We start from the raw sequence: 132,930 nt of genomic DNA, 5'->3' as shown, positions 1-132,930 counted from the left end.
TGGTGTCAGCTAAACCTTCTCCATGATTGCCTGAAAGTATGTAAATATCTTCTTTGTTCTTACCGATAATTGTTATGTTTGCATGTTCCCAGCATTATCTATTATTTCCTTGCTTGTTATTACAGCGTTTCGTAACTGAGTGATTTTTAGCCAATACATTTGTGGGAGTACTTCATTTGTTCTAGCATTTTCACATTTTTTGACTCACCACACGCTAAAAGTCCAAAATTATTTGCTACTGGGAGACTAGTGGTGTTCTCTTTACTATTAGCATGATGGAACTTTTTAGGCCTAATGAAGTTATCATTTTGTTCGGTTATGACAGTTTCACTACACACTGAGAAGTGTTCGATGACTTTTTCAAGTTTCTATACATACAGTTTAGCTAACATAAGATCATATTTTAATACGGCAGTCACACAGTCCTCTTGGTATTCCTTTTGTAAACATAGAATATCATGAAAATCGCAGTGCACATTTCCACAATCACAAATTACATTTCTCTCTTCTAATGTATTTAAACATTGTTGTAACCACAGACATAACTTGACTTCACATTTCACCTTCTTACTATGTTTCACACACACAAGGTTTAAAAAGTCATAGTTTTCTGCAAATCTGGTAGTTAGTACGCTTACACACACAGTAATGCAGTAAGTAAAAAAGGATGGGGACAACACAGGCTGGGTGGTAATTATTAAAACAAAATGCATTACATTTTTGGGCAGAGAAGTAAACGCTGTTATTTTTTAAGGATGCAGGGAAACAACCACTAACAAACATTCAGTTTATAAGAGGACATAATGGATGTGCTATTATATCCTCAGTTTTTTTCTCTCAAGAATAGACAATAAATGTCTTCTGATTTTGAGTAAGTTAGTATTGCTATTGCACTTTTATTATTGGTTACTTTTACCTCTTATCATTTAGAGACAGGAACTAGATCTTCAAAATTTTGGAGGAAAAGAGTTTTCATGCTTTGAGTCATGGATGTTGTCATATTTACGATTGTGTTCAGCTGCAGCAGTGTTATTCATACTGCCAGCATGAACAAAGTATGTGTTGAAATCATCTGGTGTGATACCAGCATCACAGGAATTATTTTTGCCAATATCTTTACTTCTTCCCAGATGAGTCCTGACAACAGTCCAGGCTACTTTACATTTATTTTGCAACTTATTAATATAAACGTCATTAACATTGCACTTGCTTAATCTGACTGATTTCTGCCTTATATTTCTTCTTTAATCATATGTGGTTTGCTCTTTCTTCTTCACTATCCCTTGATTTATCATAGGAAATTATTAACAGACTTAAAAGCTCTTGTAGATAGTGTGTGAAACGGCAATGCACAGATGTGAGACCATGTATCCTGGCAGTTACCTTATTTTTTCTCACTACTTTAGGGCAATTAGTTTTAAATGTATCTGACAGTGCACTGACAGTTAATGTAAATGCATTTTCAATGTGAATACGCCTACTTTCAAGCTGAATGTCATTCAAGTTTGTCATCTTTAGCCATGTTCTACACTTAATTTCACTGTAATCAGATTTTTAGTATTTAATTTAACGAAACACCTTTATGGACTGATAAAATGTGATTTATAAATTATAGAGCACAGCAATCAGTTGTCCTTTTTTTTGCAGCTTTTATTATGCAAAATCAGATTTTGGCTAGTGCCTAGCCATTATTAATGCACTAATTTCTGATCTCGGTGCATGGTAGTTCCCCGTTGTTTGGGCGTCAGTCACAGTTCTTTGAATTGGTAGTATTCAATGAACTGTGACTGATGCCCAAACAACAGGGAACTAACATGCATCGAGATTAGAAAATAGTTCACTGATAATGGCTAAGCACAAGCCAAAATCTGGTTTTGCATAATAAAACCTGCAAAAATTAGGATGACTGATTGCTGCACTGTATAATTTATAAACCACATAACAGTCACTGAGTGAACCCACTTTCTGAATGGAAGGTAACCTGATGATAAAATGTGTATTGAACAACACCACTTGATAACTGATTTGTCTCAACATTAGTAAATACATTGTCAAGGCAAGTAGTTTGTCTTGTTAAGTGATCATTAATACAGAACAGGTCACATGCTCGTAGCATACTGTGTAGGTTAATTTGTTTGTATCCTTAGTCTTATATCAATACTCGAGTCACCAAAAATTAAAATCCTATATTTATGCCATTTCTCAAAGTGTACAATCAGTTTCTGTAAAACCTGCACAGATACTTAAATATCACTATCTGTTGTGCAGTTATATAGGTACAATTATGAGTTTTTACATGGGCAGGACAATGCCACTGTTTCCAGTAAATTTTCTATACAGTTATCACTCACAGTAATGCAAGTCTATGCCACTACTAACATACATTGGTGGATGACAGAGGGGAGGGGGTGATAGAGTCCCTGTACATATTTAGCAATTGTGAAGCACTGCCGGGTAAATAAGTTTGGGTAAAACATCTTGCAGGTAAGATTAGCTCTCTGAACTGCTGTAGAAAGAGCAATGTATACATTCAACATGATGATCTTGTGTTTGTTGCTTCATTCCATTTCACCATGAAAGTGAAAGTAGTCCCATACTCAGGAACTGAGCACAGGGGAGCAGATGCAGCAATCCTACATTGCTTCACTTGGTGAGGTTGCGCTGGTCATGGTCTGCTTTTGTCTTCCTTTGACCTATAACAAAGTGTCAAGTATGTATCTGTGTTGTGTGAATGACTTTGATGAGTACATGTACAGTGTACTGCTGAGTTTGTGTTTTTATGGACAAAGGGAAGCAAGAGGGTGAAACCTGATGCGGGCACACAGCCAACTCCTCCCAAATTGCACTGAGGAAGCTGCTGAGCTTAAATCCCCATCTGATGAACAGACAGTGTCACGTGCCCTCACATCGATAGACACTGTGAGAAGGTATGGAATTTAATCCAGGACACTGGCACAAAATGTGATCAGGAACTTTATGCCACCACCTATCATTCCTTTTCCAGCTGAATACTGGCAGTCAAAATTTTCCATCACCGGAATGACTCACATCCAAGTAAAAATCGACCACACAGAAGTGTGTTAGCAACCTTGGGTATGGAGATGGGGTCATTTCACCACAGTTCTAGAAATTTCTACGTGGTATGCCTACTGCAGTGTTAATATTGCCAATTCCTGTAAACATTCTCCTGTCAGTATAGTAATTCTGCCCCAAATGTCATGTAATAGTGGAATCAAACATACTTTCTACATCATTTATCCACAAAATTGAAATGCTCAGTGGAGATAAGGTGTTTATTTATTTTCATCCACTTATAAACATTTACTTCTGTCAATTTCATCAGGAGTAAAGCTGACAAGTGAACATGTGATTGAAGCCTCTTCAGTGATGTGCAGATTATTACACTTAAATTAAGAAAATAGTAACTCACAACCAAAATGTAAAAAACACGACTGACTCTTCCAGCTTACATGATTAAACTCAGGCAAAATATTGAGGATCTAAGTGTGCTACATAAGTCAACTAAATTGCAAATATTTAAGGATAAGTACAATCAAGTTAAAAAACAATTTCAGCAACAACTCTCAAATTTAAGAAAACAGATCCTAGGTAAGGAAATAGCTCAGTCAACAAATATATGGAAGACTTCATGGAATATAATAAATAGATATTGCAAAGCCACCACCAAGTTAGAGGCTCAAATTGTCAGAATCCAACATGAAGGAAACCTTATTAATGATCCAGATAAAATCTGCAATATATTTAATGAATATTTTATATCTTCAGCTGTGAATCCAGTTAATAACACAGGTCTGTCTTGGATGGTAAAGCCTTACCCTAGGCTGGCTACTGCTTTTGAATTTAAGGAAGTGAGTATGGAGGAAATAGGAAAAATAATAAATAACTTAAAGAATAAGACCTCATCTGGCTGGGATGGACTGAGTAGTATTATAATTAAAAAATGCAATAAGGAATTAGTCGGAAAAGTTACCTGTATGATCAACAGTAGTATTATATTGAAGAAAAGTGCAGTTCAACCTGTGCGTAAAAAAGGATCGATAGAAGAGCTATCAAACTTCAGGCCCATATCACTAATACCAACTTTTGGTAAAATATTTGAAATTGTTTTGTTGACACATCTTATTGATTATATCACAAGGAATAATTTACTAGCAGAAACACAGCATGGCTTCACAAAGCATCACAGTACCATTACGGCAATTACCGAATTTCTCTACAAGGTGTATGATGCCGTGGATGAGGAAATGCAGACAGCAGGGATATTTCTAGACCTTACTAAAGCATTTGATTCAGTGAATCATGAGCTACTACTAAGCAAACTGGAAACTTACAATATAAATGCCACATCCATACAACTACTGATCACTTATCTAACCAATCATAAGCAGTGTACAAAGCTGAGTTATCAAATTAATGATCAGATTAAACATTTCCAATCCAGTTATGAAACAGTAAAACAAAGTGTACCTCAGGGCTCAGTAATGGGCCCTTTCCTTTTCCTGGTCTACATTAATGATTTAGAGGCACCTCTGTACCCCTGGTTAGTAAGTTATGCAGATGATACCTCACTTTTGTTCTTTTGCAAACAAATGAATGACTTGACATTAGCTGCAAGTGATGGCTTAAGTCAAATAACTTCTTACTTCCATGATCAAGGTCTAAAAGTCAATATTAGCAAATCCCAGCTATTACCATTTAAACTTGGTAATTCATACCAAACCTGTATTGATAATATAAATGGCATCAAAAAAGTAGACAATGACAAATGTAAATTTTTGGGGATATACCTAGACAAAAATCTTAGATGGGTAGACTATATCGATTTTGTATGCAATAAAATCAGCAGTTCACTGCACTTAATTAGCAAATTATCAAAATTTGCCTCTGAACAAACATTAAAACTGCTTATTATGGACAATATTTTCATATATTAACTATGGAATAGAGGTATGGGGATGTGCTGCTGATAGACACATGAACAGAGTCCTAACACTGCAGAAAAGAGCAATCAGGACCATGCATCGACTAGGAAACAGAGAGTCGTGTAGGGAAACCTTTGTACAACATAAATATCTTAATAATATATTCCTTGTATCTGTACAAATTAATAACATTCTTTGTGGACCATAAAAATAATGAAACTAAGTGCTCTGATGTGCATACCCATAACACAAGACAAAAAGATTGCTTCTTCAGAAACAGAACTAAACTAAAGACAACAGATCATAGTCCTTGGATTAATGGCCAGTTATGGTTTGACAAACTGCCAAGTGCTATAAGATGCCACAGAGGTAAAGTATTCAAAAGGGAATTAAAATAATTCTTAACTCTCAAATGTTTGTACTCATAGAATGAATACTGATATTAAAATGCAGCTATTCTTAAATGTAGGCCTAACTCTTCATTTATACGATGTACTATTCTGAGGTGATTGTAATATATATTATTTTTGTAACAACATTCTGTAAATTCAAATACCTATACTATGTAACAACTGTAAGTTGCATTATGAAGTAGTGTACCATATATTGCCAAGTGCATCACCCATAAAAGGCTTCTTGTACATGTGAATTGCAAATTCCTACTGTTTGTACAAAAATTGTATAAAAATGCTATGACATTTGCAAAAGTCACCAGTTGGTGACTACATGCAAAAAAAGACAAAAAATAAACAAAAAAAGTCAATATATGTATTCCCAAATGGTGTTTGTGGATAATAATAGGTTTAGGATGAACTTAGCAGTTCACGGCCACAGTACTACAAGTGGAAATGATTTCTCCCTCTTGGTTCAAAATGGAGATTTGTATTCAAGTGCAAAAGATTGCAACAGGATGCCAGTGGACAGCAAGAAGAAAACTGAACATTCCCATGTATCCATATAAATGGAAAGTTGACATATCCAGACCACGTAGAGCTTTTAAAAGCAAGTGACCAGTCAGTGTGTAAAAATAGTTGAGATAAGGCACTAAAAGTAAGTGGTCAGTCAGTATGTGAAAATAATCAAACAGTGAAAGTGAAAGAAAAAATTACAAGTACCCAGTACATGTGTCAAAGCAAATAAGCTACTGTATATTTGTATTTTAGAACAAGTAAAGTTCCAAGGAGCAGCAGTGATTTTTTTATGGCAGGCACTGGGGAAATCACTTTGTCACTGCCATTTCTGTCCAGTATGATCAAGAAGCTAGACACAGATGTAAGCATGTAATCTGCTAGTGAAAGAAGAATGTACAAACAAAGTTAGTAAACTGATGTTCTGTTATAGAACAAACGAGACCTACTCCTCTTTGAGGATGACTCATTATTTGTACAGATAAATATCAGCCCTTGAAAAGTAAAACTGATGACCTCAGGGTTTTGTTAGGAATAAACTAAATTATGTACTAGTGAACCTGGCAATGTTTTATAATTCCTAAACATGTATGGGAATTGGATATGGATCCTAATCTCCTTCCTCCGCCCCCTCCTCTCTGTTCATCTTCTCCCTACTTACCCCATCCCACCATATCTATCTCCTCTCCCCATTTCTCTCTGACCTCAAGTTTTGTTTGTTACTAAAAATTCAGATTGAATAGTAGTATTCTATTCATAAGCCTAGAAGCCATGAATACAACATTCTTGTTTCCTGTGAAAACCGACTGCAAGGAACAAAACAGTACTTTGCTGTGTATACAATTTGTGTTTAAAAATGAATATAATGAGAAACACAGTATAAGGAAGAAACAGTGCATCTAACAGTGAGAATGAAAACAAAACTGTACATTTTCACGGCAGAACACAGCAAACATTTTTTTTCTCACAGTCCATTTTAACAGAAAACTAGTATGTTGATCTTTAAAAGAATATATGGCCTATGACTGTCTAAATGTTTACTACGGTACCGTGTCAGAATTTGAAATAAACTAAACAAAAGAACTTCATGAGATTTTTGGTAACAATGTTTCCCTATTATATTTGTATGTCATTTATATATTAAAAATATTTAGCCTACATACATGAAAATGTTTATTACAGTAATATGTAAAAGTCTGAAGGAAATCAGTGAAGAACATTTTGAGATTTCTACTAACATTGTTTCCCCTGATGACATGTATTAAAAAAGTTTGTAACCTCTTTCCATCTAAGTGTTTATTAGAGTGTTGTGCAAATATTCAAAGTAAATCGGTCAAGTACATTTCCAGATTTTTGGGAGCAATGTTAAATGATGACTTGTCTTTATACAGCGTGTTCCCATAAGAGCGTGCAAAAATTTAACAGGAAATAGAAGATGCTCCAGTGAACAATTTGAGGTGGGGAACCTTGGGTCAGAAGAGCCAGCTGAAGGAGGTAATAGGAATAAAATTACATTACTGTGTACGTTTTTACTTACATTTGTTAACTGCAGAAGCCATCATTGACACAATGAATGTACCATTTGTAATGTATCTTAGAAAATGTGCTAAAACTGATGGCCATGAACCTCAATGCAAGCATGACAAGATTGTGACACACACTGACAAGTATCTCCGGTGTGTTTCGAATCACATCACAAGCAGTTACAATTCTGGAAACTAATTCCATCTCTGTATTGACTGGGGTCTCATACATAGGTGACTTTAGATATCCCCATAGGAAATGATCAGTGGGATTCAGGTGAAGTGCTCTTGCAGGCCACAGAACAGTACCTTCCTTTCCAATCCAGTGACCAGGATATACTGTGCCAGTACTGCTCCATCGTATTGTACTGTACATCTCTGTATAGCACTGAGAAATGAATGAGTCTGTTGTTGATTCACAGCACGTTCTCTCAAGGGACAATGTAAGTATGATACAACAGAGTCACCTTATGGGCAAGTAAAGTAAACTAAACCTGCATCATGACTTCCTGGTAATCAGATTCATCCTCCTCCTTTCCCTGTAAGAAGTAATGAATATACATGTAAATAAACAGAACAGTACATGAACGCATGTTAGTTGCAAACTTATAATTGTGTCTGTATACTGCTCAACAGATTGTGATATTGAAGTATTTGTGCAAGCTTTACAGAAAATGATTACACACCTGAGAAATGTCCTAAATAAAGGACTTAAAATTTTTGATGATGTAAATACTGATGTAAGGCTAATGACACTTAAACAACTTAACCTTCTCAGTATGCTAAGATCACATGCCCTGTTCCATATTAATGATAACTAAAGAGGCCAAATGGTTGCCTTCATAATGTAATTACTAATGTTGAGACAAATCAGTATGAAACAGGGTTGTTCAATACACATTTTATCATACCATACAGGTATTCAGTTACAATTAAAAACTAAAACGTCTGACTCCAATGAAATGAAGTACAGTAGGCTTCTGAATATGGATGTAATGTTGCTAACCTCTTAAGCAAGTACTTTGTTTATGTTACTGACAACTTGGGGTTATCAGGTTCAGTAAACAGTGCAATGGAATATCTGACGCCAGTCATTGCAAATAACTTCACTAAAATAGAAATGACACTCACTTCTCCTGAAGAAGTAACAGCTATAATAAAATCGTTAAAATCAAAGTACTGTAGTCATTATGATAACATATCAATGAAGTTAATCAAAGAGTGTTCATCTGAGTTGAGTGCTGTCTTATGTTATTTGTGTACTCAGTCTCTTATCAGTTGAAAATTACGAGACTGGCTAAAATACACTGAAGTTAAGCTTCTTTACAAGATGAGGGATAAAGAGATACGGGCAAACTATTGATCACTTTCACTTTTGCCAGCTTTTTCAAAAATATTTGAAAAGGATGTGTGCAAGCATCTTCTCAATATACTGACAGTAAATAATATATCCCCATCACAGTCTGAGTTCCTTATGGGTTCCAATACAGAGAAGGCTATTTACACATACAGTGAGAATGTACTTAATTCATTAGATAAAAATTCAGAGTCAGCTGGCATTTTCTGCAACCTGTCAAAAGCCTTTTACTGTATGAATCATAGCATTTCCTTAAGTAAATTAGAATATAGGGTGCCCATTAAGTTCCTTTACAAATTCAAAATTTTATTACAACGGCAGTTGTAGAAATATTTTAACAACATTCCTTCTATTGTAATCAGTGTTTATAAAAGTTTTTTTCACGGTGTTTAATAGCCCTCTATATGGGCACCTTTAGTTGCATGAAGCACATCAGGACAGTACTCAATTTCTTGCCATGTTTGCTGTAGCATAGTGTCATGAATGGTGGCAATGGCATTACGAATCGTTTGCTTCAAGTCAGCAATGTCCCGTATCCGTGTTTGATACATGATATCTTTTGCATACCCCCATAAAAAAAAGTCCAAGGGAGTGATATCTGGTGAATGTAGTGGCCAAGGAATTGGCCCATCCATCCCAATCCATTTGCCTGGAAATGTTTCATTGAGGAACTGACAAACGTGCAGTCCCCAATATGGTGGTGCACCATCTTGCTGGAAAATGGTAGTTGGTTTTAAATCAGTCAGTTGTGGTGCTTCATATTCGGTCAGAAGGTCGAGGTAAACATCTGCAGTAATTGTTGACTTATTGAAGAAAAATGGACCAATTATTCGGTTGCACATGATTCCACACCACACATTCACTTTTGGACTATCCCAGTGAAGCTCCCTAGTCACATAGGGGTGTTCATCCCCAGATTTTCACATTGTGTCTGTTTAATGTCCCAGAAACATGAAAAGTTGCCTCATCACTGAAACTAACTCACTTGAGGAATGCTTCATCCTCTGAAAGGCATTCCAGCATGTTGAGTGAAAACTCTGTCCATTTTGGCTTATCATTTGGCTCAAGTGTCTGTAACAGTTGCTCTTTGTAAGTGTACAACCATAAGTTCTTGTGGAGGACCTTATGCATTGTTGAACGTGGTAGTTGCAACTGTCTAGCAGGAGTGCAGATAGACTTCGTAGGTGAACGAGTGAAAGTGTTTAAAACGTGATCGATGTTTTTCTCAGATGTTCTTGGTCGCCCGCTCCTCCCTTTATCTAACACTGTGCCTGTCTCCATAAATTTTTTGTGCCATGCACAGATTGAAGGGCGCAGTGGTGGATCTCTTCCATACTTCGTTCTGAAATTTCATTGAGTCTCAGTTAACCAGGACACACATTGTACCTTGCCTTGAAGAGTTGCCATTTTGTAGAGGTTCAGTTCCTTCCATCTACAGAGTACCAGAAACACAAAATTTTAGTATATATAAAAACTTTGGTAAACAGTGATTACAATAAAAGAAATTTTGTTAAAATATTTCAACAGCTGCTGTTGCAATAAAATTTTGAAGTTGTAAAGGGACTTTATGGGCACCCTGTACTACGGTGTCACTGGCAGTGCTGCAAAATGGTTCGAGACTTACTTAGCTAACAGGAAACAAAGGGCGCCATTGCAAAGTACCTGTCGAGTAAGCAATCAGCCTTCATCTGATACGGAATTAATGACAGTGGTGTTCCTCAAGGTATGTCCACCACTCCCATTTCTGCTACAGATCTGGAGCCAGATCCAGATCCAAAACCACAACAACTAGGAAACAGTATTCTACACACATTTGTGATGAATACTGGTGCTAGTGTTATAACAGCTTTAAATGTTCCACCTGCTTCTCCTGTAACTTACGAAGCCAAAGAATGCCACAACTCTAACTGTGATGATCATAATCATAACAGTTTGATATGGTTCACGCAATTTCACATGCTTACCGATACTACATCTCTCTGGTACATGAGTTTACATACTTAGTTGTTGACCCACCTTTCAGTTCTCTGGAAGTCTCAGTGTCTTGCACCCGAACTTAATCACGCACACACACACACACACACACACACACACACACACACACACACACACACACACACACAGCAGGAAAAGACAAAGAAAAGAAGAAAGCTGTCAAGCAAGCAGTTGACAGCACATGCATACAGCAGCTATGTTACAACTTATCTCATTAAATTGAAGCTACCTTAAAATAATTCAAATAGAATAATCAATAATGAGAGTGACAGGCTATGTATACACAACTCAGAGCCAATATCAGTTAAATTAAATAAATCATATTAAGATGGGACCTCACCAAAACCACAAGTGTTTCAAATTGTACATAGGACATCCCACATATGCAGCAGCTTTCTTATTGTACAGTCTTCTAGGTGTGAATATGCTGATGATAATTTATCGTCGTCCAACAGTCCTCGGGATCCATATGTTAAAGTAAAATCAATAGAGAAGTATGGCATTGGTGTGTACACTGCCCTTTGGGTTGTTAATCAGTCTCGAGAATGACTATAAGACATTTTCCAAAACTGAACATCTGATTAGCAATAGCGATTTCGACCTTTGTTTGTATGTATGAATTTGGTGGTACTTCACACAGAACATTTTACATTTATGCTGTAACTTGGAACTCACAGAACAGGTGTAGTTCTCACATGTCTTAGTACTATCCATTGAAATATCATGTTTAGGGTTCCTCATTTCTACTGCAGACTCTAATCCACCACATCTTGGAAGCTGGACATTCCGTACAAATATATGGTCAGCTGTATAATTTTTGAACTGGTAGACAATTTTTCCTCTTTCTACAGCGAAATATATTCAGATGAAAACGCTTCCTACTGAATCAGATGTATGCACACAAGGTGAGAGCACAAGACATACACAGTGTACATGTATTGATGATGATTTATTGCTACCTAAAACTCCTTAAACATACATTCAGCTAGCATGTTTCACACACTATGGTCAAAGACTTTAAGAGGGTGAAATTACTATGTTGGTCACCAAATACAACAGCAACTCTGTGATACAAGTCATTTATAGGTTTCTGGAAGCATGTAAAGAGAATTGTTTATGAAAGTTAGGCAGCAGTAGCCGCCCGAGACACAAGCAGCAACATGGATGTAACCGATTTTGTGACTTTTACGAGTTCCTAACCAGGAGAGAATTTTATAATATCATCTGTGTGCTTTAATAGTTTAGTTTCTTGAGATTCTGCATGTTTATGTAAAATCTAATAGCCACAGTTCTCATGTTTACATTTGCATTGGAAAGTAAAGCAATTTTGTGGCATATTACAAGTTCCTAATCAGGGACGAATTATTTAGTTTCACCTGAGTGCTTCAGTAGTTAGGTTTTTGAATCTCTGCATATTAATCTAATTTGCTGTTGTTGTTGTGGTCTTCAGTCCTGAGACTGGTTTGATGCAGTTCTCCATGCTACTCTATCCTGTGGAAGCTTCTTCATCTCCCAGTACTTACTGCAACCTACATCCTTCTGAATCTGCTTAGTGTATTCATCTCTTGGTCTCCCTCTATGATTTTTACCCTCCACGCTGCCCTCCAATGCTAAATTTGTGATCCCTTGATGCCTCAGAACATGTCCTACCAACCGGTCCCTTCTTCTTGTCAAATTGTGCCACAAACTCCTCTTCTCCCCAATTCTTTTCAATACCTCCTCATTAGTTATGTGATCTACCCATCTAATCTTCAGCATTCTTCTGTAGCACCACATTTCGAAAGCTTCTATTCTCTTCTTGTCCAAACTATTTATCATCCACGTTTTAGTTCCATACATGGCTACACTCCATACAAATACTTTCAGAAATGACTTCCTGACACTTAAATTTATACTCGATGTTAACAAATTTCTGTTATTCGGAAATGCTTTTCTTGCCATTGCCAGTCTATATTTTATATCCTCTCTACTTCGACCATCATCAGTTATTTTGCTCCCCAAATAGCAGAACTCCTTTACTACTTTAAGTGTCTCATATCCTAATCTAATTCACTCAGCATCACCCGACTTAATTCGACTACATTCAATTATCCTCATTTTGCTTTTATTGATGTTCATCTTATATTCTCATTTCAAGACACTGTCCATTCCGTTCAACTGCTCTTCCAAGTCCTTTGCTGTCTCTGACAGAATTACAATGTCATCGGCGAACCTCAAAGTTTATATTTCTTCTCCATGGATTTTAATACCTACTCCGAATTTCTCTTTTGTTTCCTTTACTGCTTGCTCAATATACAGATTGAATAACATCGGGGAGAGGCTACAACCCTGTCTCACTCCCTTCCCAACCACTGCTTCCCTTTCATGCCTCTCGACTCTTTTAACTGCCATCTGGTTTCTGTACAAATTTTAAATAGCCTTTCGCGCCCTGTATTTTACGCCTGCCACCTTTAGAATTTGAATGAGAGTATTCCAGTCAACATTGTCAAAAGCTTTCCCTAAGTCTACAAATGCTAGAAACGTAGGTTTGCCTTTCCTTAATCTTTCTTCTAAGATAAGTCGTAAGGTCAGTATTGCCTCACGTGCTGCAACATTTCTACGGAATCCAAACTGATCTTCCCCGAGGTCAGCTTCTACCAGTTTTTCCATTTGTCTGTAGAGAATTCACGTTAGTATTTTGCAGCTGTTAGTATTTTGCAGCTGTAACTTATTAAATCTAATTTATTAGGCGCAATTCCTGTGTTTTTGTCAGGGTCTGCAGTAGAGTTGCACAGCACATGCCGATAGTCTGTTTATCTGCATGGTTCAGTTTTCCATGATCTTTGATATGGACAGGGACTGCGATTGTTGAGTGCTGATGCGAGCCAAGTTAATGACATTTCTCTCTCTGCTTCAGGCTGTGATGGCTTTGGTTACACAGCTTGAGGCTGCAGTGGATGGGTACAACTTTTGTGGGCCGGCCGTGGGAATCCAACGGATGTCCAGCACATCTGACTCCTCCAATCAGTTCTTACTGGTGGCCAGCCCAGTTACTACTCACACTGAAGTTGACCCTTTACCTGTGATCGAGTGGAAGGTCGCCCTGCGGTGTACCAGGCAGTGAAAGACTTCCCAGGTGGCTGCACATAAGGCCTCCCCGATTTTTCTGACAAACAAGTTCCAGGTGCTGTCTGTGGCTGACACTGTCACTGAGCCAGATGCTATCGCCTGTCCTGTTTCAGAGGAAACCTCTCAGCCTGAAAGATCCACACAATCACAGAGGGTGAGATTATTGATAATTGGGAGCTCCAATGTTAGGCGTGTCATGGGGAACCTTAGGGACATGGCTGCCAAGAAGGGAAATAAAACCAATGTGCACTCTGTGTGCATACCAGGTGGTGTCGTTCTAGATGTGGAACGGGTCCTCCCAGATGCCATCAAGAGCACAGGGTGCACCCAACTGCAGGTGGTTGCTCACATCGGTACCAACGATGTGTTTCACTTTGGATCAGAAGAGATTTTCTCTGGTTTCAAATGACTAACAGAAGTGGTAAAGGCTGCCAGACTTGCTTGCAAGATGAAAGCAGAGCTGACCATTTGCAGCATAGTCAACAGGAACGATTGCGGACCTCTGGTACAGAGCCAAGTGGAGGGTCTGAATCAGAGGCTCAGACGGTTCTGTGACTATGTAGGCTGTGTATTCCTCAACTTGCACCAAAGGGTGGTTGGGTTTCAGGTTTTGCTGAATAGGTCAGGTATCCACTATACGCGGGAGGCAGCTAGATGGATAGCAGGGGCTGTGTAACATGGACTGGGCAGTTTTTTAGGTTAGAGGGTCTTGGGAAAACACATGGGCTTCAGTCACAAAGGGTGCAGGCCGAACACAGGAAGAATATAGATACAGGAACCATTGGCATAACAGTTGTAACTAGTCATAGTTGTGCTGGGAAAGTACCAGAGCTCTAAGTGCTAATAGAAAACACTGATGCTTAAATAATTATAGGCACTGAAAGCTGGCTAAAGTCAGAGATAAGCTCAACCGAAATTTTTGCGAAGAACCTAAAGGTGTTTCGTAAGGATAGGCTAAACACAGTTGGCGGTGGTATGTTTGTTGCTGTTAGAAGTAGTTTATCTTGTTGCAAAATTGAAGTAGATAGTTCCTGTAAGTTAGTACGGACAGAGGTCATTCTTGGCAACCAGAATAAAATAATAATTGGATCCTTATACTGACCTCCCAATTCACATGATACAGTTGCTGAAAGGTTCAAGGAAAACTTGAGTTTGATTTCAAACATGTACCCAACTCATACAATTATAGGTGATGGTGACTTTAATTTACCCTCGATATGTTGGCGAAAATACATGTTTCATTCCAGAGGTACACACAAAACATCATCCGAAATTGTGCTAAATGCATTCTCTGAAAATTATTTTGAGTAGTTAGTTCATGAGCCCACACGAATAGTAAATGTTTGTGAAAACACACTTGACCTCTTAGCAACAAATAATCGTGGGTTAATAATGAGCATCAAAACGGATACAAGGATTAGTGAACATAGGGTTGTCATAGCAAGATTGAATATTGTAACCCCCAAATCGCCCAAAAATAAACCTATTTAAAAAAGCAGATAAAAATTCACTTGACACCTTCCTGAGAGACAATGTCCACTCATTCCAAATTAACAATATACGCGTAGACCAGGTGTGGCTTGAATTCAGAGAAATAGTATCAGCAGCAATTGAGAGATTTATACCAAATAAATTAACAAACGATGGAGCTGATCCTCCTTGGTACACAAAATGGGTCGGAACACTGTTGCAGAAACAACAAAATAAACATGTCTAATTTAAACAGACGCAAAATCCCCAACATTGGCGATCTACAGAAGCTCAAATGCAAGATGCTTATAACAGTTTTCACAATGAAACTTTGCCTCAAAACCTGGCAGAAAATCCAAAGAGATTCTGGTCCCATGTGAAGTATGTTAGCAGCAAGACACAATCAATGCCTTCTCTGCGCGATAGCAATGGAGATACTATCGAAGATAGTGCTTCCATAGCAGAGTTACTAAACACAGCCTTCCGAAATGCATTCACAAGAGAAGATGAAGTAAATATTCCAGAATTCGAATCAAGCACAGCTGCCAACATGAGTAACGCAGAAGTAAATATCCTCGGAGTAGTGAAACAACTTAAATCACTTAATAAAAGCAAGTCTTCTGGTCCAGACTGTATACCAATTAGGTTCCTTTTAGAGTGTGCTGATGCATTAGCTTCATATTTAACAATCATATACAACTGTTTGCTCAACGAAAGATCCAAATCCAAAGACTGGAAAGTTTCACAGGTCACACCAATATTCAAGAAAGGTAGTTGGAGTAATCCCCTAAATTACAGGCACATATCATTAACATTGATATGCAGCAGGATCCTGGAACATATATTGTGTTCAAACATTATGAACATTTCCCGTTGGCTTTTGACACTGTACCACACAAGCAACTTGTAGTAAAATTGTGTGCTTATGGAATATCATCTCAGTTATGTGACTGGATTTGTGATTTCCTGTCAGAGAGGTCACAGTTTGTAGTAATTAACAGAAAGTCGGTTTCCAGATGATGCTGTCGTTTATCGACTAATAAAGTCATCAGAAGATCAAAACAAATTGCAAAATGATTTAGAAAAGATATCTGAAAGGTGTGAAAATTGGCAGTTGACCCTAAATAACGAAAAGTGTGAGTTCATCCACATGAGTGGCAAAAGGAACTCAATAAACTTCAGTTACACTATAAATCAGTCAAATCTAAAGGTCATAAATTCAACTAAATATTTAGGAATTGAACAACTTAAATTGGAAGGCATACACAGAAAATGTTGTGGGGAAGGCTAACCAAAGACTGTGTTTTGTTGGCAGGACACTTAGAAAATGTAACAGATCTACTAACGAGATTGCCTACACTAAGCTAATCTGTCCTGTTTTAGACTACTGCTGCACGGTGTGGGATCCTTACCAGATAAGATTGACAGAGTACATCGAAAAAGTTAAAAGAATGACAGCACATTTTGTACTACTGTGAACTATGGGAGAAAGTGTCACTGAAATGATACAGGATTTGGGCAGGACATCATTAAAAGAAAGGCGTTTTATGTTGTGATGGAATCTTCTCACGAAATTCCAATCACCAACTTTCTCCTCCAAGTGTAAAAATATTTTGCTGACACTGACCTACATAGGGAGAAATGATCACCACCATAAAATAAGGGAAATTAGAGCTTTTACAGAAAGATACAGGTGTTCATTCTTTTCGCACACTATACGAGATTGGAATAATAGAGAATTGTGAAGGTTGTTCGATGAACCCTTTGCCAGGCACTTAAATGTAGATGTAGTTGTAGATGTAGAAATCCACATCCAATTATGACTTGAAAATTATGGTACATTCACATTATTCCTATAAAATGACAGTCAGCAATGGTAAATGTATGTGACGACACGGCGATATCTTACAAGAGTAAGACATTGCAACACAACATTTCAACATCAAAAACAGGCACCAGTGTGCGACACTAGTCCACAGCACACCCTGGATTTAATGCTGAGCAGAAGTCGGGAACACTAATCTTATTTTCCAACAGATAGTTGACAATGTAATCACAAAGCAGGTTAAGAAACGTCCCTCTCACACTGAGAATCTCCATAGGGATCCATATCTCAAGAGTCCAAGTCACACAGGTTCAACACACTTGAATGCTTAAAGTTACTTGAAAGTGGTCCACATCTGTTCTCCCATTGCTCCTTATGCAAGTGGAATTACAAAAGGGGCCAACTTAGCAGTGATGTAAGATATTCTCCACAATGTCTTATATGCAGGCATGCAGAGTATTCATTGTTGTTACTTTAAGGTTTAGGGATTAGCAGAAACAACATCAAATTATTTAACACCACGCATCAGAAACTGCACGTCACACCTCTCCTTTGTGGTGAATTGTAATGGTGCTTGTACAGGAAAATGTGCTGTAATAGTTCATACAGACATATGTGTTGCTTTGACTCAGTTGGTATAGCACCACACTAGTGGCTGTAGATTAGTAGTAGTAGATCATTCCACAGATTCGAACAGTATACCCCATGGCAAATCGGTATTATAGATTCATACTATGCATTGCAATAGGCTCACAACTAAGTGTAGTGGTAAATTCAGAAGGATTCTCAGCCAGCTGCACCACAGCGACTCTCACTATCTCGATGGTTGACATTATTATTTTTAAGTAACACTGATTTTCATCATAGGATGGCAATGTAAATTTGATATTGGTGGAAACAAAATGTTAAACAACATCTATATTTTTAAGTGGTTCCTCACATGAATTATAAGTGTTTTACATTGTAAATAGTACATTTAACATTTCCGGCAGATTTATCTCCATCACTCAGCCGTAGCGTCCAGCCCTACTAACTGTCAAGAATATATTGGCCAACTTGACCACCTTGATATAAGACTCAATTGCACTGGTGGAACTCACAGGCTGTTATGAATGAATGAATGAAATTTTATTGTCATTTAGCTATTACAGCAATTGACAAAGTTAAGTTACACATATACAAGTTATACAGCATATATACAAGTGTTCAAGATCAATATGTCACTATTGGTTTTCCGTAAAATACAATATTTAAAATGAAATAATATGAAAACATTGCACCATGAATCACTCAGTTAAAGAAATTATGCTGCACTCTCCAAACTGGTACCACTATGATATTTTACAGCAATAAAATTCCTGAAGTGAGTAGCAAGGATTTGCACCTAATCAACTGAATAATTTCTCTTTAAATAAATCAAATTGAGTTTCTACCACATTCTAGTGGCAGTTTGTTAAACATCTTCATACCCACCACTCCGTAGCTGTTCAGTGACTTGGATAATCTGTAGTAAGGTATGTCGAGATGGCTACTATTTCTGGTTCCGTGAGAGTGTACATCTCTTCTATGATGGTACTCTGATAAGTTGCTCTTTATATGCAGTAGAGCAGTGTAAATATACATGTTTATAACATTTAATATTTTTAATAAACGATTTATTGCAGCAAAATAGCCATTATATGAGGGCAGTTCAATAAGTAATGCAACACATTTTTTTCTGAAACAGGGGTTGTTTTATTCAGCATTGAAATACACCAGGTTATTCCCCAATCTTTTAGCTACACAACACTATTTTTCAATGTAATCTTCATTCAATGCTACGGCCTTACGCCACCTTGAAATGAGGGCCTGTATGCCTGCACGGTACCATTCCACTGGTCGATGTCGGAGCCAACGTTGTACTGCATCAATAACTTCTTCATCATCCGCGTAGTGCCTCCCACGGATTGCGTCCTTCATTGGGCCAAACATATGAAAATCCGACGGTGCGAGATCGGGGCTGTAGGGTGCATGAGGAAGAACAGTCCACTGAAGTTTTGTGAGCTCCTCTCGGGTGCGAAGACTTGTGTGAGGTCTTGCGTTGTCATGAAGAAGGAGAAGTTCATTCAGATTTTTGTGCCTATGAACATGCTGAAGTCGTTTCTTCAATTTCTGAAGAGTAGCACAATACACTTCAGAGTTGATCGTTTGGCCATGGGGAAGGACATCGAACAGAATAACCCCTCCAGCGTCCCAGAAGACTGTAACCATGACTTTACCGGCTGAGGGTATGGCTTTAAACTTTTTCTTGGTCGGGGAGTGGGTGTGGCGCCACTCCATTGATTGCCGTTTTGTTTCAGGTTCAAAGTGATGAACCCATGTTTCATCACCTGTAACAATCTTTGACAAGAAATTGTCACCCTCAGCCACATGACGAGCAAGCAATTCCGCACAGATGGTTCTCCTTTGCTCTTTATGGTGTTCGGTTAGACAACGAGGGACCCAGCCGGAACAAACCTTTGAATATCCCAACTGGTGAACAATTGTGACAGCACTACCAACAGAGATGTCAAATTGAGCACTGAGTTGTTTGATGGTGATCTGTCGATCATCTCGAACGAGGGTGTTCCCACGCTCCGCCATTGCAGGAGTCACAGCTGTGCACGGCCGGCCCGCACGCGGGAGATCAGACAGTCTTGCTTGACCTTGCGGCGATGATGACACACGCTTTGCCCAACAACTCACCGTGTTTTTGTCCACTGCCAGATCACCATAGACATTCTGCAAGCGCCTATGAATATCTGAGATGCCCTGGTTTTCCGCCAAAAGAAACTCGATCACTGCCCGTTGTTTGCAACGCACATCCGTTACAGACGCCATTTTAACAGCTCTGTACAGCGCTGCCACCTGTCGGAAGTCAATGAAACTATACGAGACAAAGCGGGAATGTTTGAAAATATTCCACAAGAAATTTCCGGTTTTTTCAACCAAAATTAGCCGAGAAAAAAAATGTGTTGCATTACTTATTGAACTGCCCTCGTAGTTATACATTAGATGACAATTATTTGAGAGTGAATTACAAGGATGTGTTGAGTGTCTGCGTTTATAACAGTTAATATTTTTAAGTTGATAAAGAGTAGTTTGCAGTGGGCCTGTTTATCACTGTTTGTGATAATTCGAATTACTTTCCTCTGAAGTACCAAACTGTCCTGAAGGTGTGAACTATTGCCCCATATTAAAAGCCCATAAGATATAATGCTTTGAAAAAAAGCAAAATAGGCTGATCTTACATAGGCCGCAGGTACATGGTTTTTTATATTCCTTAACAAATTCACCACTCTAGACAGCCTTGCACTAATGTATTTAATATGTGGCTCCCAAGTCAATTTACTATTATGACAATACCTAAGAACTTAACACTATCCATGAAGTCTTCTACTGGCAGAACTCTTAAACTAAATACAGTATTTTGAGTTTTACTCTCATTAAGCAGGAACCAATTGGCTCGAAACCATACTGATGCCTGTGATATTGTGTCATTTGCCACATTTGTCTGAGCTGATATTGAAAAAAGTGGTATCATCTGCATAGAGAATGGAGTGAGTATTTATGTAAGATGGTAGATCGTTTGTCATTAGGATAAATAGCAGAGGTCCTAATACTGAGTCTTGTGGCACATCACACTTAACTTCAGCTAGCTGTGATCTCTGTTTACCAATACAAACAATTTCTTTGCATTTGCTGAGGAAAGATTTGAAAATGATGTCAACTTCACTGTTTGTGATTCTGTAATAAACTAGTTTGTTGAGGAGTGAAATATGCTCCACACAATCGAAGGATTTGCTTAAATCACAAAATGTAGCCTGAGCAAAATTTTTTCGTTCATAAGCATTAAGTACTTTTTTAATCAGGGAGTCAATGGCATGGACTGTGGATTTTCCCTTCCTAAAGCCAAATTGTACCACAGTAATAATGTTATTACATGTCAGATAATCAAACAACTGGGAGTTGATGATGGATTCCAAAACTTTAGATAAAATAGGTGTCACAGATATTGAGCGATAGCTAGATGGGCAATTTTTGTCTCCTTTTTGTAAATGGGCACCACCCTGGATAATTTTAATGCATCTGGGAATACTCCTTCAATTAGACATCTGTTTATACATTTAGTAAGAGGATATACTATGTGCCCAATTATCTTTTTTAACATATTACAAGAAATACGGGAGGACGACAGTTCAATCCCGCATCCGGCCATTCTGATTTAGGTTTTCCGTGATTTCCCTAAATCACTCCAGGCAAATGCCGGGATGGTTCCTTTGATATGGCACAGCCGACTTCCTTCCCCGTCCTTCCATAATCCGATGAGACCGATGACGTCGCTGTTTGGTGTCTTCTCCCAAACAACCCAACAACCAACTACAAGAAATACCATATATATCTTCACTATCAGAGGTCCTAAAATTATTTACAATAGTTAAAACAACATCTGGTGTGACCTCTGTTAAAAATAATTTATCTTTCAGGTTGTAGTCTACATTATGATATTTAATTAGATCAGTTACAGTTTCTTGAGGCCTCCCAATGCTTTCCCTAATTTGGTTAACAGATTTTATACAGTAGTAATTAAATTCATCTACTGAAATTTCTACCCCAGCTTTCTGCTTGCTTTTGGCCACTGAATTTATTATAGTCCATGCTTTTTTGCATTTATTTTTTGATGACTCAGTGCTGACTACGTTACGTCATTTTTTGGCCTCATTTAAAGCATACTTATGTTCCTTTTGTGCTCTTGAGTACCTTTGTTTAGTCATATCAGTTTTCTGAAGTCTGTAAGAATCTCTATACAACAACCACCTCCTTTTCATATTGGCCAGTTGAGCAGTATACCATGGATTCTTATCCCTGTGCCTATTACTGTTTCTTTTAAGGTTAACTTTACATTTGCATTGAGGGCAGTTGGTCTCCAATATATTTAAGAAAGAATGAAAAAAATCTATTGAACAATGTATTGGCAGAGCCCTGAGCATTATTGTTAAACATATGTGACCAGTCATAATTACTGATTGAGACCATCAAATTAGACAATTTTTCTTGCGTTATTGGTCTTGTGATGACTATTTTAGGCTCTTTAAACTCCTTATAGTCCATATTACCTATTTTACTGAGTCATGGTCTGAGAAATCGAAGACAACCACATCTGAAGACAGTAACTCTCTATTTACATTTGTAATTATGTTGTCGAGACAGGCATACTGTCTTGTGGGTTTGCAGTTCATAAAATGAAGCTGAATTATTGTAACAGGTTTTTAAATTCTTTTACAGTGTGCATGTCTTTGTTTACATCAAATGTGGCATTGATGTCACCACCAATCACTATACTATATTTCTTCCACTGAGGTCTAAGAAAGAAATTTAGTAAAGTCTCAGGTTTTTCTAAAAATATTAATGGACTTCCATCTGGTGATCTATAAAGAGATACAATAGCAAGTAACTAGCACTGTACACTATGGAATGCCTGTGTGGTACTGAGAGTGTTGACGGCGATCATGAAAGCTGTAGTTTGGGAAGTATTTTGCTACAGTTGGGGTGTGTTTTTGGATATTTTGGTACAGTTTGAAGACATTTTGATATGTTGTATTTTGATGTAACATATATGGCATGAAATGTTATGCAGCCTCCACTGCTCAGTTGCCTACTTCAGATAAATTCATCAAAGTCCAAACGCCATCTCAATTTACTTCAGATTTATCAGACCACTTCAGTAGAAGTCTCTGCTATGAAAATTTATCATGTTACTCACATGAGACATTCTAAGAGAGTAAACCACTGAGCTGAGTAATGATATGATGTCACCCTACAGGTACCAACACGAATGGTTCTAAGTGTGGAATCTGTGACATCTTTGATGACATCAGAATGGTTGACCTAAGCATGTGGGCACAGTCCAAAATAATTGTTCCAACTCCCATGGTGCTGTAGTCATATAGTGGTCACTGATCCCTCTCTCATCAGTGACACTGTTGAAGAGATTGCACTGCCTCAAACCCACTCATTAGAGATACAGGTGCTAGACTTTTGGTCACTAGACATGTACAAACTTTCTCAAAGAACAACTCCAACCTGCCAGCTCTGACATGTACAACCATTCTCACAATTTATCTACAGACTGTGGCATGTCCTCCCAGTCACCATCAGATGACTTCATTGTGTCAGACTATGGTTTTATGCTGACCATGTCAGGAAAAAAGTGACTTGCAAACTCTGTGGCTTGTTTGCAACAGGAGCCAGCCCCGTCACTCCATAACTGTCACAATTTGCTGCAGTAATTTTGCTATGAGCTGTGCTGCATGCACAGTGGAGTCATGCAGCAACTCACCATTTAAAATCTGATCACCAGCAGGTATTTGTTATTTAGCATTTATCATTCCTAGAAAGTTTTCAAAATTTCTTATGTTTTTAGTGTTTGTATTTTCTGGAATATTTCAGATTCTTATATATAGCAGAGCCCTGCATTCATGAGGCAGTTCTGTTGTGTCTATATTATATGCTTTCAGTACTAAGTGTTGTACTTCATTGACGACTGTGCTGTTGGATTTGGACTTGATTGTGGTTACGATGTCACAATATGAAGCAGGTCAAGAGTGGCCAACATGGTTTCTAGCTGTTCATGAAAATGAACCTACTCCTTCATTACGATACTGCAGTGGCTACAATCTGTATCCATTTCAGTATATGAACTTAGATCTTTCCAGGACAAAAAGACATAGGGGAATGAAGTGCAAGTGTAGGTTGTTCATATGTAAAAAGTATATTAGCAACAGTGCAAAGACTTAGATGCATCTGTTGAGGGAGTCACTGTGTCTATTGTTGATAACATGGGATCTGAGATTACCTTACTGAAAGCTATTTAATGGTCACCAGTTCAAGCTGAATAATATGACAGCGGCTTATAGTATGATATCTGAAGCAGTTTTTGTGGGGCACAGCACCTAAGACTTGTTGGTTAAGTGACTACGTGTTGTACCCCGAGTTCCACCAGGTCACTGTCTCTTATGAATAGGGCCTGCAAATCTACCACTGACTTGCCAGTCACACTCAAGCTGACAAGTGGTGATACATCCTGTATTTCATGGAGAGCAGACAGTACCCATGGGAGAAGATATTACTTGAGGTACCTTTAGTATCTCTTGTATACACCTCTCAGTAGCCTGCCCAAGACACTCATTTGCTGCAGGTTTCAGTCAGTTGACAGCAATTAGGGCAATTCACAGCTGCTCACAAACAAAAATTAACTTGTCCATTTCCTGAGAACAACATTTGTAGTGTTATGTTTGTCTTAGTTCAGTTTAGTTTGTGTAGTTTTGTGTGGATAATTAGTATAATATGTCATATGAAGTGTAAAAGTCAGTTTACAGGCTGTTTAACATGATTAGTAATTAAATATGGCTGTATGCTTAAGTTTTACAAACAAGTTTATAGAACAGCAAAAAAATCATTTTAATAACAAAAGTAAGTATGCTATTGTTCTGCACTACACACAAAAAAGTTAATTGAGATTACTTTGATGGAATGTGAGTATAGGTCAAGAAGAATATTGTGTTGTACAATGCATGTTATGTTACAGTTTTACTCCAACCACTGTTTGGTGGTTGATTGTACCTGCTAGACTTTATCTGCTGTTGCTGGAGCCTATCAGCAATGGACTCTACAAAAGGCACTCACCTTCTTTACCTGGCAATGCTCAACTAAAACCCTCTACTGATTTTTAGGTACCCACCTTACTATTGCCTAAAATCAGGTTGAAACACATCACCTATGCTCTCCTACCAGAGTTAATAAAAATTAATCTTTCATAGCCTCCTTGCACTTGTGAAAAGAATGGGAGAGAACAATTTTGGAACTTAACAGTGTGTGCATTGGTTAACAATGTATGTATCAGTTTGTACATGATGAGGGCAACCACCTAGCAGACATGGAACCAGCTTAGTAACTCAACAGCACCAGAAATTCAATGAAAAGAGGATCTGAGAAATTACCATACTATCCCTGTCCTCCCAGTCATATCCAAAGTATTTGAGAAAAATAGCTGCATAACAGATAATAAATTTTATCACAAAACAATGAAATGGCAGGTATGTTCAGTGACCTTACACAAGTATTTGATTGGGTGGATCACCACATGCTGCTTCATAAACTAGACTGCTACGGTATCAGACAAAGTGATCTGCAGTGGCACCAGTCTTACCTGACAAACAGGAAGCGAAGGATAATCATAAAATATAATGCTATATATCATGCATCTCAATGGAACATAATTTTACAAGGAGTCCCTCAAGCCTCAGTCTTAGGGCCATCTCTTTTACCTTTTACGAAAATGATTTACGTCTCAGTATCAGTGCTCAGTTAGTCATGGTTACCAATGATACTTCAGTACTTATTGAAAAAGAAAATGCAAGATAAATCATGGATAGTGTCATGAACACAATAAACAACCTGAAATCATGGTACCAACAACATGGTCTTAGCATTCACATTTCAAAGACACTGTTCTCACAATTTAAAACAAAACAATCAAAAATCAATACAATACATAAAAATCAAGTTATGAAAGAAGCTCAGTACATCAAATTCTTGGATTAAACTTAGACAAAATCTAAGCTGGTGAGCACACATACAAATAGATTGTGTGGCTACTAAATTTAACAGCCTTGGTTTTGCAGTGGACATACTACCTGGGGTAACATTCTTAAAGAGCAGGAATGTGGTGTGTCACCATTACTTTGAATCCATGATTAGATATGGTTTAATTTTTGAGGGGAATTCAATGTCATGAATATTGCTATTTCAAAAACAACTCATTAGAAAATGTGTGGTGCCCATCCAAGAGTGTCCTGTTGCCCATTATTCAAGTACCTAAAATCTTCCCTATCTCTACATTGTACGTACTTCAAATTATTATCTTTTTGCACAGTAATCCTAAACTAAATGAAGAAAATCATTTCAAACAAATGTACAACACTAGGCAAAAATAAAATTTCATGCTTTCAAAACACCTCTTAAAACTCTACCAACAGGAACAACAATACATGGTTGAAAATCTACAAGGGGACATCTGAGTATGGAGATAGGTTCACTGAAGAGAAAAATACATGATCCTCTGGTCGAAAATGCTACTACTCAGTGGAGGAATTTCCTGTTTAATATCATAGTGTAGTGTTTAATATTGTATTTATAAATTAATGTGTGGCAAATTTAGATGCCAAGTACTGGTACATCATAAGAGAAACTATTTAATAATATTATTGTGTTACATACAAAACTGTGCTTGTAAAACCATGGTAGAGAATTAAGTAACTATCAATATCGTAAGACAAAAATTGACATGTGCCCTGTACAGTACAATCAGATTATCTATAAAATGAATGCTATGAGATGAATACCACACAATCTTCAACAGGTCAGTCATCAGTCAAATTCCATACACATTAGTTTAATTATGACCATACTGATGAGCTTGAAACAAATATCATATTCTTCTTTTACTAAATTATAAGTTTACTGTGGGTAGTTCTCATGTTACCTTTCTCACCACCATATTTTCTTCTCTAAAACTGGTCACACATGCTAAATAATTTTCACGTTGCATGACATTGCATAAGCAAAATATTTATTGATCTTCCAGTGTTTTCCAAACAATTACCTAAATTGAAGTATTTTGTTGTGTAAAGTTTTGTAATTGAATCATATATATCCATGAACACAGTAAGTAAAATGCGGAAATAACATTTGAATGGAGATTATACTGATGAGCATAAAACATTATTAATTAATTAATTCCTAAGAATTCTTCAAATTAGTAGAATTTGTTGCATTTTAGGTAAGATTCTAATACTTTCTTCCATTTATTTAATTGTGGTGACTGAGCTGACAATTGAAATCAATGTCAGAACTTGTTGCAAAATTTTCTATTTGTCATTATTATGAATGAGGAGTAACCCTGAAGAAGATAAATCCAGCAGGTGACTCTTTGTAGTGTCAGGTATTTGCAAATCCCACCTCATGTTACGAGGTGCATTCAAGTTCTAAGGCCTCTGATTTTTTTTCTCCGGACTGGAAAGAGATAGAAACATACGCATTGTTTTAAAATGAGGCCGCGTTCATTGTCAATACGTCCCAGAGATGGCAGCACTGTACGGCAGATGGAATTTTACTGCCAGCGGCGAGAATGAGAACTGTTTTAAATACTTAAAATGGCGACGTTTTCCTTACTTGAACAGCGTGCAGTCATTCGTTTTCTGAATTTGCGTGGTGTGAAACCAATTGAAATTCATCAACAGTTGAAGGAGACTTGTGGTGATGGAGTTATGGATGTGTCAAAAGTGCGTTCGTGGGTGCAACAGTTTAATGAGGGCAGAACATCGTGTGACAACAAACCGAAACAACCTCGGGCTCGCACAAGCCGGTTTGACGACATGATCGAGAAAGTCAAGAGAATTTTTTTGGGGGATCGCCGAATGACTGTTGAACAGATTGCCTCCAGAGTTGGCATTTCTATGGGTTCTGTGCACACAATCCTGCATGACAACCTGAAAATGGGAAAAGTGTCATCCAGGTGGGTGCCACGAATGCTGACGGACGACCACATGGCTGCCCGTGTGGCATGTTGCCAAGCAATGTTGACGTGCAACAACAGCATGAATGGGACTTTCTTTTCTCGGTTGTGACAATGGATGAGACGTGGATGCCATTTTTCAATCCAGAAACAAAGCGCCAGTCAGCTCAATGGAAGCACACAGATTCACCACCACCAAAAAAATTTTGGGTAACCGCCAGTGCTGAAAAAATGATGGTGTCCATGTTCTGGGACAGCGAGGGTGTAATCCTTACCCATTGCATTCCAAAGGGCACTACGGTAACATGTTTTGAAGAACAAATTCCTTCCTGCACTGCAACAAAAACGTCCGGGAAGGTTTGCGCGTGTGCTGTTTCACCAAGACAACGCACCCGCACATCGAGCTAACGTTACGCAACAGTTTCTTTGTGATAACAACTTTGAAGTGATTCCTCATGCTCCCTACTCACCTGACCTGGCTCCTAGTGACTTTTGGCTTTTTCCAACAATGAAAGACACTCTCCGTGGCCGCACATTCACCAGCCATGCTGCTACTGCCTCAGCGATTTTCCAGTGGTCGAAACAGACTCCTAAAGAAGCCTTCGCCGCTGCCATGGAATCATGGCGTCAGTGTTGTGAAAAATATGTACGTCTGCAGGGCGATTACGTCGAGAAGTAATGCCAGTTTCATCGATTTTGGGTGAGTAGTTAATTACAAAAAAAATCGGAGGCCTTAGAACTTGAATGCACCTCGTAAAATTCCTGGTGTTTAGTATTATAGAGAGAAGCCTATTGAAAATGAAACCTGCTAAATGGTGCACATCTTTCTGTCCATTGCTTGAGGATGTGTTATTCAAGTGCATATAATTTTTCTGTCTAGCATTCACTGAATGAATGTTGCAATGTTTTCTGAATGAGCCACTATTAGCAGCAACAAGTCTCATGATGGAATACATGTACATGGACGCCAGAGTTAGAATTCTGAGACACCAGAACAATAGCTTTTTATTTATTTATCTATTTATTTCTTTAGTCATCTGTAAACATATTAAAGTGTATGGATGTTGCCAGTTTGTGTACATTAACATAGTTATACCATTTTTCGTTACACCCAGTTTACAATTGGTACCTCAGATAAGTCTTTTTCTGGGCTAGGAATATTCTTGGTGAGTGCACAGAATCTCCCCAAAATATAATACTGTACAATATAATACAATGAAAGTAAGGAAAGTATACAAGAATGTCCTGAAGAAGTGTGTTCTGCAGTTTGTAAATATTGGAAGTATTTTTCTTAGTAAGTCTGTTTTCATCCATCATACATAGGTCTCTGTAGAACTGTACGCATCTTTCCCTTAACTTATCTCAGATGTTGTCTTATTTTTGTAGAGTTCCTTTGTAGGTTGACTTACTCAAATTCTGTCTCTGGGAATAGTGCCATGGATGTTTCTGTTCTTGTTCTCAGTGCCATGAATTTTTATCATTCCTCTAATTACTGTGGTTTCTGCCACATGTAAGAGATCTGGTGAAACATTCATGTTGCAGTATCATAATTTTATATTTATGAAATACTGGTCATTTGTTGCATAGATTCCATGTCAGTTTGTATATCTTTTGCAGTTTGAATACCCTTTCTGTATTGGAAATCATGTTCAGTCCTTTGGGTTGGGAGGTTTCTCCTTCCCACTTGTGGTAAGTGACCTATGAGGCTTCCCATATTGTGTTTTCAGTTATTCATTTGTTGTTGATGTAGTATTAGGCACTTACCCACCAATAGTGGTGTCTGCATTACAGTAAACAAAAGGTCTTTCAAAATACATTTATGGTACCTATAGCATATAGTGTTTTGTAGTACATACTATTTCTACTAGTGAAAAGCATATCCTGCTAAATATTTTGGAAAAAACTGAAATTTTCTCACGTTTGATGAAACATCTGAACATAATTTTGATCCCTTCAGATAATGAAGTAGGCCTACTCATTTGCTGCGCCCAAATGCACATTATTGAACTGACAGATATATTGTCTTAAAATATTTGCTGCACAAGATGTGTTGATATACAACAAATATCCCTGAAATGGCACTTAAACCTCATCACCCTGCACACCCCAAAGCTTTAATACAGCCTTTCTTGATGTTCCCATGGGAATGCAATCAAAGATATGGAAGCATTTGCGATATAACACTCTTTGTCAAGTTTTAAACTAGAATACTTACTTTCTAGTTTATAGTTATACTCATTCCTAGAGGGGACTTTGCTCCATCTACAACATTAACTTCAAAATGCTCAGTTAAGTCTTGATAACAGTTTGTTTTTCATCAAAGTGTTATCACAAAAGACATAAAAACCATCATGATGCAAAGCAACAATTTTAAGATTTTTACCTGACCATTAAATGAATGAACAACTTTTATGAGTATTCACATTAGCTAGGTCTAAAAGTACACTTTTTGCCTTTTCATTCCACTGTCTAGCTGACCATTTTAAACCATAGGTGATCTCAGATATTTTATTACCTTTTCATACAAAACCATTTGGTTGTTTTGTGAGAAGAGTTTTAGGATAAAAAAGATTAATTTTAAGATCAGGCTTTACCGCTAAACTGCGGGGAGATCTAAGAGTACTTTAGCTTACAAATGATGAAAATGTTTCATCATAATCTATACCAAACATTTGAGTAAATCCCTTTAGCAGCAAGTCTAGCATGATAGCGTGCTGCGCAATCTGCACCCCTTTTCAACTTACTTACACATTTGTTTTCTATACCTCCACTCTTTGGTGGATCCACCATTGTTCTGGACTCACTTTATTTCCTCTTCCATGGTCTTTATCCATTCTTTACTGCCACTCCTTAACATGGCATTTCCCAGGTTGAAAGTATCTTCTCCTGAACTAGAAGAATCACTTACAAATAGGTGAAATAATGTGGGTACTCCTTGAGTTTGCTTATGTGAACTGACCTTCTGATTTGTCCATCATCTTCTGAGCATTGGGGTCCATCAGCACCATCTCAGTCTTCTCTGTGGCTGCCAGTGACTTAGCACCTTGGGTACAGTCCAGGTCTTGATCAGTGTCTGCAGTATCACTCCCACCATTGATGACTTCCAATACTTCCTCTGACTCACCCCATCCAGCAAGCCATTCACTTGTCCAAAACACACAGTAATCTTTACTTTGAGCTGATGACCTGGTATCGTCCGGAAAAACAATATTTCTGCCTTTGACTATTTTCTAGGGGCTCTGTGGATCAGTTAGTCTGTAACTTTTGGTCATTTCACCATAACCGAAAAAAGTAAGTCTGTTAGTCTTGGTCTCCTAATCTCTTATATTTTGATATAAGGGCTCGACAACCAAATACTTTTAAATGGTAAAAAAAAAATATTATTGTCAAGCACACATGAGTTACACTTATCAAAAAGTCACAAGGACAACATTTCAACTTGATGCCTCCACTCCGTAAACATGACTTAAGTCCTGTGTCAACTCTGACATGACCAAGTGTACTCTATCCTAAGAAGTTACTAAATTTACTAACAGCCAGAGCATGCTCAACTGACACAGGCTGAACATTTTTAGTTAATAGATGCCATTTGACTACTTCTACATCTACATTTATACTCCGCAAGCCACCCAACGGTGTGTGGCGGAGGGCACTTTACGTGCCACTGTCATTACCTCCCTTTCCTGTTCCAGTCCCATATGGTTCGTGGGAAGAAAGACTGTCTGAAAGCCTCCGTGCGCGCTCTAATCTCTCTAATTTTACATTCGTGATCTCCTTGGGAGGTATGAGTAGGGGGAAGCAATATATTCGATACCTCATCCAGAAACGCACCCTCTCGAAACCTGGCGAGCAAGCTACACCGCGATGCAGAGAGCCTCTCTTGCAGAGTCTGCCACTTGTGTTTGTTAAACATCTGCGTAACCCTATCACGGTTACCAAATAACCCTGTGACGAAACGCGCCACTCTTCTTTGGATCTTCTCTATCTCCTCCGTCAACCCGATCTGGCACGGATCCCACTCTGATGAGCAATACTCAAGTATAGGTCGAACGAGTGTTTTGTAAGCCACCTTCTTTGTTCATGGACTCCAATCAACTACAAAGTAGCTCACCCCTTATGAGCATCTTACATGTATTATTGTCAAAAACAATATTTACGCCTCTCTTAACCAAAGGCGACACTGACAAAAATTTCTGGGAAAAGCCAGGGACAAGAATAACATAACTGACAATAGAATTTCCTTTCCCTTCACTTACTAGTTAAACATTATCAGCACATTACAATATTTTGTTTGCAGTTTTCTGGCACAAAATCTCGAAACCACACCTTTATTGAAGTCAAGTCAGCGATCCACTCTTTCTCGTTGAAATCTGACACACAGTGCACAAAACAATGACTTGTTAACTTCCTTGGAATCCTTCTTTGAGTATGCGCCAGCTGGGGTGGCCGAGCAGTTCTAGGCACTACAGTCTAAAACAGCATGACCGCTACAGTTGCAGGTTTGAGTCCTGCCTCGGGCATGGATGTGTGTGACGTCCTTAGGTTAGTTAGGTTTAAGTAGTTCTACGATCTAGGGGACTGATGACCTCAGAAGTTAAGTCCCATAGTGCTCTGAGCCATTTGATCCGTTTTTGAACCTTCTTTGATGATCTGAATTGACCATAATTTAGGCGATTGAAACATTTTATTTTTTTAATTTCTTGTCTTTGGAAAACTGCTGCTCTGATTTCTTACAGTCCTTTGTGACTGAAGCACACTCACCACCATCTTTGTCCAAGTTGAACTATTCTTTCACACTTCCATTTAGCAGCTTTTATTTCGTGTTTTCCAGTGTGAAATTTTCATCTGCTGTACTGGATTCTATGCCCATCCAATAAGGCAGATAAACTTTTGGTAAACCTCTCGACAGAATGTGTATAATTAGTCCATTATCAACTGGCTTGCCCATGCTGCATAGTTTTTTTGACTAAATCCAGAATATGGGCAACCTAATTCTGACCATTTCCTTTACAAGCAGATAATAAGGTGTCCCACCTAGCATCCCAGTGATCCATTCATCTGGTTTTATTCTTATCAGCAAACAATTTTTCTAGGGTGTCCTGAGCTAATTTTGCCTTTGTTGTGTTTTCCATATGTGCATACAGAGATTTGTTGATATGCAAAAGAATAAGTGTCCATGTGTTGTTACTGACTATCTCTTTAGCTACAAATGTCTCAACTGCCGAATTATTAGCAGCTCTGGGAAGTGGAACTGTCATAGAGGAGTGGTGCACATGTGCCTCTTTGGATGCACACTTGTCTCAGACCCAGCATCAATTAAGAATAGGTCACTGGATTTCCTGTCCTTTACAAATAGTCGAGATGAGCCTGCAACTGCTGACAGTATTGCATTTCTGCTGCACTTCAAACGTTTTGAGTGGCCTGCATGACTGCGTGTGCCTATTGGCATTCATCAGTTGAGTTTGGGTAGAGACATGGGCTTGTGCATTGTCTTTCTGCCTCACCTAAGCATCAATAGGCCAACAATATTTTAAATTCTGTCATTTACTATTAAAGGCTTGAAAATGGTTGTTATTTTCCTGTCTCTGTAGCCTGGCATTCATCCTAGCTAACTTGTTCATACATGGCTCTTTCCCCAGCACTTCCGTTTGTGGCAAAGCAATGCATGAGTCCAGCCTCCTTGCCACTGCAAGTGTCAGAATGTGAAGTTTTGTGCCTCACAGCATAACCTCTTCAACTGCTGCACAAGAATTATTGCCTGTACATGCAATGGCGATAGCATGTGTCTTGTGCACCAAATCATCACTAGGACGCTCCGTGAAGATGGATAGAATAGAACTAACATTTTGGGCAATGTTTGTAAACAAAAAATCTTCATCCTCTAGTTAGATAGGAGCTTACAGGTCACCAGCATTTGCAGTAAACAATGTACTTATGAGGAAGAACCACTGGTAAAAGGATCACTTTCAATAATTCTGTGTAGTTGCTACTCTGGTGGTAACATAAAATGGTGGAGCACTGCCTCTTTAAAAACAACATATGGCTGTTGGTGGAAAACCTCACCCAAAAGCTCGATAACACTCAAATCCAGCTGTAATAGAACCAACGTAAATTGATTTGTGTTCAACATCAGTCCATGTAAATGAAAGATGCTCTCAGCCAATAGGAACAGAGTTTCCCTCTCTCCCCTTCTTAAAACCCAATTGCCTCTCATTCCAGGTCTGTACATCATAGTTAAAGGATAAAGTGCTATTAGCAGGGTCCAGCCCCTGCCCGTGGCCAGAATAAAAACATAGGTAGACTGTTTTGTTTGAAAGTAAGTATATGTCTGTCAGTTATTAATAATAATGCTGTTGTTAATATACTTCTCTATACTTATGTTTTGTTATTTTTCCCAGCAATGCAATAAGTAACTGATCTAGAACTAGCAGAACTGCAAGTGTTGCCTACACCACTATATAAACAGGAGTCCATAGTCAGTCTTCCAGATTTATCAGACCTGCTACCACCACCACCACCACACTTGACACTACTGGAACTTCCTCAACTCGCTGAATCTCAGTTAAGTGCCAGCAGAACACTGTTATTTGCCAGTACATATAATTTGACTGCCACTGGCTCTAAAATGTGTGAATGTTGGCCTAACACCTGACAGTGACTCTGATCTAGTAATTTAAGTAGAAAACATTCAACACATTTTGATTTCAGTGCAGTATTAGTGATATGAATGGGACTATCTATGTGTCTATGTATCTATGTGTCCACAGCTCATGGTCTCACAGTAGCATTCTCGCTTCCCGAGCACGGGGTCCCAGGTTTGATTCCCGTCGGGGTCAGGGATTTTTCCTGCCTCAAGATGACTGGGTGTTGTGTCGTCTTCATCATCATCATTCATCTCCATTACGGTCGGAGGAAGGCAATGGCAAACCATCTCCACTAGGACCTTGCCTAGTAAGGTGGCGCGGGTCTCCCGCGTCTCTCCCCTACGCTCTGTAAAGAAGTATGGGACTCATCATCATCGTCATCATCTGTGCAGTATGATAGAGCATACAGTGAATAATATGGTGGTGGAGTATGATCCATCCCATATACATATCAACATCCATATGTTTGGGAGTAAAGTTTCAGTAGTTGATACATATAGAGAAGCTGTACCTGAATTAACATCAGGGACACATACATTTACATAAAACATTCTGATGTTGTGAATTTGAATGATCTATGCTGTGTATTAATGATTACTTTGAAGAGACTAAGCCATTGGTGTTGATATGTTGGAGCTGCATTCTATGATTTTGTAGAATATGTATCCAGGCATAGTGTAAATATGGGGCAACCAGAACAGTGTATAAATACTGGTATTCATCCAGTGCCAAAAGTGGGATGTGTTGAGCTTTTAACTATAAAATCACTAGAAGGGAATTTAAGGATTAAGTTCCTATGTATTATGTGGCTCCTGTAGGCCTGAATATGATTCAAGCCAGATTTAAGGAGTATAGAAAGTAATATCTAGCTAAATATTTCAGAAGTGAATGATTGTAAGGATGCTGGTGTGGAATGGTGTCATCGGCAGGGAACCTAATGATCACCTTTCCACTTGGCCTAATGTAAGCATGTAGGTTGCCACACGTAGCACTTCGAGAGATTTTGAAACATTGCACTACACATTGTGACATACCACCTAACGAGTTACACGAATTGTCACACGCAAGCAGCACTAATGTGGTATCACCACTAACGATGACAGACAAACCACAAATGTCATTAGGATGAATGTGGGTAGACAGCTTGTAAGTGGCGCCTGCTAACGGAGAGGTATGCTGAGCCGGTTGGGTGGGGAAACCGTAGCTCGGTGAGGGCGGTGCGCGAATAAACAGCTGATGGCGGTAAATCATAAACATTAACCTGCACCTGGGAAGTTAGCTGCCCAAGCGAGGAGGGGGATGAATGTGCGCTCGAATTAACACAGTTAGAGCTGGCGGGAGCGTGGACACTGTACAGTTTATGTGGCACAAAGTCACAAATGCACTCGGGCGCAAGAACTCTGTAGTGGCACCGACTAACCTTGTGTATTGCCGAGGCGTCGTCTGCTGCAAGTTGCTGCTGTGCCGAAGATAACTCGTTACTTAAGTTGTTGGGGCGATGGTGTAGCTCAAGTTGTTCCAAGCGCAGGTGTGTAGTATCGACACGCTCCGTGAGCCAGTTATTGGTCCATGACAAGAGCTCGGAGGAGGGGTTATTACACTTCCTAGCAAGGTGAACCTGTTTAGCAGTACTATTGACACTCGACGAAGCACACGGGATGTGTTCCTGAGTAGGGTGGTAGAACACTGTATTCTTGATGAGGTCAGGCCACAGTTTGTGGTGTCGTAGAAAGTCGATGCCCAAAATAGGATCGTTGATGTCAGCCACCAGGAAGGACCACTTCAGGTTGCACTCAGGCGAGAGGGACACTGCATATGAAGTATAACCTAAGCACGACAAACTAGATGAGTTTACAGCACGTAGGACAGTTTTGTGTAGTATGATCTTTTCGACAGCAATTCGAGATGGAAGTAGGGAAACATCTGCACCCTTGTCGATGAGAAAGTTTATGCCAGAGTTGAAGTTGCGGATGTAGACTCGTCCATTCGAAGCATTAGTGTTGGACACAGAATGGAGCGTGATACGGCGCCTGTTGTTTACGTCGCAGGAGGTGGCACCGCTGCCTACCTGCAGATGAAGTTTGGGTAGGAGCACGGCGGTTTACAATTTCGTGCTTGTTCCCCTAATTTTGCATGGAAGAAACAGTATTTATGGGCGGGTGTCTGCTCCTGCGAGTGGTCAGATGGAGGCAGCCCAGAATCTTCCACAGAGTCAGATATGCTGTTGTTGACAGACTTAGTTTTAGTGGGACGTCCACGTTGGGGCCATGGTTGTGGTTGAAAACTGGCGTAGCTGCCGGACTGCTGGGCAAGGCGTTCACTTAGTAGAGCGGAGTAAGCTCAGCCGGTGGCGTGCAAGCATTCGCTATTTGGTCTATCTTTATAGGCAGAGATGGCCGTTTGAACAGACAGATGCAGCTTTTCTGTCCAAATCTCAGTGAGCATGGCGTCTGGCATGTCACGTTCATCGGTGAGAAGTCGAAGGCATCGCCACAGCTGGGACAGAGATCTGTCGCCAAGGCATTCTTCATAGACAAGCTGTCGAACGTTTTCTCTTCTTGTCTTGGAGACACGTTCCAGTATTGCTTGTTTAGCTGTAGCATACTTCTCGTTCGGAGGAGGTGACTTAACCAGGTCATAAATTAAGTCGACACGGTCGTGGAGGTGGTTCGTGAGGCATGTGAAACAGGCATTGTCATCAAGTGCACAGACACTGAAAGTTTGCTCGACCAGGTTGAACCAGAATTCCGGGTGAGCAGGTTCGAATGCCAGAAGTTTTGGTAGATTCAACGAACTGGTGCTCGAAGAATGCGGGCTGCTGCTCACAGACGCTGGAGTAGGCAAGTCAAAGTTAACTCTGCGTCATGAGGGCGGTAGAGAGGAAGCAGACGTGCCGGCTGTTTTCATGGTAGCTGGAGGGGAAGCGAAATCTGTTAGCAGGAAGCCCAGCGTGTAGTGAAGCAGGACCGGTTGTTGTGACGGAAGGTCAAAGTGGTCACGGCAGTTGCTTGACAGGTTATTATGCAACTGGTCCTCCACATCTGCAGCGAAATTGTCCCTCACAGAATCACTGATGAGCTTGGTGGAACGTGACGCGCTCAGATTACTGCACTGATGAACACTCGGAGTAACAGGCTGGCGAATGTCATTCACATAGTGTTCAACTGGCGTGGAGTGATACACATGTGGAGCTTGCACATTCAAAAAGGTGTCCTGTTGTGGCACAATATGAAAACTATGCTCCCCACTATTTACAGTACTTGCATTAAAGTTCGGTATCAGTGTGTAGTGGTTTCTTGTACTGCTGTGCGGTGAAAACTGAAGCACTTCAGGGCTAACAAAGCTGGAGTTGGAGACCGCTGGCGTCATGTTCAAAACCACTGCACCTGACGAGGTCCCTGGGTTCTCGAGGCTATAGGACTGCGGAAATTCATGTTGGGCACTGGCTACAGCTGGTGCGCTTGAATTTAGTTGCTGTTGCTGGTGAAATCCGGGCAGCAGTGGCGTGTTGTAGAAGGCCATTGTGTAGTGGACAAAGGTCGATGCGGAACGTGGAAGCCGGTGTGGTAGTCACTTTGTACTCGGTTTGTCGGATTATTCGAACTTCGGGGTCACCACTGAAGGAGATATCAAAATGGTAAGGTAATGACACAGTTCTCTCTTCTAATCATCAATACTTTTATTACATGACAAACGTACAGGTTGAAGACTAGGTTGGAACTGAGGTCCCGGAAGTATACAAAACAAAGCTCAACTCGAAGACATAGTACACAAATGATGTTCTGGCCTATCGATCCATGGATCGACGCCACAGCATAATGCGTCCTCGGCTCGCTACTGAAGTACCGCACACACATGCGTCAGCAGTGTGCCTGCTCCCCAGATAACATTATGAAAGTCTCAGCTGGTCTCTTGGTGACTACTGCAGTTTTCTTTTTCACACTGTGCAGCAGTGTTGTTATTCAACAATATGCTTCCATTTTAGCAAGATGCAAATCACATAAACTGTATATGATCCAAGTGTCCAAACATTAATATGAGATATGTTTACTGGTGTGTGTAAACCAGTAAGTGAAGAGTATGTCAGCCAGTGCTCTCTGGCAGACTTAAAAAGATCCTTAAGTACAATTAACCTACCACAACACAATATTTAAACAAATAAACTCCTGCTACATGTCACATCTGCATCACCCCTACATTACTAGTGTGTGTAAAACCAAGCATGTTGTCCTATCAACAGAATTACTGTGTTTTGGATAAAATAATTTTGGGTATTGGGCCTCAACATTGTAACTACTAAAACAGCTAACTTGCCGATATTTCAAATGACTTGCGGCAGTCCTCTTCCGGGTGGTTCACTGCTGTATACTGGTGAATGTCTTTCTTTACATACTGTTATTTTCAGTTATCTAGTGGCTACCAATGTCTCATATCTGTGATGTCATTGGACAATTTAAAGAGATTGTTATGGCAGTGGCTGTATGGTACACTATTGCCTATGCCGGAAGGCAACTCTAGTAGAGATGACTGTATCAGTTTTCTGTTACCTGTGCCACTCTGGTAATGATTGGTCAGCAACCCTTGTTGGTGGTTGGAATGCAATAGCAAATCGGCAGCTTGTTTCCAGGGAATGGTGTTTTCCTGCAGTGAGGTTTTATGGCTGCATGGCAGTTCTCTCACGGTTGCTGTCTACACTGCCAAACCCCAGCCAAATGGTGCCGCTGGCCAGTGAACACACATGATCCACTGGGCTGGAATCGCTGGCAGCCAGACTCCAGGTAACTTGTAACCGTACTCTCTGTTCATGTTGTTAGTATGTTTAATTATTTCAGTAGCCTCTCTTATTTTCCATTGCTGCAAACACAGCTGGTGAGGAAGCACGCAAGGTTCTTGAAACTTGGTAGGATGGCCGCATTGCTAATGATGTTCCACTTCAGCTGACTTGTTAATCTGTCCCAGTCATATGTAACTTTCATGCTAGAAAATGGGAGTGTTAATGGGTCTCCTGGTTTCACCAACATAGATTTTGTGGCATTCACACCAAAGTTCATACACATGTGCAATGAGGAGAGCATTCACGGGATCCTTAGTGGGTGTCAACAAATCTTGCGACCACTCTGATATGTAGGTCTCATTCCTGCGTGATACAGAACCTTGCCTACATGGTCGCTGATGCCTCTCACATAGCAATAACTTATATCAGAATCTAATGATGTCATGTAATTTTCTGTAAGCATTACAAATCATGACCACGGCCCAGTATTCCAAAACACATACATAAAATAAGATACTTGAATGTTTAGGAAATGCTGCTATGCATCATTTAGCAAGAAATGTGTATCGTGTCCATATTATCCTCACTTCATTAGTGTGGTGTCACTATAACATTGCCTTAGTATAATAAACAATGGCAAACTGGAGTATTTTCACATAGTACACATTGATATTTACAATATTTTACCTATTTGTTTTCTCCATACTATTCCAAAGTCACATGCACAAAAAAACAAGGCTCGACAACAAGCATGCTGCAGGACTTAAAACTATTACTATGAATAACAGATAACAGCCTACAGAACATACTTTAACTACCAAATCACAAAATGCAGTTGGTGAATAGCTACACTACAGCAAAGTGATGGTCTACCTGGTATAAAGCTGCTGTTTCTGAATACTGAGCTGCTGTTGTCATCAATGTCAGCATCACATTTGAAACCTCTACAATGGCATATCTTGACTATTAAGGTGAGGTTATTCTGTATAACATAAAATCTAAATGCATATGGTTGTATGTTTATCCTCAGATTATGGCTTCAACACAGCAGAAAAGGATTGAAGATCCTCAATACAACAGTCTGAATGCAATGCTTTCACACTATAAATGATGTATATTATCTCAGTATTTCTCAAATATATATGTGCAATGTGGAACAGTCAAATGTCTTCTGTGTTTATTTATTTAGTCCTTTGATCATATGTAGTATGACGTGCAAGATGATATTGGACTTACGTCTAGTCATTACAGATAACAGTTTTCAAGATTATATATAGTTCTACATGTTATACATTACAAAAGTTGCAGATCTATACAGTTATTGCAGTTCAAGTATTCAATTACTGAAAAGAAGCAATTGGGCTGTACATATTCTCAAACAGTTCTTTCAAAAGCATTAACTTCTAGTATACAGGGTGGTCCATTGATCATGACTGGGCCAAATATCTCATGAAATAAGTGTCAAATGAAAAACTACAAAGAACGAAAATTGTCTAGCTTGAAGGGGGAAACCAGATGGCGCTATGGTTGGCCCGCTAGATGGTGCTGCCATAGGTCAAACGAATATAAACTGCGTTTTTTTTTTTTAAATAGAAACCCCTATTTTTTATTACATATTCATGTAGTATGTAAAGAAATATGAATGTTTTAGTTGGACCACTTTTTTTGCTTTGTGATAGATGGCGCTGTAATAGCCACAAACATATGGCTCACAATTTTAGATGAACAGTTGGTAACAGGAAGGTTTTTTAAATTAAAATACAGAATGTAGATACGTTTGAACATTTTATTTTGGTTGTGCCATGTGATACATGTAACTTTGTGAACTTATCATTTCTGAGAATGCATCCTGTTACAGCGTGATTACCTGTAAATACCACATTAATGCAATAAATGCTCAAAATGATGTCCATCAACCTCAGTGCATTTAGCAATACATCTAATGACATTCCTCTTAACAGCGAGTAGTTCGCCTTCCCTAAAGTTCGCACATGCATTGACAATGCATTGATGCATGTTGTCAGGGGTTGTCAGTGGTTCACGATAGCAAATATCCTTTAACTTTCCCCACTGAAAGAAATCCAAGGACGTCAGATCCGGTGAACGTATGGTGCTTCGACGACCAATCCACCTGTCATGAAATATGCTATTCAATACCACTTCAACCGCACGTGAGCTTTTTGCCGGACATCCATCATGTTGGAAGTACATCATCATTCTATCATGCAGTGAAACATCTTGTAGTAACATCGGTAGAACATTACATATGAAATCAGCATACATTGCACCATTTAGATTGCCATCGATAAAATGGGGGCCAATTATCCTTCCTCCCATAATGCCGCACCATACATTAACCCGCCAACGTCGCTGATGTTACACTTGCCACAGCCATCATGGATTTTCCGTTACCTAATAGTGCATATTGTGTCGGTTTACATTACCGCTGTTGGTGAATGATGCTTCGTTGCTAAATCGAACATCCCGTAATTTCTCTTGTGCCCAGTAGCAGAACTGTACACGACATTTGAAGTTGTCGCCACGCAATTCCTGGTGCATAGAAATATGGCACGGGTGCAATCGATGTTGATGTAGCATTCTCAACACCAATGTTTTTGAGATTCCCGATTCTCGAGCCCTTTGTCTGCTACTGATGTGCAGATTAGCTGTGACAGCAGCTAAAACACGTACTTGGGCATCATCATTTGTTGCAGGCCACGGTTGACATTTCACATGTGGCTGAACACTTCCTGTTTCCTACAATAATGTAACTATCCGGCGAACGGTCTGGACACTTGGATGATGTCATCTAGGATACCGAGCAGCATACATACATAGCACATGCCCATTGGGCATTTTGATCACAATAGCCATACATCAACACAATATCAACCTTTTCCGCAATTGGTAAACAGTCTATTTTAACACGGGTAATCTATCACAAAGCAAATACTGTCCGCACTAGTGGAATGTTACATGATACCACATACTCATACATTTGTGACTATTACAGCACCATCTATCACAAATCGAAAAAAGTGGTCCAACTAAAACATTCATATTTCTTTATGTACTACACGAATATGTAATAAAAAATGGGAGTTCCTATTTAAAAAAAACGCAGTTGATATCCGTTTGACCTATGACAGTGCCATCTAGTGGGCCAACCATAGCGCCATCTGGTTTCCCCCTTCAAGCTAGATGAGTTTCGTTCTTGTAGTTTTTTCGTTTGATACTTATTTTATGAGATATTTGGCCCGGTAACTATCAATGGACCACCCTGTATATTTTACAGTGTGTTCAGCTTAAAAGAGGTTACGTGACTTATTTTATTCTATAAGAAATATTTTTATTGGCAGACTTACATATTAAGTTAGTATAAATTGCAGCCTGTGTTTGAAATGTTGTCCATCCATTTCTATGCACTTGTGGACACAGTTGACTATGCTCCTGGCTACTCTTGTTAGCCTTACAATGTCAATTTTGTTGATGGCTTTTGTGATATTTGTCTTTAATTCCTGCAGGGTATGTGGATTGCTCCTGTAAACAATATCTTTTAAGTAGCCCATCAGAAAGAAGTCTGGACTACTAAGATCATGGTGGGCACAATCGTGTTGAAATGATTCTTTCACCAAAAAAATTCTGTAGTATCTCCTTAGTAGAGCAAGCTGCATGGCATGTAGTGCTGACAAGCTGCAGCAGCAGTCACACTTATCCTCTTGCGCTAAGGATATGAATTGTTGGATAATGTCTTTATGGATGGCAGCATCCACAGATGTTTTAAAAAATTCCTGTTGTTCATCACATTGAAATAACACTTCAGACACCAATTTTTGTGGGTGTAGGGGAGACTCAGTGAAAGTGTAGGGGGTGGCAGTACCCCAGGTCTGGTAGTTCTGGCTATTAACATACCCAACAAGACGAAACCAAGCTTTGTTTGTTAAAAACTCTTGTTCTAAAATGACGATGTTCCCTCTAATAAAGGTCCTGAACCATTAACAGCAGTGAACAATTCTGACATAATCAGCATTATTGAGCTCATGGAAAACCTCCATGTGGAATGCATAACATTTCAGTATTCTTCTCACTGCAATGTGGGCTGAACCAATTGAAATATTCTTTCCCTGGCTTACTTTACACAAAGATATACAGGGAAATGTTGTAACTGCTGCTTTAATATCCTTAATGACCTGGATCATGAAAACAGACCTTTGTCTAACACCTTTCTTGTTGAACACTGAACTTGTTTCACGAAATTTCTAAATAACACTTTCCACTGGTGCTTCCTTTTCAGATTTCTCCATGAACTTTCACTGACACACACACACACACACACACACACACACACACACACACACACACACACACACACAAATTAATCTTACACACACACACACACACAAATTAATCTTTGTTCCATAGGTCATGAATGTGACATTTTGTAATGATGTGGAATATGTCACTTTAACATAAGTTTTCTTTACACAAAATAATTAACTAATTTTTTTCTTTTTTCTTTTTTTATTTTTATTTTTTATTTTTTACAGTTACTACGTTATATTTACGAATTCATCTATTGAGTAGAAGGAGATGTAATTCAGAAATTATTTTAATTTGCTTTTAAATGTTTGTTGGCTATCTGTCAGACTTTTAATACTATTTGGTAAATGACCAAAGATTTTTGTGGCAGCATAATTCGCTCCTTTCTGTGCCAAAGTGAGATTTAATCCAGAATAGTGAAGATCATCCTTTCTTATAGTGTTGCAGCTATGCACTTTGCTGTTATTTTTGAATTGGGATGGGTTATTAATGACAAATTTCATAAGTGAATATACGTATTGCAAAGGTACTGTAAATATCCCGAGTTCCTTAAATAAATGTCTGGAAGGTGATCTTGGGTAGGCTCCAGCTATTATTCTGATTACACGCTTTTGTGCAATGAGTAATTTCTCTCTTAATGATCAATCACCCCAAAATGATGCCATATGAAAGCAGTGAATGAAAATAGGTACAGTAGGCTAATTTACTGATATGTATATCACCAAAATTTGCAATAACCCTAATAGCATAAATAGCTGAACCTAACCATTTCAGCAGATCATCAATGTGTTTCTTCCAAATCAATTTCTCATCAGTGCACACGCCCAGAAATTTTGAGTATTCTGCATTAGCAACGGACTTCTGTTTGTAGCCTAGATTTATCAGTGGTGTTATGCCATTTACTGTACAGAATTGTATGTAATGTGTTTTCTCAAAATTTAATGAGAGTCCATTTGCAGAGAACCACTTAATAATTTTCTGAAAGACATTATTTCAATTTGCTCAGGTGATTCTTCCTTGTTGGGTGTGATTACTATACTTGTATCATCAGTAAAAAGGACTAATTTTGCATCTTAATGAAAATAGAGTGGCAAGTCGTTAATACATAATAAGAACAATAAGGGACCCAAGACTGAACCCTGTGTGACACCATTCTTGATACTTCCCCAGTTAGAGGACTCTGCTGATTTTTGCAGTCTATCTGTACTGTTAATTTCAACCTTCTGCATTTTTCCAGTTAAGTATGAATCAAACCATATGTGCACTGTCCCACTCATACTACAAGTCTTAAGCTTATCTAGAAGAATTTCATTATTCACACAATCAAAAGCTTTTGAGGGATCTCAAAATATCCCAATGGGTGATGTTCAGTTATTCAATGCATTTAATATGTGATCAGTGAAAGCATGTATAGCATTTTCTGTTGAAAAGTCTTTCTGAAAACCAAATTGACATTTTGTTAGTATTTCATTTTTACAAATATGTGATGCTACTCTTGAATACATTACTTTTTCAAGAATTTTGAATAAAGCTGTCAGAAGTAAGATTGGGCAGTAACTGTTAGCATCTGACCTATCTTCTTTTTTATGCAATGGTTTAACAATAGTGTATTTCAGTCTATCTGGAAAAATTCTCTGTTTCAGTGAGCTACTACTTTTGTGGCTGAGTTGTTGAGAACAAGCTTTTAGCACTCTGTTGGAAATGCCATCAATTCCATGTGAGCTTTTACTTTTGAGTGAATTTATTATTTTCCTAATTTCAGTAGGAGAGGTGGGTTGAATTTCAATTTTATCAAATTGCATAGAAACTGCCTCTTCCGTATACTGCCTTGCATTTTCTAATGAATAGCTGGATCCTATTTTCTCTACAACATTTAAAATGGTTATTAAAATGTTTTCTACTTCTGACTTCTTGTTAACAAACTTTTCATTGTTTTTGATAGAAATACAGTCTTCTTGTGCTGTCGGTTGCCCTGTTTCCCTTTTATTAATTTTCCAAATTGTCTTAATTTTATTATCAGATGTGCTAATCTCAGACATAATGCACATACTTCTGGACTTTTTAATAACTTTTCTTAATACAGTGCAGCAGTTTTTATAATGTTTCACTATTTTGGAGTCATTACTCCTTCTAGCTAAAAGATACATTTTCCTTTTCTGTTTCCAAGATATTATTATCCCTTTAGTAAGCCATGGCTTTTTACATGATTTCTTACAATTATATTTCACTGTTTTCTTAGGGAAACTGTTTTCAAATTTACTCACAAAGGTATCATGATATAGGTTAAATTTTAAATTAGCATCATGTTCCCTGTACACTTTATCCCAGTCTAACTGTTGCAAGCTTTCCCTAAAATTTTGAATTGTTAAATCGTTAATTGAATGCACTATTTTGGAGGACTGTTTTGCATTAATGTATGGAGCTATATCTCATACTGTAACTAGTTGTGCATCATGATCAGACAGACCATTCTTAACAGGAAAAGTTTTAATTTGATTAAATTTATCTTGGTCTATGAAAGCTTTATCTATCAGTGTGCTGCTTTCCAGTACCACCCAAGTAGGAAAATCAATAACTGATGTCAAATTGAAAGAACCAAGTAATACTTCAAAGTCAAGCTTTCCATCAGACTCTTTCAGAAAATCTACATAGAAATCCACACAAACAATAATTTGCTTTCTTCAGTCTGACAGATAGCACAACAAAGAATCTGAGTTTTTCAAAATTAGTTCAAAATTTCCCAATGGGGACCTATACACAGCTAAAATTGCCATTATTTAGTTTAAGCACACATGCACATGCTTCTATATGTTGCTCTATGCAAAATTTTTGAGTTTCCAAATTTCTCACACTATGACAGATTTTAACATATGTAATTCCTCCTCTCTCCATAGTGTCTCTACTTACATGTGCTGAAAGCTTATATCCACCTACATTTACCATTTCCATACCCGTGACTATATGATGTTCAGACAGGCATAGTAGACCTATGCCACCCTTAGTTTCTAAATCTTCTAAACAAACAAGAAGCTCATCTACTTTGTTTTTTAATCCCCCTGATATTCTGATGCAATATACTAACATTATTTTTCACTGTGCTTTTATGTTAATCTTGTGACATACTAACATTATTTTTCACTGTACTGTTATGAGAATCTTGTGATATTTTAACATCTCTAGTACCTGCCCCTCTGAAGTTCTCATTAAGCTTAATTTCAATCAATGTATGATGATTGGACACTGATCTTAGTTTCAGTGCCCCCCTCCCCCTTAAAGATTTTGCTATCATCCCATCCAGTTTAACCTTACCTTTCCTATTGAGATGCAGGCCAAGTCTTGTGAAGTCCAACCTATCAATACCATCAACAGGAACCAAACCTATGCCTGACAAAGTAGCCGCCCTAAGCAGCTGATCTAGCTCCATATTGACCCTCCTGACAGAGCTGTTCAATTGGGGCCGATCATACCGCATGAAAGCAGGAACCAAGCCAACATTTGTATGGTTCATTGCAGATGCTATTTTTACAAGGTCATGCTCAATATTGTAGCCCTGATCCCTATCAATACTGTTTCCCGCTCCACCCACTATCACAACATGATCCAGCTTTGTAAAACCCTTGCACAATGATCCTGCATCCTCTGTCACTTGGCTAAGACGTGCACTGGACTTGAAAATACTTGTGTCCTGGTACCTGTCACCTAATTTTTCCTGCAAGATCCAGCCCACACCTCTTCCATGGCTACTACCTAACAACAGAACTTTCCTCCTACTTTCTACTTTTTTGCAACAGTTGGTGTCCTAGTGAAAGTCTCTTGAGTGCTGAATACACTTACATCTACATACTTGAGCCTCTTCCTTAGTTGACTGAGGTAGGAAGGCAAATCTATTGTTTGTGCCAATGATGAAACTGTCATATACTGTTCTCTTTCTGTGGCCTCTGTTCCTTGCTACCATTTCCCACCTGTCTTCACCATTCTTCCCCCTTAACCTCATTAGTTCCTCCCTAGCACTATCCAGTTCAGCCTGAAGGGCTCTAATCTTCCCTTTCTGTTCCAATATTTTCCTATCCCTTGAACATAATCTGTAGTACCATGGAAGAGACCCATTTACTTCCCTGATTCCCATGCCACTACATTCAACCCAATGTAACCATCTGCTGCAACAGCTGCACAGAACCCCAGAAATGACTTTCCTATGGCAGCTCAAACACTTCTCATTCATGGTTGTTTACAATATTTTTACAAAATTTATCTGGGCAATAACAATAATATTCTATTAACTACAAATCTCACATAACAAGATTTCATCACAGAAGAAGTTTCAATCACAAGTACACATTCCTTGACAGTTAAGTGCAGTTTAAGAAACATCATACATGATTACACAACCTTGTTCAAAAGCTAGTCCTCAACAATCACTTTTTCAACTTAAGCGTGCAAGCAAAAAATAACCCTTCTGCTCTAGCTTCAATCATACCAACAATATGAACACTATTTCACCCATCTCCAATATATGCATTTCAAAAACAATATTCATTCAATATAAACTAATGAAAGATGGGGCCCCTTTTAAGTCAAACACTCTGTATATCATTTGGCAACTTATTGAATAGTTTTATTCCATGTAGCATGTAACCTTCTGATACAAACTTGTATGGGCTTTATATAAATGCAAGCTACCTTTTAATCTGGTGTTGTGATTATGAAAATCACATTTTTTTTCTAGGACTGATATCATTTCCAATTAAATTTATTAATATAAATTAGTGTGTCAAGAATAAACATGATTGCTAGTGGTAGCACTTTCAGTATTTTAAATATCAGTTTACATCTCTCTCTCTCTCTCTCTTTGGGAGGGGGGGAGTCTGATCGTCCCCAAAACTGCTGGTCAATTCCTTCAGAATATGAGTCCATATTTTTTTAGATGTGCATTAAAATATGTATAATATGCAGATATTGGAGTCTATTCATTTATGTATTCTTTTAGAGACCTTAAAAGATGGCAGCCTGTACTCTGCTTGGCATTAATGTGTTCAGTATGTTTGTCCAATTTTACGTCACTTTGATTTCAAATGCCAAGAAATGTTGTTACTTCTTTATTTATTTTATTTATTTATTTATTGATGATGATATCTGGATAATGCAGGGTGGTGTTTTGAGAGTATTGGAAATTTAATGCTAATATTTTCCTGTTGTTTATTATAAGCTGGTTCATTGTTGACCATTTACTTTCTTGATTTGTAACAGAGTTTACTTCATGTTGAATATCATCATTGCTGCTGTTTTTACTAATATAATTGTGTCATCAGCAAATTGAATTATTTTGTCTGATTCAACATGGACATTCAGAACAACAATATATTTCAGGTAAAGAACAGTTCCCATTACTAACACTTGAGGTACCACACAAGTGGCTGGATCTTCCTCTGACAGGTATTCTTCCTTTTTCATCTACATGTCTAATGCTCACTTTTTTCTTGGGGTTACTGAGAAATGAACAAATATACCCATTTCATAATCCTGTAATGCCATAGTACTCAAGCTTATTTAGAAGAGTTCTGTGGCTTAACATGTTGACAGCTTTATTTAAGTCTAAAAATATACCTGTTGTTTTCTGTTTTTCATCAAAATAAAACAGTGGTTATGGATTCATGGATTACTGTCTTCGTTGATTTCTTACTTTGGAAACCATGTTGAGAACCAGTTTTGTTTATATAGTTTATTAACTTTTTATACATCATTTTTTCCAATACTTTTGAAAAACAGGATGTAATGTAATGGAGCGACAGTTAATCACTTCAACTTTGCCACCAGTTTTGAATATTGGAATAACTTTAGATGCTTTTTGCTAATTAGTAAAGATGCCCATCTCTAATGAGCAGTTACATAATGAATGATGGGGTGGGTAATATTTTGGAGGGAGAGCTGTAAGATTCTGGTGGGTATGCTAGCAACTCCTGCTCTGAACCACATCTTGTTTTTAGATCTGTAACAGCCTTGACTATATCCTCACTGCTTTCATGATCCACAAACACTGATAACTTACAGCTGTTGATCTTTTTTTCTGTTGGCCACTTGATAACCACACAGTATTCATTGGTGACTACCTAAGCACAACTGGAAGACTGACATTTGCAGTTAGCATATTCTGCAAAATGATGATAAATATTGACATAAGATACTTTAACATTACAGTATGTGGTTGAGTTGCTAGTAAGTAAGGCACAAGACTACAACATATTCATTACAAAGCATGGCACTGCTTGTAAATACCCACACTTCCATTCTGGAATATATAAATACATAAGATGTCATAACATATTCTGCAAAGTGTTCAAAAATGTTAATCCTCTAGGTGAATCATGAGTGACAACATGATATTCCCCAATCATGTAATGTGGACTTAAAAGTAGTAATGTTACATATTATAATTTTAGCATTCATAACCAGAAGCGATGTCATAATCTTGTGATGAACTTGGAATACATATATTGTGGTTTGCAAGGATTGAGAAATAGTCGCTGTCATCTATCTGTAACCTATGCTTATACCACAGTACTCCTTTGCTATGTACAGTATTCTCTGCAAGTATGGATGTGAAGTGCTGGAAAGTGGTGGTAGATATTCCATGGTATAATCTGCAAAAATGAACATAACAAATAGACACCTATCGTATGTTAAACAAGTAACACACTACAACCAGTTATTACCGGTACCAAGTATACATTATCAGTGTATGTGATGTCATATAAGTTTGCCTCTAGTATTATTGTAGATAAATGATGGAGAAACCTGAGTAAAATCACTATAGATTGTCTGGCTTTTGCAGCTGATATGGCATTAGTTACTGACTCACTGGATAGCAGCAAAGAACAAATCACATAACTACAGAAACAAGCAGGCAAAACAAGGTTAAAAATATCATTTGGAAAAACACACTTCATGAGAAATACCAATGACGCCCCTCCAGATCTTAAAATTAATAACAACACAATATCTAAAACAAACTGTTTTAAATACCAGTACCAAGGAAAATGGATAACAAGCAATGAAACAGGCAAGATAGCCATAGAAAGCAGAGTACCTTACATAAAATGCATAAAATGGAAAGGGCATTTCAAAAAAAAAAAAAAAAAAAAAAAAAAAAAAAAAAAAAAAAAAAAAAAAAAAAAAAACCCACATTTAAACTAACAAGGCTTGGGGAGATAGAAAAACTGGAAATAGTTGAAAGAGGAATTCTAAGGAAAATATTGGGACCTAGAAGTAATAGTTATGTAAAATACAAATTAAGATAAAACACAGAGTTCTATTAGAAAACAGAAACCCGTAATGAGGAAAAGAAGACTAGTTCAATGGGCACATATGCCGAATGGGTAGTGACAGACTAAGCACGCCGGGCTTCAACTTACTGAACAGTTACAAATCTGAACCCATGTGATTCACCGAAAATGAAAAAGACATAAAAAAGGCTGAAATAAAAGCATGTTGAATAGATAACAGAATACGTTTTAGAGAAGCAACACAAAAGGCAGACTTTCAGGAAAGAAAGAAGTCTGAAAAAGGAAGAAAGTGGACCGTGGGAGAGAAGGAACGACACTCTTGGAGAATAAAAGAACTCTGAAAGTGACAAAAATTAAACACAAAGAAGTAAATCCAATGCTGATTTATCATACCCAACAAAAGGTTTATTCTCATCAATAAATAAATAAGTAAATAAAGCAGAAAGTCAAAAACTTGCTTGACATGTGCAGTATGTCTTGATTTTCATTTTATCTCAGCATACATTTATTAAGAGATGTGATAAAAATACCAAAATCCAATAAGCAACATGAAAATCATAGATAACAAATAGTCTATGGATAAAATATAGTTGCACCAAGGAGGTTGGAATAACTACCTTGAGGTGATGTGGCTCTCGGACCCCGAGGAATCATGATGTCATATCATATCATGATGTCGTCTCACGCTAGCCAATATCTCTGGTAGTTTTCAAACCATGGCTATTCTTTGAGCCAAGCATTTCTGTGGTGATGGCTTGTGTGTTGTGGGTGTATGTATAATGGCGGATTTTGTCTTTTATGTGAGATAAAGCATTTCAGTTACAGAAAACTTTGTATCATGCACTTTTCCTAGTGTGTTTATATAGAGCCAAATACGGAAGGTATGATGAAGTGCCTGCAGGATGACTGCAGTTTTCTTTCAACATCTTGGCTAATTTGAGAGCACTTATGCAGCCTTTTCAGTAGTTGCAGGGGCAACGGTCTGGATGATTGACTGATATGGCCTTGTAATATTAACCAAAACGGCCTTGCTGTGTTGGTACTGTGATTGGCCAAAAGCAAGCCCTAATTTTTCCTGAGGGCTGTATGGTTAAATGATGATAGCATCCTCTTGGGTAAAATATTCTGGAAGTAAAATAGTCCCCCATTTGGATCTCCTGATGGGGACTATTCAGGAGGACATCATTATCAGGAGAAAGAAAACTGGCACTCTATGGATCGGAGCATAGAATATCAGATCCCCTAATTGGGCAGGTAGGTTAGAAAATTTAAAAAGGGAATTGGATAGGTTAAAGCTAGATATAGTGGGAATTAGTGAAGCTCAGTGGCAGGAGGAACAAGACTTCTGGTCAGGTGAATACAGGGTTATAAATATAAAATCAAATAGGGGTAATGCAGGAGCAGGTTTAATAATGAATTAAAAAATAGGAGTGCTAGTAAGCTACTATGAACAGCATAGTGAACACAATATTGTAGCAAAGATAGACATGAAGTCCACAACTACCACAGTAGTACAAGTTTATATGCCAACTAGCTCCACAGATGACGAAGAGATTGAAGAAGTTTATGATGAGATAAAGGAAATTAGCATTATGCATTAAAGACACTAAACTAACAGACTTCGTACGTTTTTGGTTGAAAGAGATAAATAAGTAATATCTCCAAAAACAAATAAGTTTTACATTCAGATGCCAGGAACACACTTGGAATCTGTCCTTTTAATTTATTTTATTTTATTTTTTGCATGCATGGCCTTTTTGTGTCCTCTCACTAGTTTGACAAGTACATCTGCTTTACTTAATGAGATGAGGATATTTATGGCTTCAAGCAAAAAAAGAAAAAAAAAATGTGGTGACAATGCAACCTGCAAACTTAGTTAATACACAGGTTGGAATTAAATCTGTAGATATGATCCATGAATCCAAATACAGTTTCAAGATTATCCACCAAACTTTACAATCCTAGGAAATAAGTACAATGATTTGGACGTCATGGCATGTATTGATAAACCAGATGTTTCAGTTATTACTGAGCACTGGTATACCAAAGAATAAGCTTATTATGCACCCATTAACAAAGAATATCTGCTTATCTTTCAGTAGGGAGATAAAGCCTTATGGTGATGTTTCAATATTTGCAAAAAGTGGTAATAATTAGTGCCCCAAAGATGTAAGTTCTTTAAGTGTTGAAGGTGTCACTGAACTTTATGCAATAAACTATAGATGGGAAAGAAAACATAATTTTGGATATAGATAGACCTCCATCTGTGAGTATAGATATTTTTTAGCTAATCTCTATCAATTGCTTGTAGAGAGATAGTAAATACTCTAGGAAAATGGCTGGGTAAATGTGCTGATAATTGTTCATGGTCTAATCTTATCTAACAGGAATCAATTTTTACTGGTAAAATGGTGAGTGGCACACACAGATCTAACATTGCTGATACGTAATACAGGGTACCCAGGGCTCTGTTCTGGGATGCCTTCTTTTCTTGATTTATGTAAATGACTTAAAATACTGCATCCCAAATTCAAAAATAGTTCCGTATGCTGGTGCTACATCTACTGTGCACAAGCATAGAGATCGTAGGCAACTACAAATACTAAGAAACTGTATTACAAATGAAATAATGCTGAACTCCAATGAAAGTCATCTCATTATGAGCACTAAGATAACAGCAGTAATGGATTTTAACCCCACAAGACATTCAGTTGCCCACTGGAACTGATATTGCCATAAAAAAAAAACTACCGGGTGGTTATAAGTTGTTTGGTTGGTTTGGGGGGATTTAAAGGGACCAGACTGCTACGGTCATCGGTCCCTTGTTCCAAACTTTCAAACACACACACAGAATAAAAAAAAAAAAAAACAAACAATGGAAAAGACGACAGATGACACAGGTCAAGGAAGACTTAGACAGAGACCAGACAAAAGAAATTAAAATCACACAGAGTGTGACAGTGGTTGGCCGACAAAAAGGGGAAGGCCAACCACCGAGAGACACATTAAAAACTCAGTCTAAAATTGTAGGTGAAAGGCCAGACTCAACACATAAAAGGACAAACACTTAGATTAAATGATAAAAGCCCCCTGCCTGAATAAAACGCAAAACTAAGCCTGTCATGGCAGTGTTATCTGTTAAAGGGGCAGGGAGCGTATCAGGCAGTGCAAATGTCTGCCTGACCACAGATAAAACTGTACAGGCCAACAAAATGTGGACCAACGTCAAGGCCACCCCACAGCGACAAAGAGGCGGGTCCTCACGATGCAGTAAATAACTATGTGTCAGCCGGATGTGGCCAATGCGGAGCCGACAAAGGACAACTGAGTCTCTGCGAGTGGCTCACATGGATGACCACCACACAGTCATCATCTCCTTGATACCATGGAGTTTATTGGGTGTGGGCAGATCGCACCATTCAGCGTCCCAAAGTTCAAAAACTTTGCGGCGTAAGATCACTCGCAAATCAGTCTCCGGGAGGCCAATGTCCAGAGATGGTTTACTGGTGGCCTGTTTGGCCAGGCTGTCAACATGTTCATTGCCGGGTATCCCAACATTGCCCGGGGTCCACACAAAGACCACAGAGCGACCGCAGCGGGCAAGAATATGGAGGGACTCCTGGACAACCATCACCAGACGAGAGCGAGGGAAGCACTGGTCGATAGCTTGTAAACTGCTCAGGGAGTCGCTACAGATAACGAAGGACTCACCTGAGCAGGAGCGGACATACTCTAGGGCACAAAAGATGGCAACCAGCTCAGCAGTGAAAATGCTGCAGCCAGCCGGCAATGAATATTGTTCGTAATGGTCTCCTAGAGACAGAGCATAACCGACACGACCAGCAACCATCGAACCATCAGTGTCATCAACGCCAGAGCCCTGATACATGGCGAGGATGGAAAGAAAGTGGCGGCGGAAGGCCTCCGGATTGACTGAGTCCTTCGGGCCCTGTGCCAATTCGAGCTGAAGGCAAGGGCGTGGCATACACCATGGGGGTGTATGCAGAGTTGCCCGGAAAGGAGGTGGAAGAGGGAAAACCCAAAGCCCAGAGATAAGCTCTCTGACGCAGACCGCGATTGTACAACCTGACCGGGGCCGACGTTCTGGGAGATGGACGACCGACTGCGGGAACAGGAGATGATAATTAGGATGCTCGGGCAAACTACAGACATGTATAGCATAAGCGGCCAGTAAACATTGGCGCCGTAACCACAATGGAGGGACCCCTGCCTCCACAAGTATGCTGTCCACAGGGCTGGTCTGGAAAGCATCAGTGGTAAGTCAGATTCTGCTGTGGAGGATTGGGTCCAGCACCCGCAATGCACATGGGGATGCTGAACCATAAGCCAGGCTCCCATAATCCAGACGGGACTGGATTAATGCCTGGTAAGAGGATAGAGTGGTCGGTGCCCAAGCTGGTGTGGCTCAAGCATCGCAGAGCATTAAGATGCCACCAACACATCTGCTTAAGCTGCTGAAAAAGCGATGTGCCTCCACCACAGCAAGAAGTTCGTCGGCAAGATAAAGCTGGGGCTCCGGGTGAACTGTTCGTCGCCGGCAGAAATGCATAACGCAGGTCTTGGCAGCCGAAAACTGGAAGCCATGCACTACACCCCAAGACTGCAGCTTACAGATAGCGCCCTGCAGCTGACGTTCAGCAGCTGCAATGACAATGGAGCTATAGTAGAGGCAGAAGTCGTCAGCATACAAAGACGCTGAGACAGACGTTCCCACCGCCACAGCGGGCCTGTTAATTGCAATTAAAAACAGGCAGACACTTAAAACAGATCCCTGTGGTACCCCGTTCTCCTGAACTCGGGAGGAACTATGGGAGGCCGTGACTTGCACGTGGAAGGTTTGGTGCGACAGAAAATTTCGGAAGAAAATCGGCAGTGGATCCTGAAGACCCCAACCATGAAGCGTAGAGACGATGTGATGGCGCCATGTCATATTATACGCCTTCCACATGTCGAAAAAGACAGCGACGAGGTGCTGACAGTGGGTAAAGGCCATACAGATGGCTGACTCCAGGCTCACCAAATTGTCGGCGGCAGAGCGACCTTTACGGAACCACCCTGAGATGGAGCCAGAAGGCCCCGAGACTCGAGCACCCAACTTAACCGCCGGCTCACCATGCGTTCGAGCAACTTGCACAGAACGTTTGTGAGGCTAATGGGGCGGTAGCTGTCCACCTCCAATGGGTTCTTGCCAGGTTTCAAAATGGGGATAACAATGCTTTCCCGCCATTGCGATGGAAACTCACCCTCGACCCACATTCGGTTGTAAAGATCGAGGAGGCGTCGCTGGCAGTCCACTGAGAGGTGTTTCAGCATCTGACAGTGAATGCGATCTGACCCGGGAGCTGTATCAGGGCAAGCAGCTAGGGCATTGCGGAATTCCCACTCAGTGAATGGGACATTGTAGGATTCAGGATGGTGGGTGTGAAATGAAAGGCTCCAATGTTCCAACCGCTCTTTAATGGAGCGGAAAGCCAGTGGGTAATTCACAGATGCGGAACTGAGAGCAACCTGGTCTGCTAAACGGTTGGCAAATATGTCGGAGTCAGTACAAATTTCCCCATTCAGTGACAGCGCAGGGACACTGACAGGGGTCCGATAGCGACAAAGGCGTCTAATCTTTGCCCATACCTGTGATGGAGAGGCATGGAGGCCAATGGTGGAAACATACCAGTCCCAGCACTCCTGCTTGTGTTGGTGAATGATGTGGCTGGCCTGCGCACGGAGCCGTTTAAAGGCGACGAGATTTTCTAAAGATGGATGCCGCTTGTGATGCTGGAGCACCCGCTGTGATCTTTAATTGCCTCGGCGATCCCTGGCGACCACCAAGGCACAATCCTCCGCCGAGGGGACCCAGAAGAACGGGGAATAGCAGATTCTGCGGCAGTAACAATGACGGTGGTGACCGAGTGAACCACCTCATCAACGGCGTCATTAGAAAGAGGCGCAATAGAGGCCATGGAGGAGAACAAGACCCAGTCAGCCTTATTCATAGCCCATCTGCAAGGGTGCCCAGATGAGTGACGCTGTGGCAGTGACAGAAAGATTGGAAAGTGGTCACTACCACACAGGTCATCATGTACACTCCATTGGACAGATGGTAAGAGGCTAGGGCTGCAGATCGAAAGGTTGATGGCGGAGTACGTGCCATGTGCCACAATGAAATGTGTGAAGGCACCATCGTTTAAAAGGGAGAGGTCGAGCTGTGCCAATACTTTCTCAATGGTGGCACCTCGACCTGTTGCCACTGACCAACCCCACAGAGGTTATGGGCGTTAAAGTCGCCCAGTAACAGGAAAGGTGGCGGCAATTGGGCTATCAGCGCCGCCAGGACATGCTGCAAGACATCATCATCCGGTGGAAGATAGAGACTGCAGACGGTAACAGCCTGTGGCGTCCACACCCGAACAGCGACAGCCTCTAAAGGTGTTTGTAGAGGAACAGACTCGCTGTGAAGAGAGTGAAGGTCATAGATGCAGACGCCACCAGACACCCTTTCATAAGCTGCCCAGTTCTTATAATAACCCCGATAGCCACAGAGGGTGGGGGTTCGCATTGCCAGAAACCAAGTTTCTTGAAGAGCAATGCAGAAGAAAGGGTGAAGGCTGAGAAGTTGTCGGAGCTCAGGAAGATGGTGGAAGAAGCCGACGCAGTTCCACTGGAGGATGGTATTGTCCATGGCTGAGAAAGGCGTGAAGGGACTGGGGATGCAGATTACGCCGCTGGGTCACCTGCTGCCTCTGATGGAGCACCTGTGCAAGTGCTATCCATTGCGTCTGAGGGACCATGGAGATTGCGGTCCTCAGTGGACGCAAGAATCTCCACCTCATCCTCAGACACAGAGCTTGTAAGTAGCGGTGGAGTAGGTGCCACCGCAGGTGCCTTGGTCTTACGGGTCTTTAATGTCATTTTCTCTTGCTGTTCCTTTGGTTACCATTGCTGGGAGGGCTTATTGGAGTCAGTCTCCGGGACTGAAGATGATCGCGAAGCTCGATGACCAGCAGCCTGTGGCTTCTTCAGCCACTGGTGGGCGTCTGCTGTGCCGCTGGTAGGAACCTGGGAAGGGAGTGACCCAAGGGATCCCTTCCGAGTGAGAGAAGCCGAAGAAGACTTACGCTTCTCCGGCTTAGAAGTGGAGACTGGTGTTCCCGGTGGTTGAGGGGGTGCTGCTCCCGAGGTAGGTGGTGTGGGAGCAACAGCAAGAGAAGTGGCCCCCATCGTCAAGGAGGCAGGTGAGGTCCTCTGACTCTGAGAGCTGACTGTATGTGGTGCAGCTGATGGAGCTGGAGCAGGAGTGACAGTGGCGGCATAAGATGATATCATGCACACGGGATGAAGCCGTTCAAATTTCCACTTAGCCTCAGTGTAGGTCAGTCTATCCAGGGTCTTGTATTCCATTATTTTCTGTTCCTTCTGTAGTATCTTACAGTCCGGCAAGCAAGGGGAATGGTGCTCTCCGCAGTTGACACAGATGGGAGGCGGGGCACATGGAGTATCAGGATGGGATGGTCGACCACAATTGTGACATATGAGGCTGGAAGCACAGCGAGAAGACATATGGCCGAACTTCCAACACTTGAAGCACCACGTTGGGGGAGGGATGTATGGCTTGGCATCACAACAGTAAACCATCACCTTGACCTTCTCAGGTAATGTATCACCCTCGAAGGCCAAGATGAAGGCACCATTCTACAAAGAATTGAGGCTTCATGGACACAAAGGATTCCCCCTCAGTTCTGGTACAGACGAGATGCCAGGGCGAATACGTTTCACTGTCATTCATAGCCTTTCGTTCCTCCCATGGTGTGGCCAGGGAGGGGAACAATTTGGGGTCATACACATTAGCCTTAAAGTGAGCTTTTAAACGCTTAGAGACTGCTGGTGGCTGGCCACCAGTAAGAGAAGATGTGCCATGCTTCATTGCGTGTCATCCACCCTGATGCCACCTACTCCGACCAAGGGCCCTCCCCACGGGTGCCACCCAGCCATGGCAAAGGCCACCTGGCAGGATGGCCATTGCCGCGAGTCCAGATGCCCCAGGAAGATGGGCATCTACTCCTTGGCATACGTGGGGAGTTAATGGCGCAGGCATCAGTAGAGCGATCCCTGTGTTGTCAGGGGGCTACAACCGACAGGGTACATGGTGGCCCCACCACAATGGACTGGCTACCATGCTGGATTTTAGGTGAGATGTAGGCCATGGTCGCCATCACTGCAGAAAGTGGCACTGCACAGTGCATAGCGGAAAGTGCACGCAGTAACGTATCCGTGCCCAAGAGATGGAGAGCAGGCAGGACTGCAATGCAATGACGAATAAGCTGGCGAAAGTTCTCAACGCAAGATGGACACAATGCACCAAGTAAGGCGCCCTTCCCCAGTCGGCTCGCTCTTCGGAAAAATTTTGAGATATCGGGCTCAAACCCAACAGGGGACCATCACATAAGGTCGAAACGATTGAGACTCCTTTTAGTCACCTCTTACGACGGGCAGGAATACTGCGGGCCTATTCTAACACCTGAGCCCACAGGGGGGCCGGGTGGTTATAATTAAACTTTCTATATTTAACACATTATAACATGGCAACTAATTACTGTATGAGAACCAAACATGGTAGCATTAACATCAAGGACATGGGGAAGAGAAGTAATAAAGAATTAATTCAACTGAAAGTATTTATGCTGGCTACCTCTCTTGATATGCTGCTGCACTTCACATCAGCAAATGTGTAGATGTTCCCTGGTAAACCTTGTCCTTCAGGTAGCCCCACAACCAGAAATCACAAGGAGTGAGATCAGGTGATCATGCTAGCCAAGCATTTGGAAATGATTGGCTGATAATTTGATCGTTTCGAAGTGTGTTTCGGAGAGGCAGGTGAACTTCACGTGCTGTGTGTGGTGGGACCCTATCTTGAATGAAAACTGTTGAGTTCAATGCGTCTCTCTCCTGTAGGGTGGGTATGACATGTTGGTGAAGCACATCCCAGTAATGTTGGCACGTCTTTGGTCCTTGAGCATCAATCTGTTCAAAAAAGAATGGGCCAGTGGTGAATGTAACCGTAATGCCACACCACATGGTGACACATTCACCATACAGAGGAACTTCCTGCACAGAGGCTGGAGGTGAAGATCCCCACACTTGGCAATTCTGTGTGTTCACCTCACCTGTCAGAGAAAAATGAGCTTCATCTGTCCATATGATGGACAGTTCTTGCGAGAAAGTGGAGAACAATGTTAACATGTTATTGTGCATCCTGTGGTGCAAGTTGCTATGTGATGTGTATCTTGTATGGCTCCCATTTGAGAATGATTCGAAGCACCTTCCATACGGTGGATCATGGGATGTTCACCTGTCATGACACAGCACGTGCACTGCCTGATGATCGAGAATTGTGTGCAGCATTGTCTGCCATAGCAACAGTAATTTCATCAACCACCTGTGTTGCAACTGGTCATCAGCCTCTTCCTGGAGTGACACCCATTTCTCCAGTTGATTTGAACTTCTTCATTATGCTCCGTGCAGCAGGTGGAGAAAGAGGACCCTTCTGTAATCCTTTCAGCCAGGTATATTCTCAAAGTACAGCTATAGCATTACTGTTGTTTTGATAATAGAGCTTCACCAATAATGCCCTGCTCCTTTTGTCCAAGCTCATGTTGATGCACTGCGATTGGCAACATGTGTGAGACTATGAATCACGATGACTGATCATGGCACCTGGTGGCCATAGTTGAAACCAGACTGTGGCACTGTGACTCATGGAAATCATGCGCCCCGTACTTTGGATGTTAATGCTACCAAGTTTGGTACTCATACAGTAATTATTTTCCGTGTTATAACAAGTTAAATAGGGAAAGTTTAATTATAGCCATCTGGTACATAAAAATTCTGGGAATAACAATGCTGGGATACGCATGTTCACTCTTTGGCAAGCAAACTGGCTTAAAATATATTTTCAATCAAATATTTAAACAAATACCCATGTACTACAGGCTGCTTATCATATGTCAATGTGTTCTAGTATAAACTACAGAATAGAAGTATTCAATGCCACAACACAAGCAAATCTTCATAAGCTTTTAAAGTTACAGAAAAAGGCTGTAAGAATAATTTGTGGTGCAAAACCAAGAGACTCATATTGTGTCCTTCCCTGAAGTTGGTATATTAACTTTATAAATATGTACACTGATCAGCCAGAACATTATGACCACCTACCTAACACCCCGTATGGTCGCCTTTGGCACAGGTAACAGGGGCAACGCATCATGATATGGAAGCAATGAGCCATTGGTGGGTCACTGGAGGGAGTTGCCACCACACATGCACACCCACAAGTCACCCAATTCCCAGGGGGTGGGGGTGGGGTTCTATGTGCTCTGATACCTCATTTAACCACATCCCATATATATTCAGTCAGGTTCAGATTTGGCTAGTTAGGGGCCAGCACAACAATTGGCACTCATCACTGTGTTCCTTGAAACACTCCATCACACTCCCAGTGTTGTGACATGATGCATTATCTTGTTGAAAAGTGCCTCTACCATTGGGAAACATGATTGTCATGAAGGGGTGCATGTGTGCAACCAGTGTACGATACTCCTTGGCCATCAGGGTGCCTTGCACGAGCTCCACTGGACCTATGGATGCCCATGTGGATGTTCTACGGAGCATAATGGAGCTGCTGCCAGCTTGTCTGCATCCCACAGGACAGGTATCAAGGACTGTTCCCCTGGAGGACGACAGATTTGCACCCTCCCATCAACATGACGAATGTATCAGAATTCATCAGACCATGCAATGTTCCGCCAGTGCACTAATTTTTGGTGCCAATGGTCACATGCCCATTTGAGTTGCAGTTGCTAATGTCATGGTGTCAGCATCGCCACATGCACGGGTGATCAGCTGCGGTGGCCCGTCATTAAATGTGTTTGGTGTACTGTGTGTTCAGAGAAACTCACACTCTGCCCAGAATTAAAGTCTGATGTTTGTTCTGCCAGTTTGCCACCTGTCCTGTTTTACCAGTCTACCCAGACTACAATGTTCGACTTCTGTACTACTGGGGGTGGCTGCCCAACCCTATGACGTCTAGACTTGGTTTCGCCACATGTTGAAGACACTCACCACAGCACTCCTCGAACACCCAACAAGTCGTGTAGTTTCTGAAATGCTCAACTTGAGCCTCTGGGCCATCACTATCTGAATTGGTCAAACTCAGACAGATTATGCGCCTTCTCCATCCTACATACGGACAGCTTTCTCACTGATACTACAATGCACCATGAGTGTGTCTGAATAGCAGTCATTCCTCACCAGGTGACGCTTCTATTGCCTGGATGGGTTTATATTGGTAGTAGGTCAGTGATCATAATGTTCTGGTTGATCAATGTATATTTTTAAACTGATTATGTTGCCCAAGCACTTAATCTAAATGTAAACTCTGACCTGAACAAACAGAATAGCAGAAACATAGATCTGTTTCATCTCATAAGCCACTGAACTGCACTTTATCAGAGAAATGTACTATATGCAGGATTGGCACTTGTCAATTCATTAGAGACTTCAGTAAATCACTCCCCACTCCAAAATTTAAAGCCGAACCAAAAATAATATTTATTGCTAGCCCATATTAACCAATAGATGAGTATTTCTGTTTTGCACAGAATAAAGGCAATTTCTTATAGGCTTCATTATGTATGTTTAGCATCATTTAACATAAATGCTTTATCATCCAATTTTAAATTATTTCTTAACTAACTAATCTAAAATAGATCTTAGTTGAAATCAAACATGAAAACTCCAGGTTGGAATATCAACAATATAAGGAAAAAATAGATTGCTGCTCACCATAAAGGTAATACATTGAGTTGCAGACAGGCACAATAAATGAACATTATCTTCCTGCCAAAGCCTCTACATACCACACACACACACACACACACACACACACACACACACACACACACACACACATTTTCTTTTCTTTTTTTTAAAAAAAGGCTTTGGTTTAAAGTGTCCTTTCATTATGCCTGACCTCTCTGTAACAGAACATGACATATACAGTGACTAGTAATCTATCTTCTCCTTATATTGTTGATACAGATCTTAGCTGCTAAGGGGAAATGCTCTCTCCCTTCAAATAAAGCCTGATCTATAACTAAATTACTTGTAGACCTGTGTGCCCTACTGTCTCACAGTTTGTTTTAAAAAATGTACATATGTGTAGCCTTTTATTATGAACTGACAAATTCAGCAGAATGATCCTTGTATCGTATGAAGCTGAGTAAAGTTCTTGTCATTATTATAATTATAATTGTTATTGAAGGGAACCTGTTATCCAATGTCACATTTCTAAATGATGAAAGCATTTTGAAAAATCACTGTAGGTTGTCTGTTTTATCATGGAAGATGCCTTTATTGCATTACTGGCCAGTTTCAGTCTTTCAGCAATTTCAAATTATAATGTTAGTGATGGGTGTGTCACAACTGTAACCAGTTTCATGCTATGTGGACACATACATGCAATAGCTCATATATGTAAAACATGTTTGTTTTGAGAGTTCTCTGTAAAGTGATCGTAACCACAGTATTAACTCAGTCCATAGAATTTCTGGGAGCGCTGTGACTAAACTCTTTAATATTTCAATGGCTTGTATGAATCATCTGCTACGTATTTTTAAGTACACTAAAGATAGCAAAAAATTATAAAATTATTCAATTTAAAAAAGTAAAAATTGAAACAATTGTTATTGAAACTTTCTTATTAATGCATTTCAGGCAATGCCCATCTTCAGAGTATCTGTCAGAAAACATCACAGCTGCCAAACGAGTGCAAATTATGTATGACACATACAGGTTCATCAACAAACAAGTCGACATACCACAGAAAAACCTTACTTCAGAATATCATGTCAAATATTATGTACTGTAACACTGGTGCTCAATTGAAGTGCTATGCCATTACAAAATTAGCTATCATAACATACCACTAGCTAGTATTATTGTAGGGATGCTGGGATATTATGTCAAATTTTGATGGACAGTTGTTAGCAAAATCAACTATAAAACAATAAAATAACTGTAAACCATGATAAATGTTTTTTTTTTCCTTTATGAAAACTAAGAATCATAAAAGTGCGAAAGATCACATTCAAACAAACATTCATCAATTGATACATGTAGTATGAGCAAGGGATGATGGGGTGTGAAGGGAAGGGAAGGGAAGGAAAGGAGGACAAGAGAGACACAGTGGGATGAGTATAAAATAATTGCAGGTTATATAAATGACAGCCAGCATTGGCAAACTTAAAATATGGAAGGGAGACCTACTGTAAGTCTTTAGATGTTGCAGAAACACATAATAAGGGAAAAGTCATTAAATTATTGCAGCTGTATATATGTGAGCAGGTAATGTATTCCATATAATATTAATTACAGGGAGGAGATTAGTGTTTAACGTCCCAATGACAATGAAGTCATTAGAGACGGAGCACAAGCTCAGATTAGAGAAGGATGGGCCAGGAAATCGGCTGTGCCCTTTCATGGAAACCATCCCGGCATTTGCCTGAAGCGATTTAGAGAAATCAAAGAAAACCTAAATCAGGATGGTCAGACATGAGTTTGAACCATCATCCTCCCAAATGCGAGTCGAGTGTGCTAACCACTGTGCCACCTCGCTCGGTAATATTATTTACAATCGATGAGTAAGTCGGAATTTGAAGAAGCATGGGTGGATACACTCTGGAATGGGTAGGAGGATTGTGGAGAAGCATAGGGCACTCAGAAAATTTATCTTCATTGACTTATAATGCCACTGCACTAACAAAATCATAGTACAATAAAATATCTTAAAATTTACAAACACCAAAAATGCAATGAAGAGCAGCAATAGTGTTCACCAGGCCTTAGAAGGGATCATGTACAGCACCATTAAATGTAGGAAAATGACATGTGTTTGAATACGCCATGAATAGCAATAAAATTATAGTACTGTTTTTCATATTTACTAAGAAATCATATATTCTGTCAGTGGTTAAAAAACACCACGTCAGTTTATTTTTACAATGATTACTTGTGGGATGCACAGGGGAGAGGAGGGGGGGGGGGGAGGAAGGAAAAAAGGTGGAGTTGATTGTGCATGATTAAATGGAAAGTGACCATGCATGATCAAAGGAAGACATAAATTGAAAATAAATTAAACTTAAGCTATGGGAGGAAAGGGGAGAGAGGGACTTAGCACAGGGAGGCACATGAAACAAGGGCAGAAGGGAATGGTACCTTCATTTGATTGTGGAACCACAGGCCAGACAGACACCATTTTACTGTTCCTGGTACTGGTGACTGCAAATGCCAACACTAACAAGTAAATGTAGATGCCATCTTATAATGACTGGTGTTGATAGTCATTAGGTGCTGGCTGCAGTAATATGGTCTTTGTGAAACCAATCTGCCCTGTGGTTTTGCAGTCAGGTGAAGGCTTTCTGTTTTCTCCCTGTATTTGGATATTGTTTACTGTTGTGTATAATTAATGACTTATTTTTTTATCTTCATGGAGTATTAATGAAATGTTGTATGTGTTTGCATATTCAGCCAAGCATGAGATTGTTTGTAATGTTTGAATTCTTTGAGATAATATGTAATATATATATTGGCTATCTAACAAATTACCAGATGAAAGCAGGCTTGCTATTAATTCATAAAGTACACTGCTATAAAAATTGCAGTTATGCATTAGGACATGTGGTCCGCAGTGTTATCATAATATTGTGATATTATCTACTATGGCTTTGAACACCTCATCACCCCAAGCCCTCACCCTCACCCCTTTATTTCCTATTTAGCTTAGTTCTTCCCTTGCCCATGCCTGCTCACCTTTTCATTACTCATGCAAAATCCAACCCATCCCCACCCCCACCCTAATGCACTGTGTGATTAGGTCAAATCTGCCAAGGAAACCAAGGCCTGATACGATTCAACCAACCCATGTGGTCTAGCACATAGAACAACTTTCATTCTGTGGTGTAACAATGAGTAAGATGAGTAGAGTCTAAACTGGCCAAGGAATCAGACCGCTCTTCTAGCCAACCAGGAAAATTAAAGAAACATGATCTGTCAAAAATACTCTCAGCCTCAGAGTACCGGAGATTTATAACATTCTTTGCAAGTGCAGCATCTGTTATGTAGGGGAGTCTATACAGACTGTTGCTAATTGCTGTGTTGAACATTGCCACCTTAAATACAGAAACACTAAAAACAGCAGTTCCCAAGAACAGTCTAATGAAGAAACAGAAGACTGTCTGTACAGACAAGGATTCAGGCACATTATTCCAACTGTTGGGTGTCTGCGATTAGGGAAGCAGTAGAAATTAGACTGTATGGCTGCAACTTCAAGAGACACTGGTAAAGCACTCAGCAATTTATTTATTTGTTTACTGTCTTTTTTAGGCTTAGCTAGATACAAGAACAGATCAAATGCCACACATAATTTAATATATATGAATATAAACATATTTTTGAAAAATTCAAATTAAGTAGTATAACTAAAGCAATTCACTTGAGAAAGAAATATTGCAGAGGAAAACTTTATATATTTCTATATCTACACACATACTCTGCAAGCCACCATGTGTAGTGTGGCAGAGGGTATCTTGGACCACTACTAGTCATTTTGTTTTCTTGGAGTTTTCAAATTGACATGGCTTGAAAACCAAGATTTTATTCATTTCCTTTCCTGTTCCAGTCACACATAGAGAGAGGGGAAAATGACTGTCTAAATGCCTCCATATGAGCCCTAATTTCTCTCACCTTATCCATGTGGACCTTACGTTAAATGTACATTAGTGGCAGTAAAATCGTTCTGCAGTCAGCTTCAAATGACAATTCTCTAAATTTTCCCAACAGTGTTCCTCAAAACAAACATTGCTCTCCCTCCAGGGATTCCCATTTGAGTTCCCAAAGCATCTCCATAGCACTTGCACACTGTTCAAAACTACCAGTAACAAATCTAGCAGCCCACCTCTGAATTGTTTCAGCGTTTTCCTTTAATCCTGGTGGGGATCCCAAACACTCTAGCAGTACTCAAGTATGTGTTGCACTAGTGTCCTATGTGCAGAGTCCTTTACTGATGAACTACACTTTTCCAAAACTCTCCCAATAAACCAAAGTCAACCGTTAATACCTTATGTACTACTACCCTTACATCCCCGTTCCATTTCATATTGTTTTGCTACATTATGCCAAGATATTTAAACACTATAACTGTAATGCTATATTTTGAACATAACACAATTGTTTTTCCAACTCACCTGCATTACATATGTTTTTCTACATTAGAGCTAGCTGCCATTCATCACACCAACTAGAAACTTTGTCTAATTTGTCTTGTATCCTCCTAAGGTCACTCAACAAAGACACCTTCCCATACACCACAGCATCATCAACAAACAGCTGCAAATTGCTGTTCACCTTGTCTGTCAGATCATTTACATACACAGAGAATAATAGCAGTCCTATCACACTTCCATGGGGCACTCCTGATGATACCCCTGTCTCTGATGAATACTCGCCATCGTTGACAATGTACTGGGTTCTGTTACTTAAGAAGTCTTCAAACCACTCATATATCTGCATACCTATTCTGTATGATATTCATCATCTGATATGAGTGATGGTGCTGCAAGCTATGTTGGACAGCAACACAAATATAGCCTACGAATGCAGAGAACGTCACATTAGCATATGCCATATGGTGATGGAGGCTGTTATGAAAAGCTTTGGATTTTATACAAATTTGATGTGACAAGTTAACAGAAATTTTTGGCCATGTGAGTAAAGTTATTGTGTAAAACTAATAGCTCAGCATCTTACAAAAACTCTTCAGGGTCCTTGGAAGTCTTAGACTTACATGTCAATATATTTACTCCCTAATAATACTTGTTGTTAACAATAGGGGTAAATTTACTATGTTCAGTGAAATGAACTTGCAAAATACTGGAAGTAAAAATAATGTCCATGTAGACTGTGCATTTCTGCCTATGATTCATAATGGAATTTCACATTCTGATACAAAAGTCTGTAACAGGTGCTGCTAGACATCAGGCAGAAAACTGGAAATCCTAAGATATTAAAGAAATACAATGTAAAAAATTATCTTATTAGCTTCTCCTTCTATAATTAATTATAACAAGCATAATGTTTTGACTCAAGGATGCATATGCTGTTTAACACTAAGGTTCGATTTAAATAGAATTTTAATGTTACTGTTATATGTAAGGCTGACAGTACTCTTTGTACAATTACGAAATGCTTTGTATAAAGTATATGATAAAAACAGAACGTGAACAAAAAACTATTTTTAGCTTTCAGGACCATTCATTACATCCTCTGGGAAGATGGATATGGTTTGCAAGATTCGGAGTGAGGGAGACATCACTTAGACCACTCATGTAGAACACTTGGGTGACTCATTCATGAGTACTGCTTCAGCGTTTGAGATCCCCACCAGGTCAGATTAAGCCAATACGTTCAAGTGACTCAGAGGTGGACTGCTAGATAGGTTACCAGTAGGTTCAAACAATGTGCAAGTATTATGAATAAGTTTGGCAAACTCATATGAGAATACCTGGAGGAAAGACAATGTTCTTTTTGTAGTACACTAATGAGAAAATTTAGAAGATATAAGGAATCAGGGCTCTTATGGGGACATATTGATAGTCTTTCTTATCTCACTCTATTTGCGAGGGGGACAGGAAAGGAAATGATTTATATACAAGGTACTCTCCACCATGCACCATACACATGCATATTACGGACAGATACCGTACACAAACTGGAAAAATGCAAGGGGCATTCCACTGCGTATCTTTTACCATCTTTGATTCGTTTTTCCGCATTTGTTACTACTGGTATGGGTGCAAAAACAAATTTGTACTGCCAACATCTGAGTGGTAGTTCATTAATAAGCTGCACTTAATATGTTAAAAAGCATTTAGAGACATTGTTCTGAAGGCGTAATATATGTTATACTATAAATCACTCTGCCATTCAACTAATAATTCTTAATCAATTGGTGTAAGTCCATCACGTATGACCCTTATCTGTGTAACTATGACAACGCTACGGATTAGTATGTCACCATAATCGAGATTATTCACATTCGAGCCTTGTTTGTACATTTAATTCTCATAATGGAGGCTTCATTCAAGCAATCTGTATTGACTTGACGGTCAAAATAACAGCTGAGAGCAGGTCTGTATAAATGCTGTGGCCAACAGGTAATGACATCACTTATGTCAATTGAGCTGCTTACAGGTATACCTCCATGGCACTTAACCTTGAGGTTGCCACTCACTCACTCACTCACTCACACACTCACTATACTGACGGGCCTGCCTTGGCCAGAGGTAAGGAGTTTAAGCTGGTTGAGCTGTTCCTCCTGAAGTCCTCTCTGTTGGGAATGTTTTTTCTTCATGTGTTGGATTGGCCTCTGGTTTCTGTGGATGCAGAAATTTATCTGCCGGCTGATTCCGGCGGCTTCTTCTTCTTCTTCTTCTTCTTCTTCTTCTTACTGCTTCCTGGCTGCCCGAATTCTATTTTCTTCAGGCGGGAGAAGTCCACTGGCGGCGTCTGTTGCTGGATGTACATGACTGCTTGCTCAGTCATGTACAGCCAGTCCTCATCAGTGAAGATCGGGTGTTTGTTTATTAGCTCCAGATCTCCACGCCTGACGAGTTCCCTCCTGTTCAGCTTCTGGTTCAAGGGTTTGCACCCCCAGTGGAACGGATAAGGTTTATGAGGAAGGGGAGGGATGTTATCTACCGTGAAAGGGTAAGGATGATCATGATGGGGGTAGCTACCGTCGCGCAGGGAATCTGTGATCTTGGTGAGCACCTCCCTCACACAGTTCTTGTTGGTGAAGGGGAGGCACTCAAACAGCTCGTTTTCTTCTTTTCCCTTGGTCTCCATTGGCACTCGTTTCCGCAGAGACAGGAGTGATGACTGCTTCCGTGGGGGCCGTCTCCTTGTTGTTGGTGGTTTTCCCCGACTGCATGACCACCTCCCTAGCAACCTGCGTTGCCGCGTCGACCAGGGAGGTGGTCGTTTGTGTTGCTGTGTCTAGCCTTGTACTGGTGGGGGTTGGTGCCGCATCCGGCATCATGCGGTACGCGAGGTACAAGGCGACCCTTAGTTGAGTCACCTCCTGACGCATCTCTTCTAGTTCTGCTCTCAGGGCCACTCTCTCCTCTGCCATGGCAGATTTGAGCACGGTGATTGAGTCCTTGTTGGCTTCCCGCAGCGCTTGGCGGATGGCGTCCACGTCATCTTGATGGCGCAGCCCGCTTTCCCTACTAAGGTCGGAGGGCAGGGTGTCCACCTTTTCTTCATGTTGGGCCACCTCTACGTATGTGGTGGCCAACTTCCACTGCTTCCACATCTTCAGATAGCTGCAGCTGCTTGCGTTTGCGGTGTGCGAGCCCCCGCAATTTATGCACGCTGCTGCAGTACCTCTTGGTTTGGTGCAGTTCCGTGTGTCGTGCGGTTGCCTGCACTTAACACACGCAACCATGCCGTCGCATTCCCTGGCTATATGTCCCAGCTTTTGGCACTTATAGCACTGTAATTGTGCCACAGGCTTCCACTTCTTCTTCTTGTTGCCACAACCGTTGCTCCTGACTGCATTTAGCAGGAGCTCAACAGCAGCAGCAATCTTGCCTCTTAATCCATTCCTACTCCTCGGCATGGGGTTGGCTAGTGGCATTGGCGTGCATGAGCGACAGTAATGAAGTGAGCCGCAGAGAGTTGAGCCACATGTGTCGCGTGCATGCCGTCGTTTACATCAGAGATATAGAATAGATGTGGTGCCATCTCGTTTAGAAGTTAAGAAACACTACGTATCGGCTGATTGGTAAGCTGTTGTAGGTGCCTGTACTTGTACTAGTTTATTAAACCATTGATGTGCCACATTATTTATCTAGGAAAATGAGACATAAAATAAAAAATCTGATTCAAGATATGCTATCGGTGCACTCACAGAAACAAAAGACTGATATATTTCACTGTAGTGGTTCCACGCTCGTACGTACTGACATTCTCTCAACGTATAAATTACATTCTGGTTTGAGTCCGAAGTGATGATTGCAACATAAATGAAAACTTCTTTTGTTCTTAGTACACTGTAAATTAAAGTGTGAATTAATCGTTTCTGGGTGGTAACACCTTTAACTGCACCTGCAGCTTCAGTAGAGTGAGTTGAGTACCTCTGCAGATGCTGTTGGCGGTCCCAAGACCGGATAAAGGAGGAGGGTTGGCCACTTAAGGAGGCCGTAAAATGGTGGATACAAATTACTTCGAGACTGTTTTTGTTAGGGAAAGTTAGAAGGAGCTATTGCAGGAAGCTTGGCTGCAGTACAGTTATAAAATTTAGAATGTAAAACAGCGACTAGCTGGAAGTATGGTTCAAAAAAGTTTATTTAAATCAAACCATCACCGGCTTCAGATTTATTACAAATCCATCTTAGATGGCACCTACAGATTTTGTTATTTTCCCGCTAAGGCTTCGTTTCGTAGCCATAGATTTTGTGAACTTATTTTATTTATTTATTTATTTAGCTTATGGCATATAACACATCATATAGAAAAGACATAAAAATCATAAGACACAGAAATAAAGAGTAGTCACAGTGTGTAACATATTGTTGTAGATATAAAAGTGTTTAAAAGTAGTGTATATAATAAACAAAAGTTCACAAACAAACATCCAGATTTGTGACATAGTCTATTGCGCTTTCAGTCGCGGTCAGAAACTCATTGGGGTCTCCTGCAAAACGTCTCAGAGGGCAGTCTTCCACGATGTGACGAATCGTCTGCCGGTCCGCACCGCAGTCACATCTCGGGGTGGTGATTTTACCCCACCTGTGGAGGCTGTCTGCACATCTGCTGTTATTTGTCCGAATTCGATTCAGGGTCGTCCAAGTTTTCCTTGACAAATTGAATCCTGGTGGTTGGACATTGATGCATGGCATATTCTGCAGGTTTTGGGGCACAGATTCTCTCCACCGCATTTTCCAGAGGTTGCCATAATCCGGGTTGAGAGGATGCGTATTTTTTGCCTTTTTTAAAGAGGGGTGTCTTGAGCGCAATCTGTTCATCTCCAGGGCAGGAACATCCTTATGGATTGGCAGTTTCTCGTTGTTCAGCACTTTTCCATACTCGCGTAAGAGAGCGTTCTCTCTGCGCAGGTCCGGTGGGGGAATGTTGCACAGTATAGGTAGCCAGTGTAAAGGCGTTGGCTTTATTGTTCCTGATATCATCCTCATTGTGTAGTTTAGTTGAGCATCGATCAAGCCTGTGTGTTTACTGTTTAGCCATACCGGTGCGGCATATTCTGCTGTTGTGTAGACAAGTCCCAGAGCCAAAGATCTCAGTACAGCCGCGGAAGAGCCCCACGTGGTCCCACATAGCTTCTGTATGATATTATTTTGAGTTTTAAGTTTTGCGGCTGTATTACGTAGGTGTTCCTTGAATGTTAGGGTTCTGTCAAAGGTGACGCCTAGATATCTGGGGTAATTATTATGGTTTAGCTGCCTGTTTTCGAAATGAACGTTGAGCTTTCTTTTTGCTTGGGCATTGTCGAGATGAAAGCATGTCACCTCCGTTTTTGTCGCGTTTGGCCGTAATCTCCACCTTCGGAAGTAATCTCCCAGCTTTGTTAGATCCGCAGTTAATGTGTTTTCTGTTGCCTCCATTGATCTGCCTCTTACAGCTATTGCCCAGTCGTCGGCATATCCGAATTTTTGAGAAGTGGTTTCAGGTAAGTCAGATATGTAGAGGTTAAACATCAATGGCGCCAGAACGGAGCCTTGTGGTAAACCATTGTTGAGCTTCATTTGGTCACTTTTTAAGTCACCCATTATGACTCTGAAACTTCTATCTGTGAGCATGTTATCAATGAGGTTGGCCAGCTTATTACATGGTATGACCCGCAGCAACTTAAATATCAGACCTTGTCGCCAAACGGTATCATAAGCGGCTGATAGGCCAATAAAGGCTACTGATGTTTTGAGTTTTTTCTGAAAGCTCGCCTCTATATGAGTTGCTAGGGAGAGGATCTGGTCGGTGCAACTGCGGTTGGGTCGAAAACCTGCCTGTTCAATCGGTACCACTTCAAGAATTTTTCCGCCTATTCTATTGTAGATGATACGTTCCAACAGCTTATAGACACAGTTCAGCAGAGCGATAGGGCAGTAGTTTTGGGGCATGTCATTAGGTTTGCCTGGCTTTAGTATTGCTATAATCTTTGCTCGTTTAAGCTGGTGTGGGATATTACCCAATTCTAAAATATCTGTTAAGAAGTTTGCGAGCCATGTTCTAGTATATTTTCCACAGTGAAGTAGGAGTTCCGGGTGGATGCCATCGAAGCCGGGAGCCTTGCCACTTTTGATTTTTGACAAGGCTGCTGCAACTTCTTCCGCTGTGATAGGCTGGGAAAATTCGGAGGTAGGCGATGGCCTTTGTTTTAAGAATCTTAATTCACGTTTGACGGTCGTGGTGTGTGTTCTGTCCCTTGGTGCTCTTGAGGTTCTAACTATGTGTGCAGCCACATTGTTAGGGGTTATCGGGTGGGTGTCTTTTATTTTATGTTTACTATCTCCCAGGTTACGGAGTAGGGTCCATGCTTGCCTACTGGATTTAGTGAAATCTAGATTCTCCACGTTGTCCATCCATTTTTCCCGTTGAGCTGCGTCTAAGCTGTGCAACAGTTCGTCCACGATTTCTTAGTTGTTGGTTTCTGTAAATTCCTGGTACAGGTCTTCGCATCCCTCATTCCAGCCAGGGATGTACTCTTTCCGGTAGCCTCTGGGTACATTCCTCTTAGCCGTGGCGATGACTGCTCCCACAAATCTGTCATAGTTGTCCCTAGTCGGGGGTATCCAACCTAGACACTTGTCAAGGTTTTCTGCAAAGGAGGCCCAGTCTGCCTTCTGGAAATTCCATCGTGGGCGAGGAAAGGATTTTATGATTGGGATGTTAATTCCGACTTTTAAGATAACAGGGCGATGCTGGCTATGTGGGAAATCAGACAGGACTTCACGAGTTGCGGCTAGCGGTTGGTTGTTTTTGTTTTTAGTGACAAAACATAAATCAGGGTTATAATCTCGTCTCCATGCTGCTGATAGAAATGTTCCGCGGTCCTTGGCGTCGAAAATCAGGTGGGTGTTAGTCTCCTCACTCCAGCTCATCAGGGATTCACCATTCTGGTTGTTTCGTGCGTGCTTCCAGTTCTCATGGTGACTATTAAAGTCTCCTACGTAGATAGCAGGGTGGGGATATTCTTGGAGTACTTCTGGAGGCCATGGACAGCCGGGAGGCTTATAGATGTTAACTATAGTGGTCTCGCCAATTTTGACAGCAACTTCATGTATGTTGTTGTCTGTAGATATCTTACACAGGGAAGCATTTTCTATCTTATTTTGTATGTAGGTTGCCACGCCGTAATTGCGGTGATAGGTGGCTCCCAGTATCTCAAATCCAGGGATTTTTCCTCTAGAGGCCAGCAGATCTATGTTTTCCGCATGAGTCTCTTGTATCGCGACTACGTCGATTTTGTTCTGAGTGAGAACTCTCTGGAGAAATTCACATTTGCTCCAACTTATGCCTTCAATGTTTAGGTGGCAGACTCGGAGGCACGGTCCGAGTGCTCTAGTCAATTCTTCATTGTTCATTTGGTCGGTATCTTTCATGATGTGTTTACCAGGAGATCCAGCACAGGATTATCTGGATTATCTGGTTGCCTTTAGTGCTAGTTCATTTAGCGTTACCCAGGGTGCGCATGTAGTATTCTACTACGGACGTGAACTAGCCTTACACCACTTTTTGTGAACTAATAAAAAAAAAAAAAATCTCTGCCCAGTTAACCGAATTTTTAACAGAAAACTTGTAATTTTGTGAACTAAGATTACAAGTTTTCTGTTTAAAATTCGGTTAACTGGGCAGAGATTTTTTTTTCAACCTTCATATAAACAAATGCAGTGATATTAAGTTAAGTGAAGCATCAAATGTGCCAAAAACTTGTGTAAACCAGGTAAGATTTCGACAAATTTCATGTCTTATTTACTTTACGGTAGTCTTGTATGTTTCTATTACGGTTAAAAAAAAAAAGCATCTCTTGTAAGTTTACTAATTTAAAACAAAAAAGTAACGACTATAAAACGAGATGTAGCAGGAAAGGAATAAAATCCTTTAGAGACATCAGAATGTGGATTTTTAAAAAACTGAAAACAGTAATGATTTGCTTTAAATTATCTTTTTCAAACAATACGTGTGGCTGGTAGCTGTTTTAAATTATAGACCCTATAATTAGAGAAGAAGCAACCTCTAAAGTTTGGTACCATAGTTGTAATAAAAAGATCGTTTACATTCTAGTATCTTACACATCTTTAACTTAGCAGCATGTTGGAAGCATTTGCAAATAAAGCAACTACTCCACCCTACAGCAGTGAAAGCTATATGGAAATCATGAATTAAGATGTGTGGTTTCCGTTTGTTTATTTGAATAAGATTGATGAGTTATTAACAGTTGTTTCTTGTGAATGCAGTAAATAATTTTGTGTTTTTCAGAATATTCCATACAAAAAAATTGACCTTGAAATACTCCTATAAATTCCCAAGCTGTTCATTTCAATATTACGTAGGTTCAACACGTGTTCCCAAAACACCTGCCAAGTGTTCATTATGTAGTTGCAAATATCAGAAGTGGATCATGTGAAACAGGTGTTAAGTGAGTTACCAAGCATTAGCTATGCTGTGGCAAGTGTTTATTCTACAGCTGTTAGTACAAGAAGTGAAAATATTATTAGTGAATTACCAAGCACTAGTTGCACTGATCTGTGTAATTCTTTGAGTGGTACACTTCATAAATTTTGTTTCCTCTCAAAATTAATCCACAGATAAGGGGTATACATGCTTAGCTGACACATCTTTTAATGAGGAAAGTGGAGTTGTGTGTAGTGGAGTTTCAAAAGCAGACTTAAGTCCCAGAAGATCTAAAATGTCTAAGATTCTTAGGAATGCCTTAACAAGGCTACCAGAAGCAAAGCCACATCATGGGAAAAATGAACTATAACACTCAAAGATTTGTATGATAGCAATGTTTCTTTTTTCACAGAAAACAATTTCAATTCTGTTGCCAGAGATTTCATTAACAGCCAATTAAGGAACTGCCATCAACCAGCAAATACTAGGCAATGGACATCTGACGACAAGGCATTTGCTCTGTCCTTATATAAGCAACCCCTTGCCTATACAAGTATCTGTCAGTTCATTTTTCCCTTCCTTCTGTGAGGCATCTGAAACTTCCTGGCAGATTAAACCTGTGTGCTGGACCGAGACTCAAACTTGGGACCTTTGCCTTTCGTAGGCAAGTGCTCCACCATCTGAGCTACCCAAGCACAAGTCACGCCCCATCCTCACAGCTTTACTTCTGCCAGTACCTCGTCTCTTACCTTCCTAACTTTACAGAAGCTCTCCTGTGAACTTTGCAGAACTAACTCTACTGATAGAAAGGATATTGTGGGGACATGGCTTAGCCACAGCCTGGGGGATGTTTCCAGAATGAGAGTTCGAGTCTCAGTCTGGCACACAGTTTTAATCTGCCAGGAAGTTTCATATCAGCATACACCCCACTGCAGAGTGAAAATCTCATTCTGGAAACATCCCCCAGGCTGTGGCTAAGCCATGTCTCTGCAATATCCTTTCTTTCAGGAGTGCTAGTTCTGCAAGGTTCACAGGAGAACTTCTGTAAAGTTGGGAAGGTAGGAGACGAGGTACTGACAGAAGTGAAGCTGTGAGGATGGGGCATGAGTCGTGCTTGGGTAGCTCAGATGGTAGAGCGCTTGCCAGCGAAAGGCAAAAGTCTTGAGTTCAGGTGTTGGTCCAGCACACAGTTTTAATCTTCCAGGAATTTTCAGAGCTGAAGATAGGTTTTACAGCTTGTTAGCAGGGTACAACCAATCAGAGAGCACTGAAGGGACTACCTAGTGAGAAATCCAGTGAATCCAGTCCAATTTAATTTTTTATGTATTGCTGTGATTTGTGACGTCCCACACCTACGTATTAAAGAATGCTATTAATAATTGACTAGAAACAAAATGCAGTTTGGGCTTAAAAAAAAAAGGCCAGTCTTGAATTTGAATTAGGACTTTTCTTCTGCATCAGCAGAAGATGTTTACGACTCGCAAAAATTACAGAGGAGTCGTTTTGACTTTAAGGATTCTTTTATTAAAATGAAAGTTATGGTAGATGCAGCCCAGCTTAGTCATACAGTTGATTTTACCTGCAGAGTCAATATACTTTGCAGAATTTGTTGAGAAGACAGATTACCTCTTAGATTCACAAAACAGCACTCGTCATCATCCACAAGATGGTAAATCTTGTAAGTGTGCCCTCTCTCCAGGGTCACCACATACTGAAATGTGGTACAGTACATTAAAGGAAATTGAAAACTGGAAAGAGTTGCAACTAGGAACAAGGGGAGATAAGACAAAAATGTCTAATTTCATAAGTGGGTGGCAAACTACAATAATATCATTGATGTGAATTGGACAGATTAAAAAAAAAAGACTTCAATTTTTTAAGCATGAGGGCCTTCAATGAAGGCCTACTGGAGAATGTTTTTTACCATGTGAAGCAACATGGTGTTTCCAACACCAACCCAGCCTGCTTTCAGTCTGTAGCAGCACTGAAAAAATTATAATCAATAACATATCCCTATCTATAAGTACATTAGGTAATTATGAGGATGATAGTTGTATGCCATTAAGAAATTTAAGGCAATTACACGGATCTCATAATGACAGCTTTCTTGACTCCAGAAAAGATAATTGCATAATTGACAACAATGATTTATCAGTGTCCTTGCTGGTAATGCAGCTTGCAATGGTGACAGTGATGGTGGGGAAGCTGATGTAGGTAATGACAGACAAGGATTGACATTTGTAGCTGGTCACAGCCTGTGAAACATTGGTGGAAAACCTGAGATCAACTGTAATGACTGTAAAACATTTGTTTTCTCCAACACCCACAGAGGATCATTTACTTACAAGTTTAAGAGAATCTGATACCTTAAACACACAATTATTGTATGGAAGTGACAGCCTAGTGTTCTTTTTAACTAAAGTCCAGTCAGTCATATGCATTTTTAGTGGGCAATTTTGATTTACAAATATGTCAGAGATTGGAAACACACCATCTGTAATAAAAGAATGAATGTGGTTTAGGAGAAATTGAAGATAAAGTTTAAAGCTGTTTCACAGTTCAGAGAGAAATTCTGCTGTTTGCTTAAATAATAATAGTAATAATGTAGTAATTAGTTTTTGTTTTCAGTTAACTGCTTTTATCCCCATTTCCTACCCGTGGTCCTTCTCTTTTAATGTTGATGTATGTGCTTTTGTGTTGAAGCATTTACTCTTCATTTAAGATGTAGGACCATTTTAAAGGAAGTTAATGGTTAATAATGCAAATTTCATGAAATATGCCTACAGTTTTGACAAATTTTAGATAACAAGTAGGCCTACAGGCTTCGCCCACTTCTCCTGATGACATAGTAGCTAGGCATGGAATAGATGGTACCATTTTGTTGGTGGTAGTATAGAAATTCTAATCATCAAAGTGAAAGTCATTCGGAGGGTAATACTGCTGTTGGTATATCCTGAGTTTTTTTTTTTTTTGTAATTACTACTGTGATGTCAGTCAGTTGGGAAAATCATGCACCTGCAGGCTGTCAGTCATAAAAAAATCAGCTATTTATACCACAGTTACTATTGTATTGTATGGTAGATTACATTTTTTGCACTTGGTGACAAATGCATACTAAGAGAGTTTCACAAACTGTTACCAATAGGCATGTGGGAGAGAAAATGTGTCACGTAAAAGAACTTAGTTGTTTGTTAATATGATCAGTTCCAAATTGAGAAAATATTGACATGTTTGGTTCACAGAGAAATTTTCATCTCAATGAAACAGTCCATTGACACTGTTAATTAGAATTCTTCTCTTGTGCTTTAAATTTATAGTAGGTCTAATGGGAAAAGTGTAAAACTGATATTTTAGGTGGTGATGAGAATCATAAACTACCACAAAGTTCATTATGACTGTGTGGGTTTGTCTTTGGAATATGATTTCCAGTCTCATTTCTATGTTTACAGGTGCCTCAACTACATTTTAAGTAACATGGCACAGAAAGAATTCAGTGAGTCACTGATATCAAAACTGTAGTAAATTAGTCTCTTATACCATACATGTCTGAAGAAAAGTTTGTTTTCTAGTTTACGAGTGAGCTTACTGAGGATTGCAAGTGTTATGGAATAACTGCCCTCTCAACTCCTCTTATTGGTGGAAAAAATCACGGCCTTAAACTAAAATGAACATTGATATTAACAATAACAGATGAAAGCTATAATAATCATTGTGATTTTCAAGATGCAGTTCCCACTCAGGTGCCTGGCTGCCCTCCGCATCTATGTATCTACATCATCTGGAAGAGAACATCCTGTAGATGTAGATTGTAGGCAGTGCCTGGAGTAGGCCTGCTCTGTTTAAAATTGCTATAGCTTGAAGCATAAGTATTCAATTTGATTGTGAGTATTTGAACTCCAGTTGTCATTTGATCTGAGAGAGGTGATAAATAATTATGTAACATGTTGTGGGTCATTTGTTCTGAATAATGAAAATTCTGTTTGTCTTGTGCAACACATACCATCATGCAAAATCTTATGCCTTGTAGTTATTGGTAATGACTTCTTCATGTGTGGTTGCATATGTAGATGCAATAAGACTGATTACATCCAAGTAGATGTATATGTAGATGTGTTGAGGTTGATTATATGGAAGTGAAGAGAGTGGGAATTACAGATCTTCCAGTTAAAAAGTTGAAAATTTATGTATTATGTATGGTGAAGTGCAGGCATAGTAATTAAGAAAACATATAAAAAGTTTAGATGAACAATTGGTTTTAATATTGAAGAAAATATCTTTCTTGGAAATACTTTATTGCAATAAATTTAACTGCAACTGCCAGGTAAATAAGCTTGAGCAAAACTCCTTGCAGGAAAGATTAGCTCACTAAACTGCTGCAGTAATAGAGCAATGTATACATTTGAGATGATAATCTTGTGTTTGTTGCTTCACTCCATTTCACCATCAAAGTGAAAGTAGTCCCATACTCAGGAACTGAGCACAGGGGAGCAGATGTAGGATTCCTGTGTTGCTGTTCTTGGTGAGGTTGTAATGGAGATGGTCTGCTTTTGTCTTCCTCTGACCTGTAACAAAGTGTCAAGTATGTATCAGTGTTGTGTGAATGACTTTGACTATAACATGTACAGTGTAGTGCTGGGTTTATGTTTTTAAGGACGAAGAAAAGTGAGAGGGTGAAACCTGGTGTGGGCACCACACAGCCTACTCCTCCCAGATAGCACCGAGGGAGCCACTGAGCTTCACTCCCCATCCAACAAACAGACAGTGTCATGTGCCCTCAGATCATGAGACACAGTGAGAAGCTATGGAATCTAATCCAGGAGATTGGCATAAAGACTGATGGTCAGGAACTTTGCACCATCACCTTTCCCCACAGGGGGCTCACGGTCGTTTCGTGAGTACATGCATGGCGAGCACTGGGCCCCGAGCTATTGCAGCCTTCCTTCTTTCCAGGGCTGTATTTCCTTGCCCTTCCCCTCGTTTCCTCTCCTCTCCTTGCTTCTTCCCCTTCACCCTCTCCTCTCCCTCTCTTGGTGTCCTTGTTTGATTTGGCCCTGCTATCCTCCTGGTTTGTTGGCCGTGCAATTTGGTTTTGTTGCATAATCACCTCATGCTTTTGGCATTCCCTAGTCCACCTCTGGGGTTTGACCTTCATTACTAAATTTATATTCCATAGTGTGAGCCATTTGGGAAAGAGCACCTTACCTAGTGTCTCCGACGTGTGCCCTCCTAGTTCATTCCACCTTTTCCTTCACGTTGTTGTCTGATGCTAGAGTGCATAGCCAGCATGGTAGCCAGCCCATGTGGTGGGGTCGCTTTGTCCCCTTTTGGTTGAAAACACAGGGATCACACTTCTGATACCTGAGCTGTGTCCTCCTCATGTAAGCCTAGGAGTGGTTGCTTGTTGTCGTGAAGCATCAGAACTCCCGGCAATAGCTGCCATGCCAGACGGCTCCTGCTGTGGCTGGGCGGCACACTTGGGGAGAGCCCCTGATCAGAGTGGGTGGTATCAGGGCAGACACTATGCAAATGAAATGCATATGGGTCCAGAACTCTGGCCATTCTTCTGCGGCCATCTCTCTGCATGGATCAGATTTTTTTAGGGCTGCTTCTTCTGCCCCTTTTGCCTTCCCATCCATGGCTACCCCTGGGAGGAGAGTCAGGCTCGTCGGCTAGGGGCGAAACCTTTACCCCGCTATCTGGTTTGCACCAGAACTGATGGGGATACTTTCACCAATATCAAACCTTTATTTTTTGTGGAACACATTGAAGACAAGTTTGGCAAAGTGGACTCTCTGAGCAAGATGTGGTCAGGTTCGTTGTTGATTAAAACTGCTTCAGCTGCCCAGTCTGCAGCCCTTTGTACCTGTAAGCATCTTGGCACAATTCCTGTGTCCATAACCCCCCACCACTCTCTGAATATGGTTCAAAGTGTGATTCTTCACAGGGACCTCATCCTTCAAACTGATGATGAACTGTGAGACAATTTCGGATGCCGGGGCGTTCACTTTGTTCAGCGTGTTCAGAAGGGTCCGAAAGACAATCACATTGATACTGGTGCCTTTATCCTGGCCTTTGAAGGGGATACGCTTCCTGAGAAAGTAAAGGTTATGGTTTATCAATGTGACGTGAAGCCATACATCCCACCACCTATGAGATGTTTCAAGTGTTTGCGTTTTGGACACATGTCTTCCCGCTGTTCGCAGGCCCCTCTCTGTGGTGACTGTGGACGTTCACTCCATGAGAGGAGTTCCTGTGTTCCCCCTCCTGTGTGTGTTAATTGTCATGGCAATCATTCCCCATGTTCACCAGATTGCCCAGTTTATAAGAAGGAAAAGGAGATACAGGAGTATAAGTCCCTTGATCGTGTAACCTACACTGAGGCTAGTAAGAAGTATGCACGTCTTCACTCTGTGTCCATGACATCTAGCTATGCTTTAGTTACATCTTCACCTCTTCCTCCCCTCTTACCCTAGTCCCAAACCCCTCTCCTCCCCCCCCTCCCCTGCGGCTCCCACACCCTCCACTCCAGGCACTGTTCCCCCTTCCTAGCCGGAGAAGTGTCCCACTTCTTCAGCATCTGCCGGTCAAGGGCGCCCCTCCCAGGATACTCCTTCCCGGCACCTTCCATGCCAAAGGTCTGCTACCATATGACGACTGTGAGAACCATGGTCTGTGGGCCCCCAGGTCACCCAATCTTTCTGTTCCTGATCTTGCTGCAGCATCTCCCGATCTGAAATGGAAAAGAAGAAGAAACATAAGTCCCGGGACAAGGAGCCTCTGGTGTCCCCAGAGGTCCCATCCCCACCTTTGTAACCTGATTCTGACCTGTTGTTCATGGATGTCGCCCCCTCCTTGCCGGTGGCGGGTAGTGACCCGGCAGCATGACTGGTTATCCAATGGAATTGTAATGGATATTACCGTCACCTTCCGGAGTTGAAATCCCTTATTTTGTCTTACTCTGCAGCTTGTGTGGTTCTGCAGGAATCTCATTTTACTGATGATCACTCAACAACCCTCTGTGGGTTCCGTGTTTTCTTTCAAAATCGGGTCAGCCCCCTGCAGGCCTCTGGTGGCATTTGTACGTTGGTCCGTATGGACGTTGCTAGCACGTGGATTCCTCTTCAAACTACATTGGAAGCGGTTGCTGTTAGGGTCCACCCGGACTCTGAGGTCATGGTTTGCAATCTTTATCTCCCTCCTGACAGGACTCTTACACCTACTTCCTTAACTGCCCTTCTTCAGCAACTTCCTCCCCTCTTCCTCCTTCTCGGGGATTTTAATGCTCATCATCCCTTGTGGGGCAGTGGATTTCCATCTAATTGGGGTCTTCTCATAGACCAGTTTCTTGCAGACCACGACTTGTGCCTTCTTAATGATGGCTCCCCTACTCATTTCAGTGCCAGTCATGGTACCTTTTCTGCCATTGATCTTTCTCTTTCTTCTCCCTCCCTCCTCCTTTCATTACACTGGTCGCCACAAGCTGTCCTGTGACCACTTCCCATTGATTCTCTCACTCCCTTCCCGCTCCCCGATGGACAGGTTACCTCATTGGTCTTTCCAACATGCCGATTGGCCTCTATATACTGCACAGGTCGTTTTTTCTCTCTCTTTGTGGGGTTGTATTAATGATGTCCTATGTGACGTGTCTGACACGATTGTTCATGCTGCTAGCCTTGGAGTACCGTGCTCATCTGGACCATTTCGCCACCGACAAGTCCCATGCTGGAGTACGGCCATTTCCATTGCCATCCATGATTGCCGTTGAGCTTTTCAACACCTTAAGAGGCACCCATCCGTTGCCATCCTTATTGCCTTTAAACGCCTTCATGCTAAAGCCCGTTATCAAACAGAGCAAACGGATGTGTTGGGAAAGCTTTGTTTCTTCCCTCGGTTCTATTGTCCCTATGTCACAGGTATGGGCTACACTTCGCTCTCTCCAAGGTTGCCATCGACAGTCTACCCTCCCGGGCCTTCACCTCCCGGATGGCCTTTGCACGGATCCTTTGTTTATCGCGGAACATCGTGCGGCCCATTTTGCAACAGCATCAACATCAGCCTCCTATCCGGCTACTTTCCTTCACCAGAAACAGTGGGCCGAAGCTTCCGCCATATGTTTTACCCCTTGTCAGTCAGAATCTTTACTGAATGGGAACTTCTTTCCGCACTTTCTTCTTCTCATGATATTGCCCCTGGCCCAGACTCCATTCATAACCAACTACTTCAACATCTCAGTGCTCCACAACGGCAACATCTTCTCGGGGTGTTTAGCCATATTTGGCTCCAGGGTGACTTCCCTTCTCAGTGGAGGGATAGTATCGTGGTTCCTGTCCTTAAGCCTGGTAAGAACCCCCTGTTTGTCGAAAGCTATCACCCAATTAGTCTGACAAATGTTGTTTGCAAGTTACTTGAATGGATGGTAGCTCTTCGGCTCAATTGGGATGGTCTCCGATCAATCATTTACTTCACCTGGAATCCGCAGTTTGGCAGGCTTTTTCCCAGCGCCGCCATTTGGTTGCAGTATTTTTCGACCTTCGCGAGGCCTATGACACGGCTTGGTGCTATCACATCTTACACTTGATCAGTGGGGTCTTCGGGGCCCACTCCAAATTTTTATCCATCAGTTCCTGTTCCATCAGTCATTCAGGGTTTGGGTTGGTACTGTTTTTAGTTCTCCATGTACCTAGGAGAATGGCATCCCACAGGGTTCTGTATTAAGTGTACTTCTTTTCCTGGCCTCTGTCGGTCCTTTGGTCACCCTTGCTCTGTATGTGGATGTTTTCTGCATTTGGGTTAGTTCCTCTTCTATGGCCTCTGCAGAGCGGCAGCTCCAGGGAGCTGTTGGTGTGCCTCTGCATGGACCCTCTCACATGGGTTTCAATTCTCTCCTTTAAAATCGTAGGTGGTCCACTTCTGTCGCCGTACTATGATCCACCCTGATCCGGAGCTCTATCTCGATGCACAACTATTACCTGTGGTCCCATAGTTTCGTTTACTGGGTCTTCTTTTCGACAACAAGCTCGCCTGGCTGCCCCATATCAGACTTCTGAAGGTAGGACGTTTCCGTAAACTCAATGTCCTTCGCTTCCTTGCCCACACCTCTTGGGGTGCGGACCGCTCCATCCTTCTCTGCCATTATCGGGCTTTAGTGCTGTCTCTCTTGGACTATGGTTGTCAAGTTTATGGTTTGGCTGCTCCTTCCACACTGCATCTCCTAGATCCGGTCTACCATCATGGTATCCGTTTGGCCACCGGTGCCTTCCCTACTAGCCCTGTTGATAGTCTCCTGGTTGAAGCTGGGATCCCCCCCCCCCCCCCCCCCCTTTTCTGTTCGGCAGCCCCAGCTTCTGGTTTCTTATGCAATTGCTGTCCGTTCCTCTTCCACTCATTTTTCCATTCTTAGAGATGTATGTTGGCACCAAGCAGAATCATTCTGCAGTCAGCTCCAAATGCCAGTTCTCTAAATTTTCTCAGTAGTGTTGCACAGAAAGGATGTTCTCTTCCCTTCACAGATTCCCACTCAAGTTTCCAAAGCATTCCTGTAATACTCTCATGTTGATCAGAACTATTGGTAACAAACCTAATAGCCACCTCTAAATTGCTTCAGTGTCTTCCTTTAACTTGACCAAGCAGTGGTCCCAAACACTCAAGCAGTACTCAAGAATGGGTCACAGCAGTGTTCTACACATGGTCTCCTTTACAGATGAACCACTTTTTCTTACAATTCTCCCAATAAAACAAAGTCTGCCATTAGTCTTCCCCGTTACTAACATGATATGCTCATTCCATTGTATACTGCTTTGCAGCATTATAACTAGGAATCTAATTGACATGATTGTGTCAAGCAGTACGCTACTAATGCTGTCTTTGAATGTTATGGGATTGTCCAATCACCACACCAACCAGAAATTTTGTCTATGTCATCTTGTATACTCCTAGAGGCAACCAACAATGACACCATTCCATACACCACAGCATCATCAGCGAACAGCTGCAGACTGCTGCTCACACTGAACATCTGTACAAAATAAATGAAGTTCAATGGTGAGCAAAATAAACTAAGTCTAAACTGTCCTCAAAATATCTGGTATCCAAATTACACAAAAATTATTCACAGTCTAAACTGTGCAACTATTGTGCTACATATACCAATGAAGCAACTGCTACAAAAAAAAATTAAAGACTGCCCTCTCACTAGGAGCTCTTGCACAACACTGTTTACTCTGTGTTGCCCATATGTAGTGAAGGATCATATGAATACCACTGCAAATAGCCATAGAAGTTGCATTTTTGTTACTTATTTGAATCTGTCACACAAAACATGGCCATGTTGCAAGTCAATTGACATCATTTTTCCATCTGGCTAGGCTTCCAGAATTTTGACACAAGCAAAGGTATTTACATAATTTTAAATAAATTGAACCTTTTTTTGCTTTATAAGGTAGTGCACAAAAAAGCAAGCTTAATTTCGATGTGTGACTGTTCAGAGCACCGCCTTTCACATGGTGTCTAATACTGGGACTGTCTTCTCCATACTTTTTTGAACTGGCAAAATGCCAATTTTTCAGGCACAATTGAATGCACTACATCATGTGGCACATCCATTACTTTGTCTTACTGTAATTTCTTTTGCTGTATCAGGATTTTCTATATTAATGTTATCTAACTATAATTTTTAAACACATACCAAGGTAGTACAAGATATTCACAATATTGATTAAAAAATAATGTTCTGCAACTGGATTCAAAATCTACATCAAACTATCTTTGAAAATGGTCTACTGCTCAGATACATTTGGCTTTTGTATAGAAAGTGATAAATTTTCTATATTTATGATTTTGATTGATTTATTTTGGGAAGGGTACCAAACAGCGAGGTCATCAGTCCCATCAGATTAGGGAAGGTTGGGGAAGGAAGTCAGCCATGCCCTTTCAAAGGAACCAACCTGGTGTTTGACTGAAGTGACTTACGGAAATCATGGAAAATCTTAATCTAGATAGCTGGATGTGGGTTTAAACCATTGTCCTCCCAAACGTGAGTCCATTGTGATAAGCACTGTGCCACCTCATTCACTTTATGATTTTCCATCTTTCTCTGATGTTTTGCAACTTCTGAACAAATAGTGCTATCATTTACAGCGTATCCTAGGTCTAGTTGTCTCTCTGAGATCTTTCCATGAGTAATATACTATCATTGAACTGTATTTATTTTGTAACTAGTGCTTTCTTAATTTGTGACTGGTGATCTCTTAATGTCCATGGGACCAAGCCAGGACAGGGAACATGGTCCAGATATGTCCCACAGGAATATCGGTCACTTACAACTGAAGCTGACCACCTATCTCAGTTGGTTTGGTTGTCTGCTCTTCATTTTAGACAGACACAAGAGAGGTCTTATTGCCTGCAGTTTTCATTGCAGCCACCTCCTCACTATTATTTTTTACTAACTGTCAGATGTTCACATGCATTGCCACACACTCCCCTCTCTTGGACAGAGGCATTCAATGAATTCCAAAGTAAAGTTCTATGTACTGACTTGGCAGAAAATCCTAAGAAATTTTGGTCTTATGTCAAAGCGGTAGGTGGATCAAAACAAAATGTCCAGACACTCTGTGACCAAAATGGTACTGAAACAGAGGATGACAGACTAAAGGCCAAAATACTAAATGTCTTTTTCCAAAGCTGTTTCACAGAGGGAGACTGCACTGTAGTTCCTTCTCTAGATTGTCGCACAGATGACAAAATGGTTGATATTGAAACAGATGACAGAGGGATAGAGAAACAATTAAAATTGCTCAAAAGAGGAAAGGCCGCTGGACCTGATGGGATACCAGTTCAATTTTACACAGAGTACGCGAAGGAACTTGCCCCCATTCTTGCAGCGGTGTACCGAAGGTCTCTAGAAGAGTGTAGCGTTCCAAAAGATTGGAAAAGGGAACAGGTCATCCCTGTTTTCAAGAAGGGACGTCGAACATATGTGCAGAACTATAGACCTATAACTCTAACGTCGATCAGTTGTAGAATTTTTGAATGCGTATTATGTTCGAGTATAATGACTTTTCTGAAGACTAGAAATCTACTCTGTAGGAATCAGCATGGGTTTCGAAAGAGACGGTCGTGTGAAACCCAGCTCGCGCTATTCAGCCACGAGACTCAGAGGGCCATAGACACGGGTTCCCAGGTAGATGCCTTGTTTCTTGACTTCCGCAAGGCGTTCGATACAGTTCCCCACAGTCGTTTAATGAACAAAGTAAGAGCATATGGACTATTAGACCAATTGTGTGATTGGATTGAAGAGTTCCTAGATAACAAAACGCAGCATGTCATTCTCAATGGAGAGAAGTCTTCAAAGTATGAGTGATTTCAGGTATGCTGCAGGGGAGTGTCATAGGACTGTTGCTATTCACAATATACATAAATGACCTTGTGGATAACATCAGAAGTTCACTGAGGCTTTTTGTGGATGATGCTGTGGTGTATCAAGAGGTTGTAACAATGGAAAATTGTACTGAAATGCAGCAGTATCTGCAACAAATTGACACATGGTGCAGGGAATGGCAATTGAATCTCAATGCAGACAAGTGTAATGTGCTGCGAATACATAGAAAGAAAAATCCTTTATCATTTAGCTACAATATAGCAGGTCAGCAACTGGAAGCAGTTAATTCCATACATTATCTGGGAGTAGGGATTAGGAATGATTTAAAATGGAATGACAACATAAAATTAATCATTGGTAAAGCAGATGCCAGACTGATATTCATTGGAAGAATGCTAAGGAAATGCAATCCGAAAACAAAGGGAGTAGGTTACATTACACTTGTTCACCCACTGCTTGAATACTGCTCAGCAGTGTGGGATCTGTACCAGATAGGGTTGATAGAAGAGATAGAGAAGATCCAATGGAGAGCAGCGCGCTTAGTTACAGGATCATTTAGTAATCGTGAAAGCGTTATGGAGATGATAGATAAACTCCAGTGGAAGACTCTGCAGGAGAGACACTCAGTAGCTTGGTATGGGCTTTTGTTGAAGTTTCGAGAACATACCTTCACCGAGGAGTCACTCAGTATTTTGCTCCCTCCTACGTATGTCTCGTGAAGAGACCATGAGGATAAAATCAGAGAGATTAGAGCCCACACAGAAGCATACCGACAATCCCTCTTTCCACAAACTATACGAGACTGGAATAGAAGGGAGAACTAATAGAGGTACTCAAGGTACCCTCCGCCACACACCATCAGGTGGCTTGCGGAGTATGGATGTAGATGTAGATGTAGATGTAGACTCCAATTACACACACACTTTTGTGAATAGCCCAGAGGGCTGTCATTTTATAAAGGAGCGGTATACAGGCAACACCCAACAGAAGTCAATCAGTCATCATAATTACATGAGGATGAAAACAAGTCAGCTTGCCAAAGTATGACACTGTCTGGATGAAAACAGCCAAATATATACACAAGAAGAGTTCAGAACTTGAAAGAGAGGATACTTTAATTTTATTTGGTGGGGAGCCCACTTCATGCTGGTTACATGAGTGATATGACATGGAATGGACCTCATGACCACTTGAAAGCATTGGGAATCCATTCTATTATATGATTACTCAATTTCCACCCAGAAGACATAGAAACTTGTCAGAGCTTAGTCTAAGGAGAGCACATTTTGGTTGATGATATCTCAGATGTGCTCATTAGGGCTGATGTCAAGTGATTTGTAGCATAACCCCAGCTCCCTCAAAGACTTGGAGAGCTCTTTGAACAATTCTGGCCTAATTATGGAGTAATACAATGGTATATTATCTAGCTGGAACTACAGAGCACCTATAAGATGCTGTAGCCCATAAAATGGATGAACATGGTCAAATATGGAGGTTTCTGTGTTGTTCACAGATGGGAGACAATGGTAGATATACACCAAAGAGCCAAAGAAACTGGTACATCAGCCTAATATTGTGTAGAGCCCCTGTCAGCATGCAGAAGTGGCACAGCATGATGTGACATGGACTCAACCAATGTCTGAAGTAGTGCTGGAGGGAATTGACATCATGAATCCTGCAAGGCTCTCCATAAATGGTGATCTATTCTGAACATCACATTGCAAGGCAGCGCAGATATGCTCAATAATGTTCATGTCTGGGGAGTTTGGTGGTCAGTGGAAGTGTTTAAACTAGGAGGAGTGTTCCTGGATCCAGTCTGTAGCAATTCTGTAAGTGTGGAGTGTCAGTGCCCTGCTGGAATTGCCCAAGTCTGTCGGAATACACAATGGACATGAATGGATGCAGGTGATCTGACACGATGTGTATATGTCGTCTGTCAGAGTCATTCTAGATGTATCAGGGTTCCCATATCACTCCAACTGCACATGCCCCACACCATTGCAGAGCTTCCACCAGCTTGAACAATCCCCTGCTGACATGCAGCATCCATGGATTCATGAGGTTGTTCCCATACCCGTACACATCCATCCACTCAATACAATTTGAAACAAAACTTGTCTGACCTGGCAACATGTTTCCAGTCATCAACACTACAATGTCAGTGTTGATGTGTGCAGGCAAGGCGTAATGCTTTGTGTCATGCAGTCATCAGGGGTACATGAGTGGGTTTTCAGCTCCAAAAGCCCATATCAATGATGTTTCATTGAATGGTTCATGCCCTGACACTTGCTGATGGCTCACCATTGAAATCTGCAGCAATTTGTGGAAGGGTTGCTTTCTGTCACTTTTAACAATTCTCTTCTGTCCTTGTTGGTCTTGTTCTTGCACCATCTTTTTCCAGCCACAGCGATGTCAGAGATTTGATGTTTTAGCAGATTCCTGATATTCACAGTACATTCATGAAATGGCTGTACAGGAAAATACAAACTTCATCACTACTGGGGAGATGCTGTGTCCCATCGCTCATGCACCAACTATAACACCACATTCAGACTCACTTAAATCTTGATAACCTGCCATTGTAGCAGCAGTATCCGATCTAACAACTGCACCAGACGCTTGTTGTCTTATATAGGCATTGCTGACCACAGTGCCACATCCTGACTGCTTACATATCTTTGTACTTGAATATGCATGCCTATACCAGTTTCCTTGGCACTTTAGTGTATGATTGGCCCCATTTGATTCCCTGTGAACATCATTCACATGGGCATACTGGTGTCTCTTACTTGAACAGCGCCCAGATGTGTCACCTTGTCAGGTTGTAAACTCATCATCCGATGTCACCATGTGGCACTTCAGCCCAGGCAAACTTCTCCCATCCTTTGAGCATCAAATGATAATGATGCTAACATCTGTGCTACATAACACGTAATGTGTAGAAGTGCTGATATGGGGCAAAAAGATGGTTCTGTACAGTATGGCATCTCACTACCTATTCCTTTCCAGCACTGAATTAGTAAATGATATGCTGCTCAATCCCAAGACAGAAACATGGCAGGGTTCAGTGTTGATTCTAGCAGCCATGTTATAGTATCCTATGGTCACCATGGTTACTCTGCAAGATCACATTACTGCTAAGGATTATGTAATCATTGTAGCTGATCAGGTCCATCCCATGGTACAATGTTTGCTCCCCAATGGTAATTCTTTCTTTGAAGATGACAGAGTCCCTCTTCACACAGCTCAAATCACCCAGGACTGGCTTCCTGTGCACAAAGATGAACTGTTGACTTCCCACTAACCACCATGGTCACCAGATCTCAATAGTATTGAGTCTTTGTGGTCTACTTTGCAGGGAAGGGTGCGTGATCACTATCTACATCTATTATCATTATTTGAACTTGCCACAATTTTGCAGGAAGAATGGTATAAGATTCACTTGAAAACTATATAGGAGCTGTATTTAACCATTCTCAGATGACTGGAAGCTGTTTTGAATTCCAGAAATCTGCCTACACTGTATTAGGCATTGCAATGTGTTGTGTATGTGATGCTTCCATATTTTTGTCCACCTTCTGTACTTCCTTTGTTTTTAACAGAACACATTTCATCCAAAATTTTTAAACAGGCAATTCAGAAGAATAGATAAACAAGTGATATTTCTCCTGATATAATTTAAAAAACATTATTAATCTTTTGTCATTACTTTTATTTAAAACATACATTAGTAAGGTACCATAATCACATGATTTGTAAGTGTATGTTATGAGACTAATAAATTGCAATTCACAATTCACAATAGGCTATATGTGTGCTGTCCAGTGCAATAAATCAAAGTGTGCAGCAAGTCTGCAGTTTAAATATTTTCCGGTCTTTTGTTGTATCTTGTCTCACATAATGATTTTTCTGCCCTGCTCTGACATTAAAGCACCACAATACATTGCTTCAATTTCATGCATTTATCAGTTCTAGAGCTGGAGCATATCTGAGGATATTCTTTGTATAAATGGCAATTTGGCTAAGTTTGTAATTATTTTACATCTCAACAGGCTTTTTTTCATGTGGAGAGGTAACTGTAGATTTGTTTCTTGTGACTGTACATTTAAAAAAAGCAGTGAGGTGAGTGAGTGGTAATAATAGTGTAGTCTGGCATTTCAAAGATGTACGTTAGATGAGAGGTTGCAGATGAGAGGGCAATGAAGAATTTTAAAGGTGTAAATATCCATGAAGCCTTTTTACATGCAGGAATTGTAGTCCCCACACATTTGAAGCAAATGATAAAGAAAAAAGTCATTATAATGAGAAACTTCTAATGTATAGGTGGAAACTTTGCCCCAATAGTGACCTTACCAAATTCCTGTCCTGTCACACAGCCATATTTTTCTGAAACCTTAACTTGAATACTAAGCGAGGTGGCACAGTCGTTAGCACACTGGACTCTCATTCAGGAGGACGATGGTTCAATCCCACATCTGGCCATCCTCATTTAGATTTTCCATGATTTCCCTCAATTGCCCCAGGAAAATGCTGGGATGGTTCCTTTGAAAGGGCATGGCCGACTTCCTTCCCCATCCTTCCCTAATCCGATGAGACCGATGACCTCACTATTTGGTCTCTTCCCCCAAAACAACCCCAACCCTTAACTTGAATAAATCTTCAATGGAGGCACCATTTATCCTCCAATGTTGCAAATTTTATTCAAACATGTTGTTGACCGTGTGAAATATTCACAGCTGCTCAAAATGCATTGACAATATGCATAGCTACTCAAAGCCCACTGTCAGTTTTAAATCATCATGAATGGTTGCACATTGTAAATATGTTAACCGTCATTGTCACATTTTATCCACATTTATGTATGTTGTTATATTTCTAATTTCCTGTAACAGTTGATTGCAACTGCCATTCTATTCAATTTTTTGTGTTTACATTGTATTTGCAACGTGTTTACACTTGAAAACAGCTGCAGAAGCTGAAACTAGATGTTTATATATGACATAACCAAATGAGATCCTAATGAAATTTAGAGTATTGGTGAAAATAAATCACCTTTATTTAACTATGTTATGAAAAGGATAGATTCTTGCTCACCATAAAGAGGGCAAGATGAGTTGCAGACAGGTGCAATGAAAAGACTGTTACACACTGAGCTTTCAACCAAAGCCTTCTTTGGAAATAAAAGAAAAAACACACACATTCACACAAGAAGGTACCCCTCATGCACCAATCTACATCTACATCTACATCCATACTCTGCAAGCCACCTGATGGTGCGTGGGGGAGGGTACTTTGAGTACCTCTATCGGTTCTTTCTTCTGCTCCAGTCTTGTGTTGTTCATGGAAAGAAAGATTGTCGGTATGTCTCTGTGTGGGCTCTAATCTCTCTGATTGTATCCTCATGGTCTCTTCATGAGACATACGTAGGAGGGAGCAAAATACTGCGTGACTCCTCGGTGAAGGTGTGTTCTCGAAACTTCAACAAAAGCCCGTACTGAGCAACTGAGCATCTCTCTTGCAGAGTATTCCACTGGGTTTATCTATCATCTCTGTAATGCTTTAGCAATTACTAAATGATCCTGTAATGAAGTGCGCTGCTCTCTGTTAGAACTTCTCAATCTCTTCTATCAACCCTATTTGGTATGGATCCCACACTGGTGAGCAGTATTCAAGCAGTGGGCGAACAAGTGTAATGTAACCTACTCCCTTTGTTTTCGGATTGCATTTCCTTAGCATTCTTCCAATGAATCTCAGTCTGGCATCTGCTTTACCGATGATTAATTTTATATTGTCATTCCATTTTAAATCATTCCTAATGCCTACTCCCAGATAATGTATGGAATTAACTGATTCCAGTTGCTGACCTGCTATATTGTAGCTAAATGATAAAGGATCTTTCTTTCTATGTATTCGCAGCACATTACATTTGTCTGCATTGACATTCAAGTGCCATTCCCTGCACCATGTGTCAATTCGTTGCAGATACTGCAGCATTTCAGTACAATTTTCCATTGTTACAACCTCTCGATATACTACAGCATCATTTGCAAAAAGCCTCAGTGAACTTCCGATGTTATCCACAAGGTCATTCATGTATATTGTGATTAGCAACAGTCCTATGACACACCACTGCAGCACACCTGAAATCACTCATACTTTGGAAGACTTCTCTCCATTGAGAATGACATGCTGCATTCTGTTATCTAGGAACTCTTCAATCCAATCACACAATTGGTCTGATAGTCTGTATGCTCTTACTTTGTTCATTAAACGACTGTGGGGAACTGTATCAAATGCCTTGCAGAAGTCAAGAAACACGGCATCTACCTGGGAACCCGTGTCTATGGCCCTCTGAGTCTCGTGGCTGAATAGCGCGAGCTGGGTTTCACATGACCGTCTCTTTCGAAACCCATGCTGATTCCTACAGAGTGGATTTCTAGTCTCCAGAAAAGTCATTATACTCAAACATAATATGTGTTCCAAAGTTCTACAACTGATCAACGTTAGAGATATAGGTCTATAGTTCTGCACATCTGTTCGACGTCCCTTCTTGAAAACAGGGAGGACCTGTTCCCTTTTCCAATTTTTGGAACACTATGCTCTTATAGAGACCTGCGGTACACCGCTGCAAGAAGGGAGGCAAGTTCCTTCACATGCTCTGTGTAAAATCAAACAGGTATCCCATCAGGCCCAGCGGCCTTTCCTCTCTTGAGTGATTTTAATTGTTTTTCTATCCCTCTGTTATTATTTATTTATTGATTTATTTACTCATCAAGTTCCATAGGACCAAATTTAGGAGCAAATCTCCAAGGCCATGGAACTTGTCAGTACATGAAATTACAACATAAACGTAACAACAGATAAAAATAAATGTTCATGAGCCTTAAAAAAGTCAGTCCATAAGTTTAAGTAAACATATCAGTGATACAATAAAAATTAGCTTAACTTTTCAAGGAACTCCTTGACAGAATAGAAGAAGTGACCCATGAGGAATCTCTTCACATTTGATTTGAAAGTGCATGGATTACTTCTAACAAGGGAACCTCCCCATCGCACCCCCCTCAGATTTAGTTATAAGTTGGTACAGTGGATAGGCCTTGAAAAACTGAACACAGATCAATCGAGAAAACAGGAAGAAGTTGTGTGGAACTACGAAGAAATAAGCAAAATATACAAACTGAGTAGTCCATGGCAAGATAAGCAACACCAAGGATAGTGGGAGCTCAGGAGCGCCGTGGTCCCGTGGTTAGCGTGAGCAGCTGCGGAGCGAGAGGTGCTTGGTTCAGGTCTTCCCTCGAGTGAATAGCTTAATCTTTTATTTTCAGACAATTAGTATCTGACAATCTCTTATGCTCCTGAGCTCCCACTATCCTTGATGTTGCCTATCTTGCCATGGACTACTCAGTTTGTATATTTTGCTTATTTTTTTCATAGTTCCACACAACTTCTTCCTGTTTTCTCGATTGATCTGTGTTCAGTTTTTCAGGGCCTATCCACTGGACCAAGTTATAACTAAATCTGCGGGGGGGGGGGGGGGGGGGGGGGTGCGATGGGGAGGTTACCTTGTAAGATGTTTGACTTCGAGTGGCAGCTTTTTGAAAATGGATGCAGCAGTATACTGCACATCTTTTTGCACAAGAGTTAAGGAAGTCCGATCCAAATGCAGATTTGATTTCTGCCGCGTATTAACCAAGTGAAAGCTGCTTATTCTTGGGAATAAACTAATATTGGTAACAAGAAACAACAGTAAGGAATATACATATGGAGAGGCCAATGTCAAAATACCCAGATTCGTGAATAGAGGTCAACAAGAGGTTCGTGAACTAACACCACTTATTGCCCAAACCGCCCATTTCTGAGAAAAAAATATCCTTTTAGAATGAGAAGAGTTACCCCAAAATATAATATTGTATGGCAATAGTGAATGAAAATAAGCATAGTAGACTAATTTTTGTGTCAAACGATCACTCACTTCTGATACCATTCAAATAGTAAAAATGCCAGTATTAAGTCTTTGAACAATATCCCGAATGTGGGCTTTCCACAACAGCTTGCTATCTATCTGAACACCTAGAAATTTGAACTGTTCAGTTTCACTAATCATACGCCCATTCTGTGAAATTAAAAGTCCGGTTTGGTTGAATTGTGTGTTATAAACTGTAAAAACTGAGTCTTACTGTGATTTAGCGTTAGTTTATTTTCTACAAGCCATGAATTGAGGTTGTGTACAGCACTATTTGAAACAGAGCCAGTGCTGCACACAACATCCTTTACTACCAAGCTAGTGTCATCAGCAAACAGAAATATTTTATTGTTACCATAATACTAGAGGGCATATATATATATATATATATATATATATATATATATATATATATATATATGGAAATGGAAAAAAGAACACATTGACACCGGTGTGTCAGACCCTCCATACTTGCTCTGGACACTGCGAGAGGGCTGTACAAGCAATGATCACACGCACGGCACAGCGGACACACCAGGAACCGCGGTGTTGGCTGTCGAATGGCGCTAGCTGCGCAGCATTTGTGCACCGCCGCCGTCAGTGTCAGCCAGTTTGCCGTGGCATACGGAGCTCCATCGCAGTCTTTAACACTGGTAGCATTCCGCGACAGCGTGGACGTGAACCGTATGTGCAGTTGACGGACTTTGAGCGAGGGCGTATAGTGGGCATGCGGGAGGCCGGGTAAACGTACCGCCGAATTGCTCAACACGTGGGGCGTGAGGTCTCCACAGTACATCGATGTTGTCCCCAGTGGTTGGCGGAAGGTGCACGTGCCCGTCGACCTGGGACCGGACCGCAGCGACGCACGGATGCACGCCAAGACCGTAGGATCCTACGCAGTGCCATAGGGGACCGCACTGCCACTTCCCAGCAAATTTGGGACACTGTTGCTCCTGGGGTATCGGCGAGGACCATTCGCAACTGTCTCCATGAAGCTGGGCTACGGTCCCGCACACCGTCAGGCCATCTTCCGCTCACGCCCCAACATCGTGCAGCCCGCCTCCAGTGGTGTCGCGACAGGTGTGAATGGAGGGACGAATAGAGACGTGTCGTCTTCAGTGATGAGAGTCGCTTCTGCCTTGGTGCCAATGATGGTCGTTTGCATGTTTGGCGCCGTGCAGGTGAGTGCCACAATCAGGACTGCATACGACTGAGGCACACAGGACCAACACCCGGCATCATGGTGTGGAGAGCGATCTCCTACACTGGCCGTACACCACTGGTGATCGTCGAGGGGACACTGAATAGTGCACGGTACATCCAAACCATCATCGAACCCATCGTTCTACCATTCCTAGACCGGCAAGGGAACTTGCTGTTCCAACAGGACAATGCACGTCCGCATGTATCCCGTGCCACCCAACGTGCTCTAGAAGGTGTAAGTCAACTACCCTGGCCAGCAAGATCTCCGGATCTGTCCCCCATTGAGCATGTTTGGGACTGGATGAAGCGTCGTCTCACGCGGTCTGCACATCCAGCACGAACGCTGGTCCAACTGAGGCGCCAGGTGGAAATGCCATGGCAGGCCGTTCCACAGGACTACATCCAGCATCTCTACGATCGTCTCCATGGGAGAATAGCAGCCTGCATTGCTGCGAAAGGTGGATATACACTGTACTAGTGCCGACATTGTGCATGCTCTGTTGCCTGTGTCTATGTGCCTGTGGTTCTGTCAGTGTGATCATGTGATGTATCTGACCCCAGGAATGTGTCAATAAAGTTTCCCCTTCCTGGGACAATGAATTCACGGTGTTCTTATTTCAATTTCCAGGAGTGTATATATATACACATAAGGAACAGGAGTGGCCCCAATACTGATCCCTGGGGCGCCCCCCACTTGACAGTACTCCACTCAGACCCCACATCACAGCCATTTTCAACATTGTGAATAATGACCTTTTGCTACCTGTTGCTAAAGTAAGAGGTGAACCAATTGTGAGCTACCCCGTATTCCGTAATGGTCCAACTTCTAGCGCAGTATTTTGTGATCAACACAATCAAATGCCATAGTTAAATCAAAAAATATTCCAAGCATTTGAAACCTTTTGTTTAACCCATCCAGTACCTCACAGAGATAAGAGAATATATCATTTTCAGTTGTTAAACGACTTCTAAAGCCGAACTGTACATTTGATAGCAAATCGTGTGATATAAACTGAGCAATTATCCTCACATACATAGCATTTTCAATAACTTTTGCAAACACTGATGGCATAGAAATAGGTCTAAAATTACCTGCATTATCCCTTTCTCCCTTTTTATAAAGTGGCTATATTACTGAGTACTTTAATCATTCAGGAAACTGACCATTCCTAAAGGAAAAATTACAAATATGGCTAAATACACGGCTAACATGTGCAGCACAGTACTTTAATATTCTGCTAGATGCTAGACACTCCATCATAACCATGAGAGTCCTTAATCTTCAGTCATTTAATTATTGACTCAATTTCCCTCTCATCTGTATCACAGAGGAATATTTCAGACATCAATCTCGGAAAGGCATTTGCCAAGAAAGTTACATGATTTCCTGTAGAAACTAAATTTTTATTTAATTCACCAGCAATGCTCAGAAAATGATTGTTAAATGATGTACATACAGGGCTATTACACATGATTGAAGCGATTTCATAAGTTCACTGTAGCTCCATTTATTGACATATGGTCACGACACACTACAGATATGTAGAAAAACTCATAAAGTTTTGTTCGGCTGAAGCCGCACTTCAGGTTTCTGCTGCCAGAGCGCTCGAGAGCGCAGTGAGACAAAATGGCGACAGGAGCTGAGAAAGTGTATGTCGTGCTTGAAATGCACTCACATCAGTCAGTCATAACAGTGCAACGACACTTCAGGACAAAGTTCAACAAAGATCCACCAACTGCTAACTCCATTTGGCGATGGTATGCACTGTTTAAAGCTTCTGGATGCCTCTGTAAGGGGAAATCAATGGGTCGGCCTGCAGTGAGCGAAGAAACAGTTGAACGTGTGCGGGCAAGTTTCACGCGAGCCCGCGGAAGTCGACGAATAAAGCAATTAGGGAGCTAAACGTACCACAGCCGACGGTTTGGAAAATCTTACGGAAAAAGCTAAAGCAGAAGCCTTACCGTTTACAATTGCTACAAGCCCTGACACCTGATGACAAAGTCAAACACTTTGAATTTTCGGCGCGGTTGCAACAGCTCATGGAAGAGGATGCATTCAGTGCGAAACTTGTTTTCAGTGATGAAGCAACATTTTTTCTTAATGGTGAAGTGAACAAACACAATGTGCGAATCTGGGCGGTAGAGAATCCTCACGCATTTGTGCAGCAAATTCACAATTCACCAAAAGTTAACGTGTTTTGTGCAATCTCACGGTTTAAAGTTTATGGCCCCTTTTTCTTCTGCAAAAAAAACGTTACAGGACACGTGTATCTGGACATGCTGGAAAATTGACTCATGCCACAACTGGAGACCGACAGCGCCGACTTCATCTTTCAACAGGATGGTGCTCCATCGCACTTCCATCATGATGTTCGGCATTTCTTAAACAGGAGATTGGAAAACCGATGGATCGGTCGTGGTGGAGATCATGATCAGCAATTCATGTCATGGCCTCCATGCTCTCCCAACTTAACCCCATGCAATTTCTTTCTGTGGGGTTATGTGAAAGATTCAGTGTTTAAACCTCCTCTACCAAGAAACGTGCCAGAACTGCGAGCTTGCATCAACGATGCTTTTGAACTTATTGATGGGGACATGCTGCGCTGAGTGTGGGAGGAACTTGATTATCGGCTTGATGTCTGCTGAATCACTAAAGGGGCACATATCGAACATTTGTGAATGCCTAAAAAAACTTTTTGAGTTTTTGTATGTGTGTGCAAAGCATTGTGAAAATATGTCAAATAATAAAGTTATTGTAGAGCTGTGAAATCGCTTCAATCATTTGTAATAACCCTGTATATCTGACTTATCAGTAACAGAAATGTTTTTACTGCAAATTCACTTTATATTGTCGACCTTGTGCTGCTGACCTGACACTTCCTTCACAACTGATCATATGGTTTTAATTTTATCCTGTGAATTAGCTATTCTATTTTCATACCACATACTCTTTCCTTCCTGATAGCATTTTTAAGCACCTTACAATACTGTTTGCAATGGGCTACTGTAGCTTGAGTGTGACTACTTCTAACATTCTGATATAATTCCCACTTTGTTCTACATTATCCTTATCCCACTAGTCAGCCACCCAGGCTTCCCATTACTGCTAGTGCCCCATTTAGAATGTTCTAACGGAAAGCAACTCTCAACTATCATCTATTTTAATATCTACCATTTTGTCATCTGTGCGACAATCAAGAGAAGGAACTACAGTGCAGTCTTCCTCTGTGAAACAGCTTTGGAAAAAGACATTTAGTATTTTGGCCTTTAGTCTGTCATCCTCTGTTTCAGTACCATTTTGGTCACAGAGCATCTGGACATTTTGTTTTGATACACCTACCACTTTGACATCAGACCAAAATTTCTTAAAATTTTCTGCCAAGTCAGTACATAGAACTTTACTTTCGAATTCACTGAATGCTTCTCGCATAGCCCTCCTCACACTACATTTCACTTCGTGTAATTTTTGTTTGTCTGCAAGTCTTTGGCTATGTTTATGTTTTCTGTGAAGTTCCCTTTCCTTCTGCAGCAGTTTCCTAACTCGGTTGTTGTACCACGGTGACTCTTTTCCATCTCTTATGATCTTGCTTGGCACATACTTATCTAATGCATATTGTACAATGGTTTTGAACTTTGTCTGCTGATCCTCAACACTATCTGTACTTGAGACTAAACTTTTGTGTTGAGCCATCAAGTACTCTGAAACCTGCTAAACAGAAAAAAATGAATTTATGGCTGCAGTGCCCAGTATGAAGAAGATGTTTGTATAAATATACCTCTTCTCCTTGAAAAACCTTACAGGCGAAGATGTGATTGCAACAAATATACAGGGTGTTCTATTTGTTTTGACAAGCCCACACAACTTTTTGTTCAAAAGAAAAAATAATCATACCAAGCAAATGTTGTTTAGTTACCAGTGAGACATTAACAAGTGTGATGAACTGTCTTCTAACTTTGTATGTTACAAAGATATAAACAGGAGTACTTCTGTACATTTTGTATTCAGTACTCCAATTTCTCTACTCAAGACCTACTTAAAAATGTATCAGAGTGTACCACTCCTTAAACATGACAGTATTAAAAATAATCTAAAACTATTACTTTTCTGTACTAGCACACAGTTTTTACAGAAAACAAATGGAAACGCAAAGGAAACACACACTGATCATTCAGTCAACCATTTCCAGTTGTAAGCTTGCCTGAGTGTACACCAGCTAATAGAAGATAAAAATGCAGCTCACTTGAGGTGGTCAAGATAAATTGGACTGAATAACCAGTATACATTTTCCTTGTGTTTTCATTTGTTTACTGTGAACACCAGCAAATGGTTACATTAACCTGGATACCTGCACTGTGTCAAAGTCAATTCTGTGTTATGTTTTTAATACTCTGCATACACTGATATAATTCTGAACATGTGTCTGAATATTAAGGTACAAATAACCATCTGTTTCACTGAAGGTTGGCTAAACCTATCTGCATTTTTCATGTAAAGGGCAGTCAAATGAAAATGAGAGAGATGGAAAAAGTACGTGAACTGTTTATTATTTCAAAAATAATCAACATAACTGTTAATACATTTATTCCACTGTAGTACAACATGGTAAATGCCTTCATGGAAAAATTTTTGCAGTTGTGTGTGGAACCATGATTGTAACCAGGTGTGCACCTCTTCAACAGAAGCAAATCAATGGCCATAAATGCCTTTCTTCTGGGCTCCAAAAATATGGGGATCACATGGGAAGAGACTGGGGCTGAACTGAGGATGTGTAATGGCTTCCCAGCAAAACTTCTGCAGTGAAGTCAAAACAACCTTGGCAACATGTGGGCCTACTCACTTGTTATTGAGGTTGTTCTGACTATGCTTCAGAAGTTTTGCTTAGAAGTTACATGTCCTCCTTACAGTCCTGTCCTTTCCTCATGCAATTTTCATAATTTTGGAGCCCTGAAGAAAGACATTTGTGGCTACCACTTTGTTTAGCTTGAAGAGGTGAACTCCTTGGTACAATCACACTTCTGCAGACAACTGCAAACACTTTTCCATGAAGGCATTGACCATCTTGTCTCACTTACTTACTTGCTTACTTACTCACTGGTCATACCGGACTCGAGAGTCCATTACTGCAGCAACGTATTTTCGCCATCTGTCCCTGTCTTGGGCTATTTCCTTCCATTCACCTTCAATACCTAGGCTCTTCAAATCAGCCTTCACATTTTCCTCCCATCTACGCCTCAGTCTCCCCACAGCACCTTTTCCTTCTAGCTGCCCCACCAGTACTCTGCGCACTGCCCTGCCCTCATCCATTCGAGCTACGTGACCCGCCCATCGCAGCCTACGTGATTTAATAATACTGATTATGTCAGGGCTTGAATAGAGTTCGTGAACCTCTTCGTTATGCAGTTTTCGCCACTCTCCGCTAATGCCATCCCTTTTTGGCCCAAAAATTTTCCTCAAAATTTTGTTTTCAAATACTCGAAATGGCTTTTCATTTTGCACAGTGAGAGACAAAGTCTCACACCCATACAGCATAACTGGTAGAATAATAGTTTTGTATATTCTAATCTTTAAATTCCTAGACAATATCCGTGATGAAAGTGATCTATTCAGTGAGAAGTAGCACGCATTTCCGGCCCGTAATCTCTTCTTCAGTTCGGATTCAATCTCATTTCTCACAGTGATGTCCACGACTAGATACTTAAATGTGTTCACTTTTTCAAACTGCATGTCTCCAACTCTTAACATTTCCTGATCTACTGCTGTTGGCATTCTAGTAGTAACCAGGTATTTAGTTTTGTCTTTACTTATCCTTAGACCTACATCTTCACTAGCCTTGTTTAACGCATTCGCATTTGCTGTTACAGATTCTTTCCTATCGCTAATGATGTTTAGATCATCTGCATACCCTAATATCTTAATATTTCCATTTAACTCCACACCCTCTGAATTATCTGCTGCCATTCGTACAATATATTCTAGGACTAAATTAAAAAGTAGCGGAGACAGGGCATCTCCCTGCTTAAGTCCGTTCTTTATTACAAATTCTTCTGACTTCAATTTCCCCATGTGTACTCTACCTTTTGTGTTTTTCAAGCTCGCTTCTATAAGTCTAACATACATCTTTGGTATTCCAAGTTCCAAAAGAATTTGGTACAATTTTGACTGAAATACTGAATCATATGCTTTTGTAAAATCTATGAAGTGATTATGAACTGGTTTATTGTATTCTCATTTCTTTTCCATAATTTGACGCAGGGTGAATATTTGGTCTATAGTTGATCTGTTCCTCCGAAAGCCGGCTTGGTAATTCCCCACAATTTCATCTGCATATGGTGTAAGGCTGCTTAGCAGAATATTCGAGAAAATTTTGGAACATACTGGTAATAGCGATATCCCTGTATAATTACTACAATCCAATTTGCCACCTTTCTTAAAAATTGGGATCAGAATCGACTCCTGCCACTCTTCAGGTACCATCTCTGAGTTCCATACTTTAGTTAGCACTTTGTGAACTACTTCCACCAAAGGCCTTGAAGCCCTTGCTATACCCATTTATGTCCAGGTAAAGTTCCCTAATGTTTTTTGTTTTACTGTTTGTTTCCATTTTTGTAACTTGATTGTTCAAATAATCCTTCTTCTTTGCCTGTAGCCTACGACCAACTTCCCTTCTCAAGTTCAAGAACTCCTCTCGTTTTCTGTCTCCCATTCTATCCCAATCTAATAGCGCTTTTCTCCTTTCTTCTACCAATTTCTTGCTTTCCTCATCAAACCACGGTTTCCTCCTGTTCCTCTTAATTTTACCTATTGTGACCTTCGCTGCCTCTTTGATATTATTCCTCACAGTGATCCACTGTTTATTTACATCCTCGTCTTGATCTTCGTGTGTCCTGAGAGCATCAAACCTTTTTGTAAGTTTCTACCATGTACCTTCTTCTAAAGTTTTCATCATTTAGCTTGTCAGTGTCGAACCTAACAAGTTCTGCATTGTGACACCATGATGTTGCTGTAGATAGCCGTTGGTGAACTTGTGGCAACTACAAGAAAATGATCAGAATCACAGTCTGCTCCCCTGAAAGTCCTAACATTTTTCTGTACTAGTGTGCCATCTCCAATCTACAAGAACATGATCAATTTGGTTTCGAGTGTGTCCATCAGGAGAGACCCAAGTTGCTTTATGAATGTCCTTCCTCTTGAAATATGTGTTCTCAACAATCATGTCTTTTGAAACAGCAAAATTAACCACCCTTGTGCCATTATCATTCGAAATGTTATGCAAACTTTCTTTCCCAATTGTAGGCCGAATGCTTCCTCCTTCCTTATCTTTTGCATTAAAATCACCTATGATTAATTTTGTATCATACGAGGATAACTCATCCCACAGTTGATCTAGTTCTTCATAAAAGCTGTCTTTAACAACCTCTTCAGTGTCCTCCGTTGGTGCGTGTACATTAATTACTACTAGTCTATTCCACCTGCCGGACAACACTATAACTGATAGTTGGTCACTAATGAACCTTATATCTCTGATTGCGGTGAAGCACTTTTCCCTGTAGTTGCGAAACCTGTTCCAAAACTGTGAGCTTCCGCACCTCTATAAGAAAAATGTATAGTTACCCCTCTTTATGCTATCCGCCCCCTGCCACCGAGTTTCTTGAATAGCTGTAATGTCTACATCATATCTATCTAAATTCGTCTAATAATGTCTGGAATCTTCCTGGCCTGTTCAAACTTTTTAACGTTCCATGTTCCCAACCTGAAAGTTCATTTCGGCCTGAATCTCTTTGAAGTAGGTTCTGCCCGGAGATCCGAATGGGAACCTAGTTTACCTCCGGAATATTTTACTTCAAAGGGACCCATGGCCATTAATGTTGCTGATTCTTGATGAATAGATTTGCTAGGAAGAGAAGAAGAAACAGGGATGGTTCATCACGCCATCGCCTGCATGAACACAAGAACTAAACACAAAAAAACAAATAGCAGTAGAAAATGATTACACTACCCATATGGTAGGCAAGTTAAACCAAAAACATGCAAACAGTACAAAAATGAACCCACCACACACACACACAAATCCTTACCCAGCACAGAACAACACAAAACACAAACAATGACCACATACAAGCCACAAAAGAGCAACAACACACACACAAAACAAAATGGCACATACTCACCTACAATAACAAGATTGTTCACAGAATAGGCAACATATTAAAGAAACAGGGACTCCAAATAGGATACCGGATGGAGAACACAAGACAGAAAAAGACCAGAACACAAGAAACACCCCTGGATAAATTTAATAGGTCAGGAATATATGAACTCATATGCAACACTTGCCAGTCAGTATACATAGGACAAACATGCAGATACTTCAAAACAAGATATTCAGAACATCTCAGAGCTTTAAAAAAGCAACAGCTCCCATAGCACATTTGCTGACCACCTTATAGCCCAACAACCACCACCCAACCACAATAGAAACAGACTTAGAATGCTAAAACCCAGCCACAGCCTATACAGCAAACTGACCATTGAGGAAAACTTCCATATAAAGAAGGCAATAGTGGAAGGAAAACAGGTCTTAAACGAATACACTACACTCTGCAAGGGCACACTATTGAACACATTAAAAGGAACTTTACAAATGAAAACAGCACAAACAGATAAAGCCTACACACACACACACACACACACACACACACACACACGCACGCACACACACGCACGAAAAATAAATACACTAAAATCTGCAAAGACGCACCATTTGCACACAAATAGGAATACCATATAAAAGACAATAAGGACAGCTAAGAAACACACACAAAGATAAAATGCAAATAAAATTCAAATTTGGCGCCAAACTCTCTGGAAAACAAATGAACACTGACTGGGCTGGGACACAACAAATCACAATCACACTGTGTTCTGGTGTAGTGAAAAGCGTTTTTAACTACATAATTTGTGAAAAATACTTGCTATAGTTACGTATGCATCACAACATCTCAGCATGATGCGGAGAATGGAAGTGCTTGTCGCACAAAAACGTAAGTAAATACGAAAATAGGCGCGAAAAACTAAATTACACTCTAGAATATTGCGTAACTCTCAGCAAAAAACTTTCTCATCAACATCGTTTGGTTGCAGATGACAAGCTACCTGTAATAATTAACACAAGAGTGGTCCAGTAAATTCATGCTCACCAAATGTAAAGGTATTTACAAAAAGAAACGATCTGTTGTTTGAACTAAAAATGCACTTAATTTTATAATCATGTAACAAAAATGTTCACATTGCAGAATAATATAAAAACGAAAACCACAGATGATGGCACAGTGGTGCCGAAACATGTTTGGGTACTGAGAAAAACGGTGTTTTGCGTAACAGGCGGACCTCAAATCCAAAAATGTTAACTGCAAACACGGCCAATACAAGGAGCTGCAAACCAAAGATGGATATGACTTTTTCATTCTACTTTCAATCAATTGGGACTTTTTAAAAGAGCTTAGTAATTGGTACTACATTATAAATCTATGTTCTAAATAAATTAACAATTACTTTTCTGTTTAAATTTATTGAAGCTCTTCTCCTTTTCCTGTTGGTTTACACCCACCACCGATAATTCTATTTTGGTAATGCTGAGGTGACATGAGGACAAATCATATAAGATACATTTTTTTAATTGTTAGTGATTTACTCACTTGCTTTTAAACCATATACTGTAACTTATTGGAAGTATTTTCTTAGCAAGAAAAATGTTTCATCATTAATTAATTTTCTTTGAATTTTTTTAGTTAATATAGTTTCATAATATGAATCATCCTTGCAAATACTGTATGTCACACTTTGGAACACTCCACTTGTCACCCAGTATTATCCTGGTCTTGAATGTATCAATCAGCTTCTTCGCCAAGGCCATGACTTCCTAAAATCATGGACTGAAGTGTGATCCATTCTGTGTGAGATTTTGCCAGCCACACCTAGAATAGCTTTTCGTCACCTGGTCTCCGCAATATCCTTGTCAGACCCTATGCTCCTTCTGCACCCATCTCCCTACCCTGTGGCTCCTACTCCTGTGACTGTCCCCGCTGCACAATTTGCCCTATGCACCCTCCTACCTAACCACCTATTCCCACCATGTAACTGGCAAAAATATACTATCACAGTGGCGAGCCACCTGTGAAACAACACATGCCATATACCAGATGTTGTTTAAACACTCTTCTAGCCTATACAGTGGCATGACTACTACCCAGTTATCAGTCAGGATGAATAGACACAGGCAGAGGGTGTATACAGGCAACAAACAATATCCTGTTGCAGAGTGTGCTGTACAACATGACAGTCGTGATCTCTGCGCCTGTTGCACCACACAGGTACCAGTTTCTCAGAACTCCACAGGTGGGAACTAGCAGTACATGTCCTTGGTTGTCGCAACCCACCTGGTCTTAATTTACATTAATTCCTTCCATCTCAGCATTTCTTTCCTGTAACTTGTCCTTTCTTCACTCCATTTTAGTTTTCTACATCTTCCATTTTCTGGCTTGTTTATTTTTTGCTGTCCTGCCTGCCACCTCTGTTACATACAGTGCACTTAGCTTTTCACTTTTGTTAAGGCATGCATGATGTTTTCGTAGTAACCTCTGTCTTGTGTATTACCCTGTCTTCCATCTTTAAGCTCCCAGATTTTCAAATCTTGCCCGTTACAGTCCCCAACAATCAGTCTTTCTTTCTCATCACGTCCTGTAAGTCTACCCTGACCCGAGGTTCTGGGTGACTTTTCTGAACTATACCCGTTTCCCTACATCTCTGCAGTCCTTTTCCTTCACCCCTCTTCCTTCCTCTCCAACTCTTCTGCCATAAAATGGAGCCACTGGCCCCGAAAGCTTGTAAAAGTTAAATCCTGTGTGTGTGTGAGGCAATAACAGAGTTCAGTCAACTGTAATAACCGACTCATAGAGGGATGATCAACAAAAATATAATAAGTTGTCTGGGTAAGAATTTTAACAAGGAAAGCCTGGAAACCTAGATGGAGATGTATCGGGCTTAATGCTTTCATCAGACAAATATGAGGTCACAAGCATTAAGAAATGAGTAATGACTAAATCATGAAAGGATTCCCAGCAAAAAAGTCATCTTGGTAACAATTTTAACAATTACAGTCTGGAAACCTAGGCAGAGATGTACAGTGCTTGAAACTTTAGCGATATCAGTATGAGGTGACGAGCATTAAGAAACCAATAATTTCAAGCTGGCTGGTTGCAAATTGTGGGTAAAAATGTGACATGATCACGTACCATCTATAAGCAAACAACCACAACACAGTATAAAGATGCCACCAGTTGACGAGCAGGACAGAGTTGATTCAAGAGTTCCTGACAGCAGATGAGTCTTGGGTGACCATCAACTGACAGCAGAGAATTATGCAAGGGAAATACGTGTATTCAATTAAGCTTGTCCCCTAAGAAAGACTTGCATTCTTGCCTGTACGTATCTGTGGGTAGTTTGTCTATCATGGCTTACTTCTAGCTATGACTATTGTCATTTACAGTGTGATGTATACAGGACCTGAGGGTTCAATTTGAGCAATAAGAAACTGGCTCCCTTTCATGATTCTAGTCTAAGTGATAGGGCAGGCAGGCTATTTGTTCTGGTAATTTGAGTGTCTAGTAAGCCTCATCTATGTTCTCCACTCATTAAAATTGTGACCCAGTGACTGTGCTCTTCAGCATGTTCACGTAAGCTCAGGAAGAAGCAATAAATTCAGACCAAGGTACCAAACCAGAAGCTCATTTCTTCATTTGTACCTCCCTAGCCTTATACCCGAGTTTGTATGCTGTCTCCAACCATAGAGACCTGATAAACTTCAGCTAAACCCTGAACCCTGTTGTCAACTTATTCCTTTGCATGAAGCCTGTAGTGTGCCAAAGCATTGGTGGATCTGAAAAATCCCACACCACTTGCTGTCTAACTGAGGGATTCATGTATGTATGTTGCAACCTCCATCAGGGTACAACACAACAATAATGCTTTAACAATGGCAAATTGATTGAATGTGTCTGCTCAGAACTGAATATGCTGGTCTGCATTGACGGTTTTCATTTGGTTGCTCCCACATACTGGTTTCACTCAAAAGACTGAATGTTTAGTCCAATCAATTCGTAAAGCTACAACCGACTGATTAAATTGTTTTCATTTGTTTGCTCACATAGAGTAGTTTTGCTCAAAATAATGAATGAATAATTCTGCTGACACGTGAAACTACAACCAAATTAGATGACTGTTTTCCAGTAACCAACTGAATCAATTGTTTTTTCATTTGGTTGTTCCTGTCACTAGGTCTTCCAATGCTGCAGTAGTCCAATGTGGTCTGACTACACAAATAAATAAAGTTTATAAAATTTCACTTTTGTTTATAAACTACTCTTTATAGCACAGTCACACCAGTATGTAGTCACACATACTACAAGCATTACTCTGAGACAGCAAGAGTCTCAATTAGTTTTTTGACATTTAGCTGGATGGAATGGTTTGTCCTCTTCTATCTTGTCAGCAAGTGATGCATTTTTACTAATGTGACATGCTGTCTCATACAATCGGTGCTTTAATTACTATCAAGAAATTTGTAACTCCATGAATCATGATTTACCAGTCTGTGCGAGTTGACTGAAGCGTCCAATCCCACCCGTCGGCTTTGACCTGTGACATAAGGCTGTTGTTGTGTATGACGTCACGATGGCGCGGAATTTAGTTAGTGAGAGTGGCGTGTTTGTAGGTGTCGTTTTGATGCGATCGGTGGTGCTCTCTGGTGGTGTGTTAGGTGATGTTTTTGGTTTAGTTTGCGAGTGTGGCGTCGTGTGAATTTTGGTAAATTGCTTTTTTATGTCTTTGGTAGGTATGGATATGACTGACAGGGTCAACAGTTTTTGGTTGTCAGCTACGATGGGGGACAGTGCATTGTCTCTAATAAAATTTCTTCAACTATTCGGATTTTTGGATGAAGTCGTGAAGTATTCGGTATGCTGTGAAGAAATGAGGCTTACTTAAAGTTCCGGTGTCTCGGACTAGGAACGGCTGTATGTGGAGATGTTGTAAGGATAACAGGTCAAGGGAAGTGTTCGATCCCAATGTGTGGCTGGGAATGTTGGTTTTGGTATCGGGAGATGTTTTTGAGCTAGATAGGTCAAGGGAAGTGTTAGGTCCTAATTTATGAGATCGGGACCTGCTGTTGAGCTATATAGGTCAAGGGAAGTGTCCGATTCCAGATAATATTGTGTTTAGTGGTATTTGGGGAGTTTTGTGATGTTGGTTTTTTTCCTCGTTTTGCATGGTTTTGTATGGGGGTGGGTGTCTAAATTTGTTTATATTTAGTTTGTCCCCACCCAGAAACCCCCTATTTCCCGCGCCTGTCCCGTTAGTGTCAGACTTTTTGTGGAATGTGTGTATGTTTGCTTCTCGATGTATTTTCGTCCTCATAATGTGCACGTAACTACTTTATATGCGCCATATTGGAATCGTGGTTTATGGTCGTTTCCGCCATATTTGTGACGTCATGGGTCAAAGCAGACGGGCAGGATCAGATGCTTCCATATTTCCGTCTGCGCTTCTTCCTTCAGACCTCCTCTAATGTCTACTGAATTGCTTACTTTCTGTTGAACATCCCAGCTGCGTACTTGAGGTTTCCTACATTTTTAAAATGTTTAGCAGATGCATACTGTGTTTTAGACTCTTTGTTGATGTGATTACTGCCATCTGAATTTTTACAGAATTCTTTCTTATATTTTCGTCTTCATACTTTGTTTCTTCCCCAGACATTATCCTTCTTTATGGTCATCAATGGGATATTAAAACCTAATCTTCACTTCTTTTTTCTTATTTATATCATCTCCTTGTTTTGCATTAGCCTTCCTTCTCCTTGAGTGACAGGGAACAATTACTACTATTTCGATCTCCCGTTCATTCTTTTGCATTTTATTCTATTCTGCCTGTAAGCAACCAGTCTTAGTACTTGCACTTTTTCCCTTCATATTAATTTCATGTGTCATCTGTTTGTGCCTGTTTCTTCTGTGCTTGTATTACGACAAACTGTTCTAGCTCAGTGACCATATTGTCTTGACATGCAGCGTCAAGTAAATACAGTATATTCCTACATAAATATAGAAGAGAACGTAGCTTACTTGTTTTAACTGTCCAAGTAATTAACAGTGTAAAGTAGAGATAGTGGTTTTAAGAGTTCTGCAAATTCCTCCCCCAACTGCAACAGGTTCCTAAGCACAAAGTAAAGGGGAGAATGATACCTAGACTACATTAATAAGATTGTTCCAGTGTTACCGTTGAACACGAACAGGATTGAGATCCATATGGAAGGAGCGAGGATACAAATGCAGGTAAAATCTCCTTGCATTTGTCTAAAAGAGATGTATTGCAACACTCCTGTGGAGAGTGTTTACACCATCCACAAAAAAGGATTAACTTACTTACAAGAGAGCTGTTAAAGGGTTAATAGCTTTACTTTTCTTGTTCTTCTTCTTTTCCCTTTTCACATTTCTTCTACAGGGTCAGTATTTATAAGTGTTTGAGCAATGTTAGTGGTAAGTGTTGGCCAGATGCCCTTCCAAATGCCCCCCCCCCCCCCCCCCCCAACCAAGATAGAATTGGTGTACCCCACCTACCACCTGCATCTAGATTTATGTTCAAGTGTAAGAATGTTTGCTAAAAGTTTGCATAGCATGTAGCTGAGGCAGAATGTGCATACCAGACCAGCATTTACCTCGTTGGATGTGGGAAACAGTCTAAAAACCACATCCTGTCTGGCCTACTCAGCAGCCCTCATCATTAATCCACAAGTCAGATTAAATCTGGATCAAGCTCACCACCTCACATCCCAGAAGGGCTGCTTTAATATGCTCAGCTACCTGGTTAGGTAATACCTTTATTAATAAAGTGATGAACATCATGTCTTACTTGTTCTCCTCATCACAGATTTGCAAACAATTTCACTCATTATACATGTTTATGAGAAGGTAACAGTATGCTCACTGTAGCTTCCTATAAGTTGTTCTGTGGATTGGCCCTATGAAAGTATGTGTCCTCTTCCCTTTTTGTCATCAGCAGGTCATATCAGACTTATGTTTATTTTCATACAACAGGGTGATTATAATTAAAGTTCCAGGTTCAAAATGCCATAAAAAAAGAATAGCTACTCAGAACGATGTCAAATTTGAATGGAATATTATCAAAGAAATGGGAAATTGTTGTGACTCACTGATCTTTCAAAGTGCCACCACGCAGTTACGCGCGTCCTCTACATGTGGTGCTGTCTGCCAACCATGCAGCAGCAGCGCCACCTAAGCGGCCAACCAGCCAGCGACCGCTAGATTTGGACTCAGTTATGATTTGACTGTTAAAGTTTACACACGTCTTACTCTGTTTACTTGATCTGTGACTTTCATGTATTGCGTCTTCCTTGAAATATATTTGTTCAACTTGAAGTTATTACAATTGGTGATGAGGTAGTGATTTTTCTTTTCCATCATTGATCCACATGTTTCCATGGCTACTTTAGAGCAACTATTGCTAGGTCTTACAGAACAGCAAACGCTTCTCACAAATGTGATTCGTGATTTCGTCGCGGCATCAAATGCGGTGGGTCTCTCGCCGTTGTCTCTACCTACTTTTCCTCCTTACGACGAGACGGCGGCAGACTGGTCTGATTACGAAAAACGTCTTTGACAGCACTTCTTGGCATTTCATGTCGCGGACAAACAAACTTGTAAGTATCTGTTCGTTTAATGGATTTCACTTAAAATGTATCGGTTGTTGTCGCAATCGGCTCCTTTGAAAGATCCTGCGTCTTTGTCCTTTGCTGAAATGTGCTCACTTCTGTCCGCCTATTTTCAAAAGCATACGCATGTGGTAGCCTCTCGTGTTGCCTTTTATCGTTGTCAAAAACTACCAAATCAATCCTATCGCACTTGGGTTGCTGAACTTCACGGCCTCAGTAGAAAGTGTCAATTTGTTACTGAATTTCACAAAGAGTCCTACGCCGATTCCATGGCACGGGATGCTATTATCCGATCGGCGCCCGACATAGAAGTTTGGCAACGTGCCTTCAGTTGGCAAATCCGACTCTAGATGAAGTCCTATCCATCGCTCAGTCTTTTGAAATTCCTCGCATTGCTGGAGCGCAAATAGAGGCCTGGGGTGACGTCGGGGGAATACAACCTCTGTGCACTGTTGACGAAGCGTGTGGCGTGTCCCCGCCGGCCGACGTGGCCGCAGTACGCTCCCAAGCGCAGCCTCGGCCTAACCGTAAACAAACCTCTAAGAAACTACAGCAAAACCCACGGCAACTTCCTTCATGTCCGTGGTGTTTTACGAAACATTCACGAGAAGATTGTCCACAATGTTGGGCCGTGTGTCACAAATGCAAAAAAAAGGGGTCATGTGTCATCCGTTTGCAAATGCGACCGCATATATGATGTTCATGAACATGACACTGATTCTGATTCTGTGTTGTCTGTCAATTGTACTTCTTCCCTTTCAGGGAAGTTATTCCTCACTGTCCAAATACTTGGTCAAGATGTTCGCATGCAGGTGGATACTGGTTCTGCTGCCACTATCATCAATTCTCAGACGTATCTTCAGTTGGGTTCTCCAATCCTGTCACCTGTCACTAAGCAATTACGGACTTACAATAAACAGAAGATTTCTCTCTTGGGACAATTTGATGCTGAGGTATCTTACAAATCTGTCGTTCGCACTGTTCCCATATTTGTGGTCGACCATAGTAACACGGAGAATCTTTTTGGTTTCGATGCCTTTCGTGTTTTTGGGTTCTCCATAGATGACTCTGTCAATATCGTCTCTGATGCTATTCCTTATTCTCAACTGGATTCCTTGTTGACGACATTGTCGTCCCTTTTTTGTCCTGGGTTAGGCCATGCAAACGACTTTGAAGCTCATATCACGCTCAAACCCACTGCTCGGCCTAAGTTTTTTTGGGCTTGACCCATTCCTGTGGACCTTCGTGATCAGGTCAAACGGGAGCTGGATTGTCTCACTGCTTCAGGGGTCTTGCTTCCTGTCACTTCCAGTGAGTGGTCCTCTCCTGTCATTTTTGTTGCTAAGCCAAATGGTGATATTCGTCTCTGTAGCGATTTCAAAGCCACTGTAAATGCTCAATGCCTTATCGACACTTACCCTATGCCTCGACCTGAAGAATTGTTCACTAAACTTGCTGGAGGCCAGTATTTTTCTAAACTTGACCTGTCAGAAGCTTATCATCAACTTCCTCTTGACGCTGCTTCCCGGCAGTTTCTGGTCCTTAACACGCCTTTCGGCCTCTATCAATACCAACGATTGCCATTCGGGGTTGCCAGCACCCCTGCTTTCTTTCAGCGATTCTTGAAACAATTATTGCTCACTGTCCCTGGGTGTATAAATTACCAGGACGACATTGTTGTCACTGGCTCCACCACTGACGAACATCTTCAAAATCTCCGCACACTTTTTCATGTCTTAGAGACAGCCGGTCTTAAGTGTAATCTTCAGAAATCAAAATTTTTTCAGGCATCTATCACGTACTTGGGGTTTCAACTCTCTCGGGATGGTATTCATCCGCTTCAGCAAACTGTCAATGCGATCAATGCTCTTCCTTGCCCTACATCTGTTAACGAACTGCAGGCCTTCTTGGGGAAAATAGCATACTATCACAGGTTTTCACCATCTGCTGCTTCGGTGGCTCAGCTGTTGCATCACCTATAGCATCTTTCAAAGTGCCGCCACGCAGTTACGCACCTCCTCTACATGCGGCGCTGTCTGCCAGCCATGCAGCAGCAGTGCCACGTAAGCGGCCAACCAGCCAGCGACCGCCTGATTTGGACTCAGTTATGATTTGACTGTTAAAGTGTACACACGTCTTACTCTGTTTACTTGATCTGTGACTTTCATGTATTGCGTCTTCCTTGAAATATATTTGTTCAACTTGAAGTTATTACAGAAATGTGATGGAAACAATAAAAATTTGTGAAAATTTTCCCACTATATGGTGCTGAAAATGTCATAACGTAAATGGATTCAGCTACAAATTACAAAATAATTGCAATATGATAGCTATGGTGTGAGTTCCACATTGAACCAACTGTACTGTGCAGTGTGACATTTGACAGTAAAACAGTGGAAGTGGTCAAAAGACATCTGTCATATTTTTTCCTTCATTGTCGTATCTGATTTATTTACTTCATTAACAAAATCAAATGAATTTTCCTAATTTTTTTCTCCTCTTTGCAGTCATGTATTAGGATTTGCAGAATACTTATATATTTTTCAACATTTCATTCAATATACCTAGAATGGCGGAAGGGGTCAATTCGAACCCACTGTAATTTCCTTTTTTAATGTATGTAGATCATCCAACAATGGAGTGGCAACAGTCAGCAGTTATGCAGCGCATTTGCTTCTCAGTGTTGCAATTTGGCACATGGAAATTCCAGTCAACCATAGTTTATATCTTTTTTGTCCACAAAGCACGTTTTCGAACATGTGTCATCAGCGTAGACTTTCTGATGAAAAAGTGTTACATCTCTTATTTATTTATTTCTTACTTCATTGATCCAAGTGTGACAAACTCATGAGGGTATAGAGTGTGTCAGTAAACAATATATACATAGGTAGTATTAAAGCAGTCAATCATACTAAAGTAATATTCCATGTTTGCATTACACATATGTGGTTATAATGACAGATTACAGCAAACATTAGACACAGTAAGTGGAAAACAAAGAAAATTATGAAGTTGAATTTGAAATTGACTTCACTGACGAAGATGATAATTATGTACATGACACAAGTTTAGATGAAGACACACATAAATTTTCTCAGCATGTTATAGTCTTAGGTGGAGATTTCAATTTACCAGATATAGACTGGGACACTCAGATGTTTAGGACGGGTGGTAGGGACAGAGCATCGAGTGACATTATACTGGGTGCACTATCCGAAAATTACCTCGAGCAATTAAACAGAGAACCGACTCGTGGAGATAACATCTTGGACCTACTGATAACAAACAGACCCAAACTTTTCGACTCTGTATGTACAGAACAGGGAATCAGTGATCATAAGGCCGTTGCAGCATCCCTGAATATGGAAGTTAATAGGAATATGAAAAAAGGGAGGAAGGTTTATCTGTTTAGCAAGAGTAATAGAAGGCAGATTTCAGACTACCTAACAGATCAAAACGAAAATTTCTGTTCCGACACTGACAATGTTGAGTGTTTATGGAAAAAGTTCAAGGCAATCGTAAAATGCGTTTTAGACAGGTACGTGTCGAGTAAAACTGTGAGGGACGGGAAAAACCCACCGTGGTAAAACAACAAAGTTAGGAAACTACTGCGAAAGCAAAGAGGGCTTCACTCCAAGTTTAAACGCAGCCAAAACCTCTCAGACAAACAGAAGCTAAACGATGTCAAAGTTAGCGTAAGGAGGGCTATGCGTGAAGCGTTCAGTGAATTCGAAAGTAAAATTCTATGTACCGACTTGACAGAAAATCCTAGGAAGTTCTGGTCTTACGTTAAATCAGTATGTGGATCGAAACAGCATATCCAGACACTCCGGGATGATGATGGCATTGAAACAGAGGATGACACGCGTAAAGCCGAAATACTAAACACCTTTTTCCAAAGCTGTTTCACAGAGGAAGACCGCACTGCAGTTCCTTCTCTAAATACTCGCACAAACGAAAGAATGGCTGACATCGAAATAAGTGTCCAAGGAATAGAAAAGCAACTGGAATCACTCAACAGAGGAAAGTCCACTGGACCTAACGGGATACCAATTCGATTCTACACAGAATACGCGAAAGAACTTGCCCCCCTTCTAACAGCTGTGTACTGCAAGTCTCTAGAGGAACGGAGGGTTCCAAATGATTGGAAAAGAGCACAGATAGTCCCAGTCTTCAAGAAGGGTCGTCGAGCAGATGCGCAAAACTATAGACCTATATGTCTGACGTCGATCTGTTGCAGAATTTTGGAACATGTTTTTTGTTCGAGTATCATGTCGTTTTTGGAAACCCAGAATCTACTATGTAGGAATCAACATGGATTCCGGAAACAGCGATCGTGTGAGACCCAACTCGCTTTATTTGTTCATGAGACCCAGAAAATATTAGATACAGGCTCCCAGGTAGATGCTATTTTTCTTGACTTCCGGAAGGCGTTCGATACAGTCCCACACTGTCGCCTGATAAACAAAGTAAGAGCCTACGGAATATCAAACCAGCTGTGTGGCTGGATTGAAGAGTTTTTAGCAAACAGAACACAGCATGTTGTTATCAATGGAGAGACGTCTACAGACGTTAAAGTAACCTCTGGCGTGCCACAGGGGAGTGTTATGGGACCATTGCTTTTCACAATATATATAAATGACCTAGTAGATAGTGTCGGAAGTTCCATGCGGCTTTTCGCGGATGATGCTGTAGTATACAGAGAAGTTGCAGCATTAGAAAATTGTAGCGAAATGCAGGAAGATCCGCAGCGGATAGGCACTTGGTGCAGGGAGTGGCAACTGACCCTTAACATAGACAAATGTAATGTATTGCGAATACATAGAAAGAAGGATCCTTTATTGTATGATTATGTGATAGCGGAACAAACACTGGTAGCAGTTACTTCTGTAAAATATCTGGGAGTATGCGTGCGGAACGATTTGAAGTGGAATGATCATATAAAATTAATTGTTGGTAAGGCGGGTGCCACGTTGAGATTCATTGGGAGAGTCCTTAGAAAATGTAGTCCATCAACAAAGGATGTGGCTTACAAAACACTCGTTCGACCTATACTTGAGTATTGCTCATCAGTGTGGGATCCGTACCAGATCGGTTTGTTGGAGGAGATAGAGAAGATCCAAAGAAGAGCGGCGCGTTTCGTCACAGGGTTATTTGGTAACCGTGATAGTGTTACGGAGATGTTTAACAAACTCAAGTGGCAGACTCTGCAAGAGAGGGGCTCTGCATCGCGGTGTAGCTAGCTGTCCAGGTTTCGAGAGGGTGCGTTTCTGGATGAGGTATCAAATATATTGCTTCCCCCTACTTATACCTCCCGAGGAGATCACGAATGTAAAATTAGAGAGATTAGAGCGCACACGGAGGCTTTCAGACAGTCGTTCTTCCCGCGAACCATACGCGACTGGAACAGGAAAGGGAGGTAATGACAGTGGCACGTAAAGTGCCCTCCGCCACACACCGTTGGGTGGCTTGCGGAGTATAAATGTAGATGTAGATGTAGATGTAGCAGAAGAGGATTCATATGCTGATCTATGTCAATCATCACTTCTTTTATTACAGCAGGCACAGCTGTACATGTCTGCAAAGATAACTGCTAGCAATGGAACCATGTGAGGCGTCGTGTTATAACTTCAAGTTGAACAAATATATTTCAAGGACGACGCAATACATGAAAGTCACAGATCAAGTAAACAGAGTAATACGTGTGTCACTTTAACAGTCAAATCATAAACTGAGTCCGAGTCTAGTGGCCGCTGGCTGGCTGGCCGCTTAGGTGGCACTGCTGCTGCATGGCTGACAGACGGCACCGTGTGTAGAGGAGGTGCGTAACTGCACAGTGGCACTTTGAAAGATCGGCGAGTCACAACACTTTCCCCCCCTTTGAAGTTTTTGCACAGGTCTTGATGGAGGTGGCCCGTAGATTGCTAACGTACATAGGTGTTGTTTGACTGGCCGTAAATTCTTGAGGAGGAGGCTTCCCGTACGGACGGAAGTGTCCCCAATGATAACGGGTCGAGATGACAGGAGACGTGGGGGTCGAATCTGCTGGGGCCCCGTACACCAATCTGCCCATTGCGGCAAGTCCGGTTGTTATAACAGGAGACGTGGGTGATGTGTCCGCATCCGTGGAAGAAGGAGGCGAGTAGCGTTGCTCCGACAGATGATGGTCATCTGGTTCCTGCATGGGCATGTCTCCTGTTGGCGTCAGTTCTTATGCTGGCACCGATATGATGGTGAGAGGACTGCGTTGTTAGCAATGAGAGATTCCAGGATCCCGAGCGTCAGGTAGAGCCAATGGTGGTGTAGTGGCATCCGGAACAGGCGTTGTCGGCACACGAGGCTGAAGCTGGTCCGAATGACGCACTGCAACACCCGTGTCCGTCTGGATTTCATACAGGCGTCGGCCACGATGTTGTAAGATGCGGCCAGGACTCCATTTTTGCTGTGAACCGGTCAAGCAAAGGCACCCGCAGACGTGAAGTGGAAGACCGCAGAATATGAAGTAGCGTGCAGGGCTGTCGGCCGTGTAAGAGCGCAGCCGGGCTGTGGTCGCCCATGGGGGTGAAACGGTAAGAAGCCAGAAATTGGAGAAGGGCATCATCAGCAGCAGAAGAAGTCAGGAGTTTCCTCATCTGAGCTTTAAATGTGCGAACAGTCATTCAGCCTCACTGTTTGACTGTGGATGGAACGGAGGGGCCGTGACATGCATGACGCCATGACGGGCACAAAAATCCGAAAAATCGGAAGAGGCAAATTGTGGACCATTATCAGTGACAATAGTAGAGGGAAGGCCTTCCAAAGAGAAAATGCGAGCTAGGGCATTGGTGGTTGCTGCGGTGGTAGGCGACATGCAACGGACAATGAAAGGAAAGTTAGAGTAGGTGTACCTAAAAAGGTCCCACGAAGTCAGCATGAATACGCTCCCAGGGCTTCTCAGGCGAAGGCCACAGTGACAAAGATGACTTCAGGGTGGCGGCCTGTGACTCACAAGGGCCGCAGGCAGCAACCATGTGTGCAATTTCAGAGTCGATGCTGGGCCAGTACACATGACGGCGCGCCAGGAATTTTCCGTGAGAGAGACCCCAGTGCCCTTGGTGAAGGAGGCGCAAGACCGAAGCACGCAAAGACGCAGGTACCACAACACACGGAGAAGCATTTTCGGTGGAAAGGAGGATAACACCATCCCTAGCCATGAGGCGGTGACGCAAAGTGTAGTAGTTCCGCAAGATCAGAAGTCTTAGCGGATGGACGATCTGGCCAACACTTCTGAATACAGCGTAAAACCCGACAGAGGGTAAGGTCAGATCCCGTAGCAGCCACCAGCCGGTCCCCAGTGACGGGGAATCCATCCACAACCCGCTGCTTGGCAACATCCAGGTGGAAACACAAAAGTTCGTCCCTATCAAATGCCAGATCAGGACCCATGGGAAGGCGAGACAGTGCATCAGCATTCGCATGTTGAGCCGTCGACTGGAAATGAATCTCATAATTACAACGAGACAAATAAAGAGCCTAACGCTGGAGGCGGTGTGCAGCCTTGTCAGGAAGTGATGTTGATGGATGAAACAAGGAGACAAGTGGTTTGTGATCCGTAACAAGATGAAATTTGGATCCATAGAGAAAAACACCAAACTTATGAAGAGCATAAATAATGGCCAAAGCTTCTTTTTCAATTTGAGAATACTTTTGTTGGGCATCCGTGAACATTTTGGAGGCATAAGCAATGGGTTGTTCAGAACCGTCAGAAAAACAGTGTGCAAGGACTGCACCAACCCCGTATTGAGAGGCGTCCGTGGCAAGAACAAGATGTTGGCCAGGTCGATAAGCAGCCAGGCACAAGGCCTGTTTCAGCATAGTCTTCAATTTCTGGAAAGCCACATCGCATGGCGAGGACCAGTGAAAAGGCATGTTTTTATGCAACAGGCAATGCAACGGCTGAGCCACCGAAGCAGCAGACGGTGAAAACCTGTGATAGTATGTTGTTTTCCCTAAGAAGGCCTGCAGTTCCTTAACAGATGTAGGGCGAGGAAGAGCATCAATCGCAGCAACAGTTTGCTGAAGCGGATGAATACCATCCCGAGAGAGTTGAAACCCCAAGTACGTGATAGATGCCTGAAAAAATTTTGATTTCTGAAGATTGCACTTAAGACCGGCTGTCTCTAAGACATGAAAAAGTGTGCGGAGATTTTGAAGATGTTCGTCAGTGGTGGAGCCAGTGACAACAATGTCGTCCTGGTAATTTATACACCCAAGGACAGTGAACAATAATTGTTCCAAGAATCGCTGAAAGAAAGCAGGGGTGCTGGCAACCCCGAATGGCAATCGTTGGTATTGATAGAGGCCGAAAGGCGTGTTAAGGACCAGAAACTGCCGGGAAGCAGCATCGAGAGGAAGTTGATGATAAGCTTCTGACAGGTCAAGTTTAGAAAAATACTGGCCTCCAGCAAGTTTAGTGAACAATACTTCAGGTCGAGGCATAGGGTAAGTGTCGATAAGGCATTGAGCATTTACAGTGGCTTTGAAATTGCCACAGAGACGAAAGTACCAGTTACTGTGAAACTACATTACTTTTTACCAACAGTAGGAAGCGCAGTTTTTTGCTTCATTCAGAAATTGTTCCCTAAGGCCACTCTGAGTAAACTTTCCTATGATCAAGTTGTAGATTCTCTAAGTATTATGACCAACAAGTGAATGTAGTGGCAGCTAGGTACCATTCTTTCATTACAAGAAAAGGTCAGAAAAAACTTATCGTCAGTGTGTGATGGGTATGACAAAGAAATGCAAATTCAAATGTGCTTGTGGTGCTTTATATTCTGATGTTATGTTATGTGATGCGATCGTGTACAATGTAACTGATGTCAGACTTAGAGAACAGATTTTGAAACACTCATATCCATCATTTCAACACATGCAAATACAAGATGAGTATGATTCAGGTACCGTGTTTGCTGATAAATTTGAGCAGCCAGGTTGAGTCGTCCCTTGCTCGTGACTGGCTCTTTAGGCAGAAACAGTTCATGTGCACCATGCCATGTAAACAGCTCTCTAAACAGGTTAATAGATCCCCTGTGGGTCTGGGGGTGAGAATAGGCCCGAGGTATTTCTACCTGTCATAAGAAGTGACTAAAAGGAGTCTCTCACTTTTCGGCCCTATGAGTTGAGGTCCCTTTCTATAGTTTGACCAGCCACTTTCAAAATTCTACAAAGTGCAGGCCATATGGGGAATGATGCCTTATGTGGTGCATGAGTTATCCATAGTGCCCTTAGATTCGATCTCCTGAATCTCTTGTCATGGCTTTGCATCTCCACCAGCGATTCAACTATTTGGGTGTGGACACTGTCCGGAGTATGTCATCTTCTTCCATTGTCTCCTGTCCTCTTTCACCCTGTAACAATATTGGATTTCTCTGCACCCAATATCCAGCATGGTAGCCAGTCCATTGTGGTGAGGCTGTCATTTACCCATTTGGTGGTAGCCTTCTAACAACAGAGGGATCACACTGCTGATGCCTGAGCTGTAAACTCCCTATGTATGCTGAGGAGTAGATGCCTGCCTTCCTGGGGCATCAGGACTCCCGGCAATGGCCATCATGCCAGTTAGCCTTTGCTGTGGCTGGGTGGTGCCTGTGGGGAGAGCCCCTGATCAGAGTGGGTGGCATCAGGGTGGATGACCCCCAGTGAAGTGGACTAAGTCATTTCTTGCTGGTGACCATATGGCCCCAGCAGTCTCTGAGAAGGGCAGGATCGAGTACAGTGCCAACAGGTATCACCCTAAATCGTTTCCCTCCCTCACTATATCATGGGAAGAACGTAGGGCTACAGAACGGACAGAGCCATATTCGTCTCGGTTTTTAGTCTGGAGCAGAACTGATGGGGTCTCCTTTCTACCTATGAAGCCTCAATTTTTCATTGAACACCTTGAGGATAAGTTTTGAGAAGTGATAGCACTGTCCAAGGTTCAAAACAGTTCAGTTGTGAATCAGACAGCATCCCCACCCCAATCCCGAGTATTACTCGCCTGTGACATGCTGGGTGATATTCCTGTTTCCATCACTTCCCATAAAAGCCTCAACATGGTCCACGGGATCATTTTCCATTGCGATCTCCTCTTGCAGTCTGACAATGAGTCCACATCAATTTAGAGTGGTGGGGTGTTCATTTCACCTGGCGCATTTACAGGGGATCCAAAGACAACAGGGTTGCTACCGGTGCCTTCATCTTGGCCTTTGAGGGTGATTCATTGCATGAAAAGGTCAAGTTGATGGTTTACTGCTGTGATGTTAAGCCATATGCCCCTCCGCCTGTGCAGTGCTTTAAGTGCTGGAAGTTCAGGCACATGTCTTCCCGCTGCACTTCCAGTGCCACATGTCGAGACTGCGGATGTCCACTGCACCCACGTACTCCATGTGCGCCTCCTCCCACTTTCATCAACTGTGGAGAGCACCACTCTCCCTGCTCACCAGACTGACCAGTACTCCAAAAGGACTGGAAAATTATGGAGTACAAGACCCTGGACCGGTTGACTTACACAGAGGTTTAACGTAAATTTGAAAGATTACACCCCATTCAGCTGATGTCAACATATGCTGCAGCTACATCACCATTGCTATCCCAAGTGCCAGTGGTTCCTCACTCTGTGCCACGAACAGTGGGCCCTCTAAGCCACCAGAATACATCTGCCCCCTTTGTGGTAGGAGGCAAATCTTCCTCCATTGCTCCCAAAGCACCTACTTCGGGATCAAGGCCCCCCTGAACGCAGGGGATATCGGTCTCTTCCCCCCTGCCAGAGAAGCAACAGCCTCCTTCGGCCCCTCTTGTGTTGTGCAGAAGGGGTCCCATGGGGCCCTCTCTCCCAAGGTCTCCAATTGTGCCACGACAGACACTCGCCAGTGGCTCAAGGAGCCAAAAGCTGCTGAATGAAGAGCTTCATGGTCTTCCTCCGTGCCTAAAGCTGCTTTGGAGACAGCTTTCCAGCAAACTGCTAAAGGGAAGCGAGACAGCAAGCAAACTAAGAAGAAGTTTGCTAAGAAACAGGACTCTCTGGTGGCCGCAGCACCACCACTCCCTACCAATTCTGCATCTGAGGATGCAGTGGAGATCTTAGCATCCCCTGTGGACCTGGATCTCACAATGGCTACAAATACACAATTGGTGGCAGTAGGTGACCCTGAGACATAACCTGCCTCCTTGCGCTCTTCATGCCTTCCCAGCCTGACTATAAAATCATCTTTCATTGGAATTGCAGCGGTTTCTTCCACCACCTGGCTGAGCTACAGCAACTCTTAAGCTTTACATCTGCTTTCTGCAATGCCTCCCAGGAAATCTGGTCCCCAGCATTACAAGAACCATAGCGACTATAACAGAGTGTCAGGTGGAGTTCGTGTCTATGTCCTGAACTCAATATGCAGTGAACCTGTGCCACTTCAAATCCTTCCTGAAGCTGTGGCTGCCAGGATAAGGATGACACAGGAAATGACTGTCTGAGACGTATACCTTCCTCCATATGGTGCAGTACCCCTGAATGCATTGGCTGCACTGATTCATCAAGTCCCTAAGCCTTTCCTACTTTTGGGAGATTTTAACGCTCATAACCCCTTATGGGGTGGTACCGTGCTTGCTGGTCAAGGCAGAGATGTCGAAAATTTACTGTCACAACTCGACCTCTGCCTTTTAAATACAGGTGCCCCCACACATTTCAGTGTGGCACATGGCACATATTCGGCCATTGATCTCTCGGTTTGCAGTCCTGGCCTTCTCCCATCTATCCACTGGAGAGCACATGACGAGCTGTGTTGTAGTGATCACTTCCCCATCTTCCTGTCACTGCTCCAGCATCAGGCCCACAGATGACTGCACAGATGGCCTTTAAACAAGGCAGACTGGGATGCGTTCACCTGTGCTGTCACCGCTGAATCTCCCCCACATGGTAACATCAATGTGGTGGTTGAGCAGGTAACTACAATGATCATTTCTGCGGCGGAAAACATGATCCCTCATTCCATTGGTGGTCACCGGAAGTCGCTGAGGCAATTAAGGAGCATCAGAGAGCTCTACAGAGGCATAAGCGACACCATTCCCTGGAGCACATCGTAGACTTTAAACAGCTTCGGTCCCACATTTGCCAGCTTATCAAAAGACAGAAACAGGAGTGTCACCTTCCCAAGTCTGGGAAAAGATCAAACGAGTTTTTGGGTACCAGACCCAAACAGGTGTTCCCAGTGTCAACATAAATGGCGTGTTATCTACCAACATAAACGCGATTGCTGAGCACTTTGCTGAGCACTGTGCTCGTGCCTCTGCGTTGGAGAATTACACCCTCCCCCCTCCCCAGCCTTTTGCACTCTCAAACTATGGATGGAAGGGAAAGTCCTCTTGTTCACTACACGCCACAGTGAACCCAATAATGCCCCATTTACAGAGTGGGAGCTCCTCAGTGCCCTTGGACATTCCCCTGACACAGTTCCTGGGCCAGATCAGATCCACAGTCAGATGATTAAACATCCCTCATCTGACTACAAGCGACATCTTGTGATCTTCAACTGGATCTGGTGCGATGGCATCTTTCCCTTGCACTGACGGGAGAGCACCATAATAATACCAGTCCCCGAACCCGGACAAAACCTGCTTGATTTGGACTGCTATCAGCCCATCAGCCTCACCAATGTTCTTTGTAAGCTGTTGGAATGTATGGTGTGTCGATGGTTGGTTTGGGTCCTGGAGTCACGTGGCCTACTGGCTTCATGCCAGGGCTGTTTCCGCCTGGGTCGCTGTACCACTGATAATCTTGTGTCCCTCGAGTCCGCCATCCGAACGCCAGTACCTTGTTACCGTCATTTTTGATTTACGAAAAGCATATGACACCACCTGGCGACATCATATCCTTGCCACATTATGCGAGTGGTGTCTCCGGTGCCCGCTTCCGTTTTTTATCCAGAATTTCCTGTCGCTTCGTACTTTCCGTGTCCAAGTTGGCGCCTCCCATAGTCCCCCCCCCCATATCCTGGAGAATGGGGTCCTGCAGGTCTCTGTATTGAGTATATCTCTATTTTTAGTGGCCATTAACAGTCTAGCAGCAGCTGTAGGGCCATCCGTCTCACCCTCTCTGTATGCAGACGACTTGTGCATTTCATACTGCTCCATCCGGTACTGGTGTTGCTGAGAGGTGCCTACAGGGACCCATCTACAAGGCACAGTCATGGACTCTAGCCCATGGCTTCCAGTTTTCAGCCACAAAGTAATGTTTTATGCACTTCTGTCGGCGTTGTACCTTTCATCCGGAACCAGAACTCTACCTTACTGATGATTCCCTCACTGTAGTGGAGACATATCAATTTTTAGGACTGGTTTTCGATGCCTAATTAACTTGGATTCCTCTCCTTCGCCAGCTTAAGCAGAAGTGCTGGCAGCACCTCCGCTGCCTGAGGAACACCAACTGGGGTGCAGACCACTGTATGCTGCTGCAGCTCTGAGAGCCCTTGTTCAATTCTGCCGTGACTATGGGAGTCTGGTTTATGATTTGGCGGCGCCCTCAGCATTGTGTATACTCGAGCCAGTGCACCACTGTGGCGTTCGACTAGTGGTGGGAGCTTTTAGGACGAGTCTGGTGACCAGCGTCCTGTCAGAGGCTGGTGTCCCTCTATTGCAGGTCAGGCATGCGCAACTGCTCGCCAGTTACGTTGCACACGTTTGTAGTTCTCCTGCTCAACCAAATTACCATCTCCTTTTCCCACAAATGGTGGTTCATCTCCCGCATCGGCAGCCCAGGTCAGGGCTTACAATTGCAGTTCGCGTCCAATCCCTTCTGTCTGAACTGGAGTCCTTGCCTTTACCACCTATACGCAAGGTCCATTCACATACATCTCCATGGTTTACACCCAGGCCGCAGCTTTGCCTGGACCTTTCGCACGGCCCGTAGGACTCAGTTCACCCCGCAGATCTCCACTGTCACTTCCTCTCGATTCTTGACATGTACCGAGGCAATGAAGGGGTTTACACCGATGGCTTGATGGCTGATGGTCACGTCGGCTTTGCATATGTCCATGGAGGACATATTCAACAGCATTCCTGCCCAATGGCTGCAGTGTTTTCACTACAGAGCTGATGGCTATATCTCGTGTTCCTGAGCACATCTGTTCAGGCCCTGGGGAGTCATTTCTTCTGTGTACTGACCCCTTGAACAGCCTACAAGCTATCGACCAGTGCTAACCTCATCATCCTCTGGCAGCAACCATGCAGGAGTCCATCTATGCCCTGGAACAGTCCGGTCGTTCAGTGGTGTTTGTGTGGACCCCAGGACATGTCGGAATCGCAGGCAATGAACTTGCTGACAGGCTGGCCAAACAGGCTACACGGAAACCACTTATGGAGATTGGCATTCCAATTACTGACCTGCGTTTGTTTTTGTGCCACCAGGTTTTCCGGCTTTGGGAGACGGAATGGCATAGTCTTAGTAACCACATCAAACTGTGTGTCATTAAGGAGACTACGAATGTGTGGCAGTCCTCCATGCGGGCCTATCACAGGGACTCTGTGGTTCTATGCTGGCTCCACATGGGCCATGCTTGGGCACAACTACCTCCTGCACCGTGAAGGCCTGCCTCAGTGTCAGTGCGGCACCCGGTTGACAGTGGCCCATATTCTGGTGCACTGTTCCACTTTGACTGCCCTGTGACGAAATCTTCGGTTACCGGACTCGTTGCCACTTATTTTACCTGACAATGCCTTATCGGGTGATTTAGTTATACTTTTTATACCTGAGGGTGGGTTTTATCATTTGATCTAAGTTTTAGCGCATGTCCGTTGTCCCTCTGTGTCCTCCACCCTAGTGCTCTTAGGGTGGAGGTTTTAATGTGCTGCAGAGTGGCTGGCATCTCGTAATCTGCTTTGTCGTTTTAATATCTTCTACCTATTTATTGTGTTTCTGTGGTTTTCTTGTCCCCTTTTGTCCATTTAAGTGTTTGTCGCCCTTTGTTCATCCTTGTGGTTTTTCCTTTCTCTTCGTTTTGTGTTGTCAGTCTCGCTTGTTTTATTCTCATTCTTGTGGCATTGTTTTATTTGGAACAAGGGATCAATGACCTAGCAGTTTCGTCCTTCCCCTCTCTTTTAAACTAACCAACCAACCTGGCAAATAGAATTAAGTCATACCTTTGGTGCTATTCGTGGCACAAATGCCAAGACTGCCCACCCAGACAAGCACAGTGTTGCACTTGGAGCAAGAAAGGTCACGTACAATCCGTATGTTTGCAACGGAACAAACAAAAGAATTCTGCCCACTCATGTAATCAATGCAGTGTATTCAAAGCCTGCTGCAGTCATTAGCAAAACTAGCAAGCAAACACTTTCTTCAGTGCTATGCCAGTCCAACAAACTTTTTATTCAATTGCATATAAGTGGGAAGCATGTGAAATTTCAGTTGGACATGAGTGCCTCTGTTGCATTGCTGAATCGTGACACATATGAACTGTTAGGCTCCCCACACCTTTCTAAAAGTAGCACACACCTCACAGCTTATAATAGACAAGTCATCCCTGTTCTCAGAAAATGTACTTTGCCTGCCATGTATCACTTGTGTACGCAAACTATGACTTTCATGTGCTACAATCATGCGATTGTGAGAACATATTTGGCCTTGATTTATTTTATTTTTTTGGTGTTAACATTCAGGAAACACTGTTGTCAATGACTGCATTCAGTGCCAAAGACAGTGTAGGTAGCTTGCTGAAAAAATTCCGTGAACTTTTTCTGAAGCTTTATTCAAGGCTAACAATTTTGTTATTTTATTGCACATATTACTATGAAAGACAATGCTCAGCCGAAATTTTGCTGGGCAGAACTGTTCCCATTGCATTATGGGACAAAGTGTCCACTGAACTTAAAGAATTGCAAGATAGTGGAGCTATTGCGCCCATACAAGCTAGTCAATGGGCAAGTCCACTGGTTTTGCTCCCCAAACCTTCAGCTCACATTCGCCTCTGTGTTGACTTTAAATCTACAGTCATCCTACAAACCGTGATTGATAATTATCCATTGCCACCCCAGAGGATCTCACGAATGGATTAGGCACTGGTCATTACTTTTCAAAAGTTGATTTGTGCGATGCCTATCTTCAAATACTAGTAGACGAAGCATCTCAAAACAAATGTCGTGAACATTCATTTGGGCTTGTTTAAATATTTGCATTTGCCTTTTGGCAGTGCTTCTGCACCCACCATTTTCCAACAGTATTTGGAACAGCTGACTGCTCAAGTACCAAACTGTTCAAACTATTTGGATGATACTGTTGTAGCAGGTCATACACCTGAAGAACACACTGAAAATTTGTGTAGTTTGTTTCGTGTGTTATCTGATGCAGGACTAGAGTGTACACTGGACAAGTGTGACAATTTTAAACCTGAGTTGCTGTATATTGGTCATGTCATAAACAGTCAAGGTGTACATCCTCTTTAGTCACATTTGTTAGCCATACAGGACCTGCCAGTTCCTCACAATGTCACAGAATTGCAGTCAGTCTTAGGGAAAATGAACTATTATGTTCAGTTCATATCAAATGCTACACAAATCGCAGCTCCATTGCATCAATTTCATCGTAAGAACATCCCCTTTGTTTGGATAGATGAGCGCCAAGAAACTTTTAAAAAATATAAAGATGTATTTCTCAGTGATCACTGCTTGGTACACTTTTATCTTGACCTACCTGTTGTGTTGCAAGTTGACGCTTCCGCTTATGGAAATGGTGCAGTGCTATGGAAATGGTGCAGTGCTTTTGCACAGATTTGGTGATAAAGACAGGCATATTGCTTTTGCATCAAAAGTGCTGTCCAGATCTCAGTGTAACTATTCACAAATAGAGAAAGATTGGCTATTGTGTATGGTGTCACCAAATTCCACCACTATTTGTATGGCAGAAAATTCTACTTAGTAAATGGATCACAAGCCACTGCAGTCCTCGTTTTATCCAATGAAGCTGGTTCCTGTACAAACTGTCCAAAAATGGTAAAGATGGCCTTTGTTGTTGTCTCAATAACAATATGAGAGAGTGTATCTTCCAACAGCTCGACATGGTAATGCAAATGCACTTTCACGTCTTCTGATTGACCCTGATACAGACTTTGATGCTTCTGCTGCATCTTGTTGTCACATCAATGCTCACAATTCTGAATTGCTTCAGTCATTTCCTCTGAATTATAGGAAAATTCCTCAGGCCATGGAAGCTCATTCAAATTTGAACATTTTGCTAAAATATATTCGCACACCTTGGCCTGACTCATTGCAGTAGCGCGCTGATACTTTGCATGTCGGCATAGCCTCGCTATACGGAAAGGAGTGATTCTTGTTCAAAATGACAGTGGACAGTCACATGTGCTGATCCCCAAAGCTTTGCAAAAAGAAGTATTGCAGTTACTTCACCAAGGACACTGGGGATTGTTTGTATGAAACAGTTAGTATGTCGACACTGCACTTGGCTGGGTATGGACACCCAAATAGAACAAATTATGTCACAGTGCCATGCATGTGTTGAAAATCAGTTTGCTCAGCCACAAATGTTTTCTGCTTGGCCTAAGTCACAATCATCATGGCAATGTGTGCACATAGACTTTGCGGGATCTTTTTGGAACACTCGTTGGTTGATTGGGTTGACTTTTATAGCAAGTTTCCTTTTGCTGTGCCAGTGAACTCAACGACGTCACATAGCACTTTTTAGGTGTTGTCCTCAATTGTTTCCTTTGAAGATTTGCCTAAACTCATAGTGTTGGACAATGGTTCTCAGTTCACATCAAATGAATTTGAATCATTCTGTGAATACAGAATGAATGGCATACAGCACCTAACTAGTGCACCATTCCATCCACAGTCGAACTGTGAAGTGGAATATTTTATGAGAATCAAAAGAAGGTTGGAAGTATCGCTTCGAACTGCATGATTTTATGTTTTACGGGGTTTTTAGCAGCAGCAGATGGTGGGTGCAAGGCGAGATCCTTTGTCGAATTGGCCTATGCATGTATCTCATTTCAGGCCCAGACGGATTGCAGCACCGACATCACAATAAAATTCGCCACTGCCATGTGCATAGTTATCCTTCTGTATCTCTTCCCCCAGATTCACAGATCCCGAGGACAGTGTGGCCACAGCAGTTGCCAGAAGGTGTCATCACAACACCAAAGGACAACCTCATCCAGATGGAGCCTTTGCCGCCTCTGCCAGCTCTCGTTCTACCAATGGAGCTGGACCCACAAATGCCGCAGTAGCCAACGCCTTCTACATTGTGGTATGGGCCTCAGGAAGTGGACATGTACCCTTCTGGATGTCTTCCGGGGGATATTTCCACCAGTGCACAGGCCAGATAGTGGGGTATGACTGGAAGTCTCACGTCCCCTACAGCCACAGCTTCCAGTCCATTAGTGTGTCCACCCTGCTGCCTCCCCCACTGTTTTCGTGCTCCATATACAATGACAGTCCATCACCTTGGTGGGGAGCAATGTAACGGCATAAAGTCAAGCACCAGCATGCTATTTGGGAATGATAGAAAAGAGGTGGCTGTGAGAAGACGTCAGCCAGTCGCACGCTGATTGACCCCTCTCCAGGAAGACTACAAGACAACAGCAGCCCCTATGTGAAGAGGACATAAGTGCCGTGACTGACTGGTGGTGCTCCAGTTGAATAGCCACTTCACGACCAGCGGCTGGATAGAAGCGGCAGTGCTCATTACTTTGCTTGTACACTCTATGTAACACAGACATGGGAACTGTTATACTGAAGAAATTGCTTATTTTGTATGTCACTCTTTGCTTGTGACACATCTGTGTAATTGTCAGATTTAAGTATTGTCTTTTAATTTTTTGTAATAAAACTCATTAATATGATTTGTTTGAATTGTTTTTCTAGTGAACTGAGTAGGATTCCTGGACTTCACATATTTGATGACAAACTTAGAGACATAATGAAATTTGCCAGTGATGGTACAGGTAACAGGACCTCCACAACCCATCTCCTCAGAAAAATACAGTCCTATGTAAACAATGCTGTCAACCTGCACCATACTGTTCACTTTGCAGAATAAAGAGATGCCAGCTGATGTGGGAGCAGATTTTCCACTGACCATTTTCTGCAGTTCTGTGTACTGACACGTCCTTAGAAGCGGAAATGGGCTTCATCTGTCCACAGAATGTTCCATAGTCATTCATTGTCCACTTCCATGCAAGTAAGAAATTCTAGAACAAACATTTGTCTTACTGCCAGGTCAGTATGAAACAACTCCTGAACATGAGTAATTTTGTATAGCAATGCAGGAAGTATCGAAGAATTTCATGCACCATGCTCAAAGGCATGTCCAGAGTTTGGGCAATTCCCTGTGCACTGCATATTTTCACACCACTTCTCGACCCCTCCTGCAATGTTGTGGCCACACCTTCTACTGATGTTGGATCAATTGTTTTCCTCCCTGTTGCAAACTGCAGTTCAAGCAAACCTATCTTAATGAATTTGGCAATCATATTCTCCACATCCTTGGCAGACATTGGACCTGCACCTTTTTTTCATACCCTTGAGTGCCTGAAGTTTCTGCAGAACTACTGGTGTACGGTCAGTCACAAAAGAGCTTTACCAGCAGCAAACGATCCTGCATTGAGAGTCATGCAGAGCATCTCAGATACGAACTGGGGAACAGCTGTATACCTCCCATCTTTTATTTTGCATATTCTGCTGCTTACTGTGACACATAGTGGTAAAATTTTCGTTCAGATTTTTTTTTCCATAACATTTCATCCTCCTTTAATAATATTCCGTTCAAATTTGACGTCTTTCCAAGCAATGGTCCTTTTTTTTTCTACAACTTTTTGTACTTGGAAGTTTAATTATAATCACTCTGTATAACATATGCCATATTACATTGACAATTTTTCTAATTTTTTCAGCATAATATAAAAGTATAAAAATGTAAATACATTTCTAAAAATACAAAAACATGTTCAAATATAATATACAGAGGATGGTCAGAAACAGTCTGAAAAGCTTGCAGGGTGTCCCAGGATAGGTTGTGCTGAGAAATAATTATTAAGGAAAAAATTCTGTGTGTTGCACTGTTTCCTAGTTAATTAGTATTGAAGTTAGCCA

At 41.2% G+C, this 132,930-nt stretch overlaps 1 protein-coding gene across 1 annotated transcript; it reads left to right on the top strand.

Annotated features, from left to right (window-relative positions):
• The first annotated feature begins 38,178 nt into the window (after positions 1–38,178).
• LOC124721128 lies at positions 38,179–131,681 on the top strand. Its single transcript, XM_047245944.1, has 2 exons — positions 38,179–39,145; positions 130,918–131,681. Exons 1-2 carry the CDS (start codon positions 39,024–39,026, stop codon positions 131,300–131,302), a joined length of 507 nt encoding a protein of 168 aa, XP_047101900.1. The 5' UTR covers positions 38,179–39,023; the 3' UTR covers positions 131,303–131,681.
• Positions 131,682–132,930: the final 1,249 nt, after the last annotated feature.

Source organism: Schistocerca piceifrons, chromosome X (assembly GCF_021461385.2).
Source record: "Schistocerca piceifrons isolate TAMUIC-IGC-003096 chromosome X, iqSchPice1.1, whole genome shotgun sequence".
In the NCBI taxonomy this organism is placed as follows: Eukaryota; Metazoa; Arthropoda; class Insecta; order Orthoptera; family Acrididae; genus Schistocerca; species Schistocerca piceifrons.
The sequence above is the reverse complement of the archived record's forward strand: the minus strand, read 5'-3'. Positions and strand labels throughout refer to the sequence as shown.

Bases quoted from the DNA above. Each gene is read 5' to 3' on its own strand.
- LOC124721128 (XM_047245944.1), top strand. From the start codon at position 39,024: ATGGCTGCATGGCAGTTCTCTCACGGTTGCTGTCTACACTGCCAAACC. The intron at 39,146-130,917 runs GTAACTTGTAAC...CTCTTCCCCCAG, and splicing joins CGCTGGCAGCCAGACTCCAG to ATTCACAGATCCCGAGGACA.